The following is a 144,179-nucleotide window of genomic DNA, read 5'->3' as shown; positions in this document are numbered from 1 at the left end:
ACAAACAGAATGTTTGATAGTACTATATATTTTGAAGCAGTCTAAACTTAATGGCAATCTTTACCTAATACAATCACAGTAATAATTAAGACAAAACTAGTCTCAAATTGAAAAAAAAGATGATAAAAGATAGAAATAATGTTAGAAAGTCTGGGGCAAGTTGGACACACTAATACACTGTTGATGGAATTGCGAATTGGTTCAATCCTTATGAAAAATAATTTGAAATAATGTGAGAAAAGTCATTTAACTGTTTCTACCCTTTGATAAAGATCTCACCTCTGGGCATACCATACCCCAGGAGATCAGAGATGGAAAAAAAAGAGCTGCTATAGTATTGAGTCTCCATAGAGCCTAGTGATGGGGCAGGAGGGTGGGGAATTCTAGGTCCCTTGCAGGGCTAAAGCTGCTGTGAGGAGATGGAAATGCTTCCCAAGCCCTAGGAGCTCATCACTGAGGGAGAAAATAGGAAGTGTATCAGGGTAATTCAAGGGAGAGAAGGCAGGGGAAGGCACCAACTCCTGAATCTTTATTCTAGAGCTATGCCTTCCAGGAAATACTTCTATTTCTCTGATCTTCAGGATGTATTTTCCCTGGAAAATTTTCTCTCCAAGTCTCCTTGTATTTTCCTAAAAATCAGAGGTGTGGGGGCTCTGAGCTTGGTGCCAGGGTGACCCTGAAAAGTTGGAAGACTCTCCTCACCTCCTCACCTGAGTCCACTACAATTTGTTCCCTCGGGCAAAATGATGCCTCTTCTCTGCCTCCCTAATCAGTCCACTATCCCACTCACCCAACAACAGTGGCTTTTCCAAACATTTTAATTGCTCCTCAAATTTTCCACAGCTTCTTCTTCCCCAACCTTCTCAACTGAGAACTTTAATATTTCACTGAAAAAAATTGAGGCCATTTTCTAAGAACTCCCTCTTATTTTCCTGTCTTCCTCATTTCATATCATCTAGATGCCTTCTGCCACTATGTTCTCCTTCATCCCTGTCTCACATAATGAGGTGGGTTCTTCCCACCCAAGTAACCCTCTTGATGGATAAGTGATCCTCTTCCTTCCTATCATCTCCTACACATTGACCCAATTGTGCCTAGTTTCTCATGAATCTTCATTCATTCCATCTAGCAACTATTTCCCTACTACCTACAACACATCCATATCTCCTCCATCCTCAAAAAAATTCTCATTTCATTCATCCAAATCAGCTAGCTCTCCTCCTTTGTCTCTTTTCCTTGGAGGCGAGGCTGGATGAAAAGCTGTTTATAATCTGTCCCTTCACTTCATTTCCTCTTATTATCTCAACTCTTTTCATTCTGATATATGACTTCATTATTCATCCAAAAGCTGCTCTCTACAGTCAATCAATCAACATTTATCAAGCACCTACTATGTGCCATTTAATGGCTTTTTCTCAGTCCTCATTCTTCATGGCTTTTCTGAAGACTTTGACACCATCACCATCTTCTCCTTGATGCTCTCTTCTCTTTAGATTTTCATTACACTGCTCTCTCCTGGTTCTCCAGTTACCTGACTTCCTTCTCTCTCTCTCTCTCTCTCTCTCTCTCTCTCTCTCTCTTGCTGGATCTTTATCCATCTTGTTAATTATGGGTGTGCAGTGCCCCCTTCTTTTCTCCCACTATGCTATTTTGCTTGGTGATTGCATCAGCTCCCAATGGATTTAATTATCTCACACTGATGATTCTCAGACCTATTTATTGAGCAGTACCCTCTCTCCTGACCTCCAGATACCTCTCCAGCTGCCTGTTGGACATCTCAAATTGGATGTCAAGTGGACCTTTTAAGCTTAACATGTCTAAAACTGAGCTCATTATCCTTCTTCCCCAAACCCTCCTCTCTTCCTAACTTCCCTTTTACTGTCAAGGGTGGCATTTTTGTTTTAGTCACTCAGGCTCAAAACCCAACTGTCATCCTTGATTCCTCATTCTCTCTCACCCTCTATATACGATCAGTAGCTAAGACCTCTGTTGTTTTTATTTTAGCGTCTCTTGTATATACCTCCTTCTCTCCTGTGAAACCATTGTGGTCCAGGCCCTTATCACCTCATCACCTTATTGTTCAGGCATTCAGTTGTGTCTGACTCTTCATGATCCCATGGACCAGAGGACTCCAGGTGCTTCTATCCTTCACCATCTCTTGAAATCTGTCCAAGTTCATGTTTATTGTTTCCATAACACTACATATCTCATTCTCTGCCATCCCCTTTTCCTTTTGCTTTCAGAATTTCGAAATTTGCTTTCAATCTTTTCCAATAAGTCCCATCTTCTCATGTGACCAAAGTATTTAAGCTTCAGCTTCAGTTTTGACCTTTCTCAATTTGTTTCTTAAAGTATTGACTGATTTGATCTCCTTGCTATCCAAGGGACTTTCAGAAGTCTTCTTTAGCACCACAATTCAAAAGTGTCAGTTCAGCAGTGCTCAGCATTCTTTACTCTGATTCCCACAGCCATACCCTGCTACTGGAAAAACTGTAGCTTTGCCTATATTGACCTTTGTCAGCAAGCATCTTTTAATTTCATGGCTGCAGTTGCCTTCTGCAGCGATCTTTGAGCTCAAGAATATAAAATCTGACACTGCTTCCATTTCTTCTCCCTCTGTTTGCCAGGAAGTGATGGGACCAGTTGCCAAGAGTTTTTTGATGTTAAGCTTCAGGTCAGTTTTTTATACCCTCATTGAGAGGCTTCTTAATTCTTCTTCACTTTCTGCTGTCAGAGTGGTAGTGTCTACATATCTGAGGTTGTTGATATTTCTCCCGGCAACCTTAATTCCAGCTTCTTTTTCATCCAGCCTGGCATTTCACATGATGTGCTCTGCATGTAAGTTAAATAAATAAGGTGACAATATACAGCCTTGTTGTTCTTCTTTTTCAAACTTAAACTAAGCAGCACAATTGCATTTGGTTTCTCTGCTTCAGGTTTCTTCCCACTACAGTCTATGACCACATTATGGCCCCCACTCAGTGATTTCCACTCTCTCAGTTACCTCTAGGAGCAAATGTAAAATCCTGTTCAGCTTTCAAAGCCCTTTATAACCTAGTCCCTTCCTACCTTTTCAGTCTTCGTACACTTTACTCTTCTTCACATACTCTGTGATCCAGACACTGACTTCCTGCACTTGACACTCTGAATAAGACCCCAGGCATTTTCTTGGGCTATCTTCCATGCCTGTATCTCTGTATCTCCATCATCATCCCCTCCTTATGGCTCCCCTGACTTCCTTCTGCAGGAAGCCTCTCAGAGTCCTCCTTAATCTTAGTGTTTTCCCTTTGAGACTTACCTCTAATTTATCCTGTATATATCTTATTTGCACACAATTGTTTGCGTGCTGTCTCCCCCATTAAACCATGAACTCCTTGAGAATAAGGACTATTTTTTGCCTTTCTTTGTATTTCCAGTACTTAGTACAGTGTCTGGCACACAGTGGGCACTTAATAAATGCATATTGACTCACCTTTTCCTTAGTTGTGAGAATTGGCTGCTCTGAAAGGGCCAGTGCCTCCATATATGTGCCTCAGAGGGAGACAATTTCAACAACCCAGTTGAAATTTCAATTTAAAAAAAATTTAATTTAAATTAAAAAATATTCTAAAGTTAGGCACCAAGAAAAGAGAGTATTTTCATACATAGCAGAACAAAAACAAGAGGATTCTGTGTGAAATCATGAATCTGCACCTAACTTCAATTCAATCAGCAGTTATTAAGGGCTTCCTATGTACCAGGCACTGTACTTGGTGCTGGAGATATAAAGACAAAAACCAAACCAAGCGTGACCTCTGAAAGAACATGAACTGAGAGAATTCTAGGCCCTGATGTGGCACTAATCCTGGATCTCTTTCTTTTTTCCTTTGTGAAATGAGGACATTATACAAGCTGTTCTCTAAGGTACCTTCCAGCTCTTATAGTCTGTGAGACGTAGGTTCCACCTGACTCTGCTTAATTGTAAATTTTTAGATTATTTTTTGAGAACAAGCTGGCAATATATAGTAAACATTACAAAAATAATGATATTTCTCTCTGGGGCCCAAGTTTCTTTCTCTGTAAAATTAAGTCAGTTGGACCAGATGACCTGTACTATTCTTTCCAGTTCTTGCAAATTTTGAGGGTTCTGGGGAGGAGGAGGAGGAGGGGTTGACTTTCAGCCTTCTTTGGGGCCCCTCCCCTAAAGTATCTATTCATTTTCTGTAAGGTTTACAGTTTTACAACCCACCCTACCTCCATCCCAACTTCTTAGTAATCTAGTTTCTTGCCAAATGTGAAAAAAGAATTGACTTTGGGCCAATTGTCAGGATGGGAAACAACTAAATATCCTGATTTTTTAGCAGGAAAGAATGCAGTCTCTCTAGCAGTGACCCGTGGCCACTGTTCCTCTCTGAGGGGATGTATGCCTTCCTTGTGGACTCCAACTGAGGATTCCTTTTATGTTGCAGCCTTGCATGGAAGGTGATCCTTGTTCTAGGTGAGGTAATCCCTAGTTACAACTCTGCTGAAATATACCCGCAAATTCATAGAAGCACATTTTTGTGTGTTAGCTAAGACTAAACTCAGGCAGTTAGGTGGCACAGTGGATAGAGCACTGAGCCTAGAGTCAGGAAGACCTGAGTTTACATCTGGCTTCAGACATTTACTAGCTGTGTGACTCTGGACAAGTCACTTACCCCTGTTTGCCTCGGTTTCCTTATCTAGAAAATGATCTGAAGAAGGAAATGGCAAACCACTCCAATATCTTTGCTAAGAAAACCTCAAATGGGGTCATGAAGAGTCTGAAATGATTGAAAAACAATGCCAGCAACAAATAGTAGAAACAAAGTGAGTGTCCATCCTTTGGGGAATGTCTCACAGTCCGCGATCATCATCACCAGAAGCACCACTGGAATCATGAGGACTTCTGCATTGCACACATCCTCCTGCCATCCCCTTCAACGAGGTCTCCCCTTTCCATTTCTGCACTACTGTTGCCAAATGTAGTAGGCTAGACTGGGCTGACCTCAAGTTGAGATATGAGTGAAATGAGACACTTGTACTTCATGTAACATTTAACAAAATGAATTTTACCTAGCCATTATAGGGGAGGATGATCAGAGCAGGGGAAGGCTGCATTGGATTGAGGATATAGCATTGATTTAGTCGAGTACACCTTCCCTCTTCTTAGTTTTCCCTTGGTTATTTATCCCCTGATCAAGACTGAGAGAACACTTAGAGCTCCTCATGCCTTAGGAGGAAGCTAAAAGCACTGGATAAAGTGCTAGACCTGGAGTCAGGAAGACCTAAGTTCTAATTCAGCCTCAGATACTTCCTGATTGTGTGACCCTAAACAAGTCAATTAACTGCTGTCTGCCTCAGTTCCCTCAAATGTTATGGGGGTCCTAGCAGCATCTACTCCCAGGGTTTTTGTGAGGATCAGATATTTGTAAGGCACTCAGCACAGTACCTGGCACATAGTAGGTACTTAATAAATGATTTTTCCCTTCCCTATTTCCTCCTGTCTTCCCTCTTCTTCCCTCTCCCTCCCCCCACAAATGTTCGGGCTGTTTTCCTACTCAAGTGATCAGGAAGTTTTGCTAAGGGCCTGAATCTCAGTCCCTTAAGCCAATTAAACATTGGGGACAGTTTCAACACCTTTTAAGGGAAACAACTAACCCTACTCAAATGGCCTGAGACTGGGAGATACTTCTCCTAACACATTGGAGAGTTATCATTGTAGGGAGCTTCTATTAATACATATTGGCATGTGCTCTGCAATTTATAGTCTTAGTTGCCTGGTGGGGTTAAGTGACTAGCCCAGGTCAAAGGTTGGGTCCTTCATGACTCCAAGGACTCTCTATCCACTCTTTTACTGCTATTATTACTGTGTCTCCAACCCCCACCCATAGCTGGTATTTTTAGAGCAATGGATAAAATAACTCTTTAGCCCAACCAACTCCATGAGGCAAGTTGTACAACTGTTATCTCCATTTTACAAATGAGGAAACTGAGGCTCAGAGCCATGAAGTAGCTTTCAAGGAGAGTTTTATCCTACACTTAATCCACTTTAAACGTTGAATACTTTTCTAGAAGGAGTCCTATTATTAATCCCTCTTTGGAGATTCTAGATTCTAGCCCTCCCTAAGCTTTGTAAGAGATTTTCCCTGGCATTCTCTTCCAAGATATGAGTGTACTGGGCCAAGAGTTTGAGAAAAGCCTGATTTCTTCTCTTTGGGGGTGAACATTCCTCAGGACTGAACTGATTCACCTGAGCCTAGAGCTCAGGTTCCTTAATGGGAGAGGCCAACCTCTCTCCAGTTCATGGATCTGGGCTGGAAAAACCACTTCAGTCCTTTGGAACAGGCTTTGACTGCTCTAATAATCTCCATTACTAAGTTAAAAAATGGACACAGAAAAATAAGGTCTCTTCCAGCCCTAAGTGTTAGACTTCTGATAATTTGGTTGTGCTCTGCCTCCCCCTTTCTTCCCCCACCCCCCAGTTCTCCGTGCTGCAGCTGCTGGGTCTTGGCCCTTTAATAGGGCCCCAGCTAAACAGAGCTGTGAAGTAGGCTAGAATTATTTTTAGCTTTCTACCACCTCATTCCTTCCTACTACCTCCCTCCCTTTCTGGGACGCACACCCCACCACCCTCCCTCCTCTCTGTCTTCCCCTGCCCTTAGGTACCCAGAATCAAGCTTTCCCAACTACTCAAAGGCCTGTTCATCGAGACTCCTTCTAGGCAAAACATTACACCCTTCTCCATACTTGAAATCACTGAATTCCTCACCCACTGAAATCAGGCTTTCTGTTAGCTCACACCTAGCTAATCTGATAAACTGATCTGGGCTCACTTGTTAGAGGGTGTCAGAGTGTTAACTTTTTTTAAACAGTTTTCAAAACACTTCTGAATCCCAAATCTCATTTAATATTCCTCCCAAGTCTCAAGGGATATAGGACAGGCTCCTAGAAAGTGGCTAACTATAGAGCACAGGATTTAGAGTCTGGAAGACCTGAATTCAAATTTTGCTTCAGACAGTTTCTAGCTGTGTGACCCTGGGCAAGTCATTTAATTTTTCTGTGCCTCAGTTTCTTCATCTGTAAAATGGGGATTATAATAGTATCAACCTCATAGAGGTCTTGTGAGGGTCAAATGAGATATTTGTAAAGATCTTAACAAAACTTTTCTTTCACAACATGACTAATATAGAAATATGTTCTGCATGATTGGACATGTGTAACCTATATCAAATTGCTTGCCTTCTCAATGAGGGGGGAGGGAAGGGAAGGAGAGAATTTGGAACTCAAAATTTTAAAAAAATGAATGTTAAAAATTATTTTTACATGTAATTAGGGAAAAAATAAATATATTTTTAAAAGATCTTTTTTGTTTTCTATTTTTATTTAGTATTGTATTTTTCTTCAATTACATGTAATAATAATAGTAAAAAAGGTCTTAATAAAACTTAAGTTGTTATTAAATGCTACCTATTATAAGAAATTACACAACTAGTAATAACAGACCCCAGACTTGATCCTGAATCTTCTGATTCCTAAAACTACCTCTTCCTGGCCATCATATACACATTTTGACAGGATCCTTCTAAACACTCAACCTTAACCCAAAGAAGTATCCTTGATAGTTTGATTCTAGCCCTGTAGTCTGCAGGTGACAGATTTCTTGGTGGGGTAAAGTGGGGTAAAATAATGAATGGAAAAGGAGTTTTCAGGCTAATATTCTGGCTAGAGATTTTTGATTCATTTCCTCTTGTGTACTTCATTTGTACTCTAGTGTTTAGCTGCCACCAGGCTAACTAATAGATTGGGACATCTTTCTTTTTCCTTAGTGAAGCAAGGGGTATTCTAGACCAAGAAAGTTTAAAAGTATTACTGATCTATCATAGTAATTTCTGGATATACTCTCCTCATTAAACCTTCTCTAGTACAAAGAAAAGCAGTTAAGCAAAGCCATTCAGCCCTTCCAGAGGTGCATGCTATGTTGTGTACCCATAGTCACTGACCTCTCTTTTAAAAAGAGAGAGGTGAGTTCATTAGTTGTTACCTAGAACCAAGACTGGCCATTGCAGTTACTCAGAACCCTGCTTCTTCTTAACGATATTTGTGTTTTCTATAAAACATCATTGACTCATTGACATCACTGAGTGTGTTGTTCTCCTGGTTCTGCTTACTTCATTATGCATCAGTTTATATAACTCTTCCTATGTTTCCCCGAATTCTTCATGTTTGTTGTTTCTTATGGTATAGTAATATTCTACAATATTCATATGGCCACTGCTTTTTTGGTTGTTCTCTAATTGATGGGCATCCACTTTGTTTTCAGATTTTTGTTACTACAGAAAGCATTGTTATGAATATTTTGGTATACAGGGGACCTTTCTTTGATCCCTTCGGAGAATCATGCCCATTAAAGCATATAGTTTAGTGACTTTTATTGGATAATTACAAATTGTTTTACAGAAAGGATTTATAAGTCCACCAACAATGCATTAGTATGCCTGGCTTCTGACAGTCCCTCCAACAACTGTTTCCCATTATTAATTATCTTTGTCAATTTTCTGGTTAAGGGAGCAGAGTAAGGTAAAATTTCAATTACTGTAATTTGCATTTCTCTTCTTATTCATAATTTGAAGACATCTTTCACATACATTTTGATATCACCTCCTGAGGTTCATGGGTCCTCTTCAAGGACAAAGACCGAAAGACACAGACAAGAAAAAAAACAAACAACAGAATGGAAAAGAATCAATGCAGAGGATAAAGACCAAGACCAATTTCTTAGAAGTCACAAAGCCTCAAGGCCTCTCCCCATGCAGTGTGGACAGTCATTGGACACCATGAGTGAGGGAGTTATTGAGATTCCCCTGGAAGCAAATGAAACAGAGGAAGCAACTGAAGTTTACAGGCCTTTTTCCCTCTACAGCCATTCAAAGATCCTTCTCTTTGACACATGGTTAGTTGACTGGAACTAGTTATATCTACATGTGTTTCAGTTTCATCAAGACACAGCTTAGATGTCATCATGACTGCTTAAAGCAGGCTTCCTAGTTTTTCTACGTGGGGAAGCTCATTACCTTATGGGATCTACACATGTGCCAGACTCCATTTATATATATATATATATATGTGTGTGTGTGTGTGTGTGTGTGTATGTATGTATATATATGTATGTATACACATACACACACATATACACATATCACATTTATATGGCACATACTATGTGCCAAGCACTGTGCTTTGAATAAATTATCTCATTTGATCCTCACAACAATCCTCTGAGATAGATGCTATTATTATTCTCACTTTACAGATGAGGAAACTGAGGCAAAAAGGAGTAAAGTAGCTTGCTAAGGGTCACACAGTGTTTGTGGCCAGATTTGAACTCAGGCTTCTTGACTCTAGGCTTAGCATTCTAACCTCTGTGCCACCTAAAACTCACTATGTGTGTGTATGTGTAATATGAATATGTGTGTGTATATATATATACATATATATATATGGAAAGGTGCTTTGAACATAAATAGATGTTTACATTATGTGAAAATATATAGTGAGTATATATAATATATAGTATATATATATTTGAGTATATTCTATATATTTCATATACAGTAGAACCTCAGTTTATGAGTAACCTGGTTTACGTATGCTTCGTTGGACAAGGGAACACTTTTTGCAAAATTTGTCTTGCAGAACAAACAAAAATTTGCAGTATGAACATCAAGTTTGGACTTGAATGGCTCGCGAAGGGATGATGCTCAACTAGGCAAATGTTTGGGGTTTTTTTTGGCTTTAATCACTTTTTAAAATTAAGGCAGCTATCTTTTAAAAGTTCCACCCCTTCCTTAAAAAAAAAATCAAAAACAAGTGTTGTTAGATTCCTAGTCAGAAGCAAATGTAAAGAAAAGAAAAAAAAATGGAATCAAAACATGAAAGTGATTCTAAAAAACAAAAAATAAGTGAAGGCAGTAGTGTTACTCTTGCTTTTCGTGACAGTAACATAAGAGAGAACACTCCCAACATTGAAATCCCTGATGTTCTCATAGAAGGAGATTCTCCTTACAGGCAATAGCTTTTCCTCCTCCTCCTCCCTCTCATCTCCCTCACACCAGCCACGACTTTTCTCAAAGGTAAAGTGCAGGTTAATTTATTTTATTTTCTGTTTATATTATGTACTAACCATTGCTATTGCATTTCAGTTGCATTAGGGACAAAAAACTTACTTAAAATTATAATTATTATTTTTTATATGAATATTTTGGGGGATGTGGTACTGATCATTCAAATTTACATTATTTCCTGTGGGAAAATTTGCAACACGAACAAATTGCACGATGAACAGAATCTTGGAACAAATTAAATTCATAAACCAAGGTTCTACTGTATATTTATATTGCAATATCCTACATATATGTACATATGTGTATGTGTGTATATGTATATATGCAAAATGCTCTACACAAAATAGCTGTTTTATTTATATTATATATAAACATATGGTGAGTATATATCCATCCATCTATCTATCTATCTATCTATCTATCTATCTATCTATCTATCTATCTATCTATCTATCTAGACAGATAGATAGATAGATATTCTGTGTATATTTTTATCTAGTGAGTATGCACTATGGAGCAGCTAAATAGCACAGTGGATAGAATGCCAGGCCTGGAGTCAGGAAGAGCGAAGTTAACATTCAGTCTCAGATACTGACTAACAGTGTGACCATAGGCAAGTCACAACCTCTGTTTGCCTCAGCTTCTCATCTATAAAATGGAGACATGCTGGAGAAGGAAATGGCAATCTATTCCGCTATCTTTGCCAAGAACACCAAGGAGTTATATAGAATAGACATGACTGGACAATGTGTGTCTGTATATTGTTGTTGAATTGTTTTTATTCATGTCCAACTCTTTGTGACCCCATTTTAGGGTTTTCAAGGCAAAGATACTGGAGTGGTTTGCCATTTCCTTCTCTAACTCAAGTTGTAGATGAGGAACTGAGGACCACTGCTCTATCTACGGCACAACCTAGATGTCCTTTGTATATATTTATGCAGTGAATAGATAGAGCATATGTGTACGTATGTGTGTATGTATATACGTATACACACATGTAGAGAGTGTATATTTATACTGAGTATACATAGTATCTGTATATAGTATGTATATAGCTATATAGGGAGCGTATGGAGCATATATTTATGTAGTGAGCATATATAGTATATTATATATTTATATAAGGAGCACACATAGTATACATACATATAAAGTTTATATAATATATATTTATACAGTGAGTATATATAATATATATGGTGTACATAGGTTTTAAATGTGAATATTATAGCATATATAGTGTGTATTTTATTGTGAGTATATACTACATCTGTATACTTGAGACTCTGGATAGCCGTGATCACCCCCACTTGAAAACCCAGATGTTGGTGCTTCTCTCTCTGGTAACTATGTATGTATGTATGTAATGGTCAGACAGCTGGATCTGTCTGTTGATCTCTGATGTATGTAATGCTTATAGTTAGACAGTTAGAAGCCCTGTCCATTAGTCTTTATTTTATATTACTGTATATACATGTATACAATATTATATACAATGTATATGTATACAATATTATATATAATGTATACATATGTATGTGTCTTTCCATATACACATGTGGAAAATATTCTGTATATAAATAATTTATATTATATAAAATATATATTATATAATGAGCATATATAGTATATAAAATATATAGTGAGTATATATAATACATAAGTGTTTATATTATATACAAATATATATTAGATAGTGAGTGTATATATATATATATAATTGTATGTATATTTATATAGGGAATATATAATATATATACAATATACATATATTTCTCTAGGGAGTATATGGAATACAGTTTATATATTTATAGAGTGATTTAGTATACATATATTTTTGTTGTGAGCATATACTACATATATGTGTGTATGCATGTGTGTGTATGTACATCTATACACACATGTATATGTATACTCTGTGCACAAACAGGTGTTTTATACACATATATGGCTTCTCTCCATGGGAGAATTGAAGAAAATGAGACAGAATGAATAATTACTCCTCTAATGGCACTTGAGAGAGCAAGTAGAAGACCTAGAATTTAAATTCATGTCTTTGTCCTCAAGGATATTCCATTCTACAAAATGAACCTGGAAAATGAAATTCAAAATATATGTGCAGTAGATGTGTTCTGGAACTCCAAAAGGGATTAAGGATGATGAGGGCAGGCCCCTAGTGTAGCAGTAAGGACTTCGGCATACACAGGAAGGCCTGCTGCACAGGTTTTTAGATCTTTTTTAAGAGGAAAGCAACTTTTGAGGGTCAACAATCTTCTTTAATTATTGTACGTATATATATATATATCTCAACAGAGAAAATACAAGCAGAGAAATAAAGACCAGACAGCTTCTAACTGTCTAACTATAAGCATTACATACATCAGAGATCAACAGACAGATCCAGCTGTCTGACCATTACATACATACATACATAGTTACCAGAGAGAGAAGCACCAACATCTGGGTTTTCAAGTGGGGGTGATCACAGCTATCCAGAGTTTCATCTGATACATGAAGCTTCTTTCAAAGAAGCCCCCAAAGCAAAACCTCACCTCAGAGTATATATACACTTTTCATAGCCCCAAGTGAACCTTGTGAAGCAGTGCCTCATTAATCAACAAAAAATGTGGGCCTTCCTGCAAAACAAGCCTCCCCTAATCAAGCTTCCCTTAATGGACTGCAGGTGAGGCCTATTAATGGGTGGGGAAGATCTTTCATTAACAAAAATTTCATTAACATTACACCTGGCTCCCCAACACCACTACACATGAGGTTAATCAAAAATAAGTTGGCTCAAAATGTTCCCCTCTTGAGGGGAGCTCAACAGCTTATCTACATTAGTTTTAGGGTCATATAAATTATTGTATATGCTTATTTGCTCTACTATTCATGGGAGACCTATTTTTTAAAATATATGATTGTAGTGGATCTCTCTTGTTTGTGGGAAATTCAAATGGGATGCCTGACTGCCCCTACCCCTGTGTCACCTAGTCCTGCTGAAACAGCGATTATGCCTCCTGTCTCCTTCAAGGGTTCAAAGTTTCTTCCCAAATTTTTATTCATTTTGACATTGACCATATAATAAGGGTGGCTATAGCCACAAAATTTTTGTTTACAATCAAGGACAGATTGGGAAGTAAACAACTGGCCATGGGGAGTTAGTAGTAAGAAGGGTCAGACCTCTTTCTCCTCTGTTTCTTCCTTCTCTAATTATTACAGGAAGCAGGATGGGGCCTGTAGTGAATGACCCATCATTTCCAATTACCACTGTCCTGTAGCAGCAGTCTATCCAAATCCCAGAGGAAGGAGATGAGAAAACAGGTATCCCCGAAATCAGATTCAAACCTGTCCAATGTACTTCCTCCTGTGTGACCTCCAAAATGGATGATCTCTTACAGTTTCTCTCTCCCACACGTCTATGAAGCCAAATTTATTTATTTTCAGTTTACAACATTCACTTCTCCAAGATTTTGAATTCCAAATATCCTCCCATCTTTCCCCACCCCCACCCCAGGACAGCATGCACCCCATCTACCCCTTTCCCCAATCTATGCTTCCTTCTATCTCTTTCCCTTTCTCCTCTCTTCTTCCCCTCTGTTTTCCTGAAGGGCAAGACAGATTTATGTACCCCATTGCCTGTACATCTTGTTTCCCAGTTGCATGCAAAAACAATTTGCAGCATTCATTTTTAAAGCTTTGAGTTTCAAATTCTCTCCCTCCCTCCCTCCCTCCCTCCCCATCTCCACTGAGAAAGCAAGCAAGGAGTTTGATGTAGGTCCTACATGTGTAGCCATGCAAAACACTTCCATAACAGTCATATTGTGAAAGACTAACTACATTTCCCTCTATCCTGTCCTGCCCTCCATTTATTCCATTCTCTCTCTTGACCCCCCTAATAGTGTTTGCTTCTAATTACCCCTTCCCCCGATCTGCCATCCCTTCTATTATCCTCCTTCTTTTATCTCCTTTCCCCCTGCCTTCCTGCAGGGTAAAACAGATTTCCATACCCAACTGAGTGTGTGTTATTCCCTCCTTAAATCAAATCTGATGAGAATAAGGCTCACTTATTCCTTTTCACCTCCCCCTTCTTCCCCTCCATTGAAAAAGCTATTTCTTGCCTCTTTTATGTGAGATATTTGCTACATACTACTTCTCCTTTTCTCTCTCTCCCAGTACATTCCTCTCAACAGTTAATTTTATACTTTAGGTATTCTCCCTTTATATTCAGCTTACTCTGTGTCCTCGGTATATGTATAAAAAAATCTGTATATGTATATGTATCTTTGTGTATATACACATAGATACAGATATATACCACATATGTAATACATACATACATGCAGATATATATGCAGGTATGCACATATATACATATCCACACATATACATGCACAGGTATAATATATACATACACATATGCACACACACACACACATATTCCCTCTTACTATCCTAATATTGAGAAAGGTCTCATGAGTTACAAATATCATCTTACATGTAGGAAGGTAAACTGTTCAACTTTAATGAGTCCCTTATAGCTTCTTTTTGCTATTTACCTTTTCATGCTTCTCTTGATTCTTGTATTTGAAAGTGAAATATTCTATTCAGCTCAGGTCTTTTCATAAAGAATGTCTGAAAGTCCTCTATTTCATTGAATATCCATTTTTTTCCCTTGAAGGATTATGCTCAGTTTTGCTGGGTAGTTGATTCTTGGTTTTAATTCTAGCTCCTCTGATCTCTGGAATATCATACTCCAAGCCCTTCAATCCCTTAATGTAAAAACTACTAAATCTTGTATTATCCTCGTTGTATTTCCACAATATTTGAACTGTGGAACTCAGGAATTTGGCTACAGTATTCCTAGGAGTTTCCTTTTTGGGGTCTCTTTCAGGAGGTGTTTGGTGGATTCTTTCCATTTCTATTTTATCCTCTGGTGCTAGAATATCAGGGCAGTTTTCCTTAATAATTTCTTGTAAGATGATATCTAAGCTCTTTTTTTGATCATGATTTTCAGGTAGACCAATAATTTTTACATTATTTCTCCTGGATCTGTTTTCCAGGTCAGTTGTCCTTGGCCTTGCTATCTTATTCCAGTTGTATTCTTTGACTTCCTCATCTGAATGGATAGAAGAAAATACCTTTTCACCAAGAAAGTAACCTCCTGTAGTCTTATTTTTCCCCCTTTTGGACATTTTCCCAGCCAATTACTTGACTTAGGAGCTCTTTGTTAAGTGGAGGGTATACTACCCCAAATTTCAGAGGTTTTGTGCAGCTTTTTTCAGAGATATCTCTGGGGACTTGTAAGATCTCTTATGGTGGGACCTCTCGGACCTCCAAGGTTCCAGGAACCTGTAAGTTCTCTGTGACCCAGATCAGCTGCTCAATTCCCCTACTGTCTGTAGGTTGTGAGCTGCAGAAGCAGTCATTGCATCAGTGGGCCACACTCCTCTCCAAGCCAAGTACAATAGAACTTCCAGATTGTCTTGGACTGGAAATCTGTTTCAGTTTGTTATTTTGTGGCTTCTGCTGCTCTAGAATTTATTTAGAGTTATTTTTTACAGGTATTTTGAGAGTTTGGGGAGAGACCTCAAGGAGGTCCTTGCTTCTACTCTGCCATCTTAGCTCCCCCCCGAAGCCAAATTTAAAGAGAACATAGGATCATAGATTTAGAGATAGAAGGGATCTTAGAGGGTCATTTGTCCAATGTTCTCATTTTATAGGAGTCAAAATGGAAATTGAATCACAGAGACATGAAATGATTTGCCCAGGGTCACAAAACTAGAAAGTATCTGAGGTGGGAAGAACCCAAATCTTCCTGGATTGGATTGGAAAGACTAATGTGGATAGCTGTTTCCTTGGAGTTTGACTGAATCAAGGAGGGGAATATGAGATGGTACCATAAGGGAAGGGTAGCCTCTAGTGAAGGTTTTTTGAGGATAATGGAAATCTGGGCATGTAGAGAAGGAGCCAGTGGATAAAAAGGGATCAAAAATTAGTGACAGGGAATGGTCCAAGGTATTCTAGGCTGGGCCTGACAGGTTAGTTCTCTAGTGGTTTGGTTTTATATTGGAACAAAATAAGAAACCCCTATGCCATTTAGCAATTAACAAAAAAGAGATTTACTTAGGATAACAGGAGAAGGGTAGGTATTAAGGACTCCTCAATTTGATTCATCTGAGAAAAGCTCATTTGCTTGGTTCACCCATCATGGTCCACCAGTCCACATGGTCCCATCAGAGACCCCTGGACCTCCTCTTGGCTGCTTTTTATTCTGGCAGCAAGGAATTCAATCTGAGCCAGTCTCCAGAATGTCTCAATACTTTTTAGAGAAAAACCAGCCTAACTTCCATGGGGGGAAGGGTTAGAATATTGCTTGTACTACACAAGTTGAAAACTCCTGGAGGAAACAAGAGGGAACTAACTAGGAGAGGAGTTGACTTTTCAAAGGAAAAAGGCCACCTCTTCTTCTACAACTGAAACAAAGAAGGAGTCAGTGGGGGAGGATGCTGAAGGGATTTGGAATGTAGAGTTGAGGAGAAAATAGAACTTTGGATGGATGGCTTCATTTTTTTTCATTGAAGTAATTAGTGAGATCCTTTGCTTGGCATTTGGGCAGAGGTAGTAGGGAAAGGGATGGAGTTGATGACTTGAGAAGACTTGAAAGAAATGATGAAGGAATTCTACTTTTGGTTTCTTTGGGAGAAAGTTGTGAGTTAAAGAGAGGAAGAGGAGAGAAGGAGAACTAAGAATGAAAAGGAAATTAGGTGAATTGGAAGGTTTTGAACCATGAAAGTGGGTCAGAGGTTTACTATGGGGAAAAAGTTGAAGAAATTTGGAGGAATTCAAGAAAAATTTGAATAGCAGTCTTTTGGCCCAGATAGTGGTCTAGATCCCATTTCTGAATTGAAAGAGAAGCAGTATCAAAGGACAGTTAAGGAGGATATAAAAGGATTAACAGGATTAATAAGGATCAAAAAGGATTAGGGAGTAAAAATTGAAGAGGAAAACTCAAAAGGATAAGGGAGAAAGTAACTGGCACGACTTCCTTTCACCCTCTTCCCAGAGACTAGACTCTCCATCTTCCTGTCCTAGGGCACTTCAGTCCTGATTGATGAGAGCGCCCCCTATTGAGACACACAGGAACTCATCACAGTACACTCTATTTTCCTTCTTTAAAGAAAGTAAGAACAAAAAGTTTTAGTTATATTGGGAGAAAAATGAAGGTCAAAGAGAAGATCAGACCTATGATGTGGATGAGGTAATGATAACTGGCAAAAAAAAAAAAAAGCTAAGGCGGAGTTGGTCAGTTTTTATCTTGCTTCTGTTTTCTCTGCCAAGGAGAATGACTTTACATTGGCAGCAGCAGAACAAAAATGATAAATGGGAATTGGTACCCAAGGTTAGTACTGACATAGTACTTATTTTCCCTTGATGAATTCAAGATGAACTACATCTTCTGATCTTGAGACAAAACAAAACAAAGCAAAAAAAAAACAATAGCCAGCAGGTGTGAACTGAGGCATTATCAATAATATCCAATGATCATGGGAAACAAAAGAAGTTCCACAAGACTGAAGAAGGCAAATACCCTGATTGTCAAAAGGGGAAAGAGACAATTATCTAGTGAGTCTGAATTTATTTCTTGGGAAAAATTCTAGAAAAGAAAATTAAAGAGGTGATTGGTAGATTTCTAGAAAGGGAAGCTGTAATTACAAAGAACAAAGTCATGCTAGACTATACTCATTTCTCTCTCTCTCTCTCTCTCTCTCTCTCCCCCTTCCTTTCTTTCTTCCTTTCTTTTTCTTTCATCCATTAGCACGTAGTTACAGAATCACAGAATGTGAGTGTTGTAAGAGACCCCAGCGATTCTCTTGTCCAACTCAGACATGGAAAGAATCCCCACTCTAACGTCCCTGACAAGTGGTCATCCCAGCTCCATGAAGACCTCCAGTGGGGGAGAACACACTAGAAAATCCATTCCAATTTTTGTCAGCTTGAATTGTTAGGAAGTTTTTCCTGATTCCAAGCTTAAATTTGCCTTTTTGCATCTTCTACCAGTTGGTTTTCATTCTACCCCAAGGAGCTAAATAGAACAAGTTTAATCCCTTCTCCATAGGGCAGCTAAGTGGGGCAGTGGATACAGTCCTGAAGACTTCAGTCTTTCTGAGTTCAAATCTGGCTTCAGACACTTACTAGTGGTGTGACCCATGGTAAATCACTTAACCCTATTTGCCTCAGTTTCCTCATCTATAAAATGAGCTACAAAAGGAAATGGGTAAACCATTCTAGTATTCTTGCCAAGATCACAGAGCTGGACACAACTGCATAACAACAACAATAATCCCTTCTTCATATGTTGGCTCTTCAAATATTTGAAAAGAGGTTTCATATGATCCCAAAGCCTTTTTTTCTACAGGCTAAGTAGGCTCAATTTTTTCAACCAATCCATGTATACGATGGATTCAGTCTTCACCATTCTAGCTGCCATCGTTTGGACATTTGCCAGTGTCTCCATGTCCTTAGGGTGCACAGAGATGAACACAATATTCCAGGTGAAGTCTGATGAGGTCAGAGTACTGTCAGCCCCACCCCCTGCAATCCTGAGTGCATATTAGATTATGCTTGGATTTCCTCTTTTCTATGACATATGCTAGGATGAAGTGATCACTTCCTTCCAGGGGTCTTATAATTTCTACTCCAGAAACCAGTTCCTATGTTAGTGAGATTAAAATTACAATTAAGATAAAAATTAAAATACAATTAAAATTGTATCTTGTTATGGTCCCTTGCTTATCTCCTGCCTTTCTAATCAGCAAATAGTTTTATCAGGAAAAAGATTACAAAGGGAAATATCTCAAAAATCAAAGGAGCATAATTTACAAATCGTATAATATATTTACCTAAAATTCACATCCTAGTAATATGTGCCCAATCAGGGGAAACCATCTAGGTGCTGCTTGTTAAGGTTTCTGGTCCTGTGATATGTAAATTGAAGATGAAATCTAGACCTCCACAAATTCAGACCAGCAGAACATCAAAAAGGTGCTGATAACTTTGACATGACTTTGAAGTTTTACTGATAACTTTGAGATTATTAGAATATGTTAATTAACTCCAAAATGGCACAGATAGGAGTCAGTCTGTTTTAAAAAAAACAAAAACAAAACTGTAAAAATAAGACCTAAAACTTCTACCTCTTTCAGTCCTCTTCCAATCCCATTGAGTACATGCTGCTGAGTGCTCCTAATCCATCGTTTTGTGAGTGATTCCTTTTGCCTCTACTTCTCCCCATCCTCTTCCCCGTGCTGCCTTCCTTCACACCCCATTCCCTGTCCCATGCCATCACCTATCTCTGTACCATTTTCACTGCTTTCTCTTATTAAAGTGTAATAGACCCCATTTCCCACTGCCAATTGTGATCTTTCCCAGCAAGTACCCAAGAACCATTTCATAATTTCATAAATTAATTATCAATTCAGAATCAAATCCAGAAATAGAATTTTCCCTTGTTGATTCCTTTTGAGGGATAACATTTTCACTAAGGCGAGCCACAAAGTTATTAGGTGTTCTGTTCTTGGCAGAGAGAGCTCCATCAGATAATTGAAGCCCCTATCGTTGACATATCATACCTGTGGGCCAGGCTTGTGATCTGTTTCCCAAATGCTCATCTATTTTTCTCTTCCTGTCACTTGACCGTCTGTGCTTTTAACATTTGCATCCATGCCTTAGAAAAAGACATATATGGCATATTCATTAAACCTATAGATAATACAAAACTGAGAGGAATCATCAACCCAGTGGATGATAGAATTAGAGTCCAAAAGGACGTTGACAAGCTAGAGCACTTGACTGAATCTAATAAAATGAAATTCCATAGGGTTAATTGCAAAGTCTTATACTTTGGTACAAAAAAAAAATCAACTTCACAAGTCTAAGATGGGGAAAATGTAGATAGCTGCTAGCTGTTCTGTAAAAGATCTGGGTTTTTTAGTGAACCACAAGCTCAGTATGAGTCAGTGGTCTGATGTGGTAGCCAGAAAAAGCTGATACAATCTTGGGCTCCATTAAGAGAGGAAAAGTTTCCAAGAATAAAGAGGTTATAGTGTACTCTACCCTCATCTGACATCTGGAATACTGTGTCCGTTTCTGTGCACCATGGTTTAAAGAAGGATACTGAGAAACTGACAAATGTCCAGAGGAAGGCACTTGGATGGTGAAAAGCCTTGAACACATGACATGTGAATCAGAAGAAACTGAGCCTTTTTAGCCTGTAAAAAAGAAGGCTTGATTGAGTGCATGTGATAACTGTCTTTCAAACATTAGAAAGCACCTCAAAAGTGGTGGGTTCTCTATCACACATTCTTGCTGTTTAATTTTGACACTCTCTGAACTGTGAAATGTCATAGAGGCAGGGAAGGGTAAAGGATTGGGGCATGTCACTGAGTGCCCAGCTGCAATTTTATACATAAATTTGTAGTGGATCTAGTCAGCATAGTTGTAGGCTGTCTTCTAGCCTGCTTCCTCTTTCTTCTCCTTTCCCTCCTCTTCCACCTCCTTCTTCTCCTCCTCCTTCTCAAGAAGACAAATTGTGGGAGTGATCCAGAGCTGAAGTTTGGAAACTGATGAGTGGTGATAGGATAAGGAAGCAGGGGACCTAAGGTTAGAGGACAGATGAACTGAATAGGGGTAAGCTGAACTGAATGACGTAAAGATTTGCAAGGGAGCTGGAACAAGGGTGATAGCCTGGGAAAGTAGGGAGGAAGGGAGTGACTGGAGGTATTAGTGAGGATGGGGAACAGGGTTTTTTTTTGGGGGGGAGCAAAATGGAAGGCTTAAACAAGGTGACTATGTCATCTAGAATATTAGTCATGGATCAATTATGGATAGTGGAGGGGGAATATTTGTAAGTGATAATGAGATGAAGAGTATGATTATTCCTGAAGGTGACTGAAGTGGTCAAAATCATAGGAGTTGCAATTAATGAACTGGAAATCAAGGGTATATGAGGGGACATCAGCTTGTCAATTGAAGCTCCCAAGTGTAAGAGAGGGAATAGGGTGGAGAGGAAGACAGTGAATCATGTATTGAACTCTTTGAGAAAGGAGAAAGAATGACCTGTGGGCTGGTAGAAAGGATGTGTGTGTGTGCACACGCACACACACACACACACACACACACTTTTCTCATGCCTCTTTTTCCATCTTCCTTTCAGTGAGGTGCTCCTTCAGTTATATGAAGCTAGAGAAGCCTATGAGATAGTCTCAGAAGCTGATCTTTAAGAAGGCAAAGATTCTCCAGATCTACTTCTCAACCTTGATGCTGAAATCATCAGTTCTAGATCTTGAGAATTTGGTCTAAATGGCAAAACTCCACAAAGTAACTCAGTAGCCTCAGTTTGAAGGCTGTTAGGTGGCATAGTAGATGGAGTACCAGGCCTGGAATCAGGAAGACTCATCTTCTTGAGTTCTAATCTAGCCTCAGACACTTAGTAGCTGTGTGACACTGGGCAAATCACTTAACCTTGTTTGTCTCAGTTTTCTCATCTTTGAAAATAAGCTGGAGAAGGAAATGGCAAACCACTCCAGTATTGTTGCCAGGAAAACCCCAAATGTGAACCGTGAAGAGTCAGACACAGCTGAAATGATTCAACAGTAACCATCACAAAAGCCCCAGTTTGTATTTAACATCTGAGAGGTCACCAGGATGAGAGGTAGTGTGGTTTATCTATATCAGAAGCCAGCTAAATGTGAAGAACCCTGGCTAAGGAGTCTGAGGACCTCAGTTCAAATTCTGCCTCTGGTTCTTGCTATGTGACATTGGACATCAAATCCTGCCACAGGTTCTCCGCCCCTGCCTTGGACTAATCACTTTGTTTCCCTGGCTCTCAATGTTCTCATTTATAAAATTAGGGAGCAGACCAGATATCCTCTGAGGTCTCCTCCAGCTTCATCCACGAACCTGGCTTCTAGTTCTGGTTTTACTATTATGTGACTTTGGGTAAGTTATGTAACATTCTATCTGGGGCTCAGTTTTCTCATCTGTAAAAATGAGGAGGTTAGACTAGAAAATATCTAAGGCTCTTTTCCAGCCCCAACATTTTGTGATTGTAGGATTTCTATCTGCAGGAGAAAACTCCCATCCCATTCCTGGGCCTGAATAGAGTAACCTGGGGATGCTGCCAGCAGCTGGAGTTGGGGGAGGGTACGAGGGGAGGTTTTGAGTCAGAGGCAGTGAGACTAGGCAGGGAGAGGGGAGTATGTGTGTGTGGGGCAACTGGACCAGGTCCTTCTGAGGGGGCTGAGGACTGGCTGACCCAGGCTACTCAGGAAGCTAGGAGACCTGGTCAGAATGAGCTTTCTAGTTCTGATTTATAGAAATAAAAATTGCTTTCTGGACCTGTCAAAATTCTCTGCCTCTCTGGGATTGGGAAAGGAGGAAAGGGCTAGGCCACTGGATGCTTTTTTTTTTTCTGACATAAAGGATAGGCTGTTTCCAGCTCTGCTGTAAAACCAATCAGTGCTGCCAGGTCTTATACCCCTCTGATTTACATGAAATGCGTTTCGGACCTTTGGGGACCAGAATGGAGCAGACTAGAGTTCTTGGCCTGGGCAATTGCCCATTGGGTTGTCTCTAGGGATCTTCCCCCTGGAGTTCGTACCCTTTCAGAGGAAACCTTGATTTATTTGTTATGATACATAGACATGAGTAGCTCCAGGACACCCTTCCACTGACCCCTGGGTATGTTAACCTTAGAGCAGGATCTCTGGCCTGTGTTAATGCTAATCTGCATCCCTTAAGATGCTGGGATCCCCTGGGGCTTAGGACTTCAGGCCCCAGCCTCCACCAGAAGCACACACCAGGGCCTTCCTCCATGTCTGACTATCATTCATATGCTAGCATGTCCTGGGCTTCTATTTAGAGGGAGAGGGGAAGAGTTCCTTTCGGCTTTCTGGAATCTATTCTGAACTTGCTTTTAATCTTAGTATTCTCAGGTCTCAATCAGAAATCATGTTATGTACTATTTGTAATCCATGAGATAATTTAACAAAGATGAAAGCTAAATGAGGGTGAGAATGGTGTATAGAATTGTGTATGTGTGTTTGTCCTTTGTTGCCGAAGAAGACCATGCCATCAGAGAAATGATGACATGACTTGGCACTTGACTTTGTTTTGAGTGAGGGAGGGCTGTGCAGGTCACCAGCCTCACTTCTCCTCCAGAGCCATCTGAATCCAGTGACCAGATATTCATCAGGATGACTAGAAATGACCCAGGATGTGGCAGCTGGGGTTAAGTGACTTGCCCAAGGTCACACAGCTAGTGAGTGTCAAGTGTCTGAGGTGAGATTTGAACTCAGATCCTCCTGACTCCTGCTTTATCCACTGCCCCTTAAGGTATATAGAATTAGAATTAGAGAGACCCTCTAAAGTCATCAAGTCTAACCTCATTTTATAGATGAGGACACTAAAGCCCAGGGAGGTTAGATTAATTGTCCAGGATCACACAGGTAGTAAATATCTAAGGCAGTATTTGTCCCTTGAACCCTGAATCCAGGGCTCTTAACCCCTCATTCAATAATATTACTTGTTTTATGACCTTATACAAGTCCTTTTCCCTATCAGATCCTTACTTTCTTCCTGTATAAAATAAGAGAGTTGGACTAGATTTGGGGTTCTTAACCTGAGGTCCATCGATCCTGCAAAAAGGGTATGTGAATAGATTTCAGAGGATCCATGAAGTTGGATAGGGAAAAAAAGATTATATCTTTGTTTTTATTAACTTCTACCTGAAACTTAGCATTTCTTTTAATTGCCAGTCTAGGCAATAAGACATTTTGAGAAGAGGTCCATAAGTTCATCAGCCTGCTAACAGAATATAAAACCTCAAAATGGTTAAGAATCCCTGGGCTAGATGATCTTGAGGATTCCTTCTTATTCTGAGATGGTCTGATTATGTGAGTAAGGAGGTCTCTTATTGGAGAATCACCCAGGTCTCACAGTCTTTTGGGTCCCAGAGAAACTTGCTCATTTGAAGAGGGAACTGTGTGGGCACAACTCAGAAACTCCTCTCAATACATGAGAATTAAAAATGAGCTCTGGGAGTGGCTGGAAAATACATTGCAAAGCAGAGAGATAAATGAGGAGAAATGCTGTCAGCATTTAGACATGGCTAAAGATGCAGAAGCAGCTGGAAGCTGGGGAGTAAGTGGTGGAGTTAAAATGGATTATGCCTATCAGAACTTGCACTCCAGACAACTACATGGAGTTTTCCAACTCCTGAATAGATCTTGCACCCTAGGCATGGAGGAATTCTAGTACCTTCAAGATAGCGCGCCCCAGATAGGAAAGGCAGTGCCTCAGAGAGACTGTTCCTGCCAGTGCTCAACTGGCAACATAAATGATTGATAGGTGGAGGTGCAGGAGGCAAATTCAGCAGGGAGTTGATTAGCTCTCCTTAGAGACACTTGAGGGTAACAGACTGGCCCAGAGTGGCTGCTCAGGTGCTGAATCCATTGCCCACTGGGAGATAGGGGAAGGGACAACTGTTTCAAGAAAGGCTACTGTTTATTGTAATTTGTCTGTTGTGTTGCTTGCGTATCTATTCCTATTCTTTTCATACTAATATGATATATGTCCTGTGATTAATATTGGCTTATCTGCAGGGGATTTAGAGGAAAAAAACGTTGGCTAGGAACAATGATTTGAGTAGCTATAAACCCCAACTGAGTAAAAAAAAATCAAACCAGAAGTAACATATAAAGGGTTGTTAGTTATTATTTAAATCAACCTCAGACAGTGGGGCTGCCTAAGAGAAAGTTATCATATGCACTGCCTCCCTTCCCAAGCTTCCCAGTCTAAGTCTTCTCTTCTGAAATTTAAACATCCTCAGAAAGATAGATAACTGAGTGCCTCAACTTACCCATAGCTAGAAATACTGCTCAGTCTGGGAAGCCAGTCCCAGGGACTCTAAATATACAACTTCATTCCGCAGACTCAAGAGATGCTCAACCTGAACTTATAAGAAAGGAAAGATTTGGAACAAAATTCAGAAGATAGAAGAGATATTTCAAAGTTAGGAGGAGAAGTGGTGCTGTCTGCACTTTTGTCTTTGGGTAAGAACAGGTGCTATTATTGTTCAGTTGTGTCTGACTCTTTGTGACCCCATTTAGGGTTTTCTTGGCAAAGATGCAGGAGGGGTTTGCCATTTCCTTCTCCAGTTCATTTTACAGATGAGGAAACTGAGGCAAACAGGGTTAAGTACCTAGTCCAAGGTCACACAGCTACTAAATCTGAGGCCAGATTTGAGCTCAGGAAGATGGGTCTTCCTAACTCCAGGTCCAGTAGTCTATCTTGACTATAGGAGCTACCTAGCAGGAAATCTGCACAGTATCTTCTGGTGGTCATGATGTATCATTACAGGAATTTATGCATTTTCTGAGTAACGCAGAGATCATTACCACTGGCTGATCTTGGAACCAGAATCACAGTTTAGAGACAGAAAGGATCTTAAATGCTATTGAGTCCAGCCCCCTCATTTTACAGTTAAGGAAACTAAAGCTCAGAGAAACTTGACCGAGGTCATAGAGGTAAGAGACAAAGTTCCTAGCACAACCCTTCATTAGCAAGGCTAGAAATTGCCAGTAATTGGGGTCAATGGCCTCTCAAGGACCAAAGAGCCCAAGTGAGGGCTGATAGAATCTTTTATAGCAATTAACAAGATGACGAGCAAATCTTGGGCAGCCAGAGGTATGTCTTCTGATTGGTTAGAAAGTTAAAAGCTCTCACATCATCTTGATATTATAACATTTGAATCTCCCCTTCTGAAACCCCCTTAACCACAAACAAGAGATGTGATTCAGGATGTGTGGGTGAAGGGTGATGTTTCAAGGGTAAAGGTTCAAGCTGTAAGAACAGAATCATGACCCAAGTGACCTGGGGTTACCTGAGCAAACTTGCAAGGGTAATGGAACAGCAAGGAGGAATATGAAATCTAGCTTGATTAGATCTTAACAAAATAGAATTAAAAATCAAATTTCAATTTCACAATTCTCCCCTTTGATTTTTGGAAGGTCACGTAGCATGATTAAAGTTAAAAATCAAAGTATAGTAAAAATCATATGTGTCTATCACTCCATACTGTTTAGTAAAGCTGAAATAATGATTACAGAAATAAAAATGTGGTGGCTAAGAAATCTGAATCATCATGAGCCATTGTGAGTTTCTTAGGATTCACTTTTTCAAAGCTAAGTGGCAATTATGAGGCCTTGGGTTAGGACAGCCTTGTGACATGGCACTGGCCTCTCTTGATGTACTCACATATGGTTTGGGCTAATATCTCTGCTTGTTCTAATGCCATAACCCCAATATATGAAAATAGGGACTAAGGAAATTTTATCTCAGATATTCTACTCTAATGAGACAAATTTGAGAGGGGATGGTCCCCAAATCATCAGGCTTAATCTTATAACAATTTACCCCTTGGTTTTTGAGACTACCCATAACTGACACATTGACAAACTCCATGGAGCTGGGGCAGTCCCCTTTGGTAAGTAGGCAGAGACAGTGTTGCATGGGGAAAGAAGGAAAGGAAAGGGTAAACATTAAGTCTACATTAAGTCTCCTTCCCAGTAATCCATTTCTAAAGTCCATTTCATCAGTACATCATATCTTAGGACTCAGATGTCGCATGTAGTCATTTGGTTTCTGAAAACATCTTGAGCATTCTGGCATAGGCCTGTCCTTGGAGCAGCTCTGAAGGGAGGGGCTTCGCCTAGAATATCTGCTTTTCTGGTTCAGGTTACTTGAGGTGATTCTTAGATGTTTTTGCTATGATCTTTTGCAAAACAGACCTCAATACAATTTAGTGTACCCTCTTAAATTTAGTTTTCCAATATCCAGCTCAAGCATCAGGAACCCATAATTCAACCCAAACTTCAGAGAATTTAAGATTTTATATCTCAAGTGCTGTTACATAAACCTTGTACCTGATACGATCACTGATATCCACAGGCTAAAAGGAGAATCTGAAAAGAAATCCATGAGGACCTGACTTGTATGATGAGCCCTTCTGGGTTAAAAAATAGTATTTATCAAAGTAGACATGTAAGCTAGGATGCATAAAAGAAAAACCTTCAGTTTTACTACTGATGGCTGCCCTGTGATATGTTAGAAAATTGTTGAGAAATTTTAAAAAAAACCAACTAAATATTTTAAAATATCACAGAAGACAAGGTTCTGAAATTCTTTAAGTTTTAAGGATAAATCTTCTACTCTGTTCAATTTTGAAAATTTTTATATTGCATCTTTATCTAAATCTAATTTCTTCCCTAGGAGAATATTATTGGTATGTCAGCTTGAAAGAAGAGATAGTTCAAAAACCCACTCACACATGAACATATAATTCTTAAGGGGATGACTAGCTTGAAAACTCTTTTATTTAGTTGTTTAGAATGTAGAATTGATATTGCCTACTGGCATCTTAGTGCTTTTTGATATGATCCTGTAGTAACTCAGATGTTTTAGTGTTTAATACTTAATGATAAAAATTCACCCCAACTGGCCAACTAATTTTAAGGACAATAAATTTTAATTCCCCACTTAGGAGGAAATTATCCCTACATTATTAAGAACAGAGGGACATGTTTAGTGCCAGTTAGCAAAGAATAAGCTAAGGAGCAACCATCAAAGACAACAGTGTGGAAGACATGTTAGTTCCTAATAGGTGTAGGTAGGAGTTCCCTGTAGGAATTCCTAGATGTCAGAGGTGTTGTAGACAAGGGAAAGGGAGTCTTCAGGAATCTCTAGGAGCAAAGAACCATCATGGAAGCATGAAATAGTCATAAAAGAAATAGATTTAGGTATGAGGAGAGAAGAATGCTTAACTGAGTGAGGTTCAACAGTGATCCTAGCAAGTGATGGCAAGTAGAAGAACTTACTTATAATACTCAGATGTTTCCATTTTAATCAATATACCAATAGATTTAACACTGGTATAAATGGGTGCCATGGGTAACCTGCCTTGAGAATAGAAATTTGATATGAAAGGAAAAAAAGGGACATAGTTATGACAGTATTAAGACTGTGCCCTTTAGGGCACAGATTGACTTAAGTCATAATAGGAAAAAAGCTCCCTTAGTTCTTTCTGTTTGATTCCTAGGCATGAGTCATATTTAATATCCATTAATGGAGCAAAGCTTCACATTTATTCATTTGGTTTTAAACCAGGCTCAGAATTAACCAGGTGGCAAAATTTCCTGTTTAGAAAGGAAATTGCACAATGGGGAAACTGAATCAAGAAGATCTTGTCTTTGTCCATGCAAAAGTCATCCATCAGCTTTCCCCAGGGATAGAACTGTAGCAGTTCACAGACTGTAGCACAGGGCATTTCCCTTGGATTGTGGATTTAATGCTGATGGTTTAATAATACCAGACAACCATACCTGAAATCAGACTCCGAATAATATCAAATTACAGGCGCAAGAGATTTTTACCTCAAATAGCAAAACTTCACTAATCTTAGCTAGCTTAGGGTTAGGAAATTATTGTAATAATAATTAACAATGTGCATATATACAGACATTTCATTTGCCCTTCATATACAAATTAAGAATAATCACATTCTGAACACATGTAGTGAAAACCTGATAATTGACTCGAAACCCTAGAAACAGGCTGACTACCATAAATCTCCAGACTAACAGGCAAAATAAAATCTTTGAATCTAAAGTCTATTGTTACTAAGTTGGTTCAAAGATGTAATTTCACTTCATACCAATTTTATTAACATGTACATTTTCATAAGTGATAACCAAATAATCTCTCAGACAAAACGAACTCTTTTCTGTAAGAGAACGTAGTAAGTTTCCCCACTCTGATTGGGAGTGGTCCTAGCTCTTCAAACTATAAAACATGGTCAGAGGGTTGGTAAGAGTTTATGTCCCCAACTTAAGCAGAAAGCCCCAAGGATCCCACAGATAAGGATAACTTAAAAAGAACTTTGTTACTTGTTTGTCCCAATAAAAATTTATTATTATCCATTTTAAAGCAAAATATATCCAGTTAAATATTTAAGTTTTTTAAACATTTTGACCACATTCTTTTGATAGTGTAATTCATAATCTAACAACATCTAGATTTAAAGAGAAGTTACCTTTGCTAACAGCATTTTCAATACAAAGGTTTACCAAATTTCCCAATATAAGAAAAGATTTTAGAAGCAGAATAATATACATGATATCACATATTTAAAACATGAAACAAAACTCTTTACCAGTTAGATGGCATTAATTTAGTTGAATGCATTTTCAACTTATCTAACATAGAAAATCATCTTTATCACTTTTGATATTTTGTAGTAATCACATCTAAAACCTAGTATTGAGTAATCCTGTATTGAGTAGTGATATTCAGTTAAAGAAATGGTAGTAATGATGACGACAGCAATAGCCAACATTTATATAGTGCTTACTGCTTACCAGGCACTGTGTTAAACACTTTACAGTTATGTGATCCTTACAACCACCCCTTGGTGGGGGTTGGGGGTGGGTCTTATTTTGATTCCCTTTACAGATTTGAAACTGAAATAAAGAGAGGTGGAGCAATTTGCTTAAGGTCACACAGTCAATACATTTCTTATAGCTAATAAATTTAACTCAAGTTTTCTGATCAATGTACTTTCCAGCATAATGCCTTAATGCCAAATAATGCATTAACTTCTGATTTAATATAATTATCCTAATAGGAAAACATATCTCATTGTGAAATAACATTATGATTTAGTTTCAGAACAAATTTTGATCACATCAAATCTGATTGTATAATTACTAATAGTAACATTTAAAATCTCAGTTTTCCTAAGGGGCTGCTGTTTTCAGTTAGCTCAGGTTCAAAATTTTCATGGTGGCACTTTTTTCCTTTAAAATCACCCAAAGAGTCAAAGCAATTCCCTTGGTTTCCTCAACCTAATGCCACCCAAATATCTTAAGAAGTTGGATAAAGGGCATATCTTTTTCACTCTGAGGCTTTTCTGCTTGTAACCCCCAGGAAGGTCAAAGATGACAGAGCACTTAGGCAAGAAAATCTATTTGATTAAAAAAATTTAAAAAAAAAAAGACAACAACCTTTAGCATGACTAGTTACATCAGACCAAAACCAAACAAACCAAAAAAACACTATCTTCTTTACCAGTCGGTCAGTTAGCTAGCATCTTCTAGGTTCTTATTAAGTATCTTATTAGATAGGATAAAGAGAAAGGGGTGAGTTCCTAAACCTATTCAAAATCCCAGGAGTTTTCTTTTGTAATCATAAACTGATTGAGAAAATGGAGGTACAGAAGACATTCAGTACTTGTCAAAGGGTCATTTCATACATGTATGTGTGTGTATACATACATATGTTATATATGTTTATGTATATATGATGGGGTACAGATTCTGGGAACCTCCTTTAACTCTCCTTGAATCTTCCCACTTAATCTGACTTTTCATACCTAAATCTGCTACCCTTAATCTAGCCTGGCCCTCCATTGTCTATTACCTCCCAGTTGCCTACAGCAGTTTCCCACCCTTGATCACATCAAGATCCCACATGCGCGCACGCTCTCGCTCTCGCTCGCTCTCTCTCTCTCTCTCTCTCTCTCTCTCTTCTGACTTGTAGCCACCCCAGTCCCATTAAGATCCTCCTTAGAGTCCTCCTCAAGATCCTCCCTAAAATCCTCCTCCCATCACCTTAGACCACAAGACCACCCCCGGATCCCTTCCACAGTCTTTCTGTATATAAGATCCTTCTTGTCTCCATGAAGGTGCTCAGATCCAATCTAGCTCAGATTCTGTCTGTCCCACTTGTCAATACAAGCATCACAAATGGTGAGGCTTCTTAAGAGTAACCCAATATGATTAATCTTTAATGAGCTTTGTTTTACTTTGGTTGAAAGAGGCTTGGGTTGAATTCATTTGGGCAGGACCTGGGGTGTTGGTATTTTGGGGTCCCAAGCACCCCAAACTTCAAGATATGGTTCCCTGACCTCAACATATATATATACATACACATACACATACACACACATACATATACACATGCATAAATACATACACACATACATATATACATAAACATACATATATGTGTGTATATATGTATATGTGTGTATACACACATATTGCTTTGAAACTCATCTACTAGAATGATAGAAGAGAGAGATCTGTATGTTTGTTCCAAATCTTTCAGTTATTATAAAGAACTCCAAAAATGCCCTTTATTTATTTTTTCCACACTCTGAGTTTCATTGAATTCAGGCCACAGAAAAAGGGAATTAGTTTAATTTACTAGGACACACAAAAATACAGATGATACTTGCTTGCTGGCAGACAAGTCAGGTGGGATATTTTATGACAGTTCTCTGGCATAAGGGAATCCCTCCTGGGAGGACATAGAGTTCCCTTATTCCCCTTTTTACAACTGGGCTTACAATGCCATATCTCCTCCCCCCTCCCCCACATCCCCAAGCATAGGTGTGGCTGTCAGTAGGTTATATCTTTGCCTGGGTACCCCGTTTATGTCTAAGGAAAAGTCCATGAGCTAACCAGGGGTGCCAGGGAAAACAGATCTAGGAGATCTTACAGCAGGTTTTGCACAGATGTAGTCTCTAAGATTGTTCTCTGGCTGAAAAAGCAGGAGCAACTGTTGTTACTATTCTGCAAGCTGGAAAAGAAGAATTCACTGTAAAAGTGAAACTTAAGCAATTAGAGATCTGATCTAAATTTCTCATTCTACTTTGGGGTTTCTGTCCAAGGGGTCTTGTGGTTTGGCTGAACTCCCTGATCCTTGCTTTCCCCTGAGGTTCAGGCAAGCTGGCCAAGTTGAGTCCTCGATTTATGGATCTAAATAAAACCCAGGAAACCTTTACAGGGAATCCCTCCTGGTGGTCCATGGTGTTCCAATTAATAGTCTTTACCATCCAGACTACTATCACAGTATCATGCTCAAGACAGTCGCTGGTGACTTTTACTAATTGTAGTACTAGGATTATACTGGGACAGGTGACCAGTTTATGAACCAGGTTGTTGTGTAAGGTTAAGGTCAGAGACTGACAAACTGAAATTGAATGCATGACAGATAAACAAACAAATGCTCTCTGATACCAAGACACAAAAACGCAGACAGTTACAGAAGAAGCACTTGTTGGCAAAGTCCTCCTCCTTAACCCGTGGCAATGTAAGAGTTAAGTCCATGTAAGCCACAAAAGCTATTTGACAAACTCATCCTGAAAATCCCTTTTTCAAGCCAAATTTGAGATCTTTTAGTAGTTATATTCTCATTAATTTAAGAGTTCCAGACTTATACTTTCTCTTTGTGCACAATCTCTGGATCTTAAGAACCTCTTAAAAACTGGTCTTTTCTCTGGGTCCTACCAGCTCTCCCAACAATGGTGGGGTTAGGGGGAGGGGGAGTCCTGCTTATTCTTTTTTTAAATGCTTATTTATTTATTTTTAGTTTTCAACATTAATTTCCACAAGATTTTGAGTTCCAAATTTTCTCCTCATCTCTCCTCTCCCCCCACCCCAAAACACTTTGCATTCTGATTACCCACCCCTTCCCCCAATCTGCCCTCCCTTCTATCGGACCCCTCCCTTCCCTTATACCCATTTTCTCTCTTTTCTTATAGGGCAAGATAGATTTCTATACCCCATTACCTGTATTTCTTATTTCCCAGTTGCATGCAAAAACAATTCTCAACATTCGTTCCTAAAACTTTGATTTCCAACTTGTCTCCCTTCCTCCCTCCCCACCCATCCCCAATGAGAAGGCAAGCAATTCAATATAGGCTATATATGTGTAGTTTTGCAAAAGATTTCTGTAATAATCATGTTGTGTAAGACTATATTTCCCTCTACCCTATCTTGCCCCCCATTTATTCTATTCTCTCTTTTGACCTTGTCCCTCCCCAAAAGTGTTTACTTCTAATTATTCCCTCCTCCCATTTGCCCTCCATTCTATCATTCCTTCCACCCCGCTTATCCCCTTCTCCCCTACTTTCCTGTAATGTAAAATAGATTTTCATATAAAATTGAGCGTGCATGTTATTCCCCCCTTAAGCCAAATGTGATGACAGTAAGCTTCACTTTGTCCCTCTCACCTCCATTGTAAAAGCTTTTTCTTGCCTCTTTTATCAGATAATCTGCCCCATTCCATTTTTCCCTTTCATCTCCCAATATATTTCTCTCTCACCTCTTAATTTTTATTTTTTAGATCTCATCCCTTCCTATTCAACTCACTTTGTGTTCTCTATGTATGTGTGTGTATAATCCCTCCAATTACCCAAATACTGAGAAAAGTTTCAAGAGTTACAAATATTATCTTTCCATGTAGGAATGTAAACAGTTCAACTTTGGTAAGTCCCTCTTTCCTGTTTACCTTTTCATGCTTCTCTTGATTCTTGTGTTTGAAAGTCAGATTTTCTATTCAGCTCTGGTCTTTTTCATCAAGAATGCTTGAAAGTCCTCTATTTCATTGAATGACAATTTTTTCCCCTGAAGTATTATACTCAGTTTTGCTGGGTAAGTGATTCTTGGTTTTAATCCTAGTTCCTTTGACTTCTAGAATACCATATTCCAAGTCCTTCAGTCCCTTAATGTAGAAGCTGCTAGATCCTGTGTTATCCTGATTGTATTTCCACAATACTTGAATTGTTTCTTTCTGGCTGCTTGCAATATTTTCTCTTTGGCCTGGGGACTCTGAAATCTGGCTGCAATATTCCTAGGAGTTTCTCCTTTCAGATCTCTTTCAGGAGGTGATTGGTGGATTCTTTCAATATTTATTTTGCCCTCTGGTTCTAGAGTATCAGGGCAGTTTTCCTTGATAATTTCATGAAAGATGAAGGTTAGGCCCTTTTTTTATCATGGCTTTCAGGTAGTCCCATAATTTTTAAATTATCTCTCCTGGATCTATTTTCCATCTCAGTTGTTTTTTCAGTGAGTTATGTCACATTGTCTTCTATTTTTTCATTCCTTTGGTTTTGTTTTGTAATTTCTTGGTTGCTCTTGAAGTCATTAGCTTCCATCTGCTCCATTCTAATTTTTAAAGAACAGTTTTCTTCAATGAGCTTTTGAGCCTCCTTTTCCATTTGGCTAATTCTGCTTTTTAAAGCATTCTTCTCCTCATTGGCTTTTTAGACCTCTTTGCCAATTGAGTTAGTCTATTTTTAAAGGTGTTATTTTCTTCAGCATTTTTGGGGACCCCTTTAGCAAGCTGTTGACTCATTTTTCATGATTTTCTTGCATTGCTCTCATTTCTCTTCCCAATTTTTCCTCCACCTCTCTTACTTGATTTTCAAAATCCTTTTTGAGCTCTTCCATGGCCTGAGACCATTACATATTTATTTTGGAGGTTTTGGATGCATAAACCTTGACTTTTAGGTCTTCCTCTGATGGTATGCATTATTCTTCCTCATCAGAAAGGATAGAAGAAAATACCTGTTCACCAAGAAAGTAGCCTTCTATAGTCTAATTTTTCCCCCTTTTGGGGCATTTTCCCAGCCATTTACTTGACTTTTGAGTTCTTTGTCTAGAGAAGGGTATACTTTGTGGAGTTGTAGGTTCTCAGTTCCTCCAAAGTGGCACAATCAAGGGAGAGGATTTTACTCCTCTCCTGGTCTGCGCTCTGCTTTGGGAGCAACCACAAGAACTCTTCTGCCCAGGATCTGTGAGTCTCCACCAAACAGTGCTCCTCCTCACCCAGGATTGGCACTCAGGGCTGAGACCCAGATCAGCTCCTCAGTTCCCACAGGATCTTTAAGCCAAGGGCTCCAAAAATGGACACTGTTGGTGGGGCCAGACTGCATTCCCTTCTCACCCAGGTGAAAGAGCTTTCTCACTGACCTTTGAAGCTATCTTTGGCATTTATGGGTTGAGAAATCTGGGAAGCACAGCTGCTGTTGGTGGCACCCTGAAGCCTGCTCTGGTTCTGCCTGTCCTTGCCATGCCACATGACCAAGGCTGGGCTGTGCTCTGCTCTGCGCCCAGTGCGATAGACCTTTCCTGTTGGTCTTCCAAGCTGCCTTGGGCTGGGAATCTCTTTTACTCTGTCATTTTGTGACTTCTGCTTTTCTAGAATTTGTTTTTTTTTTTTTTACAGATATTTTATGGGCTATGGGGGAGAGCTTCTACAATTCCCTTCTTCTACTCCACCATCTTGGCTCCACCAGTCCTGCTTATTCTTTAACCCTTGTTAAAGATGCTTCCAGGGACTTACACCCAAGTCCTACCAGCTTCCAGTCTATTGAATGAGAGAGTCTAATCCTTTACCTTGGAAGAGAATTTCCCAGGCCTGCCTATTGCACGTCTTACCTTGGCTCAGAAGAAATTGTATTGGATTCAAGGGAGAGTCCAACCTCAGTTGACTGGGGAGGGAGGCAGTCTTCTGAAAAAAAGTCTCTGGTGAATTCTTCCTGAGGGCTGTCCCAAGGTATCAGAGTCCTGCATTTGAATGCCTTAGTGGCTGCCAACTGTTGAGAAATTCTGAGAGAGAAAGTTCTGAGCCCAATCCATTTATTAGTGAGGCTAGCAATTGCCAATAAATAGGGTCCATGGATTGTCAGTGATCAAAGACCCCAAGTGAGGACTGACAAGGTCTTTTATAGTGATTAATAGTATATCATCTGATTGACTAGAAAGTAAAAACCTCTCTCATTGATTTGATATTGCAGCAATTTGGACCTCCCTGTCTGAAACCCCCTTAACCACAAACCAAATGTAATTTGGGGAATGTGGGTGAGGGGTACAGTTACAAGGGTGGAAGTATGAGTCAAAAGACAAAGGTAAAGAAACAAGTTGCAAAAATAGAATTATGATCCAAGTGACATGAGTTTACCAAAGTAACTTGCAAGGATAAGGCATAGCAAGGGGGAATGTTAAATCTAGCATGATTTTCTTAGTTTATTTATTTTTAGTTTTCAACATTCACTTCCTTAAGTTTTACATTTTACCCTTTCCCTTCCCTCTCCTCTCCCCAAAATGGTGTGCATATAAGCTCTACATATACATTCCTATTAAACATATTTTCACATTAGTCAGGTTGTATAGAAGAATTAGAACAAAATAGGAGAAAACTTGAGAAAGAAAAAAACAAAACAAACAAAAAAAGAAAATAATCTGCTTCACTCTGCATTCAGACTCCATAGTTCCTTCTCTGGATGTGGATGACATTTTCCATCATGAGTCCTTTGGAATTATTTTAGGTCCTTGCATTTCTGAGAAGGGCTAAGTCTATCAAAGTCAGTCATCACACGCTTTGGCTGTTACTGTGTACAATGTTCTCCTGGTTCTGCTCTGCTCACTCAGTATCGGTATTTCATATGAGTCTTTCCAGGTTTTTCTGAAGTCTGCCTGTTCATCATTTCTTATAGCATAATAAAATTCCATTACATTCATATACCACAGCTTGTTCAGCCATTCCCTAATTGATGGGCATCCCCTCAATTTCCAGTTCTTGTTATTGTTTAAATTATTCTTTTGGTTCTGCTCACTTCACTTCAACAGTTCCTATGTCTTTCTAGGTTTTTCTAAAACTGTCCCTTTCATAATTTCTTTCAGCATGATAGTGTTCCATCACATTCATATGCCCTTAAGTTTCCAATTCCCTGCTACTACTATAAATATTTTTGTGCATATGGGTCCCTCTTCTCTGTCTTTGATCTCTTTGGAGTATAGACCTAGTAGTGATCTGTCATAGGATCAAAGGGTATGAACAGTTGAATAACTTTTTGGCCATATTTCCAAATTGCTTTCCAGAATAATTAGACCAGCCCACAGTTCTATTATCGTTGTGTTAATGTACCATTGTGTTAATGTACAACTCCTCTGCATTAGTCATTTTCCCTTTTTGTAAATTTTGTAATCCTTACCCCTTCAGAGTGTAACGTGGAATCTCAGAATTGTTTTAATTTGCATTTTCTGATTATTAGTGACTTAGACCATTTTTTTTTCATAATGGTTATATTGCTAGCTTGGATTTCATCCTCTGAAAACTGCCCAGTAGAGTTAACTATAAGTTTTGCCTTATACCAAGCCTAAATTTGTTTTTATAACTTCTACTCTTTTCCTCTTAGTTTTAACCTCTGAGACCAAGCATAACAAATCAAATCCCTCTTCCATATGACAGGAAATTATCATAGCACATACTCACTTCTCCCATTTAAGCTAAATGTGCTATTTTCTTCAGTTAATCCTATTTCTCTCCAACCTGGACCAATCAATAATCAGTATCCTCACTATTTCTTCACCCTGCTTCCCATTGTACTATGTTTACGTAGTTCCCTCCACTTAGAATCCTCCTCTGCCCTATTCTCTCCCTTCTTTCAAGGACCAACTCACTGATTGTCTCAGTGTCCAGGGTTTCAGAATTTCTGTGTTTGCTGACATTTGCATGTATTAACATTTACATTATCAACATAAACACTTATTAGGTATCTTCTGTGTGCAAAGCTTTGTTCTAGGCACTGGGGGAAATACCAAGTTTGGGATAATCAGAGCTTATAGTTTTCCTAGTAGGTTATATGATATCTACACAAATTGCTGTAATACAATATAGAGCATGGTAAGTGCTTTAGGTGAAGGTGGGAAAGGACATTATTGACTGGGGAGAATTAGGGAAAGTTTCCTCTAGGAGGTGACGTTTGAACTACTGTTTGTTTTAAAGGACAGATACGAATTCAACAGGGAGAGATATGTGTGTATGCCTACGTTTGTGTAACCATACTCTGGTCTCATCCTCCCAAACTGAAATTGGCTACATCATACCCTCAGAGTTCTATGATATCCCTTGAGGGATAGTGGGATGGCTTTCTCTATAATGCTCTCAGCTCTGGGCTTGGAGTCAGGAAAACCTAAGTTCAAATGTAGACTCAGACACTTACTAACTACATAATTTTGACTTTGTCCCTTAACCTCTCTTTGCCTCAGTTTCCTCATCTATAAAATGGAAATGTCTCACAGGGTTATTGTGAAGATCAAATGAGATAGTATTTGTACAAAATGCTTAGCACATAGTAGGTACTATATAAATACCAGCTAGTAGTAGTGGAGTAGGAGTAGAGGACTATGTTATGTTCTGTTATGTTTATCCTGTTGTTGGCCTCCAGCTATTAATGTACCAGTTTTATTTGACCAATTAAAATAAATTACCTTTTACAAAGAGATTTTTATTCAGAAATATAGCAAACAGAAACATAAACATCTTCCCTCAACACCTAAGAGTGGCTAGTTAGTCAGTAAGCATTTATTAAGTGCCTACTATGTGTCAGGCAGTGTTCTCAGTGTTAGAGATACAAAGAAAGATGAAAGATAGTCCTTGTCCTTAAGGAGATTACAGTCCAATGGGGAAGCTATGTACAGGTTATGTGTATGAACAAACTATGTACAGATTAAATAGGAAATAATCAACAGAGGAAAGGCACTAGAATTAAAAGGCATTGAGGGAAAAGGCACACTCTGCCTGAGAGTCGCTTAATCTCTGAAGAGAGTGAGCTCAGGCTTAACACAGTTTCTACACAGCATTGGTTTCACCAAGTTCACTTTCAAATGCAGCAGTACTGTCAGGTTAACTACCACTAGTCTGGATCCCAGGTCATTCCTTAGGGCCTCTATGCTAGACTGGATGGTCACAAAATCCATAATTGACATATATCCCTGATATCTGGTGGCTTGCTCTCCTGACCTTTGGAAACTCAGAAGAAAATAGTCGTTTCCAATCTCTTTTCTCTAGAAGAAGGAAAGAATGAGCATCACAAGAAAACAGCAGGGTCATGATTTCTCTGCTTCATGCTAGCTCTGGGTAAGAAAAGACTTGAGGTGAGGTCCCTCCCTGATTGGAGGTCCTCAGTAGCTCATCCTCCTCCAATGTCACTAAGTCTAGAAAGCCTATGATAAGAAGGTGGCCCTAGCTAACTAATGCTTTTTTCTGTGTATCCCACTTCTGGCTCTAAAGGCAATAAAAAAGGCTCCTTTTTACCCCATGATCAGTGGCTCAGGATCATTTGCAGAATGTGGAGATTCAGGGCTTATTGGACATTCCCCCTGGTCATATAGAGGGTTTGAAGAGCCCCATATGTGCAGTGAGGCCCACCTATGACAAGGGCTTTTGTATGTGGCACAATACACCTCTTGGCTTGTCTTCCTCCCCTCAACCCCATCCTTCTCCAAGGGAGTTTTTCATTCCCATCAAGAGGGAAAGGAGAGGATTCAGACCGGAGCCATTTTACTCTCCTCAAAGAGAATGGGTGCCTGGTTAGAAGTACATGCATCTATTCCCTTAAATATTGTTCATCTAAGGGAAATGATTGAGTCCCTCTAACTTTTGATCACTTTGTCATCTGGGTGTAAGGGGACCCTAAACTCTGTATCTGAGTCTTGATTCCTTTCCAATTTAATACCTCCACAGTTCCTCCACAGCACACATAGTAAATAGCAGTGAAGCCCGTTTATCCAAATTGTAGCAAAACGGACATCAGAGAAGGTATTCATAGGAGAATATATGTCAGACAATATCAAATTTAAGTGCTCTTTCAGTGGGAGTGAGATAACTTAGCTCACCCAAGAGAGTGGGTCCTGGATCTCACCCAAGGGGAAGCTTCTCAAAGTTTTTGGAGTAGCTATCTGGAAACACAGGCATGATGGCGACTGCTACCTCCTTTCAGTCTTTGCTTTCAGCAGCCTGAAATGGGGTTGGTCTCCTCCATCTTCTCTCTCAAAGCAGGATGCCAGGAGTGCCCAAAATGATATGACATCACAATGAAGACTCGACATTGGATGAGCCCCTAAAGGGTACTTGAAGGGGAGTGTTGCTTTGGGAGTCCCAAAGGGGGTACTCAAAAGGGAACTCTTACTTGGAGAGTCACACAAAGGACTCAAAGGAGACACTCCCTTTAACAGTCCCTAAAGGGGATACTGGTTGAGAACTGAACCTCCTGCCTCTCACTCCTGCCTCTCTGCCTGACTCTCACAAAAGGCAGGACCTTCATCTCCACCAGTAAGGAGGGAGTCCCATACCTGAGGTCACTGGTACAGCAGAAACATTCTTACATGTGTGTCTTTGTAAGACAGTATGTTAAAGTGTAATTGACTTGAAGGGGAAAAGGCAAAAGCCTGGGGAAGGGACACTGGAGTGGTTGGTTGTGTTTATGAAACCTGGAGATGAGGAGCTGGTCTAGTAAGCTCTACAATGCTTAATCTGTGATGCATTGGCTTTCCCAGTTGTGCCATGGCCCCTTTCCTCTAAGTAATTAGCTTCTTATTTCTTAGAAGCCATTTCCTTGCCCCTCCCAACCCTTGACTGAATGTATTAACAGAAAGGGGAACTAAAGTTCTTTGGAGAATTTCTCTCCCTGTCTGGATGGGAAGTTTCTACTTTTTGGTCCAGAAATGCCCTGCACTGGAATGATTCAGCCATGGGTAAGTGGCTATTCACAACCATGTTTCCTGTGGGCAGGAAGACTCTGGGACCTGGTGGCATGGATTGGTGGGACCTATGGTTGCTACAGACAATGTAAATTCTTTGCACCCCCTTCCCCCAGTGAGAAAGGACCCTGAGCCAAGGGGGTGAGCTTAAGTGGCAAGCAGGACAGCAGCTGAACAGAGGCAGTCAGGAAGAAAAAAGCTCCTGCAGACATTTTGTAATGAGAATTCAGAGACTAGAATCTGGGCGTTGGAGGTTTGGCTTAAGTGTCTTGAGACCTTTTATTTAAAAAAAAAAATCTCTGATGGGTGTGACCAGTCCAGAGTGATTGAAACTGCTTCTGTTGCCTCTTTTTGAGATTCATGAAAGGACGATGAAGGTTTGGATCCCTTCCTCACTTCTCTTGCATCTGCATAATTTCTTTGTTTCTTAAACTTTTCTTAATTCTATATGTTTTCATTTATAACTATTACTATAGAGGTCTCAAATGCTATATGATTTATGCCTGTGTACAGGGGGTTGCAATGGAGGAATCTAATGAATGCATGTAGTACATAGAACTAAACCGGACACAGGTATGAAACAGTCCAAAACAGGGTTTTATCCTGGCTTGGGATCTCTGAGCAAAGCTTAGGGTTTTAATTTTATCAGTAACTCTTATAAAGTACTAATTGGGGGAGTAGATCAGAGAGTCATAGGATTATAGACTTAGAGTTGGAAGAGAGAAGAGAGGGCATCAAGTCCATCTCCCTCATTTTTGCAAATGAGGAAACTGAGGCAAATAGGGTGAAGGGACCTGCCCAGGGTCACACAGCTATTAAGTGTCTGAGGCTGGATTTGAACTGAGTTCTCCCTGACTCCAGGGCTGGCACTCCATCCACTGTACCATCTAACTGCCCAGATCTTCCTAACTCTAAGTTCAGTGTTGTATATGAAATGCTGCTTATCTACAATTACTATGTCATTTGATCTTTACAACAATACTGGAAGGTAGGTGCTGTTATTATTCCCATTTTGCAGATGAGGAAACTGAGGCAAATAGAGGTCAAATACCTTGCTAAAGGTCACCCAGTTAGTAAGTGTCTGAGTCCAAATTTGAGCTAAGGTCTTCCTATCTCTGGATTCAGCCTTCTACCTACTGTACCACCCAGCTGCCTCAAAAAGTACCGGAAAACTGGTAGAGATGCTGTCAAACCAGGTGCCTCACAATTGACTTTGGGCCATTTTCCCTGGGCCAGTGGTTCTCCTTTCAGGGAGTCCTTGATGTTAGTACTATTCCATAATAATAGTAAAATATTATTTGACTATGAAAATATTCCTTCCTTTTCTAACTACATATCTGTCTGAGGTTACATTTTCTTCATGTACTTCTACAAGAACAAAATATTTCAAGAGATTGAGATAAATGCTGGAGAGGATGTGGGAAAGTTGGAACACTAATTCATTGTTGGTGGAGCTGCGAGCGCATCCAACCATTCTGGAGAGCAATTTGGAACTATGCCCAAAGGGCTACAAAAATGTGCATACCCTTTGACCCAGCAATATCGCTACTAGGACTATATCCCCAAGAGATCATAAAAATGGGAAAGGGTCCCACATGTACAAAAATATTTATAGCAGCACTCTATGTAGTTGCCAAAAACTGGAAGTCAAGGGGATGTCCATCAATTGGGGAATGGCTGAATAAATTATGGTATATGAATGTAATGGAGTACTGTTGTGCCATAAGAAATGATGAACAAGAAGACTTCAGAGAGGCCTGGAAGGACTTATATGACCTGATGCTGAGTGAAAGGAGCAGAACCAGGAGAACTTTATGCACAGCAGCAACCACAGTGTGTGAGAGTTTTTTCTGGTAGACTTAGATTTTTGTAATAACACAAGAACTTCTTACCAAAAAAAAAAAAAAAAATCCCAATGGAGGATCTCAAGGCAAAATGCCTGCCACACTCAGAGAGAGAAATATGGAAGTCACTCACACATTGTAGCAGATCATGTTTGTGTATGTGTATGTGTTTGTGTATCATGTTCTGATTTGTTATACGGATTCTTTCATTTATCTTAGTCTGACTACATAGCATGACTATAGTGAAAATATACTCAATAGGAAAGTATATGTAGAATCTATACAGAATTGTATGCAGTCGTGGGGAGGGAGGGGGGTAGTGGGGAGTAGGTGGGGAGGGATAAAATCGCAATTGTGTGGCAGTGATTGTTAAACATTACAAAATAAAAAAAAAAATTTAAAAAAAAAATAAAAAATATTTCAAGAGATTGAATGAAGAAGCAGTTATGATAATACAGTTAACTTCTATCAAGCCAGATAATAAAGAAATTTGAAAAATATGTAAAACAATGCCACCTTTCTCACTAAAAATTTTTTGTCTTGAAAATATAGTTATTATTCCTGGAAAGACTTACATGAATTGATGCAAAGTGAAATGAGCAGAACCAGGAGAACATTGTACACAGTAACAGCAGTATTGTATGGTGATCTACTATGTATAACTTAGCTATTCTCAGCAATACAATGATCTGAGACAATTCTGAAGGACTTATGGTGAAAGGTGCTGTCTGTCTCCAGAGAGAGAGAACTGGTGGAACCTGAATGCAGATCGAAGATATTTTTTTTTTATTTTTCTTGGTTTTATTTTGTCTGTTTTCTTTCACAGCATGACTTACATGGAAATATATTTCTCATGACTATACATGTATAATCTGTCAAATTGCTTATCTCCTCCATGAAGGGGGTGGGGAGTGATGGAGAAAATTTGGAACTCAAAATTTGAAAAAAGAATGTTAAAATTGTTTTTATATGTAATTGGGGAAAATAAAATATTAAATTTAAAGAAAATACAGTTATTTTTCATGAAATATTTATGTTGCCATATAATAGGTTTGTTATTATTATTTTAAAATGAATTAATAAATATTTAGTAATGGTTATTCCCCACTTGTAGCATGTGGGAGTCATTGTGTGGCTCAAAGGGAGGCAGAATAGACATCTCTAGCCTCTTCTTCCCCTGCCCTTTTCCGAGGGAAGTTTTAATTCCTCCTAGGAGGGAAAGCAGGAAATGGGAGCCAGAGGCTGATCACTCTGTGTTCCTCAGAGAGAGGGAATACAGAATTACATCTTTCTGCTCCCGTAAATGTTATTTATCTAGGGGATGTGATTTGCAGGTTGAGGTTTTTACTCTTTCATTAATGGAAGAAATTGGACCCCAAGCTTTATAACCAAAGTTTGACTCTTTTCCCACCTAATATATCAGTTACACAATGAACACACACTTACACTTAGCCAAGAAACCCATTTATGTAAATTATTGGCAGAAGTCAGACAAAGTACACAAAAGAGAGTATATGCCAGACAATACAGAGTAAAGGAACTGTCTCTTTCATTTGGAATGAGGCAACTCAGCTCAACCAAGAGAGATAATCCTAGATTTCATCCAAAGGAATTTTCCCTAAAGGCTCTAACGTAGCAAGCTACGGATGGAAACATGATGGAAACTGCCAGTTCCTCTCATGTCGGCTTCTTCCCAGAGTCCTTTCCTTCAGCAACCTGAAATGGGAATGGCATCTTCCATCTTCTCTCTAAAGGCTGGAAGCCAGAAGTTTCCTACTCTAAACAGAACTGACGAGAACCAAAGAGCTTTCCTCTGTCTTACTCTCATCAACCCCACCCTGTCCATCACACAAGAATGGGGCTTTGCTCTCTACCAGTAAGGAGAGTCCCATACCAATGGGGTTTGGGACTGGGGTTACGCAGACATTTTAAAAAGTTATCAGTTTTGATTTCTAACATGGTAAATATCAGCAGATATGTCATAAACAAAAGCTCTTTGGGGTCCTCAATAATTTTTAAGCATGTAAAGGAGTCGTGAGATCAATAGCTATGAGAATCATTACCCAATAACTATGAGAATCATTGTGTCATGAGGTCATAAACTCAAGAGGTGAGGCTGATTTAGTGAAAAGCAGAACATTTTTCTTCTACCGTTCAATCTCTATATTGTTCTTTTCTTTCAAAGATGGGCTGTTGCTTATTCCTAGTGGAGGGGCAAATTAGAAATCTTAATTATTGGAAAGTCACACTCTGGAGCTGGAGAAGAGCTGGGGAAAGAATCTGACTTGCCAACAAAATCCCAACGTGGAGTCAAGGACTTCCTTTTCCTTTTGTTTTCATTTTCTGCCTACAATATCCAGTCAATTTTGCCAGATAGCACTGCCTCCTGGATACATGTACAAATGAGTAGCTTTCCTTAAACAATGTGAAATGTCTAGGCTGGTCTCCAGTGTTTTATGGCCTTTGAGGCTCATGGTGTTTTGAGTGCTTTCAGACACTTAGATATTATGCAGCCATCAGTTACTGACGTTTTTCCTTGCCATGGCGAGTCCCTCTATATGTGTATGTGATCCCATGCTTTCTCGCATTCTTCAGCTGATTGCATCCTCAGTCATTCTCTCCCCTGCCCCCCCAATGAATCTTCAGTTTCACCCTGTCAGCTGGTTCGTTCCCTGCTGCCTTCAGACATTCCCAAATCCTCCCCCATCCTTAAAAAAAACCTTCATTAGACCTTACCATTCCTTCAAGCTACTGTCCTGTACTGTCCCTAAGAACATTTAGAGTGCTAACAGTTCAATGATGCAACACAAGTCCAGAAGACTGAAGATGGAACATAATATTCACCTTCTTCCTTTCTCAGCCAAACTCTGAGAAAAATCTCACTATACTTTTTTATACTTCTTACTCACTTCTCAACCTTTTGCAGTCTGATTTCCAATCTCATTACTCAACTGAAATTGCCTTCTCCAAAGTTACCAATGATCTCTTAAAGGGCCAGACTAATGGTCTATTTTCAATCCTAGTCCTCCTCACCTCTCTGCTGTTGAATGTCTCTTTCTGGTTTCTCTGTTCTCTCTGAATTTTTGTGCCATTTCTCTCTTCTAGTCTGCTTCTTACCTGTCTACCTTTTAATTTCCTTTGCATTCTCACCATCCGTATCAGGCTTTCTAACTATGGATGGTCCCCAAGGTTCTGTCCTGGACCTTCTCTTTTCTCTCTTTGCAACCTAATTAATTTCCATGGATTTAGTTATCATTTCTATACAAATGACTTCCAGATCTACATATATAGTTTCATTCTTTCCCCTGAGCTTCAGTCCTATATCACCAATTATGCACTGGACATTTCAAACTAGATATCCCATAGATATCTTAAATCTTTAGCATGTCTAAAACTGAACTCGTTATTTATCTCTCTAAACCTTTCCTCTTCCAAACTTCTCCATTTTTTTTGGTAGAGGTACTACCGTCTTTCCAGTGTCTCAAATAGGTAATATCAGTATTATCCTGTACTTCTCATTTTTGATCTCCCTAGACATCCAATCAGCTATCAGCTTTTGTTGTTTCTACCTTCAAGACATTTTTCTCATGTATCTCATTCTCTTAACTCTAACAGCTATTATCCTTAGTTTAGGTCTTCCTCACCTCTAGGCTAGATTATTACAAAAATCTTCTAATTGGTCTCTGAGTTTCAATTTTCTTCTCAGTTTATTCTCCGTATAACTGCCAAAGGGATTTTCTTTAAGCTTTTATCTGACTATATCATTTTGCTACTTAACAGGCTGTAATTGCTTTCTATTGTCTCTAGGATAAAATATAAGCTCCTCTGTTTAACTTTTAAAGACCTATACAAACTGTCCTCAAACTATTTTTCCAACTTTATTGGAAATAGCCAAACTGACCTACTTTCTGTTCCTCATCTCTCATCTCTGTGCCTTAGAAATGACTGTCCTGGAATAAAATCCCTTCTTATCTCCACCTAATACCGAATAGATTCTCCCTCTTCATGTAAGATACAGCTCAGGCATTATCTTCTTCATGAAGCCTTGCCTGATTCCCCCAAATACTGGTACTCTCACTCCTTCGCAAACTACTTTGTGTTTAACTACTTTGTATATATTAGTTTTTATTAACTTTATGTTTATACTGTATAAGTCTATATATGTACTTGTCTCTCCTATTAGAGTTTAAACCCATTGTGGGTAAGAATTCAGGTTTAAACAAGCAATAGGGAAGGAAGAAATCCAACCTATCAATAATCATATGAAAAAATTCTCTTTATCGCTAATGTGTGGGATGGCTCAGATCCCTACTTAAATCAATTACTCAGAGGCCTCTCAAAGTGATGACAGAAAGTTTATTTACTAGATTCTCGAGAATCGGGCAATTCCTGTACCAGTTCACCTGGAGCAGGAAAAAGCCGAAGACAAAGAAAAGGCAGTGATTTATAGAGACCCTAATGCAAGTCCCTCTCCCCCCACTGACCATTATTCTCATTAGCTGAGAATATGATCTTACATTCTAGACACGAAATCTAACCAATCCCTTTTGAAATGAAGACATTGAAGAATTAGGTAAACCTTATCCAATCATTGAGACCCTAATGTACTACACAGTTTTATATCCTTATATGGAATTATTCTGTTCTAAAAATATAGTAACCTTGAGCCTCTCAGTCTTACCTCACCCCTGGAGAAGAATTACAATCTGAGAAGTCTTCACTAAACCTATTCCACTCACTAATAATTACAGAAATGCAAATTAAATCAATTTTGAGGTCTCCCTTCACACCTATCATGCTAAAAAATGACAAAAGAAGAAAATGACAAATGTTGAAGGGATTGTTGGAAAACAGGCAAATTAGTGTACTGTTGGCAGAGTTATGAATTGGTCCAGTCATTCCAAGAATCCATTTGGAGATACACACAAAAAATTACTGAGCTGTGTATACTTCTTGAAGCAGGTATATCATTATGAGATCTGTACACACAAAGAGATAAAAAAAAGAAGACAAGGTCCTAAATGTACAAAACATTTACAGAATCCCTTTTGATAGTACCTCTAAATTGGAAACTAAGGAACTATTTTCCTGTTGGTGAGTGGCTAGACAATGTAATTGCGGTGGAGTATTATTGTGCCATAAGACACAACAAAACAGTTTCAGAAGAAGCTGGAAAGACCTTTATGAACTGAACTTTGTGAACTCTGCAGTGAAGGAAGCAGAACTAGGAGAAAAATTTTCACAATCACAACAGTATTAGACGGAAAACAACCTTGAAAGGCTTTAGAATTCTATCAATTCAATGATATAACACAAGTCCAGAAGACTGAAGGTGGAAGGTAATATTCAACTTCTTCCAGAGAGATAATGAATTTAAAATGCAGAAAGAGACTTCAGGCAGCGCCATGTGAGGATCTGTTTTTTTGGTCTAGGAATGTTTATGATGAGTTTATTTTTCTTGTTTTGTTTGTTTTTGATTTAAAAAGAGAGACAGATTATTAATGCATGTAAAAATAAATAATAAAAAAAGAAATTAAGTTACCAAAAATAGTAAACAATACCCTAATAAAGCATAAATTTGTTTTGAGAAGAATGTAAATTCATTATAAACAGAGATTATATTATCCTTTGTACTTGTAGAGGAAGCTAGATGGTACAGTGGATTGAATGCTGGCCCTGGAGTCAGGAGAGATCCAAATTCAAATTCATCCTCAGACTCATACTAGCTACGTAATCCTGGACAAGACACTTAATTTCTTTCTGCCTTAGTTTTCACAGCTATAAAATATAATAATAGCACTTACATTCCAGGCTGTTGTGAAGATCAAATGAGACAATACTTAACTCGATGACTGGCACATAGTAGGTGCTTGATAAATATTAGTTGATTGATTAACCCAATTTGATGAACAATCACAAATCATCACAGTCGTTGTTTAAATGCTCTCAGAGCCTTTAGCTCTTGGAGAAAAGAGGTTGAGGGAGGTATGGGTGGGGGTGGCTGCTCGAGAGTGTAGTATACTTGTAGAAGTGCTGTTATGGGCCATTCAAATCAAGCAGAAACCTCTTTCTGTCACTTGTCCTCGCTAAATTTAACTCAGTATTTGGAGTGAGAAAGCCATGATTTGAAAATCAATTTACCGAGGATATATTCTAGGAAGCTGAGACAGTGAAGGATGGAGCAGTAAGAAAGACATTGGACTTGCTGTGATGGCACAAGATGGATCATTCAGAGCTGGTCCCTGGCCTGTCTTGTCATTTAAATCTCTTGTCACTCTATGTGTTTCTGTGAATGTGTCCATGCTGAGAATGGGAAATATGTCTGTTCCAAGCAACCCCAGTGGGATAAGGAGCAGCTTCCAGGATTCCTGTCTTCCAGCAGCAGGTGATCACTGGGGACTTGTCAGTGACCTTATTCTCTGGGGAAGGAATGGGGTCGAGCCAGATAAAAATGAATGAATGAAAAAACACTCGTTGTATGCCAGTACTTTATTATATGCCAGATACAGAAACAGCAACTCACATTTAAATAATGTGTGAGATAGGTAGATCTGATAGGGCCTAATGATGGACCCCTAAAAGGCTCTGAACTTTCCCACAAGGCCCAGTCCCTGGCATTCACCTAAGGCATCTGACCCACCCCAGCCCACCTGGATTACTTAATTAGCTTACTTGACACTCCTTAATCCCATTCAGGCCCTTTTCTCTGTTACTTTGGGCCACCCCACTCTTTCTGTATAAAAATATCCATCTTATCCTCATCAAATGTGGAGATTCCTTAATAGTCTGGCCCACTTGTATTGGCATCACAAAGAATGCAGACTTATCAGGAATCTTGCTCATCCCAACAGGTGTCATAATAAACTCACTACTTGGACTGAGAGAAGGCTTGATTGGTTGAATTCTTTTGAGGCAGACCTTGTATTTTGGGGTTCCTGGTACCTCCAAACTGCAGCAGACCCATGTGAGTTGTCTAAATGTACAGATGTGGCTCATTGATTTTATGGATAGATGTAATCTGAGGCCTGGCCAGTCTCTACAGTGGGGAGGAGAGCCAAGGGCAATGACTGCTGCTTCTAGCACACTAGGTAAAGGGGGAAGGCTGCTGTTGTTCGTTCTTCATTCTGGAAGAGGGCCATGACATGCAAGTGAAATGGATTTAAGTGGGGCAGGGTTCTGCAAAGTCACCAGCCTCACTTTCTCCTCTGAAGCCATCTGAATCCAGTGGCCAGATACAGGTCAGGACAACTGGAGATGGCCCAGGATGCAATGGGAGACCTCAGCCTTTTAAAGACCTTTAACAGCTCTCAGTTTGAATGAGGCACGGCCCATTCAGTGATTAAGGTTAGGTAAGAAATGAAGCAAATAATGACCTCTTTACAGGGTTAAAAAAATCAATTTGGGAGGGGAAGACCCTCAGGATTTCTGATCAAAACAGAAACAATTGCTACTTACATTCACTCTGAGCTAGTCCAGCAGGCCACAAGTGTGCTTCCAGACTGGGTTCTTTTTTTCCCTTAGAAGGGTATCAAGCTAGAATAATACCTACTTGTCACACCTCAAATATCTGTCTCATATAGGGGTGTGAGCCTGGGTTTAGAAAGAAATCCATTTTCCTGGTCACTCTTAAGTGGGGAGAGTGGCCCTTTATTTACCTCCACAGTTTAGAGTTTTCTAACCAAACACTAATTCTACAAGATATCATCACAAATAGTAAATATCAAATAAATTCATTTATCTTGGTCAAACAACAAGCAGAAATCAGAGAAGTTATACAAATCACATCCCAAGGAACACACAAGAGTCAATGAACTCTTAAACTGGGAAGGAGTAAGAACTCAGTTCAAACTAGGGGAGAAAAAGCAATCTCACACAGGGGAGGTCCATTCAGACATCTCTAGCATTTCAAGGAAGTCCAGAGATGTAATGAAGCTGGCTCCCCTTGCATACCTGCCATCCCAGAGTCTTTTTCTTTCCTCGCTGGAGGGTTCTCCATCCACATGTCTCTCTGTTGAAGCTCAGGAATCCATTCAGTAAGTCTCTTCTACAGGTAAGCAGTAATGAGCTCAAGCATTTCCTCCACCGACCTGGAATCCTGTCTTCTTCCATAATAATCCTCAGCTGCTCCCTCTTCTGCCTCACTTGGGTTGGAACTGAATTACAAGATCTTTAATGTTTGCAAATCACTTTACATATGTTATCTCACTGGAGCCGCACAACTACTTTGTGAAGGAGATGCTATTGATTATCCCCATTTTACAGATGAGGAAACTTCACTCAGCGAAGTAAGTGACTTGCCCAGGGTCCCACAGCTAGTACATGTTTGAGGAGGGATTTGAGCCTATGTCGTCCTGATTTGATCGAGTCCAGCACTCTATCCACTATGCTGTCCTAATGCTTAATAACTTTCTTACCTGATGATGGAGGGAACTTGTTTCAGTACTCACTCTAAGAGCAAAGGTGATATGGATTAGTGATGGATTTCATGGTTAGAAGCTTCACTAGTGGAGGCAGAAATAAAATATAAGAAGCAGGAGATCTTATTCCAGAAATGAGTTCCCTCTGTAACTGTATCATAAGTGTCTGTCAGGTAGAGGCTGAGAAGTACTGCAAATGTGCTGGGTTCTTGATCCCAGAGCAGAAGTACTAGGTGGGGTAAGTGCCACCTTGGCTGAATTGACTTTGAATCAAGTCCCTTCAGCATATGATTGTTTGCTTAGAGCAGCAGTTCTTCCAGTGGTTCTCAAACTGTGGTCTGTAGACCCTTGGGGGTCCTTTCAGAGGATTCCCAAGGTCAAAACTACTTTCCTAATAACACTACATCATTATTTGCCTGTTAGAATACTTTTCCAACTACATATCTCTGTGAGACTGACTTTTCTTCACATCTTTTAGCTAAAATAACATCACAACCTATTGAATGCAGAGGCAGATATGAAAACCCAGCAACCCTATTAATCCAGACCTTAAAATAGATTTGTAAAAAAAAAATAGCTAAAATGTTACTGTTCTCATTATTTTTTTCTGTTTTAGAAAATATATTTTCCTTGAAATGTTATGTTAACATGTAATGGATATGTTATTGTTATTTTTAAATGAATAAATATTTTAAAAGTTTATTAATTTTTATAAGTAGTCATTTTATGATGTTGTTGCAAATGAACCCCCTGAGAGACAGTTTTCAGGTAATTAATAATCCACTAATTAGTCTGTCCAGATCTATATCTTGCCATTGGATCCAGTTGACTCTGAAGGAGAAGGTGAAGCTGGTAATTTTGCACAGCCCTCTCTCACTTATCCAGTTCTCTTGCAAGTCCTGGCATCACCTTCCTGATGTCATGGTGCTTTATGAAAACAAAGGGCACATGACAATAGGGTAGATATAACCAGAGATATTCTGGTAAAAATTTAACAACTAGCTCTCAAAAAAAAAGTATGTGTGACAATTTTAATTTGCATTGTTAACATTTTCTCCATCACTTTCTTAGATTTGGAAATTGATTTAAAAAAATAAATCAAGCCCTGGGTTTACCAATTTCCAAGGTGTAACTGCTCACACTGAAAATTTAACAGTCAATCTGGCTTCCACACAGCCTTGGATATAACCACACAAACAAAAGCTCTTTGGAATCCTCCATAATTTTTAAGATTGTAAAGTGGTCCCGAGACCAACAAGTTTGAGAACTATTGGCCTACAGATTTCATTCAAGTCATAGCACACCCTGCCTCATATCTTGAATAGACATCAAGACTAATTTATAGCAAAACTTTTGATTCTGGCTTTCCCTTCCTCATGTTGTAGAACTTACTGGATTGTGAATATGCTGGAAAGTATATAAAAGTGGCTGTGATAAAGTGAGGACATCGAGAGAATGCTAACTTCTATCTTCATGTATGCTTCAATAAAATTTTTTCCATATTCCCATTAAGAACACACTATACCAGAGCCCAGGAATCCTTTGATATAAGTACTAATACTCTCTCCCTGCTATGAATCCATTCCCTCATGCACATCCCTCCAAGAGAGGACAATGTTAGTTCCTTTTCTTTGCCTTGCTGTCAGGTAATATCCTATGAGGATTTTTCTTATGTGAAGCAAGAGGAACAAGGGGCAGACCCAGCACTTCTTTGAATCCATTGTATCAGTGATTAGAACCCATCGTCCACTTATTAGGCTTGTCTGACAAGAATGGGTAGAGTGTGGCCATGGAGAGAGTCTCATATTTTCCTTATGGCCAAGATGAAGAGAGGTGGGTTATATGATAGCAGTTGGGTTGTTTGGGAAGCGGTTGAATAAGTAGATCATTAATGAATCAATGTCAGCTTGGAGGGAAAAACATAGTGGAGGGCTCCAGGGATCTGTCCTTGGCTCTGTGTAATTTAATATTTTAATCAATGACTTGGATAAAAACATAAAAATGTGTTTATCAGGTGAGCATATGACATAAAGCTGGGAGGAAGAGCTGACAAGAATCAGTATCAAAAAAGATCTGAATAAGCTAAAATGTTGGCATGAGTGTAATAAGATGAAATTTAATATGGATAGCCCACATAATCTGAGTTGGAAGGGACTGCAGAGGTCATCTAGTCTAACTGATGGTTGAACTTGAATTCTCTCTAATGATATACCTGATGAATTTGTGTCCAGCTTTTGGAGAGTATGCTGAGTGAAGAGAAGTGGAGGAGGAGAAGGAATTGTGGAGATTTGAATATGGTCAAGGATGGAAATCTGGGGACCTGAGATTGGGGAGGACTGGAGGAGAAGAATACCTACAAGCTGTATGGATACTTACAACTGGGAGAGAGAGAAAAGGAGAAGGAGAAAAGGTGAGGGAAAGAGGGTGAAGGAGATGGAGAGGAGAGAGAGGGAGAGATCAAGAGGAGAAGAAGAGAGGGAGAAAAGGAGGGAAAGAAGGAGGAAGGGAGGAGAGAGAGTAAAAAGAATATGAATATGAATTTAAAAAATGAAAACAAGATAGAGCACTGATGATTGGGAGGGCGCTGACTCTCAAAAGAACCAAAAGATGAGTCAGGAAAGGAGCAAGAGCCAAGTGAAGAAAAAGTCAGTTTTGCTCTATTTGCATTTCAATGAAGACCTGAGTTGGCCATTACTAATAGGCTTTTAAAAAAGAATTCCTATAACCTTGTACCATCCTCTTGCTTGTTATTTTTATCTCTGGCCTGTTTCTCTGTGTTTCCTGGCAGTAAAAAGCTAGAGAAAACATGTAGGGGGGGATCAGTGCTCAGAAAAGGCCAAGGCACCATGGTGCATCGGAACAAACCTGGGCTTTGTAATCCTGGCTTTGCTCACTTCTTGTGTGACTCTAGGGGAGTGTCTTTACCTCTCTGGGTCTCAATTTCCTCATCTATAAAGTGGGAGCATTAGACTAATTTCCCAATTGTAAATCTATCCCTCTAGCTAAAGTCTTACTGACTGTGGCATCTTCACATTTGAGGTGCCAAGATACCAAGCCATGTGACCTAGGCAGCTAGATAGAACAATGGACGGAGTGCTTGACCTGTAGTCAGGAAAACCTGAGTTCAGATCTGGTCTCAGATACTTACAGCTGTGTGATCTTAGGTAAGTCATTCTTAACCTCAATTTCTTCCTCTGTAAAAAGCACCTACTTCCCAGGGTTGTTGTGAGGATCAAATGAGATAATAAAAGTAAAGAGCTTAGCACAGAACCTGGCACATAGTAAGCTCTGTAGAAATGTTACCTATCACCATCATCACCACCACCACCACCACCACCACCAGCATCATCATCATCATTCTTGGACCCTTGTTCTTTCCTCTAATCCCTCATGGCTGACTGACTTTCCTCCTTCTGCCACTCTCCTGTATAGGAGAAGCAGGATGATTTAATTGAATCAGTGTTGAACCAGGAGACACAGGAACTATTCAAATCACTATGTAACCTTGGGCAAGTCACTTTATTCTTTGGGCCTCAGGCTCCTCATATATAAAATGGTATTGAACTAGATGCCCATTGACATCCCTTACAACTTTAAATCTATGACCTTGGAACTTTTACTCCTGTATCTTTTCCCCTTCTTGCCCATACTATCATATGTACATACTGTAAGGAGTGTGTTCTCTTGAGTTTATTCATTCACATACATACACACACACACACACACACACACACACACAGAATAGGAAGCCCAAGTATTTAGGGGGTGAGGGAATGAGAAGCACAAATAGAAGTGACTACTCAGTACAAATTAGACAGTAAAAACTTTGCTAAGCTATTTTCTAGCTAAGGTTCTGTGGCCAACCTTGAGCCTTATGCCTGGAGCTTAGGACTGGGTGTTCCGCGTGAAGGATGGAAATGCCTGTCTGCTCTGTCTATTGCTAGTGTTCTATCCCTGACCAGGATGACTTTGTATTTGCTTTGTATCTGTGCATATGTTGTCTCCTCCAATTGACTATGGGCTCCTTGAAGTCAAGGACTGTTGTCTTTGCTTTTGTGTTCCTGGAGCCTAGGACAGAGCCTGACACATTATAAATGTTGAACTGGCATTTGCCTGTGGGCTGAATTCTGTGAAGTGACTGAGAATTTTTCTTTAAAAAAGGGGAGGGGCATTTTTAGGTTCACTTTCCCATCTCTAAAAAAATTTGGAAGGCGGTATGGCACCATATGGAAATAGCAGTAAACCTGGTATCAAGGGAATGTTGGTTCAGATTCATACTTTGTCCCTCACTAGCTGTGTGACCTCCATTTCCTCATCTGTAAAATGAGGGAGATAGACTTGATGACCTCAAAGGTGTCTTCTGGTTCTATAATTGTGATCCAGTTTCAATATTTGCATTTGTTTGTGGGCTTGTAGGTTATGACACCTGATCACAGATGACTTATGTGGAAGATAGAACCTAAGAACAAATATCTGCTTATATGATAGGAAAAGGAAGTGAGTACATCCTGGAGTGAGAGTAAAGAGTAACAGATGAACAGCTCAAGTTATGCACTGTCCCCCTAGAATAATAAAATAAGAAGAAGAAAGGCATCCAAAATGTTGGGAGAATCCTCCATGGAAAGACACAAACAGAATGACCCAGGATAAAAAGGATGGATTATAATCTGTGTGAGGGGATTCTTGCTCATCTCTTGGTGGAGGGAGGCGGATTTAGTAAGACTTATTGTTTTGGTACCATGATACCATGAGTCTACTGTGCTCTAAAGCAGGGTTTCTTAGCTTGGGGCCCTGGAACTTGAGGCCCCAAGTAGTCCATGAACTTGAGATGGGAAAAATCCACTTTATTTTCAGCATAATTGGCTTCCTTTGTAATTCTATTTATTTTATTTTGTACATTTAAAAATATTATTCTGATAAGATAGCTACAGACTTTACAAGATTATGACAGAGGGATCCATAATATTAAGAAAAGGGGATTAAGAACTTTTCTCTAAGAAGACTTATGATAAGCTCTGAATAAACCTGGGAGTGAATGGACCAGTGATCTTGGTCCAGAGTACCTGTGCAGATAAGTCTCACTTTCAGTGTGAGTGAGTTCTGAAGAAAAGATGTATTTGTTGGTTTGTGCCATGAGGCAAGCAGGTAACATGTCCAATTGTTCTTAACCCAGAGAAAATCAGGATAGGTAGGGTAGGCCCTCACCTTGGGTTGTGGAGGAATCAGGCATAGTACAGCTTAGGATATCTGGTTTAGGACTAGTGTTATGATTGTTGGTCTTGGGTTTTTTGTTTGTTTGTTTGGTGAGTGTTTCCACCCATCTCTCAATTCAAGGTGTCATTCATTGGTGATATCCTGAATTTCTGCCTGTAGAATTAAAGTGATGACCCAAGCCCCTGAATGGGATTGAATACTTTTATTGATTATTGAATTTTAAAATTGCCAGTACAATGCCCATTTTGGGGAGTTTTTCTTCCTCATTAGATGAAACACTTGTATTGTGTAATATGTTGTACTGATTTCTACTTGGAATTGGACATTAGTAGTTTCTGTTGAAGTAAACCATAACCACTTTTAATCTCTTGCCCATTAAAAGTTCAATTTTATTTTTTCTCTTTTGTAACTTTTGTGAGAAGCTTTACTGTGGAGCATTTGTCCTCTATTCTAAGATAATAATAGTTTCTTCAAGGACATTCTCAGACAATTATGAGATCCTGAACTGAGTAGTTATGAAATCAGAGCTCCCTTTCAAGATTGTTGAATGTGTGCCAATACTAAGCTGCCCCAAAGGCCAATCAAGAATTCAGAAAGGTTCTTTGTGAGTTCATCCATTTCTTCCCTGGCCAAGCAGCACTCTCAAAATGTTTAAAACCAAATTAATGTCAGATTTTGCTGATAATCCTGCTTACTATAAGAAAGCACAATCTAGCCTCAAAGGGCATCATGGCTGAAAATTCACTGCTGCCTGCTCTTCCAAAATATAGGAACTCAATGCTGTTGTAGAGAAACAAAGATTCCTCAGAGGCCAAAGTGGAGCACTGGAGGCAGTAGCATTATGACACTTTTTACATCATATTGGAATCCAGACAGTGTACTATATCCCCCAATAGCCGTCAATAAACCCCAAATGAATATGTTAGTTGTGTATTAGTCTCTACTTTGACTTTTTACTGGTATGGTAAAAACATTTAGTACATGACCGTCTATTTATAGAGCACTTGCTACTAAATGTTGAGCAATGGAAGGGAGACTAAACATCTTCCTGCATTCTGAAATTAGTCCTTGAATCCAGGATAACTAAGTAGGCTTTTCTCTTAAAACTACTCCTAGCTATACTAATCTGTTTCATTACTTAGGAACTTTTACATATGTTTTTCTATAGCTAATAAATCATAGGAAAAGCTATCCAATGATGATGAGCAGCAAAAGGTACTCAAGGATGATAGTGGCAGAGAAAAGGGGGCAAATAATTAGTGTTCATCTGAATTCAGATAGCCAACTTTGGTCAGACCCAGGAAGATCCAGGTGACTCATTTGGATTTTAGGAATCAACTCTTCATCTAAAGCTACTCACTTTGGATACCACTACTGCCTCTGGATCACTGAAGAAAGGAAAAACAAAATAAGCATTTATTAAGTACCTACTATGTGCTAAACACTATGCTAAGCACTTTACACATATTCTCTTATATAATACTCACAACAACCTTACGAGGTAGGTATTATTTCTATCCTTATTTTTATAGTTGAGGAAACAGAGGCAGATAAGATTAAGTCATTTGCCCAGGGTCACATAGCTAGTAAATATTTGTTGCCAGATTTGAACTTGGGCTTTTTTTTTCTGACCAAAGGCCCAGTGTATTGTACTACCCAGTTCTGAAATCAATAGCCTTGGCTATTGACTTTGACATCTGCTGTCAACACCACTTCTACAGGATCATAGGTTTGGAGATTGAAAGGGGTCATCTAATTAAAAGTCTCATTTTACAGCAAGGAAACTGAGGGATAAAGGGAGGAAATGATGTGCCCAAGGTCACATGGATGGTAATTAGAAGATCTAGGATTCGAACTCAGGTCCACTGACTCCAAATCTTTTGCCTACCGCACTACTGTTTCTATGTGAAGAGTTCTTTTGGATTTCAGCTGCGGATATCTCCCCCAGCTTTGGCTCTAAGAGTGAGAGCAGTGTCAATCTTCCCTGCTTTATACGTAGGACTACAAAAGTGAGGGTGGGACTCTCACATCTGAAGTAGTAACAAGGAAGAGTGGAAAAGGAAGGCAGGTAGAGGATTTTCTGGCAGGGTTGTATTTTGGCATGGAAATGTTGTTCATAAGGTAAATTTTTTTTAACCAATAAAGCTTTCCATTATTAAATAAAGATTTTGTTACATTTCAGGAAAGAACAGACAAAAAAGGAGAGAGGGAAAGGTCTGTCTTGAGGGCAGCCTCAGACAATGTGGACCTGGTGGGGAGAGGGAGACCCTCTGAGGGATCTGAATGATGGGACAAGGTCCTTCAGAGGACCAATGGACACAATTGGCTCCCTTTAATCTGGCCTCCCTGGAAGACTCCCCAAACCTAATCTTGTCTGTTCTCCTTTTCCAAGGCTCATCACCTGAGGGTAGGAGGCTGGGCAATCTTCTGTCATCCACAGAACAGAGATGGATCACATGTAGCAGGTCACCTGTGTTAGCCCTCATCCTGTTCTTCCTCCTCCCTTTCCATATCTGAGGAGGCAGAAAGTAAATATTCTTAACCTAAGGGCTGCCTATACCATAGTGAACTCTGTTTCTAGGAATACCCATCTAGTTACTTTTCTAGGGGAGAATCACCAGGGAAAGGTACCTGGGAAAGAACTGTAGCCTGAACTATGGCAAGAAATCCTGAGGACAGCTTATCTCAGAAGAGATCAATGTGACTAGGGCCAGGACCAAAATTGAATTTGGAGATAGACCTTGTTCTATTTGGTGGCCCCAGGTGGAGGCACCAGGAGTGATGGCTGAAGGTTGTAAAGGGCCAGATTTGGGGAGGAGTCCAGGAGTCTTCCTAACAAGTAAAGAGCTATCCATGAATGGAATGGGTTGCCTCTGTCAGAGGTGTGTGTGTGGGGTGTGTGTGGGGATTCCCCTTCCCTAGAAAGGGTTCAGAAGAGGCTGGAAGGCCACTTCTCTGATGTGTGATAGTGAAGACTGCTTCTCAAATATGAGCTGAGCAAGATGACTGCTCAGGTCTCTTGTATTCTATGATTCTGTGACAATGAAGGGTAATGATGTTTGGAGTCTCAGTGGAGGATAATATCCCTAAGAAGTAGCCAGGTGGTACAGAGTGGTTAGAGTGCTGGACCTGGAATCAGGAAGATGTGAGTTAAAATCTGGTCTCAGACACTTACCAGCTGTGTGACCCTGGGTAAGTCCCTTGCCCTCTGTTTAATTCAGTTTCCTCATGTGTAAAATAGGGGTAATAATAGCCCCTCCCTCCCAGGATTCCTGTGAAGACCAAATGAATAATAATTGTAAAGCAATTAGCACAGTGCCCAGTACATAGTAGGTGTTACAAAAATGTTAGCTATTATAATTATCATCATTAGGAGTCTAGCCAAGAGGAGAAGAAATAAAGACTACATTTCTCAGTTTCCATGAAGCTTAGCTAGGTCAGACCATCTGGTGGGAACACACATAGAACTTACATAGTCTTTGGGTTCAGGAAGGCACTTCAGATGGTATGGTAGAAAGAATCAGAAAAACCAGGTTTGGGTCATGCCAGCCATGTCTCTGTCAGTGTCTAATTTGGTGATAGTAGATAAATAATTTTCTCTCTTTGGGACTTAGTTTCATCCCTGTAAAGTGGGGAAAATAATCTTATATAATCTCTGTAAAAAGGGTGGGACTGGACCTAGGATTTCATTGGTTCAGGGAACTACCAATGGGGAAACTCCCTTTACCAGGGCCAACCAGTGCCTCTGTAACCTACGTAGGATATTAAAGGGTTAAATGACTTTCTGAGAGGTCCATAGCTATTGTGTGTTAGAGATAGGATCAGACCAAGATCTTCTGGTTTCAAAACTGACTCTCTAGCCCTTATCTCACATTGTCTCTTCAATCTATGTAATAGTGTATGTCAAAGAGTTTACCATGATAAAGGAATAGGGATACAGAAGGGAATTGTAGCTGTGATTTTGGTGGCAGAGAGAACTCCCAAGGGGGGGAATTCCTTCTATGGATACAGCACATCGTCTCTTCAATTTAGAGTCTTAGGGGTTGCCCTAGAGCATTGAGATGTTGCTTTAAGTTACTGTTAGAAATACCATACAAATATAAGTCATTATTCTTCTGATCTTGATTGGACCATGAAGTCTTCTCCAGCAACAAGGGGGTCAAGCCATATTACTCTAATGTAAAGTCAGTGTGCTGAAGTGAATTGGAACTGGGAGCTAGAGTTAGGAAGGCCTAGGTCCTAATCCTGACTTAGATACTCACCAGCTGTGAGACCTTAGGCAAGTCACTTAACTGCCTCATTTTCCTTCTCTATAAAATGAAGGTAATAATAGTGCCTACCTCCCAGGGTTGCTGTGAGGATAAGATGACATAGTATTTGCAAAGTGCTTTGCAAACTCTAAAACCCTGTGTAAACACTAGTGATTATTGTTTTCTTAAAAGGAAAAAAGCTGCTGGATAGAAAAGAAGGGAGTAAGGATGGAGCAGCTGAGCTTTGGACTTTGGTAGGGCATTAGAGGATTCATTAGCAGGACATTAACACTGCCTTTCCCACCAGTCCTTTAGACACTGCTCCGAAAGCAGGGCATCAGAGTGCTTCAGTGCATGAAGAGGTCCTTGGTGGGTGGCAGTGTGCTCACCTTCCACACCACCCACCTTGCTAATTTGTGACCAATGTATGATGTGGAGGGGGAGAGAGGATAGCTGGCATTGAGATGTGTGTTGTCTATGTTTGGGGGCAGTGGAAAGGGAGATGGACCAGGGTCATAACGTCATGAGTAGTAAGAGGCCCAGAAACACTGCCAGAAGAGCTAACCTGGTTTGAACTTGAAAGATTGTCATCTGGAAGAATATTTAGACTTAGCTCTATTTATTCTCTTTATGTTTATTCTTTAGGTACACATTGTTCCCCCTGATAGAATGTCAATTCCTTGAGAGTATGGGTGTTTCTTTTCCTTTTATTTGTATCTCACAGGAGGCACTTAATAACTGTTTGCTGATTGATTGACTCCAGAAGGCAGAACCAGGATGATGGGGGTTGAAGTTACATGGAGGCAGAGCAGCTTGGTGTAATTAGGAAGATCTGTCAAAATATGGAATGGGCTTCTTTGGGATGTAGTGAATTACTCATTGCTGGAAGCATTCAGGCTGACGCTGGCTGACCACCTGCCAGGAATATGTAGAAAGGATGAGATAACAGGTCAGATGACCTCTGAGGTCCTTTCTAACTTGGGAATTCAATGATTTTAGTTGGGAGGCAGTGTGGTATGGTAGAAAGATTTGCTTTGGGTTCAGATCTCACCTCTGACGCTTACTGCCTGTAAATCTTAGTCCCGTAAGCCTCAGTTTCCTCATCTGTTAAGATGAGGGAACTTATACTGGATGACCTCCAAGATCCCTTTCATTTCTAAGTCTGTGATTCAAGTTCCCTGGCCCTGGTCACTGTCTTCTCTCCCTGTCTCCATCTCAGTCAGTGAAGAGGTAAATTGGATGGTAGTCACTCCTGATACCTTTATAAGGAATATAATGGAAAGAGTCTGTTGTCCTTGCTCTTAGAAGGCTTGAGGTTGTGCAGTATCCTTTATGACCTGTATGACTTTAGGCATGTTAATTAACTTCTCTGAGCTTTGTGGGGATCCTGATCTGTTGTGGGGAAGTACTTGTGAACTAAAGGTGCTTATAGAAATGTGAAAGGTGCTAACTACAGTCTTGAGAAGTTTCTTCTTGAGAGCAAAGCTGTTCCAGGAGGCATCAAGAAACCTGTCTAGCCTTTCTCCAAAGCCTCCCTAGAGGTAGTAAGACCACCTTGGTGGAGGGGTGCCTGGAAGTCACTGTTTCCTACACTTGGAGTAGTTTCCTAGTTGGGTATGAATGGAGGAGCAGGATGAAGAATATAAAAACTGTCTAATGACTTTGAAAGACTTGAGAACTTTGATCAATGTTGTCACCATTCATGATTCCAGATGACTAATGATGAAACAGACTATCTGCCTCCTGATAGAGCTACATGATGCAGAATGAGACATACATTTTTGGACATGGCCATTGCAGGAATGTATTCTGTTTGATTATGCACATTTATGACAAGAGTTCCCCCACCACCACCATGGGGAGACAGAGGGAGATAAAATAAATACTTATTAACTGAAACTTAAATTAAATATTAAAAAAGTTACAAACAGCCCCAGAGTTTAGGAGTTGCCAGTGAGACACTCAACAGCTTGGTCTAGAGTGCCTCATCCTGGCACAAGAGCAAATGGGGACAGCTGAGGAAACATGCCATGTTCCCACTCTCTCCTCTGTAGAAGACCTTCCTTGTTTCCTTGGTCACTCTGCTATGATTTTTTTTAATGAGGTTGGTTGCCAGGCAGCTCACCTCTGCCTTGGGAGTCCAGACAAGTGAGAAGAGGGGAAGATCCCAGATGGCAGAGACCTTGTTAGGTAAGCCACCCTGTTCACCATGCAGGGAAGGATGCTCAGTTAGGAGCATGCCAGTGGATGAAACATACCATGAGAAAACCTGGGGATCCTGAGTCCTCAAAACAAGCAGGTTGTCTTCTTGTATTGGGTTAGATTTGCCCTCTCTGGTCCAATCCATTGCTTTTGTCAGTGGGCCCAAGTTAGCCAGCAAGAGAACACTGGGACATGGAATGAGAGCAGGGTGATTCCATTCCCTCTGCCAAACCTGAATGGAGGTCTAGCTTCCAGGGTAAAGGTGACAGAAGTAGCCGGAGGCTTTCCCTGGTCTGAATGTACAGAATTTATTAGTTGTCATTTTTAGTGTGAAGATGGATAGGTAGGAAGAGTTGAAGGGATGCCTCTGTGAATCTCCAGCACTCTCGAGGACAGTGGTTTCAGAGGCTGGGGGAGGGGGCTAGAGATGGGGGTGGGGGGGATTTTCCCACATGTATTGCATATTTAATTGGCAGTGTGCCTAGGGATAAGGCATCAGGGAAGCAGAGAGGCTACCTGCAAAAGGAGAGCAGTTTGAGGAGGGGGAGGTAGAGGGAGCAGGGGGACAGGAGAGAGACATGTCATTTTCATTCCTGGTTGAGGACCCTTGGCATTCTGCAGTCACTCCCCTTCCCATCTTTTTTTTCTTTTCCCCATCATTTCCCTGAATTTACTGGTCCTATGTATATGATTCTCCCTGGTAGAAAAGCAGGGTGCTCCCCATGTCTGCTGTGCTGCCGGGGCAACGTTCAAGGACTTGTGGGACAGGGCATCTCATAGGATGGGCCTGTGGGTTATGCACAGGATGAACACAGTCAGCCCTACAGATTTACAGATGAGACAAAGAGAGAGGCAGGGGTACGTGGGAGGGAAGGGCATCTCCCTGTGTAGCCCTCAGACATCCAATCCTTTCCTCACCATTTATTATTGCTTCTTCTGCAGGCATGTGGATGGCCAGCCTAGTAACAGTCAGTACGCCCAAGGAGACTGACCCTCTGCTCTGTGGGATGGGACAAATGCATTATTTTTCCCTTAAGCAGGGACCAGAGGGGCTCATGTAGACCACCTTCAGCTTCTTGACTAATGCTTTCCTCCTGCCTCCCTGCACTCCTGGAGGCACCTGTTGGTACTAGATTGTCTGGGTTGAGACAGGGGGTTGTGACTTCACTTTTGCCTCTTTTGCTTTCCCTGGGACTCTGGGGCAGGCTACGGTACAAGCAGACCATTAGCTAACAAGCAGACCAGTAGCCTCTTCTGACTTATATAGTCAAAAACTTCACAAAAATAATTCCTCGGCCTCTGATGGCTGTCCCACCTGGATGGGCAGCCTGGGGCAAATCCCACCTAACATTTCCATAGAGGTGAATGCTGTTGACAGTGCACACCCAGCCTGGAGACCTTGATCCCTGGAGCCAAAAGCTTCCACCTTAGGCGAGGTGGTAGAGAGAGAGGCAATGTCTTAGCCAAAAGGGAGGAGAAGATGTAGAAGGGGAGCACGCAGCAGAAGAAAGGGAGGAACAAAGCCTCACTGATTTATCACGACTGCCCTGGGGAGGGGGGAAGGTCAGCAGCCCGCATGTGGTTACCTACTGCTTGGATGTGAGGGCCTTGGGGCATTACCGGCACCCGCACACTGCTCCATCTCTGTCTCCTCCTCCCTGCTGGTGCCCTAAGTCACACCCTACACTGCTGCTGTCCTTCGCTGAGATTTGTCCTATTCTAAGGGTAAGGTACTGATTGGGACAACTCTGTTTGAAAAAGCCTGCAGTACTTGGAGGCAGAAGAGAAGCCAGCCACACTGGGGAGGGCTGCACCCCTCCCTGTTTAACAGCTTTTCTCTCTGTTTGGAGCTTGAACAATTTTTCCTCCCCTGTCACTAGACAGATGGGCATCTATTCTGTACCTAAAGGGAGCAGATGTGCCCACCTAGGCAAAGGCAGAGCCAAACTTTGCCTGCCAGACAAAGGTTACATCAACAGAATGATGAATTTGCCTCCTTTTCAGGTTTCCACTGTTCTCCCGCCTATAACCCTGGATCTCTGATTCCCTGAACCATGAAATCTCCTGGCTTGGTACCATGTTCCTGCTCAGAAGCTGCCATAGCCTTCTTGGCTACATTGATTTGATCAGGATTTGGGGTGGGAAGTAGTCAGGAAAGGGTAAAGGACTCAGTCCCAGGAAAGAGGGCCAAGATGTCCTCCACTCTCATTTTTCTGTTGTTCTCTCCTTGATGGCATGTTTGGAGATCTTTCAGAAGTTCTGCCTCAAGAAAGCTGGAAGACACTAAGGTCCCCTCACTGAGGGCTCCCCCATTCACAGGCAGCTTCAGATGTGGAGGTGGAGGTTCCAAGGATCCCATGCCTACAGAGGTGCTGTTCTGGCCTGGGGAGGGGCTTCAGGATGACTTGCTGACTAGTCAGTAGCTACCTGCTCTTTGAAGGGCAGCAGTGGTCAGGTCCCAGGGCCCTGGAGTTGGATGACATCTTTGGGGTTTGGCTCCAAAATTGCCTTAGTGTAGGAGGTACACGTTTGGGGCGGGAGAGCAGGTAAAGATTCAGGAGAAATGGTCAGCTGAGTCAGCAAGGGACAGGCAGGGTATGGGGGTTGAGAAGGTATTGAAATGGGGGTCGCTACCGATCCCCACTTCCAAGGAAACACACTAAGCCCTTCCACCATGAGAAATAGGACTGAGTTTTTCCACTCAAAAACCCCAGCTTCGTTCTCAAACATAAGCACTGGAAAACATTCCCTTTGCTTACTCTCTTTTCTGCCTCCTCTCTGCTGTACATTCCCTCTTTGCAAAGCCATGCAAAAACAATATAAAACAAGGCCTGGGGTGGGGAGATTGTAAGGCGTAACTCAGAGCAGGAGACATGTGATGGGGGAGCTGAGGAAACTGGGGAGTGGGGGCCAACAAAAAGTCACTGGCCCCAGACAAGGAGGGAAGGAAGGACTTCACAGTCAGGACAACTGTAGGACGCCAATGCTGAGAGGTATAAATAGAGATGCAAACAAACACTTAACACAGAGAAGTCCCATTCCAGGGGGGCTGTGGTGAGGGAGGGGTGGGTGGATAGGCCTTTGAGAACAGCTGAGACTCAAGGGCCAGGCCCACAGCTCCTCAAATTTCCAAAGTTATCAAAGGTTTCCCCTTTGGACCCCTTCTGGTCCCATCCCCCACCAAGTTTCACATTTCTTGGAATTTTTCAGAGCATGGAGAGAGTATAGAAAGGTCTTGGATGCAAGAAGCCCCTAGGCATAGGCCCTAGACTCAGGGCAGGTTGGTGGGGCAGGCACGGTTGGAAGTCTTCCGAGCAGCCTAGGAGCCCTCTACTCCATCAACCAATGGTGGGTGAGCAAACCCCTAGGCCGATGCCTGCAGATCCACCCAGACTGTGGCTATGTAGGTACTACCCCGGCTCTGCCTACATAGAGACATGGAGCTTATTTCTTTAATAGATGATTGGAAGCCAACCTTTGTGGGCCCTTCTTTTTCTACCACTCCCTTGCCCTCCCTCCCCCCTTCCTAGGCCTGTGTGAGTGGGTTGGCTCCTTAGCCTGACCCACAACCAGCCCCCAGTCACACTGAGCTGCGGCGTTTCATGAGGCCACGGAAAGTGGACAGGCTGTGAAGACCAGTGGAAACAGAACTGATGGCCGAGCGCTGGGCCGTGCAGAGGCAGCGGTGAGAAGGAGTGTCGACATAGCGGCCACCCCCGGGGGATGACTGGCTCTGCTCCACACAGGTGTCAGAGGTGGACAGGTCCCGGGGGATGATCATGGGGATGGAATATTGTAGCTTCTCCCTACTCTTGTACCACAGGCAAGAGCACATAGACTGGAAATGAAGCACCTCAGCATAGACATTACGGAAGCCCCCACTTCCAGCGATGGTGGAGGACGCGGTGTCTGTGGTGTGGATGCTGCCCCCTGCCTGCCCGTTGCGAGTCAGTAGGGCCCGGTGCTCGGCGTCCCGCTTTTCATCCTCCGCGTTCATCGTCATGAAGCGTAAGACCACAAGGTTGAGGAAGGCGCCGATGACTGTGAGCCCCGTGAGGATGTATACGAAACTGAAGGCCACATACTGGGGCTGAGTCTGCAGAGCTTGGTCCTTCTGCAGGGCCACATAGTCCCCAAAGCCAATGGTAGTCAGGGTGATGAAGCAGTAGTAATAGGCCTGGAAGAAAGTCCAGTGCTCATAGTAGGAGAAGGCGGCTGCTCCAATACACAGAGTGCTGATGCAGGAGAAGAAGCCGATGATGACCATATTGGCCATGGAGACATCCGACCGCCGCATTCCCAGCCCTTTCTTGGCTCTGTGCAGCAAGTACTTCACAAAGGTGTTGATGCGTTCACCAAGGCTCTGGAACATAACCAGGGTGAGGGGGATGCCCAGCAGGGCGTAGAACATACAGAACACCTTCCCACCATCTGTGCTTGGGGCCGCATGACCATAGCCTGGAAGAAAAGAGAGGACAGACTGTGATTCCTTCCTTTCTCTCCCAAGTCCTTCACTTTGCCCACCTTGAGCTGCCTGCTCCCTACCAGCACAAGGAAGGGAGAAGGCTTGTAGATGGATGGAAGGAATGAAGAGAGGAAGGGCCAGTTTTATTTTATCTAGTGCTTTTTGTTGATATGGTCTATTGAAATAAAAAGAGGGAAACTGAGGCATGGAGAAGCTCCTGGAGGATTTTTCTTATTAGGATCCCCAGTCTAAAAGAGACCTCAGAGGTTACTTAATCCAATCCCTTCATTTTACAGATGGGGAAGCTGCCTGGGAGCTTCATAGTGTGATAGATGTGAATCTGGAAGAGACATTTGAAGACATTTAATCCAACTACTTCCTTCTATACATCAGGAAGCTGAGACCCTAGAGAAATGACCTTCCCCAGGTCACATAGCAGCAGAGTCAAAGTTTGAGCTCAGTTCCTAACAACTACACTTAGAAGGAAGGTCCATTTGGGGAGTCCCTAAAGATCTAATAAATGATACATTAGGCAAGGGTTCAGTGAGACTAGACAGGGACTTCAGATTTTCCAAGAAATGGGGAGAGGGGACTCATGCCATCAGAGAGCTATTGGAACTGTTTTCCTATAGCCCAGAGAAGCTCCCACCCCTTACCCTGCCCCTCAATCCTCCCTACTGATTAATATTCACCTCCCCATACTTTGAGTACCCATCCCAGCTTCTGTTCCCAGGTGAGAGGTGACCATAAACTTCAGTCCTGGGGCAGAATCCCAAACTCTCACATGACATTCTAAGTTCTACAGGAAGCAGGTGGGCCCCTGGTGCCACTCCATCCCTAGTATTAAAGGCAGAGACCTCAGGAGTCTTGGCCTGGGCAACCATACCTGGGACTCCAGTCAATCACCAATAGTCTTAATCAAAAATTCTGCCTGACTCATAGGATGTTTCACCACCACCACCACCACCACCACCACCACCACCACCACCACCACCACCACCACTACCACCACCACCACCACCACTACTACTACTACCACTACTACTACCACTACTACTACTACTACTATTACTATTATACTTATCTAGCCTGCTGGACCTTGGGCTCCTCAAGATCAGCATGATTCCCTCTTCCCCCTCTTGCCTCTTCCCATTCTAGCCCAGAGAGTTGATGGGCCTTGTTCAATCAGCAAGTTATGCAAGAGGATGAGGTAAAGTCCTTGTCCATTGGCCTTCCCTCAAAGGCACCTGAATCACAGTTAACACCCCCCCCCCCCAGTGCTGACACAAAGCCCCACACATAGTAGGTACTTAATGAATATTTCAGTCACTCAACCAACAAACATTTATCAAGTGCTTAATGTGTTCCAGTGCTGGGAATACAAAGGTGACAGTGAAACCTGCCCTGCCCTCAAGGAGTGTATATAGATTCTGAATACATGAATGGATGCTGCTCAGTCCCTTAATGTTACTCATAGAATCTCTGAGTTGGGAAGGGATACAGGGGCTACTCATTCTACCTTTGGATAGCCCTACTCTGAGAGAAGGCTTTCCCCCACCCCACCCCTTCTAAGGGACTTGAATTTGCTTCTCTGAAGCATCCCTTCATTGTTTCTAGTTCAGCCCTCTGGCCCTAAGTAAAACTGTTCCACGTGAAAGCCTTGGAGGCAGCTATCACACTAACCCTAAGAGAAAGAGCATGTGCCAGAGTTCATAGATCTAGAACTGGCACGTTAGAGACCATCTAATCCTATCCCCTCATTTTGCAGATGAGGAAATTGAGGCACAGAGACCAACTTGTGGTTTGATCGAGGTCATACAAAGGAAGGATTTGAACCCACGTTCCCTAACTTCAGATTCAATGTTCTTTTCCATCAGTGTACTACACTGGTAGGCATCCTTCTTTTCTCATGGCTAACCTTCTGCAAACCCTCATTTGGCATGATCTCTAGTCTTCTTACCTCTCTCTATCTCCTCCTCCAAACATACTCCCATGAATCTCTGGTCTACCTAAAGTGAGGCCCCTAACCATGACAGACTCTTGACTTAGGGCCAGCCTGGCTTCCCTGGATCTAGGATCCTTGGGTAACCTCTTGAATCTTAAACACCAAATGCAGTGCAACAGCAGTCACACCTGTGTGTGGGAGGCCCAGGGCAGTTATGGTGAGGATCCTGCCTCAGCCATCCTGTGAAAGGAGTGGCTGCTGTAGCCTCTGTTTCCTAGATCTAGCCAAGCCCAGGAAAAGTTCAGCATCTTGGCTCTCCTTGTCTGGCTCACCTACTTCAGGGAAGAGTGAGAACATATTGTGCCTACCAGCTCTGGGCCCTATCAGCCAAACTACAATTCACCTTGACAGCTGGGCTGAGCAAGACAGAAGTTAAATGGCTTGTTCTTGCCCTTGGCCCTGGCCTTCCCCTTTGTTCTGGACACTGGCACTGGGAGGGTTACACATGTTCCGAGAGCTGGCAGCTAGCAATTCTGGTGTCTGAGTAGAATTCAACTGGAGGGAGAAAGGAGACCCCAGACCCCAAGACACAAGGCCCCACTGGAGGAAAAACTCTGGGATACCACTCAATGATGGAAAGGCAGAGAACAATATACCCAGGAGATAGGCATTATTATTATCACCCCCATTTTATAGTTGAGGAAACTGAGGCAGACTGAAATTAAGTGACTTGCCCAAGCTCATACAGTTTGAAAGTATCTGAGACCAGATTTGAACTCATATTTTCCTGACTTATGCTCTATCCACTGAACTACCTAACTGCCTCTAGATAGAAGGAATATCTTCACCAGTAGTTCCTAAATCAATAAAATTGAAGATCTAAGAAATTCCTGCTAAGTACAAAGCTCACTTGCTTCTAGATGCTAAAGGATTATAAGGGTCATTTCCTTCTAATTTCATAACTCTGATTTTATGCAACAAAACCCCAGCTATCTCTCCATAGTTTCTGCTCTGCATTCTCATCGTGATGTGAAGAACCGATCTTCTTTCTATTTAAAAACCTGCATTCTATCTAAATGTGTTTTAAAAAGTTAAATTCTGGTATTGGATGAACTCTTATGAGTTCTAGCTGATGCTACTTTGTATCATTAGTTATCTGCTTATGTGTGTCTGGGCTCCCCAACTAGATGATTCCTGGGCAATCCCAAACTGCCTTGAGGCTTACAGGCCAAAGAAAGCTGGACAGCAACCAGACCCAGTAGTTATGAATGCTAGCTAGCTTACAATAGTTCACATACACTTGATTTGCATAACACCCTCCTGAGGTAGGTAGAGCAAATATTATTATTCCTGTTTTATACATGAGACTGAAGCTAAGCAGTCAAAGGAATAGTCCAAAGTTAATTAGTGGCAGAGCTGGACAGGAATTCAGATCTATGCTCTTTCTGCTATAGCAAACTGTTCCTCAGTACTTTTTTGTGATGTAGGAAGTTCCAGACACACCAAACATTTTCCTCCTAGAGGCAAGCACAGTGAGAGGAAAAGAGAAAGGGATGCAATGGTCATCTTTAGGCTCACTTGAGAAATTCAGCTCTAACATTAAGACCAAGAGATGGGTGAACTAAAACAAAACCCATATGGAGTGGGCCAGGCTTGGAACCAAATTGTGTTCTGGGTCACGGAGATTAAGTGGCTTGTCTAGGGTCACCAAGTAAATATCTAAATTAGGACATGAACCTAGGTCACCTGACTACAACTCTAATCTGTCCATTCTACCCCAAAGCTTATCACTTTACTATGCTGCCTTAGTTCCTGGACTATTTCTGTAGCTAAAGGGTCTTCAGTGGGGTTTGGGGACAGGGGAGTTTATGTTGTTTTGGTTTTTAGGACATCTTGACATGTTGCTACAGGGGCCAAAGTAGAACTTCTTTGTTTTCCAATCCCTGCATGAGGAAATGTTAGACAGTTCATTTAAAGAACTGGGGCTGTGGTTCCTAGATAAAAAGTGGCCATTGGTTCTATTTTTCATTTATGCTTTTGCTTTATTACTTCAAAGATCTCTTATTTCATGGGTATGTGTACTCCCTCTATTGATGCAAAGGATAACCCTTTTATTTTAGGAGATAGTCTTCATGAGTGCTAGAGTTAAAGAAACTTACCACCTGGTGGCCAGTCCTTAGCTGGCCTGATTATGCAACTCCAGACACGCAATACATGGAGCCTTTCTAACTTGGAAGGTGCTATCAGAGCTTGCCTTCTGCTGGTATCACCTCTAGGAACACAAGGGCACTTCGATACCACTTTGAGTTATTGGATTCTTCTGTGTGTGAATATGTGATAGCTACTGGGACTTTTTGGCCTCTACAGTTTACATGGGCTTTAGTATGCCACAGTTGGTTTCCTCTAGAAAAGGGATTGAGGAATTTTCCCCTTGGTCAATAAGTCTGCAACCATATAACAGAGGTTGACAGGAGTGAGAGTAAGAGGCATAGGGGAAGAGATGCCTATAGAGGAAGAATTTCTGAAGGACTAAGTCTAGATTATCTCTCTCTTGTTTAATTTTAACTGTTTTATTCAGAAGGTCTCTCTGGCTTACCACTTAACTGGACATATGGTGGTTTCTTCCTTCCTTCCTTTCTTTCTTTCTTTCTTTCTTTCTTTCTTTCTTTCTTTCTTTCTTTCTTTCTTTCTTTCTTTCTTTCTTTCTCTCTCTCTCTCTCTCTCTCTCTCTCTCTCTCTCTCTCTCTCTCTCTCTCTCTCTCTCTCTCTCTCTCTTTGTTTCTTAATATAATATTCTACATTCTCTTTTGAGAAACCAGAAGAGAATCCATTAGTGGGGAAAAGAGGTGCCATCCATAAGAAGCAAGTAAACTTTTCTGTTACCCCTTGGATTTTAACTCAAGTTTTTGCCCCTTGTATAGGGAGTCTCAGTGGGCAATGGAGGCCTCTTCTGGAAGATCTTGGTCATTCATTCAGCACTATTGTTTCCACAAACATTCATTAAGCTCCTACTGTGTATGGAGTATTTTCCAGGTTTTAGGAGAGATTCAAAGTTTTGGGAAAACAAGATTCGTGCTTTCATGAGGCTTATAGTCCTGTGGCGGGGAGAGGGTAGGGGAAGGAGTCAGATACACATATAATATTCCAAGAGAAGTGCATTAGAAAATTGCAACTCAGAGCACCTGGGATGCTGTGTGTCTTCATGGGGTTTTAATATGTGCCACTACCACACAGCTTTTCTCTTCATTTCTGGTTGGTCACAAGAAGAGAGCAGGGCTCTTGAAAGGGCAAAGTATCCTACCCACAATATGAGTTAGTGTGAACTGTGACCACTAAGTAAAGTTGTCTCATGTACAGAGAAATCAAAGACCAGGTGCAACTTGCTTGTAAGAGTTCTTTGATGGAAATCTGTTCTCAAGCATATGAGAGCCCCAACTAAGGCTGAAGAGGATTCATTTCTGAGTAAGGAGAGTAAAGAAGAGTTAGAGTGACTCAAGTCTGTGGAAAATCAGCGGTCATTGCTAACTGACTATTCAAGAAAAAGATACTTAATTGTGCTTAGCTCATTTGTTTTTCTTTAAATATTTAAAATTGTCAATCCTATTTTAAAAATAGCCTTATTTAATATCTCTACTGTGGTTCTTTGCAAAGCCTCCTAGAAGAGATCTATAACCACTCAAAAGAATTTGGCTGAAACATCTATGGGGGTGGAGGGGTAGGGGTAGGGAGAAAGGAAAGGTAACAAACATGTATTAAGTATCTATACCAGGACCCCGTGCTAAGCATTTTCCAAATAATATCTCATTTGATCCTCACAATAACCCTGAGAGATGGATGCTATTATTACCTTCATTTTATAGTGAAGAAACTAAGGCAGATAGAGATTAAGAGACCTGCTTGCTCAGAGTCACACAGTAAGTGTCTGAGGCTAGATTTGAACTGAGGTCTTCCTGACTCCAAGCCAGTGCTCTATTCATTGCATTATCATACAAATTCTGCCATGAAGTGAGAGGGATAATCTATGGTTGTCCATCCATCTAAGATAGACAATGCAAATAGATGGTGAGTTGGCCCTAGAATAAGAAAGGAGGAAGGGAATGGTTCAGTTTGCCTTCAGGAAATGGCACAACTCCTTTCACTATCCCAAACTTCTTCCATAAATAAAGGTCCATGTTTTTAATACCAATATTCTTCTGGCATCATTCTGTGGCTGAAAGTCAAAAATTCTCTAAAGAATTAACAAAATGTATCATTGTGGACAACGAAAGGTGAGTGGTGGGATGGATGTGATTAGTCTGCAAAATATAATCAACAAGGACCTTCAGAAAGGACCAGAAGTTAGAGGATATCGCCACAGAAACAGATGATAAGAAAAGAAGATAGGATTGAGGGATAACAGGTAAGCAGCCCATGATACTCTTTGAGCTATCAGGAGAAGTCAAGGAATGCTTCCCAACATGTTGGATGAGCCTCCTGTGCCTAACTTATGGGACACATGGACAAGGGTCCAACAAGATGGGCAGGCACGGATGGGTTGCAAGCTGCATCACTGAAGCAAATACCCTATCAAGGAGATCATAGCTCTATTAGAGCCCTTTGAGTACTGCTCTTTTAATAGTTATGCTATGTTGATTCAGTTTTTTCTGTCTGAAAAGAGCATCATCATGCCCAAGACATGTTTCAGTCTCAGTTAATCACATCTTTGATGTTTGGACCTATTGTCATTCAGTTGTTTTTCAGTTGTGTCTGCCTCTTTGTGACCCCATTTAGGGTTTTCTTGGCAAAGATATTGCACTGGTTTGCAATTTCCTTCTCCAGCTCATTTTACAGATGAAGAAACTGAGGCCAATGGGGTTACACAGCTAGTAAGTGTCTGAGGCCAGATTTGAACTTAGAAAGATGAGTCTTCCTGACTCTAGGCCCAGCACTTGATCCACTGTGTCACCTGGTTACCCCCCTACTATTTAGAAACTAGTTTCCCAATGGTAGCAGCTTATCCAAATTACAGATGTAGTACCTAAGTTTCAATAAATTTCTGTGGCTACTAGCCTTGCAAAGCCCAATTTTGAAAAGTGATCATAAAGTTCTACCTGTAAGACCTTTTCCATTTCCAGGGCTAACTCAGCTCTAGGAAACTGATTCTGTATCTTATGAACTTTGTCTCTCCAGCTATTTCCTCCCATGGATAGACTTATTACTTCCTTTCTCTTGGACTGAATGAACTTTAAGGATCTTTTCAGATTCAGATACTCCAGTTTGTAGGATTTAGAGTTGAGTAGGACCTTAATGAGACTTCTTCATTTCAGAGGGAACACTGAGGCATGGAGAAGCTATGAGATATGTGCCTGAGACTGACAGGTATGATGGAAGAGAGCTGGGATCTGAGCCTAGGGCTTCTTGTGCCAAATCCAGTGTATTTCCTACTATATCACAGTATGGTCCTGCAGCTGGCTGTGGTTCCTATGGCTCCTAACTCCAGCATCAGTCAACTAGAAGGGCAGTGTCCCCTTTCCTACGGAAAGGTTTATTAACTAATGTCCATTTAGATTATCAACTTGTCTACTTTTCAGTATCTTGTGTCAGACTGGTCAAAAATTGGCAAGATGGATGAAATAAACAGGAAGGATTCACCAGTAAGGCTACATAGCCCATTAGCAGAGGAAGGAGGTTTTTTTGCCCTTGTCCTTGGATGTCAGCTAATCAAAGAATGTCCTTAAACATCCAGTGCTGGCACCCAAGGACAACAAGAAGACATATTTTCCTTTCTGTTTACTGTACCCTGGCTCAATTGTACTTCCTTTTACAAGAATTATCTTTCTTCTTTTAACCCAGTACAATTTTCTGTTCCCTTTATCCCTGGCTCCCATTCTTCTGCTGCTGCTTATTTCCCTATATGCCACATTAATCCTGTTATTGATATTCTCAGGACTATTTCCCTTTGCCACCACCACCATCGTGTCATTCAATTCAACAATAGTTATTAAGGACTTCCTATGTACCAGACACTGTGCTAAGTGCTTCTAATAGATACAAAAATAATAATAGTCTCTGGAGAGATTTAAGATGTACACAGATTAGCTAATGCACAGTCATTTGAAGGAAAAAATATTAACAAATGGGTAGAATCAGGGAAACCTTTGTGTAGGAGGAGGCACCTGTGTTGAGGATTTTCAACTTCATAGGAAATTCTAAGAGGAGGAGGTGAGAAAGGAGCAGATTTCAGGACATAGAGGTGGGAGATAAAATACAAAATTCAGGGAACAGCTAGTATGCCAATCTGTCTGAAATGTAGTATGTGAAGGGGAGTAATGTTTAAGAAGTCTGGAAAGGTAGATCAGAACCATACTGGGAAAGGTTTTAAATGCAAGGTTGAGGATTTTGTACCTTATCTTAGTGGCAAGTGGGAGCCTCTAAAGACTTTTGAGCTAAGGAGTGACAAGACACCTTATTAAGATTATTGTCAGTCATGTGGAGTGTGGATTAGAGAGGAGAGAGAAAGGAAATATGGAAAATCATCAGGAGACCATTATATTAATCCAGGTGAGAGGCCATGAAGGCCGAAACTAGGGAAGTAGCTATGAAAGTGGAGAAAAGGGTGTAAAAAATGCAAGAGATTCTGTGAAGGTAGATTCTACAACAATTGACAACTGATGGGATACAGGATGGGAGAGAGAAGGGAAGATTCAGGGATGACTGAGTTTGCAAACCCTGGTGATTTAAAGAATGATAGCACTCCCTCATTCTATAAGGAAATTTGCAGGAGAGGCAGGTTTAGGGAAAGAAGATAATTAGAACTATTTTGGACATGTGGAATTTGAGATGACTAAGGGCATTAGGGGGAACCTGCCCATCAGGATGATGATGACAGTTAACAGGACTGGAATTCAGGAGATAGTAGAAATGTCTATATTTTTATATAGCTAGGTAAATTTGTCATCTATAGGGAGTCATTCACATAGAGATGATAATTAAACCCATGGGAGCTAATGAGATCACCTAGCAAGCATGGAGAGATCTAGGACAGAGCCCAAGACAGAGCCCAGGATAGAGCCTTGGGGTCATTCCTGTGTAGGGGAAAGGAAATGAATGATGATTTAACAAAGAGTGAATAAAAAGAGAGGTCAGAGAAGTAGGAGGAGAACTGGGAGAGAGCAGTGCCATGGAAATCAGGAAAGATAAAATATTTCTGAAGAGGAGGTGGTCCTCAGAATCAAAAGCTGAAGAAATGCCACAAGGATAAAGCATGTGAAAAGACCATTGGGTTTATCAGCTGAGAGATCACTGGTAATCTTTTAGAGAGTGGTTTCAGGAGAGGAAGGGCATCAGAAACCAGTTCGAAAAGAATAGAGAAATGAGAAAATAGTAGGTACTAAGGGCAGACGATTTTCAGAATTTGGCAGTGAAAGGGAGGAGAAATACTGGATAGTAGATGGAGTGGATGATAGAAGGGCAGAGACATATGTATTTTTCAATTAACAAACATTTATTTTTTTTCTCCCTCTTCCCTCCCTCCAACTCCCACATTACAAAATGACCAGGTATGTTTGTAAGCAGCAGGAAGGAACCAATAGAAAAAGAGAGATTGAAGATAAGAATGGATAAGATAAACTCTTGAAAGCTAGACAGGATCATGGGCATAGGTAGAGAGGCTAGCCTTGGCAAAGAAATTGGAGCAAAGAAGAAGAAAATAGGATAGGGTATTATAGGGTTTTGAAGTGTGAAGCAGAGGAGTAGATGGTACCTATTTTCTCAGGAGATGAGGGAAGCAGAGAGCAGATGGGGTGGGAAATTTGAGGAAAGAGGACAAGCCTTGGGATTTCTGGTGCCAGGAGTATGACAGAGCCAGTCTGGGAAATATAAAAGTAGTAGGGCCCAGGGGAGATTAGACAACATGAATTTATAGTGGAGTGGACCCATTTAGCTTAGTCGCATGGTTTCCTGTAGCAATGTTAAGCAGCACTGACTGGGATTGGAAAAAGGTGTCTGGTGGGGTAACCCAGGGCTCAGATTTGGCAAGACATGAGTTGCAACAGGACAAGAGGGCAAGGAATTCAAAAGTAAAGGACAGAGTAGTTGAAATAGTCAACCAAAGGGCTGAGGTTGTGAAGGGAGAAAAGGGAGGTCCAAGAAGAAATGATGGAAAAGGAGAACGGTGGGACTGGAGGTCACAGTAAGCATCAAAAATAGATACAAGAAGGGTGAAAAGGAAGAAGAGATGGATGGATTCTTCCATCAGTATGGGGATCAGTAGGGGGATTCTTAGATTTCTGGATCACAGAGAACACATATGGTGATGTAGGTTGTAGCCATTCCCAGGGATAACTTAAGAAAAATGAAATCATAGATCAGCAGAGTTGAGGAGAACTAGGATGCCAGAGAGTTTTCAGGAAACAAGCTACCCTTCATCTTAGACCTGCACTCACTTCCTGGAAATTATTTCTCAAACGTTTTGTATTTGCTTTTATGTGAATATGTTGTTTCCTTCCCAATAGGATACAAGTTCCTTGAAATGAAGGATGAGTTTCATTTTTGTCTTTTTGTCTATAGTAAGTGCTTAATAAGTGCTTATTGAGATGAAGTGTGTGTTGGAGTCCCTGAGTATGAGGCCAGGAATTATGGTGGAGAAGAAAACCATGAACCAGGTGTGTTTGAGAACCAGGCTCCTTGAGCCTGGAGGAAAAGTGACCTGGGGACCAGTAGGAAACTGCATCACATTTTGATCTCGGTTGATACCACGAGCTGAAGGGCAGAGCAAAGACCTCCTTTCAGAGCCCTCATTTAAAGAAGCTTCCCAGATCAGCTATTTCTTTATTTCCCACCCACATATACTCCTTTGGACTAGACTCCATCATAATGACAGGAAGGCCTTCCTCCTCTTCTTAGCATTCTTATGTGTGTGATCTTGCTAATTAAATTGTAAGCTCCTTAAGGACAGATAGTTTTCCTTCCTTCCTTCTTTCCTTCCTCCCTTCCTTCTTTCTTTCTTTTTCTTTCTTTCTTTCCTTCCTTCTTTCTCTCTTCTTTCCTTCCTTCCTTTCTTTTTTTTTGTATGTGCATCCCCAGCACTTAGCATAGTGCCTAGAACATAGTAGACACTTAATAAATGTTTATTGACTAACATCATCATAGCTTCCTACTTTTTATTATGATCTAGAGGAATGACCTACAGGGTTGAAGTTAATCTCAAGGAGAAGACATTGCTAAGGGATGCTCTCAGAGGATGGGGCTGGCAATGGTGGTGAGGAATAGGAAGCATGTTTCCTTCTCTTCCTTCAATGTATTGTATGAGAGAAGTACCTAGTGTGATGCTCTTGGTACGGCAGAGTGAGACCAGGGATGCAGTGTCATCCAGAGGGAGCCAGATTTGCATGAATATATCAAGATGGAAAGAGACTGAGAAGAGGCGACTGAGGATGAAGGAATTTTTTAATAATAGTAAAGGGATTTCAGAGGATACATTGGAAGGAGACAGGGACAGGGAGTGTAAGCACAGTTAAAGTGGAGGGACGTGAGAATTAGAGAGAAGATAGTTTTTGTTTTGGCAGAAACCATCATGCTTCCAATTATTTATCAGCGTAGGATGACAAAACACTTTACGTACATTACTTGATTTAATCCTCACTACAGCCTGTGAGGGCAGCTCAGTGGCACAGCAGATAGAGCACTAGGCTTGGAGTCAGGAAGACTCATCTCCTTGAGTTCAAATCCAGCCTCAGACACTGGCTGTGTGACCCTGGGCAAGTCACTTAACCCTGTTTGCCTCCATTTCCTCATCCATAAAATAAGCAGGAGAAGGGAATGGCAAACCACTTTAGTATCTTTGCCAAGAAAACTCCAAATGGAGTCACAGAGTTAGACATGACTGAAAAATGACTCAGCAACAACAGTCCTGTGAGGTAGTCAGTGTAACCTCACTTTACAGATGGGGACACTGAGGGTCAGAAAGATAAAATGAATGACTGAAGGTCACACATTGATAAATGGAGGAGCTGGACCTCAAACTTATGTCTTTAGACTCCATGTCCTATGCTCTTTTCCCCTTCACCATGCTGCCTCCAAAGATTTTCTGTCTGCTCCTCTTACTTCTGCCCATGATGCCCCCCACACCTGTCCCTCACTTTTAGAGTCCATTGTGTGACTATCTCACCTTCAGTCCTGCACTTGTCCTTGCTCCCTTTACCCATCCTTCCCTCCTCTTGGCAGGGCCTCTCTGTGGGTGTTAAGCACAGACCTTGGCCCTGAGCCACTCTCCAGAGAAAATAACAACCCTGCTGTCACTGCCTCAGGGATGACAAAGGGGAGAGAACAAAAACATCTGCCAACTCCAGGGTACCTAATCCCTCAGAAGTGAACAGATGTAGGGTGAGGGGATGGCCCAAGCTGATACCCTGGTAGCTGTGGAGTTCAGCCTTGTTAGCTAGCACTGCTGCAGACTCCCCAGGTTTTTGCAGAGGAGGCCTTAGCGAAAACCTCCGTTTCCCTCCAAGTGTAATTGGGAGGTGGTACCAACTTTGCTGACAGTATTCATAGGGCAAGAGAGATATGCAGCGTTAATGACCAATAATCATCCCTGATGTTTGCACACCTCTTTATCATTCAGAAAGCACTTCCACAAACTATTCTTCCTTCTGATCATCACAACAGCCTTGTAAGCTAGGAAGGTACTATTTATGCCAACTTTATAACTGAGGAAACAAGTTCAGAAGTTAACTGATTTACCCAAAGTCACACAGCTGGCCAGTGACAGTGATCTAGGACCTATGTCTTCTTCTGATCTCTTATTCCAGTGCTCTTTCCATTGCATCATGCTTCATGTCCCAAGAAGTTGCTCTGATTCACTCCTAGAGCTTTAATCAAATGCCATGATACTTAGTTGCTAAAAATTCCAAGAAACACATTTTCAAATGTGAGCATCTCCAGACAAGAAACTGAGTCCTCAAGTGGGACATTCTTTTTACTCAGGACCACAAATTGGGGCATAAATCACAGACTCCTTCCCTTCAGTCAATTTCCAGCCCTGGGTCTCCTTCACTTAGAGATTACTGTCTTCTTCCTCCTTTCAGCAGGATAGAAAGAAGCAGTGATGGCTGGATACAACCCCCCCCCCCCCCCACTCCCATCCCCCTGGGACATTCCACCAGCTGCTAGGCCTGGGATCTGGGTCAGGATCAGCCTTCTACATTCCCCCCTTCTGGGCCCCTGCTTGTCACTTGGGGAGTATCTGAGAGAGGGCCACGAAGAGTTGATGACGTCCTTTAGCAAATGAAATGACTGTAGCCAGAGCTGAGTAACTCCCATGGGGACTCAGGAACTTCTGGGAAGTCACTAGGAATGCGACAAATCCCACTCCACTGCCAGCAGGCCAGACGCCTCCCTGGTCTCCTGACACAGAGAACTGGGATTTATGAGCTCAAGTCAAGTGAAGGGTGTCCATGGTCTTTGCTTGAGGAGCAGCTCCCAGGACATTCCACCAGATGCTCGGGTCAAGGATCACTCAAGGATCAGAGACCTTTCCCCACTCCCTAGTCTTTCCTCCCTTCCTGCCTGCTCCAACATTCCACCGGGTGAAAAGCCCAAGGGAAATCTAACAAATCTACCACAAGAGCTGATCTCTGGAGGAGCTTCTCTACAGAATTCATGATCCTGAATCTACATCTTTCACTCCAAGCTCCAGGAAATGAGTCCCTGCTGCGTGCTGTGTCTAGCCTCCTGCTCCTTGACCTTGAGCCTCATTCTTGTTTCTTATGGATGGCTTACATGTTTACAGTGGTTTTCATAGGTAGCACAAATGTTTTTGTCCCCAATTTACAGACAAAGAAACTGAGGCTCGGAAAAAATAATGTGAATTATCCATGTTCACACTTTAAGTGGTGGATTTGGGGCTTGACCCCATATGTCCTGACTTCAGGTCCAGTGCTTTTTCTTTTCTTCCACTCTGGACCTATTAATGATACACTTATTTCTGTAGTGATTTACTTACAATGTTGTGAGGCCAGTCATATTAGCCTCTTTTTACAAAAGAGAAAATTGAGGTTCAAAAAAAGTTGTGATTTTTTTCCCCCTAGGTCAATTAGGAGAGCTGGTCGTCTGAGTGCAAAGCTTTTTCCAATTGTTTCACTGTAAGTCACAGATCTAGAGCTGGGAGAGACCTTGGAGGACAGCTAGTCCAAACTCCTCCTTTTACAAATGACTTGCTCAAAGTCACCTAGGTAGGAAGTATTTGGAGTTGGATTTGAACCCACAGTACCACACTGCAACTCTGTCTATAGCTGGGTCTCTGAACTACTTTTCACAAACATCACCCATGATGTTACAGGTCTTCTTTGAAAATATCTCCTTTGAAAGGACCACCAATCAATGCTACTACCACCAGCCCCTCCTGCACCGCCCCCACTACTACTACTACTACTACTACTACTACTACTACTACTACTACTACTAATTCTATGATTTATTTAAAGATCTGGTTATCTGGGCCTAACTACCATTTACTACCTTGAATAAAAATCATTTCGATCCCTCTGGGGTTCAGTTTCTTCACACATAAGTAAATAGTTGTCTACCTCCAGGGATTTGTGATGAATAAATGTGAACTTTAAGTGCTATCAAAACATAAGAAATTGATATTAGGCAACAAAAATAGGCGGGCTATTTCTGAGTGCCATTTTCTTCATTTGCATAACAAAGACAATTTTAAAGTGAAGAGGCAACATGGTATATTGGAAAGAGCTCTATATTTGAGGTCCAAAGTCCTGGATTCAAATCCCTGGCTTTGTCACTTACTACTTGTGTGACCTTGGGTAAGATACTCAACTTCTCCAGCCCAAAGTGTCCCGATCTTTTAAAAATGGAAGGAATTGGTAATCTATAATGTCCCTTTTTTCTCCAAGTATATGATCCTAAGCTGACTGTAGCCCCATCTTGTCACAAGATCAGAGAAAACTACTAGCTATTCCTATCTTCTATTGAAGAATATATATATGGGGGAGTCTTAGAAGATGGGTTGAAGTTGGGGAAGAGTCACCTTGGAGAAAAAAAATAGAACTAGGCTGAGTTTGAGAGAAGTCTGGCCCCTAGAGGGCAGAACTCAGAAATTGGAGAGAAGCTGATTTTAACTCAATGAAAGCAAACTTCCTAAGACAGCTGCCCAAAGTTGGAATAGGATGCCTTAGGAAGGTTAAGATTGTAAACTCCTTGAAGGCAGGGACTATATTTTGCCTCTTCTTGTATCCCTGATCTTTAGCACAGGGTCCGACACTTAGTAGGTACTTCATAGATGTTGATTGATTGATTGACGGTGGGTCCCACCCTACCCCCCTCACTGAAGGTCAAGCATCCTGGTTGACACAAGTAACTCCAGGATAATCATAGTTGACATCTACCTACCATTTTAAGGTTGTCACCCTTCAGAGTTTGACCACACAATGAAGGGATTCCTCTTTAGGTGAGGGTTCAATTGATAATAGTCTCTGAAACCCTTCTGACTCTGAAATCCTTTAATCTTGACTTCAATTCCAGTCAACTGTGAATGAACTGGGTGACCCCCAGAGACATAACTTTCCCTCTCTTGGCTATCTCTGTCTCTCTATCTCTATCTATCTCTATATCTCTACATAATGAAGAGGCTGAACTGAGAGCTCTAAGATTTCTTTCAGCTCTTAATTTGGTGATTCTGTTTCCCTAACCCTCTCTTGTTTTCTGAGAAATACCTCTCTCAGGACTGGGCAGCTATGTGGTGCCATGATGAACGTTGGACCTGAAGTCAGAAAGACCTGAGTTCAAATTCCACCCCCCCCCCCATCCTTCCTCTGACTAGACAGGTTACTTAATCTCTCTTAGCCTCAGTTTCCACATCTGTAAAATAGGGATAATAATAGCACACACCTCCTCGGATTGTTGTGGAGATAAAATGGTATATTTGTAAAATGCTTTGCAAAGCTAAAAGTATTATATAAGCACTAGCTATTATTATTTAATATTGTGTATTGTAACCCCTTAACTTGTAAGACAGATTTGTAAGATGTAAATACGAGCTTTAGATATGCTAATGTTTGTGTTCAAATCAGTTTGGAAAAAAAAAGTTGTTAAGGAGTGGAGAGGGATTAGCAGTTACCTGAAAGGCCAGACGCGAGCTGGCTTTTCTGGACTGGAGTGCAGACAATGAGACATGATTGAGGGAAAATGGAACCTGATTAGAGTAAGTGAGGTAGGGGTGGGAGAAGTGGGAAAAGGAATAAGGCTGAATGAGTTTGCAGGGACAGCTGAAAAGAGGGTGACCAGAGGTGAGAAAAGACTTGTCACTGAGGGAAACGTGTGATCAGAGTAATAACTAGCAATTATGTAGCGTCTTAAGGTTTGCTGCTGTTGTATCGTTTTTTAGTTGTGTCTGACTCTTCAAGACTTCATCTGGCGTTTTCTTGGCAAAGATGCTGGAGTGGTTTGCCATTTCCTTCTCCAGCTCATTTCACAGAAGAGGAAACTGAGGCAAATAGGTACTGTCTAGTAAGTGTTTGAGCCCAGATCTGAATTCACGAAGATGAGTCTTCCTGACTCCAGGTCCTGTGTTTTATCCACTACACCACCTAAATGCCTGCCTTCAGACAGTTATGGGCAGGTTTGTGTGGATCATTTTGAGAGGTAGGCACTATTATTATTATTCCCATTTTACAGAGGAAGAAACTGAGACCAGAGAGAGAACAAGAGAATAAGGGTCACACAGTTCCAGTGGTTTATCCACCATGCCACCTACACGCCTAATTTCAAGATAAAATCTGAAATTTATTCCAGGAGATAAGAAGTTCTCAGGAAAGAAAGAAGCTGGTTGTGGGAAATGACAGTTAGCTGGAGGAAAAATAGATTTGAAATCAGAAGACCCGGTTCTGGAATCCTTATTCTGTCACTAACTGTGAGTCATTCAATTTCCTGAGTCTCAATTCTTATCTATAAGATGAGGATAACTGTATTTGCTATTGGGAGAACTACATGAAAATGTTAGAGTAATTTCCATTTATACAGGTGTGGAAGCACAGGTGGATGTGAGGAATGAAGCTTGAGGTGATTATACATGCCCCATCAGGGCATTAAGTCAGGACTGAGGGCACTGGGGTGCCCCTTCCCTGACTGGTCCACGTAAGGCAACAAAATAGCTCTGTGCTCTAGGTGATTGACTGGAAGTGTGGTGTAAGGCATAGACTACTTAACTTGGCATCAATGTTGTCATTGTTCAGTCATGTGACCTCATTTGATATCTTCCTGGTAAAGATACAGGAGTGTCATTTCCTTCTCCAGCTCATTTTATAGATGAGCGAACTAAGGCAAACAGGGTGAAGTGACTTGCCCAGGGTCACGTAGCTAGTAAGTGTCTGAGGCCACATTTGAACTCATGAAGAGGAGTCTTCCTGACTCCAGTTCTGGCGCTCAAGTTACTGTGCCACCTAGTTGCCTGTGTTCTAATGCCATTTCTGACCCTTAATAGCTGTGTAGCCAAGCAAAGACAAGTCACTGACTTGTTAGAGTAACCTTTGTAAAATAAGAGTGATGAAACCTATTGTACCTACTCGAAGAGTTGTGAGATTCAGATGGGATTTCAAGTCTCCAAGCACTGTAAAACCACCAGTTATAAAATACATATAAAATATATAAAATTATAATATTAAAAATATATATAAAATATGTAAGTATATTTTATATATAAAATATATAAAACCACAAGCAGAGGCAGCTGTGACTAGACCTACTTTGTTATCTTACTTGTGACATGTACTAGAGGTGAGATCCTTAACAAGTTCCCCTTCTCTCCCTCACTCTCTCTTAAGATCATAAATCACAGAGGAATGGCCACCTCTACTTTTGAAGGGAATCCCCACACTGGGAGTTCATTCACAAATGAAATCATTGATCTGAGTAAAAAAAAACCCAAAAATCATTTATGTGACAATAGGGCCCTTCTGAGAAGTAAAGGAGGAAGGACTTCCAGGAAGTTCTTTCAAGAACTTCCAAGGACAGTTTTTGGAGGAGAATTCCCTGAATCCTGTGTGTGCTGGTGGCTACAGATTTCCCTCCGTGGTGAATCAGTCATCAATCAGCAAATAGCCTTAAGTGCCCATTATGTGCCAGGCACTGGGGATATAAAGACAAAATGGAAACTGAGCAGCTTTTTGTTTGAGAGCTGCTGGGGAACCATTCTGTCATTCTCTGTGCCTCCTGAGCTAAGCCCCTAAACCATGTGCTTAGCTCAACTCCCCGAAGTTATACCACTGCCTACATTTTTTCCCTGTAATCCCACCCCTTTCACTTTTGACTCCTTCCCTCCCATGCCCTGGGAAACCTTGGGCTAGTGATTGTTCTGGCGAGAAGAAAGACCCAAGAGAACCAAAGCCTGATATTTCTTCCCCACCCCAGCCTCTGGGATCCACTGCTCAAAACCAGAGACCTTCCCCTCCTCCTCCCTTTCCCATTTAACACTTTACCCCTTTCTATGGCCTCTTCTTTCCTGTTTACAATCTCATCTTTTATTGTTCTCAGCTCCACTCCTGTCAGATAGCGTGTTTCCCCCTCCTTCCTCCCTTGCCCCCTTTCATTATCTGATCTCTCCTGTGTCTACAGGTGTCCTGAGTCCCAGGCTTACAGGGCCTTAGGGTGTAGGCTAGCCCTTCCCCCCAACAGCCACCCTCCCTGAGCCCATGTGGGGCTGCAGAGGGAGGGTGAGGGGATGGTGCTGGTGTCATGGAAAATCCCTCCAGCAGCCAAGGTCAGTGTTTGCAGACATAGCCTGGCTCTGGGCCAGGCCCAGCCTCTCTCCACCCAGCTCCTTCCAAGCCCTTTCTTTCCGCTGAGCTCAGAAAACCTCCCACTGCTCTGGGATTCACAATTTGCACTTGAGTCCTCAGGGCAATTCACAAGGCCAGCCCGCTTTGCCCAGGGAATGGTGGGAAGGGATCTGCGAATATGAAAGTCAAACTTCAAACTTTGAGGAGACCATAGAAACAGGCTTTGTCTGCTTCATTTTACAGAGGTGGAAACTGAGGCCCAGAAAGTTGTTGCTTGAGGTCAGCCAGGCCGAGCTGAGACAAGAACTCAACCCACCTTTCTTTCTAATAGACCAGTCCCGCTGTCTGCCTTTCCTGATTTCAAATAAGATTCCAGACTCTTAACTGGTTTCTCTGGCAGATCATTCAGACCTAGACATAGTCTGTATCTGATCAGTCCATCAAAGTATTGTCATATGCAGCTGGTGAAGCAGCAGAAGCTGCCCTCAGTGCTCTTTGAGTTTTGTGCCAGTCAGTATTGTGGTGGACCTATGAAATAAGGGATGCCCTGAAGCTTTCTTCCACTGTCTCAGGTTTGTGGGATGAGGCTTCTTTGTACAGTGTTTTGGGGACTCCTAAACACTAAAAACCAGGGGACAGTTAGGTGGTGCAGTGGGTAATTTGTCTGGACTGTAACCAGGAAGACTTGGGCTCAAGCCAGGCCTCAGATACTTAGTAGCTGTGTGACCCTGGGCAAGTCATTTAACTCCATTTGCCTCAATTTCCTCATATATAAAGTGAACTGGGGAAGGAAATGGCAAACCACTCCAGTATCTTTGCCAAGAAAACCCCAGATGGGGTCACAAAGCATCAGACACAACTAAACAACACACACTCCCAGGGCTGGCTGCAGCAAAGGCTTTCTCCCATGACCTGAAGGTGTGGATTCGCCTTCAGGAACTCTCTCTTACTTCCAGGATCATACCTAAAGTTCTTTGGGTCTTAAACAGCTTTTTGCCTTTCTTTGTAGCCCCAGCTCACACCCCTCCAACCCTCCACCCCCATAGTATATATAGCTCCATATAGTGTGTATATATTTATATCTATATAGTAGGGGCAGCTAGGTGGTGCAGTGGATAGAGCCCCAGTGCAGGAGTCAGGAGGACCTGAGTTCAAATCTCACCTCAGACACTTGACACTCACTAGCTGTGTGACCTTGGACAAGTCACTTAACCCCAACTGCCTCATCCTGGGTCATCTCCAGTCATCCTGATGAATATCTGGTCACTGGATTCAGATGGTTCTGGAGGAGAAGTGAGGCAGGTGACCTGCATAGCCCTCCCTCACTCAAAACAAAGTCAAGTGCAAGTCATGTCATTATTTCTCTGATGGCGTCGTCTTCTTCTGCAATGAAGGACGAACACACACATATCTATATAGTATAAGTAGAGTGTTTACATAGTATATATAGAGTATATATATATATATAGTTTGTGTATATATGTATTTGGATATAGATAGATTAATAAATAGATATAGATATGTAGATCCCTTAATAAATGCTAGTTTATAGACAGGGTTAAGGCTGAACTGCAAGCTGAGAGCAAGGAGACAACTAAAATTAGGGGGAACAGAGCCCAGAGAATATGGGGGAAGAGAGAGGAGGTAAGAAAGGCCCAGAGAGAGGTGGTAAGGAATTCTGAGGTGCTAGAGGGGGACCTGGGATGGTACAGGAGCCCAGAAAAGCTATGGGGAGGGAATGGAATGGCAGAGGCAGGGTCTCAGAGAAAGAAAGTGAACAGGGATAGGTGGAGGTAATGGAGAGAGGCCTGGGGTTCAAAGAGGATAGAGTCGGATCCCAGAGAACTGAAAAGGGAGTCAAAGGATTGGGAAGGAGATACTGACAGATGGGAAGAACAAAGAGAGTTGGGGGGAATGAAGAGAACTAGGGGGAGGGAATGAGGGAAACTGAGGCCCTAAGAGAGGTAAGGGGTAGATTTGGGAGGAGGGGGTGCAATGACCATATGAGATTTGCTCCTCTCCAGCTACCAGGCATTTGTTTCTATTAGTACTGGTATTAAGTAGGTCTGTGGGTGTCATGGTAAATAGATTCTGTAAATGCCCTGATGTCCGAGTAAGCTTTCTTCCTGCACACAACACAGATGAAGTGGGACAGGCAGCTCCAGCTCATAAGGGTTCCTTCCCTTCCAACATCTCCATCTCCAGGACTGCTTGTTCTGGGCACAGAAAACTCCAATTAGGTCTGGATTTCAATAAAAAACATTGGGGCAGGGTGAATTCTGCTCTCTGGGGAACTCTGCTTGGTCACCCAGTGGGAACTCATAGTCCCAGTAGGCTAGGAGGGTGAGGGGCTGATACAGCTGTCAGAGAATGAAATCTCCCTCCTCTGGACAGAAGGTGGGGCTGGGCATCCTGAAGGCAGCAGCTCCATTCTCCAGGGGAGTCCATGAGACTCCCTCAGAACCAGCTTCTTTGAGAGATCACAATCCAGAACGAGGGTTAGAGGTGGGAGGGAGGGGAGAGGCTGACAGCAGCCCTTCTATCCAGGCAGGAGAAGACCTGGGGCTGAGGTCAGCACTCTCTTTCATATCCCTGCACAGGATAGGGAAGTCAGCAGCATGCTAGCAAACACTTCAGAGATTGCTAAATACTAAATATTCTTCGGTTGAAAATACACAATGAGACCAAAGAGGAAGTTGACTTTCCAACAGAAAAGTGTGAGGTTAATGCAGTGCGTAGAGTAGCACCTGGCACACAGTAAGTGCTTAATAAATGCTTTTGGATTGATTAAGATAGGTCTCTGAAGATGACCATGTGACTGGGTTCCAGGGCTAGCCTTAGCAGTCTGGTTTGTGGTGGATTTCTTGGGTCCATCCAGGAATCACCACGTAGAAGACCCAACCCCTGGCCCAGTATGACTTCCCCAAATGCTTTGGTCCAGAGCTAACCCTTCTATCTTTTCCCATTGGTTTTCATTCTCCCCAAATAAGGGGTGGTCAGGCCAGGTCATTCCTCAGTTTCTTCCTCTATAAAATAAAGAGGATGGATTAGAGCTTTGGATTTGGAGTCAATGGAACTAGTTGAGGTCCAGATTCTATCTGAGTAACTTTTGGCAAATCTCTTAATCTCCCTAGCCCTTGGTTTCCTCATCTGTAAAATGAAGGAGACTTGGATTTAGATGGAGACTGAGGCTCTTTGGATCCCTAAATCTATAATCATGTGAACCCCTACACTCTGTCTTTTTAGGCCAGCTTTTAAAATGGCTCCTGAATAGTCTTTTGCATTTTAAATTGTTGATTTCAAATTCACCCACCCCTCCCCATTCCATCTCTTACCCTATTAAATCTTAGCCTGTGACAAAAACAGTTCAGCAAAATCAACAAACACAGCAGCTCTGCTTGTTCTGCTATAGAACGTTGAATAAGGTCCTTCTAATTTCTGTGAGCCTGAAGATCTCACACTCAGTCTCTTTCCTTGCCCTCCTTCCCCCGACTGGATTTGGGTAGCTTGGATGGATTGGTTCCAAGTCTGGCCCAGGATGGGAGAGAGGTCTTCTCCAAGTAGCAGATGCCCAATGAGGAGGAAGGAGAGTTTCAAAGCTATTCCTCTTTCTGCTGAATTTTCATTCCTCTCTTGGCTAGATGTCACATAGTCTCTTTTCTCCTTAGTCTTTTGCCCTTCACAATGTTTTATTTCAATAGTGTTTGGCCCTGAACTAATGCTAGCTGTCTTCTTGGCCCTGAACATAGTTATATGCGTACATAATAGCTCTTTTGGTAGAGTATGAGCTCCTTGAGGTCAAGAGCTCTGTTCATTTTTTTATGTTTGTTATCTTCAGTGTATCTTCAGTGTCTAGTACAAAGCCTGGCACAAGTATGCACTTAATAAATGCTGATTGATTGAACGGGAAGAGCGTATAAAACCTGCCTTCTATGCCCCTTCCTTCCACTCAATTCTTTTAACTCTGGTGGTCTGTGACACGTAGTGCAGAGAAAATTATGCTGAATTAGAGTCAGAGGACCTGAGCTGGATTCCTGCCCCTGTTAGCTGTGTGACTATGGACAAGTTACCTAATCTCTCTAAGCCTCAGTTCCTTATCTGTAAAATGGGTTTAACCTTTCAGCTCCAAATTTATGATATCATGATCCTCGTCTTACACTTATTAAGTGCTTCCTATGTGCTGGGCACTGTGCCAAGGAGATACAAAGAGAGGCAAAAGACAGCTCCTGCCCTCAAGGAGCTCACATCCCAATGGAGGAGACAATATGCAGGAAACTAATATCTGTCCATCCATCCATCCATCTATATCCATCTATCTGTCCATCTATTTATCTATCAAGCATATAGGTATATGTGGGATATACAGAGGTAAAAATAAATACATTACATATACAATAAAATAATATAAATATATTGTATATATAATAAAAAATAATATACATGCATATACACATACGTACATACATATTTATATACATATATATGTAGTTGTATTACTATGTGTCTTGCAATGTATAGTAATAGATACTTTCATGAATAAAACTCTTTTTTAATCAAGTTAGTGTAGGAGAGATTTTTTTTGCGGGGGGAAGCAGTCATAGTCCAACATTCTCAACACTCAATATGCTCCACAGTCCTGTGGAGGTTGACAGTAACTCTCTGGAGGAGGGTAGTGGTTACAGATACAGGCCTCTTGTGGAGGCTGAGGCCAAGGCTTTTCTGTAGGGAGGGCTGTATTTTTGGGGACTCACAGGTTGGTCAGCCTGGGAGAAGGTTGTTCTGTGGGGGAATCCAAGTCTTTTTCCTGGAAACAGGGAATGAGAGAGAAACTGTGGGGAAAGAGAGCTGTATAGAGCCCCACCTATGGAGGAAAGGTAGAGAGATGAACGTGGGGCAGCCTTGAGGCTGGAGGAGCCTTAGCCCCCCAAAAGAGCCTGATGTGGGAGTAAGAAACCTCAAACATGAAAAAGGGATCTTTTCTTTTCTCCATCTCAGCTTTGTTCCCAGCTTCTCATCTCCTTCCTTTCTTTGTTCTCTTATCCCCTCTATTGTCTCACCTCCTTACATTACTTTATCCCCTAATCCTTTGCTCTTTCCCCATCCCTTTCCCTCATCACTGTTGCCTCATCTTCTTTCTTTCCTTATTAATAGATGCAAAGCCACATCTCCTCATTCCCTCACCTCTTATTGTTTTTGCCCCTTATCCCCTCCTTCTTTGGTGCCTTCATTCCCACCTGCTTTCTATCCCCCTCTCCTTTACCTTAACCTCCCCACCCCCCACTCTCTCTTCCCTTCCCTCCCCAGCTCCTTAACAATATCAAACTGGGGAAGTTCCTTTGCTTGTTAGTCTCCTCTGTCTCTCCCTTTTGGTCATGGGCAGTGGCCCAGACAGTCCTGTCTTGGCAGGGATTTGGGGAGCAGATGCCAGGAAATGTGAATGGATGCTTTTCTTGTGATCAGTGCCCTCCCCAGGACCCAGGAGCTCAGATAGTGTTGGCTGGCATTGTGCCTAGGATGAAAGGGACTCCAGGCAACAGAGGCATCTGCCAGGACCTTCTCTGCCTCTGTGCCAGTACTAAAGGTCTGATCCTCTTGCTCCTAACATATTGCATTTGAGTGCACATGCGCGCGCGCGCACACACACACACACACACACACACACACACACACACACACACGGCACAGCGCTCAGCTACTTCTAAGTTCTAGGGCAGGGAGTACATAGAGACCAGATGGATGAGGGATCCTCCTCAGGTTAAACTGCTATTTTTGGACATCTCAAACTATACATCCCGTAGGTATTTCAACCTCAACATATTCTGAATAACTCACTTTCTTTTCCCCCAAACCCTTCCCTCTTCTATTACTGTCAAGGGTACCACCATCATTCTAGTCATCTAGGCTTGAGACCTAAATCATCCTCAACTCCGCACTGTCACTCAACCCACACATCCAATTTGTTGCCAAATTTTGTTGTTTCTACCTTTACTTAATCCTTCACCTACCTCCCTTCCTTTCTGTTTATACAGCTACCATCCTACTTCAGGTCTTAAAAATCTCTTAACATGTATTGTTGTATCAGACTTCTAAATGGTCTCCCTGCCTCAACTCTCTACCCACTCCAATCAATCCTCCACTCAGTTGCCAAATTGACTTGTCTAAATCAAAGGTCTGAACATGTTACACTGCCTCTCTCCTCCCTCAAGAAACTCCAGTGGCTCCCTATTACCTCTGGAATCAAATATAAAATCCTCTGTCATTCAGATGTCTTCACAACCTGGTCCTTTCCTCCCTTTCCAGGCTTTTGACACTACTCTCCTCATGTACTCTTTGATCCAATTCCATTGCCTACTGTCTGTTCCTGTAATGCAATACCTCAGTACTCAGTACCTTCATTCCTTTGCACTATCTGTCCCCCATTCCTGCAATTCTCTGTCCACTCACCTAATTCCTCATTCCCTTTGCAGATTTCTTCGAGATTCAGTTTAAATTCTCCTGCAGCAGGTCTTTCCATGTCCTCACATGTTACAAATGACTTTTCTTTTGAAATTACTTTCCATTTACCCTGTATAGGTCTTACAGGGAGAGAGTTCTTTACACATTTCCCCCCATTAGAATGTGAGTTCCTCTATGCCCAAAGGGCTACAAAACTATGCATACCCTTTAACCCAGCAATAACACTTCTAGGACTGTATCCCAAAGAGAGCCTACAAAAGAAAAAAGGACCCACATGGACAAAAACGTTTATAGCAGCTCTTTTTGTGCTGGCAAGGAATTGGAAACTGAGGGGATGCCCATCAATTGGGGAATGTCTGAACAAATTGTAGTATGATGAGCAGGTGGACTTCAGAAAAACCTGGAAAGACTTATATGAACTGATTCTAAGTAAAGTGAGCAGAACCAGGAGAACACTGTGCACAGTAATAGCCACATTGTACAATGACTGACTTTGATAGACTTAGCTCTTCTCAACAATGAAAGCATCTAAGACAATTCCAAAAGGCTCATGATGGAAAATGCCATCCACATCTAGAGAAAGAATTTTGGAGTCTGAATGCAGATCAAAGCGTACTATTTGCTCTCTTTTTTCTTTTGTTGTTTTGTTTTGTTTCTTCTTTCTCGTGGTTCCTCCCATTAGTTCTAATTCTTTACATCATGACTAATGTGAAAATGTGTTTAATATGAATGTATAAGTAGAGCCTATATCAGAATGCATGCCATCTTGGGGAAGAGGGGAGGGAAAGGGGGGGAAATTTAAAATTTTATTCAAGTGAATGTTGAAAACTAAAACTAAACAAACAAACAGAAAAATAAACAAATAAGAATGTGAGTTCCTTGGAGATAGGAAAACGTTTTTATTTGTTTATACCTTTCTTTGTGTCTCTAGCACTTAGCACAGTAACTAGTACATAATAAGTACTAGATAAATGCTTTTTGACTGATTAACGCATTAAAGAATCCAGAAAACCCTTCCTACTCCCCCCAAGCTCTCCCAAGAGGCAGTGCCCTTTACATGGCCCAAAGGCTAGAAACTATGGACTCACCAAGTTAACCCAAGGCCATGGTATTCTGGAATCCAGATCACAGGAACAGAGATAACATTAAATGGGACCTTGAGGAGTCATCTAATAACATCACCACCAGCTGCCTAGGATGTGTGACCATGTCTCAATTATAGCAGTCAGAAAAGAATTTTGATTTTGAAGAATTTGTAGTGTATGGTGAAAAGAGAACTGAATTTGGTAGTTGGGACCTGGGTGACCTTGGGTAAATTGCTAAATTCTTTGACTTTAGCTTCTCCATGATCTTCGTTTGTGAAATGAGTTGGATTGGGTGACCTCTGAGGTTCCTTTCAGCTCTAACTCTATAATCTTCTGATAAGAACTCTTAGAGATCAAAGATTTTCCGTAACTTGTCTTGGCACATAGTAGGTACTTAATATTTTTTATTGACTAACTGAATTTCACTATTAGGAAACTTCCTCGGAGGTAAATTAAAATATTTTTGGCTTAAATCCTTTCTGTTCTGTCCTCATTTGAACTGGAAATTGGCTTGTCAGCAACCTCTATAGAACAACTCAACCTTTTGTAAATGGAAAGACCAACACTTTTGCCTTTTGTCAGATCCCATAGTATAATGAAAAAGAGTTAGGTGATGTGGGATTCAAATCTTTCAGGCACTTGTTATCTGTGGGATCTTGGACAAACTTCAAGCCTCAGTTTCTTCAGTTGTAATATAGAGATGTAATATTGCACTACTTATCTGACAGAATGATTGTGAAGGAAGTTCTCAGAATCAAAGGACCTCTGTGGTTTGCTACTGACATGACTTAAGCAAATTCCTTGAACTCTAGGCCTCAGTTTGTTCATTTGTAATAAAGACATTAGATGTTTTCCCTTTCAGCCTTATATCTGGTTCATGAAAAAATAAGCTGCCATTATATAAGCTTAGACCTTAATTTCCAGACTCTTAATTACCTCTGTGACCCTGAGCTATCCATCCAAATTCTTTGCACCACTATTTGGGCTCAGAATTGGACCCTAGATTCATCCACCACTGAATATATTGGGAGCATGACTTCATGATTCCTATTTTATTCTATACAACACTCATGAACTTTGTACTGTGCTTTTTATATAACCAAACAACTCTGGCAACACCACTACCAACTCTTGGACTGATTTCAATCAAGTATTTATTGATTTGTTCAGCACCTAGTACATTTCCTGGCACATAGTAGGTACTTAAGATAGATGATCTTTGATTGCCTGATTAAGTGTCTTCCACCTCCAAGGACCTGTGAGGGATACTGGGCATATAAAGAAACGTAGACTTTGCCCTCAAAGACCTTACATACTTTTTGAGGGGAAACACTACGTATACATAAGTGAATATAAAATATTTTAAAATACCTACAATTAATGGGAGGCACTGGCAACTGAGGAGATCCGGAAAGTTTTCTTGCAGTATTTAGATAGTATTTGAACTGAGCTTTAAGGAAAATGAGGGATTCTAAGAGGCAGAAGCTAGGAAAGGGTGCATTCTAGGCCTGGGCACAAACCAAAGACACAGAGATTGAAGAGAATGTCACTAACAAGGAAGAGCCAAGAGGATAGTCTGTCTGGGGCTTAGAAGGTGTAAATGGGAGTAATGTGTAAGAAACCTGGATAGGTAGCTGGGGCCAAATTGTGAAGGGCTTGCTTTAAAACGCCAAACCCAGGAGTTAGTACTAGATCCTGGAGGTAATAAGGAGCCACTGGAGATTTTGAGCAGGAGAGTGTCCAGTCAGAACTGTGCTTTTAGGAATATCCCTTTAGAAGCTGTGTAGAAGATGAACTGGATAAGAGGGAGAATGAAGGCAGAGAAAGGAATTAGAAAAAGATTACAAGAGTTCAGGCAAGGGTTGACGAGGGTCTGATGATGCTGGTGGCTGGCCAACAATGGGACTGATGTTATGCAGGTAAAACTGATAAGACCTGGAAACTGATTGGATAAGAGGTAGAGGAAAGAGTCAAGGATGACACACAGTTGAAATATGGTGAGTTCTTGTTCTAGTTCCTAGGGTGAAAAAGACTGACCCCCTGGCTGATATAGCTAAAGTCCACATCAGCTGGAAGAAGCAAATTGTATTTGCTTTTAATACTAGTTACCAGCTCCATTTGCCCTGGCCTCCAAGTCCAGCCCATGAAGCAGAGAGAGGGAGGTGAAAAATCATTATTCTGCACCTCAGTTGTGGTCCATCACTGGTCAAGTAGGGATGAACTGAAGGGGCAGAGGGGTATACACTAAAAGAGTTTAGCCCAACTGGAAGCCTAAGTAGGATGGCCTAGTCAGGACAGGGCACAGCTGGAGATGGGAAGAAGAAATGGGGGTAGTGGGTTGTGTGTGTGGTTTGTTCTTCGTTCTAGAAGAGGACCATGACATCAGGGAGATGATGACATGACTTGCAATTGATTTTGATTTGAGAGAGGGAGGACTGTGCAAGGTCACCAGAATTACTTTATCCTCCTGATCCATCTGGGTTCAGTGGCCAGATATGGATCAGGATGACTGGAGATGGCCCAGGATGCAGTGGGAGACCTTGGCCCTTTTAAGCTAAGGTCTTTTCAAGTTCTCACTTTGAGTAAGGCAACACCCATTCAGTGAATAGGCCTTTTAAAAAAGTGAGTCAATGGATGGCTACTCCATGATGATGATGATAGCTAGTATATAATACTTTAAGGTTTATAAAGCTCTTTACATTTATTATCTCATTTAGACCTCAGAACAATTCTGTGAAGTAGTTGCTATTATTAATCCCATTTTACAGATGATGAAAATGAGGTTGAGGGAAATTATGTGACTTGCTAGGGGAGGGGTGCAGATCACACACCTGGCACGTCTGAGTCAGAGGCAAGGGCCTGATAGGGTGAATTATCAACCCAAACGAAATATATTTTGTCCTCATACTACATGGAACATGTGGAAAGGAACTATTTAATTCATCAATGAGAAACAGTGGGATACTTAAGTTATATTTTCCCCATCCATGGAGAGGGACAATTTAACTTGTCACCAATGAGAAATGATAGGATACTTAAATTATATATTTTCTCTCTATAGTCTATTGCATAGATTTTTAATAATGGAAAAGACATCTAGGATGGGTCATAACTGAAAAATTTCTACTCTTATCTCCATATTAAATACCTTTAAAAATGCAAATTACATGTTACTAATTTTTTTAAATCAACATAATTAGTTTCCACAAAGAAATATCAGTTTTTTGGGGAGGAAACGTATGACTTCATTTTTGAAGGGAAGGATTGCTAATGAAATTCCTTCTGCTAATGCAGAACAATCCCTGCCCTGCAACCTACAACCTTAGAGAGTGCATCTAAGTTACTAAGAGACTGAGTGACCTAGCCAGGGCTAGTTCCTATTCCTGAGTGACCCGGCCAGATTCACTCTACCAGTATTTGTCTCAAACTCACATTTTCCAGTCTCCAAGACTCTCTTAAAAATCATAGTGCCTTTTTTATAGTTAGCTAAAGCCAATAAAAGTTAAATAAAGGGTTGTTAAGTCAGGTAATGTATCTTGTTCCAAGCTAAGAATTTCCATTAATAACAAATGAACTTTTATTAAACACATGCTAGCCTTTGAGGGTACAAAAACAAACAAACCTATCGACCTTCAATGTGCTTCCATTCTACAGGAGCCTTTACAGAACAGTAAATGCAAAGTAATTTGAAGAATTGAAAAGCATTAGCAATTTGGGGGGAATTTGGGAAGGTTTCATTAAAGGAGGAGGCATCTGATCTAAGGTTCAGGAAAAACAAGAAGGAGGCCTACAGCTGAATGCTTACTAGATCAGACTCGTTCCTATTGTGGGCCTCTTGTTTCTGGCTCTCTGGATCCTACCACTGTGTCTCAGATGCTTTCTTTTAGTTTTCCCTGAACTTCCCCCCAACCCTGCAGCACCCTTCTCTCTTCGGTAAGTTCCTCCAAGGGTCTCCCTTTTTAGGAGGGATCCAAGTCAGGCTTCTTTCATTCTTTCATTCCTCTCTCACTCCAATTCTGACTCTGGATTTTGACACCTTGTGCTTTCTCTTTTTTCCACTTCTTCCCCATCCCCTCCTTGTCCTTTTCATGTCTTCCAGGAATGTAGAAATTCTCTCTCATCTTCAGTCAATCCTATCTATGAACTCCTTCAGTGATGTCTAACTATGTGCTGAGATCTATTCCATCTTTTTAAAAAGTTCAACCATTCCTTAAACTACTATACCCCCATCTTTCCCTTTGCTTTTACTTCTAAACTCCTAGAAAAATGCTTCCATTTCCTAAGCACATATTTGCTTCTCAACCCCTTCTAATGTGGCTTCTCACTCCATCACCAGATTGAAACTCTTTTCAAGTTTGCCATTCACCATAATCCTTGAACCATTTTAAAAAATATATAAGTATAAATTGCCAGTGTATCCCATATTTTGCATTTGGGAAATTTGGTTTTGTGGCACTAAACCTTCTTAAATATACTGGATGTCTCTCTAGCCATATATTTTTTTTCTCGGCAGCTAGAAATTTCTCTGTATCTTTGCCCCAATTCCTTTCCAAAATTTACCTTTCTTCTCCCATCTTATTCCTTTTCCATGTCTTCTGGGACTTTAGTCCATCTTCGTCTCTTGAATATTCTTTTTCTCTCCCTCTGCTAGATCCATTCACTCTGTTTATATCGTGCTGCCCCTTGGGTTGCCAATTCTAATTTTTTCCCTTCTCCAGAGGTATGGTTTCAGCATCTGATACAATGGATCGCTCATAGCCCGAGGCTTCAAATAGGCCTTTTACTAAAAATATATCCCAATGCCCTCAGATAGAAGCATTTCCCAAGATAGTTAAAAAGAAGTCCAGAATGAAAAACAAATAAACAAATAAAAGTCATTGGTAAGGAGATAAAAAGCAGTAGGCCATGAGGTTCCCTGAGATATCTGATGTTTCCTGACCAAATTTCTAAAAACTGCCTTTATAACCCTTCTTGCCCAAAGGATTCATAGTTGAATTCTACGTCAATGTACCTGGGGACAAGGGTAATCCAAAGTGCTTCAAGTTTCCAGCACAATTTCTTTGCGCTAAACAGTCTCAGCCAGTGTTGTGGAAGTACGTATGTTGGGCATTTGGGAGTGGTTTGATTCATACCCGCTCTGTTCTGCCAATATCCTCACTCACAATCCCTTTCTTTCCCTGCTAAGCTTCTGTCCCTTAACTTGATCTCTCATTCCCCATCACGTATTTTTTTAACTTTGTATTTATGCCGTATATGTTTTTATGTGTATTTTTTCTCATTATGGGGGAAGGGAATAAGTATTTATATAGTGCTTCCTATGTGCAAAGCAGTAGGTAAGCACTTTTTATAAATATTATCTCATAGCAACCCTAGAAAAAAGGTGCTATTATTATCTGTACTTGAGCAACTAAAGAAACTGAGGCAAACAAGTTAAATGAATTGCTGTTACACAATAATCAGTCAATCAACAAACATTTACAAAGTGCCTACTATGTTCCCGGTAATGTGCTAAGCTCTGGACAATACAAAAAGAAACAAAAGAACAGTCCCTACCCTTAAGGAGTTTACAATCAAATAGAGGAGTTTACAATCTAACTGTCTGAGGATGAATTGCAACTTAGGACTTTCTGAGTTCAGAAACTTGGGACGTCAGGACTCCTGGCCCAGCACTCCAGCCAGTGTGCCATCAGCATGCCATTCATTGGAATGTAAGCTCATTGAGACAGGTAAGGATTGTTTTATTCGTTATACTCATATCCCTACCTAGCACAGTGCCTGGCACATAGTAGGAGCTTGATAAATGCTTGTTGATGATAAATTGATCACTCCCCTCATGTTTTTGCCCTTTGCAATCTGACTTCCATTTTCATCACTTTACTAAATCTGACCTCTTTATCCCTGAATCCATTGCTATTTTTTAAAAAAATCTTTTCATCTTCCTTGATCTTTCTGTAACATTTAAAACTATTGACCCATTCTTCCCTTTTGAAAGCACTCCTCCCATGGTTTCTGTGTTCAGTCTCCTGGCTCACCTGTCTTTAGCCACTGACTTTTTCCTTTACTTCTCCTTCCCTCTCAGTGTGGGCATACTCCATGGAACATTTTTTGGCTCTCTTCTCTTCTTGACTGACACTCTCTCCTTGGAAATCTCATCCATTTTCACAGCTTCTTCATATTGCCTCTGTGCAGATGACATCCAAATCTACACCTCCAACCTAAATGCTTCCTGAGCTATAGTCTGCATCTCCAGCTGCCTGCTAGACATCTTCACTTGGGTATCCCACCATCTCTTAGCATGCAGCATGCTTAAAAACTGAATTAGTTATTTCTTCTTTGTAAAGGGGGCATTGGTGAGACCATAAGAGCAGTGCCCTTGATTACTTCCATTATAACCTCAGAATCAACCCTTTTGTCCATTTCCCAGGCTCACTGGCTGGAGTGGGCAGGCTTATATCACTACCACTTCCCTCCCTTGACCCCCATGAGACCTCAAGGAGATTCATGAAGGTCACTGCAGTTCAAAAAAAATCTTATAGTTGATGGAGGCTTAGAAGCCTAGGACCAGCTGGTCCTCAACCAGGTTTAAAAATCACATGTGCCCCTCAGGTCTTCAAATTTGACAAATTAAACCCTTGCCTATTATCCTGTTCAACATTTCATCTTTCTTGTGGAAAAAAACCCATAAACCCTGAAATATGTACCTTGACCCCTGTTAGACTCCTTCCTAGACCTTGTGTTAAATTTCTAGTTTTGACCTTGCTTTCATTTTTAGCATCACCTTCCACCTTTGGCTTTTTCCAGTTTGTTTCTTGTTTGCTTGGCTCCTAGTATAAGTTTATATTTATTTTTTAAGGTCCCTTTTATTGATGTACTTTGTTTTTATATCTCAGTCACTCCTGGATATGGCCCTTTCTTCTCATCCTTTGTTCCTTCCCTTATAACAAAGAAAAAAATTAAGCAAAACCAACCAAATGACTGTGATCACGACCAGGCCTGGCAACATATTCAATATTCTACATGCATAGTCCCCTTCCTCTCCATCAAGAAAAGGAGGCTGGAGATGCACTCTGATATCACCTCTCCAGGGCCAGGATTGATCTTTAAAATTCTATCATTGGCTTCTTGCACCATACTCATGACTTCATCTGGGTTGGAATATTCTTTAATAGCCTTCCTGCCCTATTCCTGGAGGGGAGGATATAATCAACAGCTCATATTTCTATAGTACTTCCTAACTTCTAGTAATTGGAGTTATTATCCAAGTGGTATGTGTTGCCTCTGAAGAGAATGGGTTTCTCACTGTCTTCAAGTAAGGACTGAACAGGTACTTGTTGGGTAAATGATTGGGCAGGGGGCAGGGGAGAGGGGGGGGCGGCGGAATCCTTGCATAGCCACGGGTTGGATGAGATGCTTCTGAGGTCCTTCCCAGGCCTCTAATCACTCTACTCTAATTTAGCTTTCAATCATTTTACACAAAACAACCTCAGTAACCCCAATAAACACAAACTCAGCTAATAAAGGTTTCTCCAAATTCCTTCGTTTGGCATTCAAAGACCTCCAGAGTCTTACTCCATAAGCTTATAATACTTGATAGGCAGGAAGGTTTCAGCAGAGGGAGCCAGGGTGGGGAGAGAAGACCATTATAGGAAACCTAAGACCACCTAGGCCCATGATAGAATATTTGTTTACCTGCTTTCCTCATACCCTACATGTAAGAATCCATTCAGTAATTCCTGCCCCTCATCCCCTATAGCCTGGCACTTAGCCTTTCCTTGAACAGGTCTAGGATAAGGACCTCACCACACTACAAAGAAGCCAATGTTGTTATTGTTCAGTTGTTTCAGTCATGTCCAACTCCTCATGACCTTATTTGGGGTTTTCTTGGCAAAGACATTGGGCAGCTTTAATTGTTAGAATGGTCTTACCTTAAACTGACACAAAATTTGTCTCCCTGTAACTCCCACCCGTTGGTCCTAATTTTGGCTCTAGAAAAAGTCTAATCCTTCTTCCCCATGACAACCCTTCACATATTTAAAGACACCCACAATATCACCCCTAAACATTCTCTTCTTCAGGCTAATCTCTAGTTTTTTCAACTGGTCCTCCTTTGATATGCTTTCCAGACTCATCACCATCCCAGGTGCAGTCTTCTGGATACATTCTACCTTTTTAATGTCCTTAAAAGTGAAGTGTTCAGGACCAGACAATACTCAGGATATAATCGGACCAGCATAGAATCCCCTGGGATGATTCTTTTCCTTATTTTCCATTCTGTGCTTCTATTAATGTATTCCAGGTCTGTATTAACTCCCAGGCAGGCAGCATGGTGGAATGAACAGAGCCAGAGGCTTGGTTTTGAATTGTGACTCTGTTACTATTCCCATAATTTTGGGCATGATCACTTAGTCTCTCTCATCTTCAAAATGAAGGAGTTAGAATAGGCCATGTTCTTTCTGTTCTAAATCTACCATCCAATGAATCTGAGGGTCCTATTGTTTCAAATCAGATTAAACTTCCCTTAAGATAGTCCTAGCTCTGCCACTAACTCAACATGTAATCTTTGAGCACTGGACTTAAAGTCAAGAAAACAGAGTTCTGGTCCTAGTTCTGGAACGTCCTGATTAATGTGACCATGGGCATGTGACCTATAAACCATTTGTGAAAAGGAAAGTGGGATGGGAGAGGGGATGTATTAATAATCACTCACCTCACTGGATCATCGTGGGGAATAAAACTATTTTATAAACTTTAAAGTATTATGCACATGGAAGCTTTTATTTGAGGCAAACCATTTTCTTTTTTTGGTCCTCAGTTTCCAAGTCTGTAAAATGAGGCTGATTGGAACAAAATGGCTAATCTCCAACTCTTCTAACTCTAAAATTGGGTCCTGTGATTAAGTCACTAGAATGTTTGGAGGAAGATACGTTGGAGTGAAGACCATAAACTAATTCTAGGGGTGGGTATAGGGATGGAGTAGCATTTCATATTGAGAAAATGAAAATGTGGCAAAAAGGAAAGCATGGTGGGGAAGCATTGGGTTGAAATTTAATAGAGGCAGAAACGAAGCATATTGTTCTAATATACTACTGACCACCTAAGCAGAAAGAAGAAAGAGAGGAGGAATTTAGAAAACATACCGTCACCAACCTGACACTGAGATGTGATTGAGTAGAGATGGAAAGAAACTCCAGTGATCTGGCCATCTTCTGAACCTGATTCTAAATGATAATAAGAAACTGATTCTTGATTTTAAAATGATAAGAATTTGGGTCAGGGGAAGAAAGAGATCATTTCACTTTATAGAAAGAGAAAAACCAGTCATCGTCTGACATCCAGTCTATTTATCATTGGATTGCAACAAAAGGAGGGTAGCCAGGGAGGTGAAGGTCTTGGAGATCCTGCCATATGAGGAAAAGTGAAAGAACTAGGGATGTTTAGCTTGGAGAACAGAAGCGGGGCAGGGAGATGATATTTGTCCTCAAATATTTGAAAGGCTGTCAGTCAAAAAAGGGATTATGTTTGTTTTCCTTGGCCCCAAAGGGCAGATCTAGGGAATGATGGATGTGTGGATGCTGCAAAAGGTATTAAGCCTGATGAACGGAAAACTTCCTAACAATGAGAACTATCCCAAACTGGAAGAGGCTACTTCAGAAGGAAGTGATGTTTTCCCTTGCTAAAGGTCCTCAGACCAAGGTGAGATGGTTACTTATCAGAGATGTTGCATATGAGGATTTTTGTCCTGGTATGGACTGGACAAGGGACCGTGACATCACTTCCAACTCTGAGATTGTGTCATTGACACCTCTCTTCTCCAGAAACAACCAAAAGGGGGCAACATGATGCAATGGAAAGAGCACTGACTTGGGATTCAGAAGACCTGGGTTCAGATCTTACCTCTGTTATCTATGTGGCCATGCAATCAGAGGACCTGGGTTCGAATCTCAGCTCTGCCATTCACTCACTACCTGTACAAACTCAGGCAACTCACAAAGTCTGTGGACCATAGTTCCTCATCTATAAAATGGGTGGGGTGGTGGTAGTGACTAGGCTTCTAAGATCCCTTTCAGTTCTAAATCTAGGATCCTATGATCTTTAGCTTAAAGCAGAGGACCTCCTTGGATGCCGAGCCTAGAGATATGTGTATGTGGGTTTCATGAGCTTGGTAAGAAGGTGACAAATGTGTGTGTCCCTCACTGGTCCCTAATTTCTTCCCTAATCTTCTATAGGCTAGCCCCAAGATGTTGGTGGCAAGAGCATGGGAGATGGAACAGTAGATCCTAGAAAAGGAAATCCCTTGAACTTACCCTTTTTTTTTTTATTAGTCCAAATTGGATCTGGCACCTGTAAAGGGCAACCACGTGGCACTTTCACTTTAAAAATAAACCAGAGGAATAGGAAGCAGCTTAAAAATAAAGCAGCGGCTGAAGGGCTTGGAGGTGGGTATGTGTGAGGAGTTAATTACTATTGCAAACCCTTTGTCAGCATCCTGGGGGCAGGGGAAGGTTAGGCTCTCTCCAGTTTCCCAGAGATAGGGCGCTCCTCTCATTCAGCTACCAGGTGACCCAGGTAACAAGGGGGAGAGCAGTAAAGCTACTCTGGCAAGCCTGGGGAAAATGAGAGGTAGAGATGACATTCGGTATGTGGGCCGGAGAGGAAGTCCCAGGTTAAAGGTCACCTCCCAATGACAGAGGACCTGTGAAGGGTTGGGCCAAGGAAGGACTGGTTGGTGCAATAAACCTGAACACTAATCAAATGAACTGAGCTGGATGGACATTGTTCATCCCTGTGGATAGTCTTTGTTTATTGATTCCTCTTTCCCTTGTAGTAAAGCTTAGCCTGGCGCCACTGTGTGTTTTGGGTTGTGTGCATAAAGGGTGGTGAGTGTGTGTGTGTGTGTGTGTGTGTGTGTGTGTATGTGTGTGTGTGTGTTGTTAGGTAGGAAGTGGGAATGGGTTTCAGGCAGATTAACCATGGAGGAGGACGGTTGAGAAGTCAGTATCTCAAGAATATAACCTCAGAAGGGTAAAAATCTCTTTCTTTGTAATAACTCCCATGGAGTTACCTTACCACTTTAAGGTTTCAAAACACTTTCCTTGAAGCAGTCTTGATGAGTTAGGTAGTGTATGTGTTATTATCCCCATTTCACAGATGAGGAAACTGAAACCCCCAGAAGTTAAATATGTGACTTGTTCAAAATTACTCAAGTAGTAAGTAGCAGAGTGAGGATTTGAACTCAGGCCCCAGCTGCAAGTTCAGTAGTTTTTATCACACTGTACTGTCTCGAGTTAAACTTAATTCACAGTTATTGAGATTAGAGTTACCTAGTCTGAACCAGGGAGGTGGGTAGAGAGTGCTAAACTTAGAGTCAGGAAGACTCGAGTTTAGATCCTGCCTTGGATATTTGCTAGCTGTGTGACCCTGGGCAAGTCATTTAATCTTTGTAGCCTCAGCTTCCTCATCTGTAAAATAGGGATAATTTTATTATTGTGAAGATCAAATGAAATGAAATTTGTAAAGCATTTTGCAAACCATGTAAATTCTAGATAGTTATCCAATCAGGCATCAGGCAGCTACTTTGGGGAGTGACCTGAGTAATGCTTATAGCTATATGACAGATATAATCTATCCTTCTTTTAACCTTTCCAAAGCTCCTGTTAGGTAGAAAGACAGTTAAAAGGGAAAAGCTTCAAGAAGGAAAGGAGGAAGTAAGGAAGGAATGGAGGAAGGAAGGAAGAAGGAAAGGAAGGAAGGAAAGGGAAGAAAAAAGGAAGGAAAGGAAAGAAAGAAGAGAGGTAAGAGGGAAAAATAAAGGAAGGGAAGGAGGGGAAGAAGGAAAGGAAAGAGGGAGAGAAGTAGGGAAGAAAGGAAGGATACAAGCATTTTTCAGGCTTCTACTCTGAGCCCTGCACTGTGCTAAGAATTTTTACAAAGGAAGATGTGGACAGTAGAGCCATAGGCATCTACATAATGGTGTGGATTTGGGGTAGGGGAAGCTAGAAACTAAGGCATAACAGGTCATCAAACATAGACTAGTCTAGGCTTTCAGTCAGGAAGAGTGGGGTAGCTGGGACCCTGTGCTTGGAATGGATCGGAATCCAGCATTCATCACAAGGAGAATCATAGGATCACAGAATTTCAAGGGTCGGAAGGCTATTTAGTTCTAGTGGCCATCCAACCCTTATATGAAGGCAGCTAGGTGTTACAATGAAGAGAGGGCTAGATCTGGGGTCAGAAGTACATAAGTTCAAATTCCGCCTTGGACACTTACTAGCTATGTGACTCTGGACAAGCCCTTTAACTGCTGTCTGTCTCAATTTCCTCAACCATAAAATGGGGATAATAATAACTACCTCCAGAGTTGTGAGGATCAAATGGGATGATATTTGTAAAGCACTTAGCACATAAATACTAATTTCCTTCCTTCCTTTCTAATTTCACCTCCTTCAGCTTTTACCCATTATTTCTTATCCTTCTCTCTGGGGCCAAGGAGAACATAGGCAGTGTTTCTGAGACAACAGAGTCCTGGGCCTGGGTTCAAATCTGCTTCAACACTTGCTAATTATGTTACTTCAAGGCAAGATGCTCCACCTTTCTGGGTCTTAATTTCCCCCTCTGTAAAATGAGGGGTGGGGGTTGGACTTTATGAACTCTAGGATCCCATTTAAGATCCCATAAGTCTCATGACTCTTTGAAATGACAGCTTTTCAAATACTTGAAGCTAATGGAGCTGCCCAAAGCAATTAGAGATCTCTTCTCTTCTTGGCTAAATCTTTGGCAAGTGTCCTTCGTTAACATTACAAAAAGGGCCCTAAATCAGGTTGAGGAGAGGGTTAAAGACTGAAAAGTTGTCGGGGAGTGCGGAGGGGGAAGAGATCCGAGCTACTGGTAAAAGATAAAAGATCAAAAGACCGTTGACTGGAACCTGAGGGCAGGGGAGGTGTGGAGAAAGTGGAAGAAGAGAATGAAAGGGAAAAAAGGGAGAGTAGAAAGGAGAATACAAGGAAAAGAGGAGAAAGGGAGAAGAGAGGAAGTATCAAAGATTTAGAGTTGGAAAGGACATTAAAAGTCATGGAGCTCTCTCCTCTCATTTTGCAGATAAGAAAACTGAGCCACAGAAGGGTCACACAATAAGTGTCTGGGGCAGGAATTGACCCCAGATCCTCCTAACTCCAGTGCCATAAGACAATGAGGAAGGAGTGGGGAAAGGGGAAAAGGAGAAGGAGAAAGAGGACAATATGGATAGGAAAGAAAAGAGGAAGGGGGAGATGGAATAAAGGAAGGAGAAAGGGATAAAGGAGGAGGGTAAGGGAAGGAGAGAAAGGAAAGGGGAGACAGTGAGAGGGGAAAGAGGACAAATGAGATGGGAAATGGAGGCAGAGGAACAGAGGCAGGAAGTAGAGATTTTTGAAAATAGAATTTTGAAAGAGTTACTCAGAGAGTGATTCATGGAACCCTATAAGAAGGAGCTTCCACTTCTTGTCCCTAGTTGGCACTGAAAATCTCTATCTAATTGACACAGGGAGGCAGGCAGGCTGGAAGACCCCAAGATGAACAGGCCAGCTGGGATACAGTGCCCCAGGGCTCCTGGTCATCATTCTCTTGAGTGTCTGGCCTCTAGATTCTCCTGGCTCTTGCAAGGTTCAGGCCCAGTGACTGAACAGGAATGAAGATTCCCATTCTTCTTTTCCTGCTGTTCTGTTAAATGAGGGTGTCGACAGAACACTGAATTCTCATCATTTCAGTGACACAGTGGGGTTGAGAGACCTCTGGGCTAGGAGTTGTGAGGCTTTGGGGTTTGGGTCCTGAATCTGCCATTGTATGACTGTAGGTGGTTCACTTCATTTTCCTGGCCCTTAGTTTCCTCCAACTGAGGGGCTTGGATGAGATGATTCCTAAGGATCTTATTGATTTCTACATTCGATGATCTTTTTGATTCAGCTTTTCAAATCCCAGGGTTCCAGAAAGCAATAGTCTGTGAAATCCCAGAGACAGAAGCCCAGGATGGATTCAGGATTCCTGGGTCTGCTTTTGATACCCTGTGTCCTGTCCTGAATCAGTCAACTGGGAAAAAGAGCTTGGCCTCTAGCCTGTTTCCGGGGTAGTTAGACAGTTAACAGATGGCCCAGGGGTCACTTGGCTCTTATTACCCTCCCCCCAACCCTGCTTCTTCTTTCCCTTTCTGAAATTACCATAGGAGCCCCCTCTTGGGGAGATCAACCTTCCTTGTAGGAAATCTGCAGGGTGGGAGACTACAGAAACCCAGCTGTCCTAGGAGGGCGAGGCAGGGAGGAGTGGGACCTTGGTCATGGTTAAAAACTTTTTTTTTTTTTTAATAGAAGGATGACTTCTTCTAGAAGGAGGCCCTGGGCAGAGGACCTGAGTGGGTGCTTGGGTGGTGGTAGGGAAAGGGGGACAGAGGGGAAGTATCATAAATTTAGAGCTGAGAGGGATTAATACTCAAGTTCTACCACTATACGAGGAAGATAGCATTTATATAGGACTTTAAGGTTTGCAAAGCACTTTATAGGTGCATTTATAAGTCACTTAACCTCTCTGGGCCTCAGTTTCCTCTTTCATAAAATGAGACTAAGACTGGATAGCTCTAAATTTCCTTCAAACATTAAATCTATGATCATATGACTTATGACCTAGTCCAACCCCTTTCTTTTAAGGATGAGGAAACCGAGGTGTTAAGATTTGTCTAAGGTCACAGACAGTAATTTGAATTCTGTTCTCTGATGCTAACTAAATCCAGCACTTTTTCCACTTGTACGGTGGGTGATGGTGGGTAGGGATGTTTTCTACCTCTGGTAGAACCTACAAGGAGAGTGTAGGGGCCTGGCCTGAAACTGCCTTCAGTTGGGGTGGGGGTGGGGAGGGTAATGGAATTAAGGAAAGATGCCTTAAGGATAAATCAGAGAACGGTGTGGTTCTCCCCAAACTTGCAAAGATCTGGAAGCCAAATCTTGTTTCTGTATTCCCTTGTGTAAGTCCCCTCGTTTCTACTCACACAGTCACTTACCCACATTCAGGATCTCATCACCTTTTACCTAAACTATTGAAACAGCCTTCTGAGTGGTTTCCCTGTTTCAACTCTCTCCCTAGTCTTCCTAGTTCCTAATTGGGGCAGCTAGATGGTGAATGGAGGGCCAGGTCTGGAGTCAGGAAGACTCATCTTTCTGAATTTAAATATGGTCTCAGACATTTACTAGCTTTATGACACCTGGCAAGTCATTTATCCCTGTTTGCCTCAGTTTCCTCATCTGTAAAATGAGCTGAAGATGGTAATAGCAAACCACTCCTGTATCTTTGCCAAGAAAAGCCCAAATGGGGTCACAAAGAGTCAGACACAACTGAAACTCCATCTTTGGATGTCTAAGCGATTCTCTTAAAGTGTAGGTCTGACCCTATCATCTCTCCTTCCTCTTGCAATAAACTCCAATGGTTCCCTATTACTCCAGGATCAAATCTAAAATATGCTGCTTTATATTTAAAGCTCTTTATAACTTGGCCCCCATAGCTTTCTCACATTTTACTCCCCTCCATGCACTCTATGATCCAGCTACGGTGGGCAATGGCTTACTTGTAGTTCCTTGAACACAGTACTTACTCCATTGTCCATTTCTCTGCACTTTTGACTGACTGTCCTCCATCTGTGAAATACTTCACTTCCTCACTTCCTGGCTTCCTTCCAAAACTCAGCTCAAATACCACCTTCTCAAGGAGACCATTCCCTATCTCCTCATTCCATTCCCATCTGCTAGTGCCTTCCCTTTTGAGATTTCCTTCCATTTATTCTGTATATATCTTGTATTTACATCTCTCTCTCTCTCTCTCTCTCTCTCTATATATATATATATATTTTATATATATATATATATATAATATATATGCATATATATGTTGGTTATTTCCATGTCAGTTTCCTCCTTTAGAATATGAGCTAGTTGAGGGTGAGGGTTATTTTTTACTTTCATTGTATCCCCAGAACTTACCATAACAACTGGCATATAGAAATCAATAAAAAAAAAAATGTTTGTTGCCTGACTGACTGGAGGGAGGCATCCAATTCAGCTCAGACTGGTGTAGCCCAGTTCAGACCTGCCCCACTCCACCCGGCCCAGCCCAACCATAGGACCTGGCCTTGGTAAATCTGATAGAAGAAGGAGATGCACACAGAGCACCCAATAAAATGTGCTCAATTTTTTTAATGGAAATTTGGACATGGCCCTTGATACGTATGAGAGATAGAAGGTGAGAGGACACAGAATCAGGGGTAGGTGCCCAAGAGATGCTTGGCAATCTTTTTTGGGCCCTCTCAGGGGCACTCAGACCCTAGTAGGGAGCAGGTGATCAAAGCAGACTTCAAAGACCAAGCCTGAGAGCTGAGGGTAATGGGATGTGGCTAAATTCTGTTGGAGGTGGCCAAGTAAAGAGTTTAGACATGCTTCACCCAAGCCTAGATTCTCCCTGGCCTTTCTTAGGGTAGAAGTGAGAGTAGGAGGTAGAAGAAATGTTGATCAGGGCCCAGTTCTTGCTTTATTACAGAGTCTTTGGAAGATCTGCTCAGGACCCTTCTTGTTTGCCCTTTATAATGGAAAATCTATGAATCAGAGCCATGGGGTGAGTGGGTCACACCGAACACCGCTTTGCCAAGTTTCTTTCCATTTGTTATGCTCTGAGGGAACAAGTCTCATGTCTCACATTAGGGGCCAAACAGAACTTCACCCTGCCTCTCTCCTGCCTCCCTTCCTCCCTTTTCCAAGCTGAAGATATAAAAGGGAGACAGGCAATATGTGTAGAACTAACAAAAGAGGCGTTAAGGCAGGGGTGAAAATCACTAATACACCGCTGCAAGGCTGGGTGGGATGTGCCCCTTACTTTGAACACTGCCAGGTTCCAGAATAACAAGAACCCAAGAAGTATGTTAAGTTTCCCATGGACATCCAAACAGGGTCTCGCCAGCTTTAGGACGATCAGGGGCATTGTGTCAAGGGCACTAGAGAGTCCTTCGGAGGCTTCCAGTGTGGGAAGGGCAGCCTCTTTCCCCTGGGCAGCTTAGGAGATCATATTTACATAACTCTTTGTAGTTTACAAAGTCCTTTCCTTGGTAGCAACCCAGTGAGACCGTTGTGAGGAAGTGAACACACAAGGAAACTGAAAACCCTGTGTCCTGTGCTTGGTTAGGGAATGGGAGTGGGGGAGGAGGAAGGGGGAACTCGATCCTATTCAGATCACCCTGTTGGTAAGAGCTAATACAGAGATCTGATCCATGCTCAAGAAACTCCAGCAGCTCCCTAGTGCCCGTAGGATCCCCTGCAAACCTCTTTGTTTGTCATTTATAGCCCTTCACAGCCTGACTCCAGCCTATCTCTAAACAACCTTCCATTTCCTGTCTCTGTGACTTTGCCCAACATGGGAGACAACTCCTCTCCTCACCTCCACCTTTTAGAAACTCTAGCTTTCTTCAAGGATCATCTCAAAGAGCTTCTTCCCACAAGAAACCTTCCCGGATTCCTGCAGTTGTTAGGTTCCTCCCCTCCTCACGTTATTCTGTGTATATATTTTCTATAGATTTTATATTAATCTGCGAACATGTTTTTATTTTTTTCCCCTCAAGGGCAAGGGCTGTCTTTGTATACCCAAAAACTTAGCACACAGCACTTGGCATATTCTGGCTCTTTGTGATTCCATTTGGCGTTTTCTTGGCAAAGATACTAGAGTGGTTTGCCCTTTTCTTCTCCAGCTCATTTTACAGATGAGGAAACTGAGGCAAAAAGTGACTGGCCCAAAGTCACACAGCTAGCCAAATTTGAACTCATGAAGACATCTTCCTGATTCCAAGCTCAGTGCTAACTGAGACCTGGGAAAGATCTTAACTTAAAAAGGCCAAGGTCTCCCACTGCATCAGGGGCCATCTCCAGTCATCCTGATCTATATTTTGCCACTGGGCCCAGAGAGTGAGGGTGGTGATTTTGCACAGCCCTGCCTCACTTAAATCTAATTCACTTGCAAGTCATGACATCACCTTCTTGATGCCATGGTCCTTTTCCAGAACAAAGAATGAACCTTCCTGAAGCCAAGGCCAGTGCTTCATCTTCTTCACCACCTAGCTACCATACTTGGAACATAGTAGGTGCTTAATAAATGCTTATTGAATTCAAGGATACTAGTTTTGATACCTGAAACCAATGAATTCAGAAGTACCTGGATCACTCTGTTGTGTTACTAAGCAGATATTTTGGTATGGTGGAAAGAACACTGGCTCTGGAGTTAGAGAATATGGGATCAAACCCTGCCTGTGACCTCCACCTGAGTGATTGTAAGTAAATAACAACTTCCATGGACCACAGTTTCCTTACCTGTGAAATGAGGGGGTCAGACAAGCTGGCCTCTGAGATCCTACAAGTTCTAGATCCATGATTCTACAATTTATCCTCCTAGTTTGGGGGTATGGAGGGATTAGTAGTGCCCAGCAGCAGTCCTCTACTTAATTCCATCTCTGGTGTTCTTAACTTTTTTTCCTATGTAGTAGATGTTAACTGTGCTTCCTTTAATAAACAGCTGTGGGCTTGAATTCGGAATTTATGTATGTCTGTGAGCAACCCACCCACTCTCCTGCTACACAGACAAGACAGGATCAGTGCTTTCCTTTAAGCTGAAGCCTGTCCTGTCTCCAGAAGATGGGAAACTTAGAGGCTGTAATCATTCTGTTGAGAAGGCCTACAGCCCAGGTCCCAGAAGGGAAGAATCTTTCCCTCTTTTTCTGTCTCTGGACCTCTCCCATCTTCTGGGGGGCAACTGGGACCTAGAAGTCAAAGGCAGGGCGTGGGGGTGGAGTAACCCCAGAGGGGCAGCCACCTAGCAGGTAACAGCTAGAATGATTTTTCCTCAGCATATCTAATCTGATACTTTCTAAATAAGAGTTATGATCAGGTAACCAGCACATTCCTGGCAGGGATATTGTGTCTACAGACAAGCAAGAGGGTTTGGAGCAAAGGTGCTCCTGAGATACTTGAGTACTCAAAATAGGGATTGGGGGACAGATAGGCCTGAGGGCAGGGGAAGAGGTATGTCCTTGGAAAAAATACATATAAATACCACTCAGAGTCACAGCACATCCTCTGGGTCTAGTTTGATATTGTGCCTGAATAAGGCATGGCACACACTTACTATTTAGATACATTTTCTTTGGTTTCTTGTTTTGATTATACATGGTGACCTTCAACACATTAGAAGAAATGCCAAGAAGCAGGGGTGGGTCAGTATGGGGAGAAGAAAGTTTGAGGAGGGGGGTAGGCCAGGAGTGGAATAGGTCTTTGCTCTTACTTCAATTCTGCTCCACATCTGTAGGATGACCAGAAGCATCAGATGAAGAAGAGTAGCATAGTGAATAGAGGACTAGGGCTGGAATCTGGAAGACCTAAGTTCAAATCCTGCCTCAGCCATTTCCTTATCTCTGTGACTTTGGGCATGTCATTAAACTTCTGTCTACTTCAGTTTCCCCATCTGTAAAATGGGGATAAATACAGGGTGCTTCAAAAGTCAGTGCATTTTTACACTAATAAAGCTTAAAATTGCACTAAGACTTTAGGAACACCCTGCAATCACTTCTACCCCACAGGATTATTATGAGGATTAAATGAGATAACACGAGAAAGCACTTTGCAAACCTAAAATTGACATACAAATGCTGGCTGCCATTTCTATTGGCATTATAGAGTTAGAGGTGGAAGGGACCTTAGGGGCCAATGGATCTAGTCCAACTCCCTCAGTTTAATGATGGGAGAAACTGATTTGAAGAGGTGGGTGATGTGTCACCCAATTAGTATGTATCAGAGGTGGCAGTATTTGAAGCCAGGTCTTATTCCAAATACAGCACTTTAACCACTTAGACACATCCCATGCTACCTCTCCAAGCACTGGTTTTTGGTTTGTTTTTTTTCTTTTAATTCCTCTGAGGCTAGACTGTGTCTGGCTCCATTCCAGATGGAAGGTATGGCCTGATTCCAGGCAGCAGTGTTCTTGGGGGCAGTTTAGACAAGACCCAAATCACCTTTAGGGCTGAGGAACAAAATGGACCCTGGAACCAAACTCAGAACCAGCCTCTTGTCCCTGAGACTCCTTGGATAGGGGGGCTCTATGGAGCTTCTGAAGATTTGGAGAGACAGTTTGGGGTTTTCTCTCAGGGCTAGGTTGGACCCTGGTTCTGGGTATCTAGCGGTTCTCAAGCTTCTTAGGATCAAGACCACAAAGAGCCTTTGTTAATGTAGATTGTAACTATTGATGTTTACTATGTTTACCATGAAATTAGAATGTCTTAGTATTATTACAAAAATGGTTTTGACCTCTTAGACCACCTGAAAGGGTTTTGGGGACGCCCCCCCAAGGCATCCCAACCACATTTTAAGAAACATTGTTTTAGAGAGAAGAAAAGTGGGATGTTTCCTTTAAAGTGGTATAATAGAGAGAGCACTGACTTCTTAGTAAATATATGTTACTGGATCATTGACTTACTTCCGCAAGAGACCTTGGAGTCCACCTAGGCAAATCCCCTTTATAGATTAGGGACAGAGATACAGAGAAGTTAAGGACCCACCAAGGTCACACAGGCAGTAAGTAGCAGATTTCAGATCTGAACCCAAGTCCTCTGACTCTAAATCCAGCCAGGGTTCTAGTCCTGGTTCTGTTTCTTTTCTGTGAAATGCAGATAATATTTGTGCTACCTACATCTCACAAGATAATTGTAAAGACAATGGTAAATAAACCTTACAAGAATATGTAAATGTGATAGGATATCCTGTGGAGTCTTACCAAATTCCAATGTTATAAACTTCTCTCCAGTCTCCTTCTAATAATAATTAATAATAGTAATAATATTCAAAGAGTAAACCAAGGAAGACCTTGACCAGCCTATCCTTTTCTTTCCTTCTTCCCCATCTCCTCTGTAAACATGGTCGATGGTCCCTTCCCCACCCTGAGAACATTTCTAAAGCCACACTCTGTGCCAAGAGACAGTGAGATAAAATGTAAAGAATGATGGATTTGGAGTTAGAGAGTGTGAGTTCCAATCCTGCTTGTACTATTTACTTACCTGAGACCTTGGACAAATCACTTATCTCCTGTATCTTGGTTTTGTTATCTTTAAAATGAAGGGTTGGACTCGATGACTGATGAAGTTTCTTTCAACTCTAAATCTATGATCCTGTGACTAAGCTTGGAGACTAAGAGTTCATGAAGCTTCTCTCCCTTCAGTTAAGAAGTTAAGGAAATCCTAAACCCATAAGTCTAGAGGACAGGCAGGAAGTATCTCATCCCATGGTACCTTATGCTTATGTCACAGGGAGGTGACATCAAAAAAACCCCAGTGATGTGGGGGCAAGATTACTGGCCCGAGAGGCAGAAACCCTGGGTTCCAGCTCTGCCTCTACCCCTGACTCACTCTGTGACCTTGTCCTTGGGCAAGTTCTTTCAGTGCCCTTGTACTCAGTATCCTCATGTATAAAGTAAAACTATTCAATGTTCTTGAAGCTTCTTTTCATCTAAAATATTCTTTAACTCTATAGATATTTTCTCCTTCTTTCCAGTTTGGGTAACAGTTAAACAAAAAATGTTTGCTCTTAGCATAGTGTTTTGTATATGATAGGTGTTTAATAAATGCTTGCTGATTGATTGTTCCTGAGAAAGTGGAGGACTGGGTGACCATGTCCATGAAGGGGAGAGAATAGGGAGAGACAGGGATATGGGTGGGGGCGGGGAGGCGAGAGAGAGAGAGAGAGAGAGAGAGAGAGAGAGAGAGAGAGAGAGAGAGAGAGAAAGGGAAGGAGAGAGGGAGGAGAGGAAATAACAGAGAAATAGACACAGAGACATAGAATAAGAGGCAGAAACAGAGGAGAGACAGGGACAAAGAGATACACAGAAAGAAAGAATAGGGAGAAGGAGAGGAGAAAGAAAGGAAGAAAAGAGAAGAGAAAAGAAGGGAGAGCATCCTTTTTCCTCCTCCTTCTCCTCCTCCTCTTTCTCTCCTGTGAGCAGCAGGTAGCAGTGTACTCCCACAGGACTAAGCAGGTCAGGGAGTCCACAAACTAGGGTTCATTTGGGATAAGGTCCCTTCCAGCTTACATCTGTCATCCTATGAATGATAATTTTATCTCCTTCCTTTTAATAAAAATTTTGACTTTGATATTGTGAACACTGAAAGAATATGAACTCCTTGAGGGAGCCACAAGCCAAAAAGAATGAGAAAATTTCCCAGAGTGTACCATGGTCTCCTTATATCATGAGACTGATACAAGGATTACATTTCTGTGCTCCCTTAGCAAATGCATACACTTACTTACTGGATATCCTCCTTTTCCTTTTTCCTTCTTCCCTCCTCTCTCTCCTCCTGTAGGGTGGCTAAACCTTCTACATTTACTTGAGTGATTGGGCAAAGACCCTGCAATCTGGCTGGCTTCCCTCTTCTCCCAGTCCCATCCTTCCACTCCAGTTCTGGCTCTGGTCTCATTCTGGTTAGAGCAGCACATCTCTTGCCAGGACACTCTGCCTTAAGTATCAACTGGGAACCTGTCGTTTCCTCATTCTTTCACTCTTGGCATTTTAGAACTCCCACTGTTCCACTCCATCCTCAGAACAACTGCAGCAGCCTCATGAAACCAGAGCTGGCATCATAGATAGACTCTCAGCCACCCTGTCTGGTTCAGCTCTCAGAGGGTGTGAGGGGGTGCCAGAGTGAGGTGGAGGCAGCAGAATGTAATGAAAAAATAACACTGGGTTTGGAATCGGTAGGCATTGGTTTGAATCTTGATTTGGCTACCTGTGTGACTATGGGAAATTCACTTTATTTCTCTGGTTAATCTATTTCCTCCTTCAATTAGCCTGTTTCCTCAGCTGTAAGAAGAGGGGGTTGGATTTGTATGATTTCTAAAGTTCTCTCTAGCACTGCCTTAGGATCATATGGTAGCTGGTCAGGGTAGGTGCAGAATGGAGCCCTGGGAACAAGAACAGCTGTGGTGAGGATGACCGTGAAACACAAACCAGATGTCTCTGGGATCAGGACTACTGGTGACAATTAGGGGTAATGCCTACTCTGGCTTACCCTATTTCCCAGTAACTCAGAGCCAGTCCATTTCTCTTGCTCTTGGTTTCTTAGAAGCTCACATAATTCTCACTAAGGGTGCATTTCGAGTTAGACTGAGGACCTAGATTCCCTTTTTATGTGTCTCCTCCCCCTGTACTGGAAGAGAGCAAGGGGCCAGCTGCCTTGTGCCTCTAAATGGGAAGCAGAAGGGAGAGGCCTGAACTCAGCCAAAAGGACCTTAGTAAAACAGGAGCCACAGCACCAGGTGGAGAAGGGGGTTTGGCAGAGCTCAGGCTGCATCTTCTGGGCATCAGAGACAGATGCTGCATCTGGAAACGGTGAAGGATGTAGTCAGGTAGGTCCCTCCATGGGGGGATTGTGACATTGGCTAGAAGGCCTAGAACAATCTCAGGGAGAGGTTGACATCAAGTACCAGTAAGACCAATTCCAAATCAGGGCCTGGCCTTCATGGTTTAGAGATCACAGACAGAATGATAGACAATGGCATCAAGGAATGCCAGAAAGGGCTACGCATGGAAATCAGCCCAGAAAAATAGCTATTTCTGGTGTGTTCCTTCTCTAAGGGCAGTGTAGTAGAGTGGAACTCGAAGCCAGGAGAGCTGGGTTCATACATATCTCAGGTCTACCTCTAACGCTTTGTAAGACCTTGGACACATGGACTCAGGTCTATTCTATCTGTCAAATTCTGACTGCTCTGTCTCAGGGCTCTTATTCCATAGACGTCATTGAAGTCAGGAGCCCAGAAGACAAGAGCCACAACCGACCTTGGAGATTGATGGTGGGGTGTATTGTCTTGCTCACTGTGGCAATCACAACAACCCAGAAGTTCCTGCTCTGGTCCCTGCTTGGGATTGACCTGGGGGTTGGTCAGGGAAAAGAGTTTTGGAGTTGGAGAAAAAATTTTTTTTGCTTTAAAATAAATCAGCACCCAGATCTGCCACTTGAGCCGCCAGCTGAACACCATTTTTAGTGGCAATTTACTCTATATTCATCTGTTCTTGTTTGTTTCCCTTGTGAGCATTTTAATGTGTCAGTCTGGTGTTTTGCCTGTCTCCCTTTTGGGCTGGGGGCTGTCCCTCCTCTGGCCATGTAGTTCCTTTTTGAGTAGCAGCCTGGTATGATAGATAGAACTCTGGATTTGGAGTCGAAGTGCCTGGATTCAAATCCCAATACTATCACTGTCTCTCCTGGTGACTGTGGTCATGTTTTCACCTCTGTAGGCCTCAGTTCCTTCATATGTAAAATGAAGGGATTTCATCTGTAGTTGAGTAGTTTCAGACTCTTTGTGACTCCATTTGAGGTTTTCTTGACAAAGATACTGAAGTAGTTTGCCATTTCTTTCTCTAGCTTATTTTACAAATGAGGAAACTGAGGTAAACGGGTTAAGTGACTTGCCCAGGGTCACAGTTAGTAAGTGTTTGAGGCCAGATTTGCATTCAGGTCATTCTGATTTCAGGCCCAGTACTCTATCCACTGTGCTACCCAGCTACCCATTGCCACCATAGCAGCCCATAGAGATTGTGCTACAAGGCCACTAAGAATCCTTCCATCTTGCAATCTATTAGCCTTTTATTTGGTTTCCCTGCCAGAATTCCTTTGTCTTCAATCCATTTTCTACACAGTTATTAGAGTGAATTTCCTAAAGCACACATCCGACTATGTTATTCTCCCACTCTAAACACCAGTGACTCCTTGTTACCTGTGGGACCAAATATAAACTCTATTTAGAAAACCTCTCATGATCTGGCCCTAACTCATTTTCCCAGCTATTACACATTACTACTGCTTGCGCCCTCCCCCATCAAATTGCCTTGTGTCTACTTTATATTTTTATACATATATATGTGTATGTGTTTTTATATAGCTATACATATATTATATATATATATGTTGTAAGGGAATATAAAATTCTTCAGGATCTGTTTCATTTTTGTCTCTGTATCTCTAGTACCAAATACCATACCTAGTACACAGTGAGTGCTTAATAAATGCTTGTTAATTGGCTGATTGATCCTGTAACATTCATACCCCTATATATATGGACAGACTGGTTTATTTTTTTAAAGTGACAAGTGGTGATATTCCATGTGTCCATCCAGAAGAAGGTCTGAACAAGAGACAATGTGATAGTGGTCACAGACTTATAGTTAGGGGTCCTAGGTTCAAATCCACAATTTGCCATTTAATTCACTTCAGACCTTTCCCATCTTGCAGTTTCTTGAGCTTTCAGTTTCTAAGCTGATGAGTGGCTAACACAGGTCTTGCTGTCCACCAATCACAAGTCAGCCTGTAAAACTTTCCAGCCTGTGAAATGGGGATGATCATAGGATAGGGCACCTTGTAGGAGCCATCTCACAGGACTGGGGATGGTGAGGCTCAATTGGAATAATGGAGCACTTTGTAAAACCTACAAGTATGCCAGCTATATTATGCTTCTGATTCCTAAGGTCCTTGCTAGCTCTAAATCCTATGATCTCATCCATGATCCATTATCCGCCAGGGTGCTCTCAGCTTGACATTGTTCTATGGTCCTGAAGGACAGAAAATGTAGGGACAGAACCTGCACCCTAGTATCATCAATCTAGAGCCGCAAGGAAAGTTCAGAGGTCGTTTAATCGTATACCTTCAACAACTGAGGCCCAGAGAAATCCAATGACTTGCCCAAAGATATTCAGGTCTTAAAAGCAGTGCTTGGACTGGGACACAGGTCTCCTAACCCATTGAGTAGTATACTCTGACTGTGTGGTCACATTGCTTCAGCTGCTGACCATTGCAGCGTGGTTGTGAGGCAAGAATTTGTTAGACCTTCACATGCTAGAGAAATAGAAGGTTGTCTGTTGGATGATGAGATCAGACTAGAGGATCTTTAAGATTCCTCCTTTATCTAAATCTGCTGTGACTCTGTCTGGATAACAGGTTAGCCAAATGCCCTCCTTCCCTCAGAAAAAACTCATACAAAAAGGAAAGTTTTCCCCTAGAGCCTGTCAGCCCCAAGGGGGGATTGACCCCATGTATATGCTAGAAATTGTGGTCTCTTATCTTTCCTAAAGCACACATCTCACCCATGTTACTCTCCTCTCCCTCTAAAAGTCAGTGGCTCCCTATTGCCTTTAGGATAAATAATGATAACAGCTAACATTTCTATATCACTCTATAGAAGGTTTGCCAAGCTCTTTACATATATGATCTCATTCAATTCTCACAAAAACCCCATGATGCAGGTGCTATTATTATTATCTCCATTTTATAAATGAGGAAAGTGAGACTGAGAAAGGTTAAGTGACTTGCCCAGCATTACATAGGTACATTACATCCTGGGCTATCTCCAATTGTCCTGATGAATATCTGGCCACTGGATCCAGATGGCTCTGAAGGAGAAAGTGAGACTAGAGACCTTGCACAGCCCTCTCTCACTCAAATCAAAGTCAATTGCAAGTCATGTCATCATCTTGATGTCATGGTCCTCTTCGAGAACGAAGGACAAACACAAGGAAGTAAGCTATCTGAAGTGGAATTTGAACTCAGGTCTTCCTGACTCCTGTTCAGGTATTCGATCCACTGGATTACCTCCTTTTGATATTTAACCAGACTAGCTTTCCAAGCTGGGAAGCTTGGTGTAATGGAAAGACATTGGAATCTTGGTTTTAGCCCCAGCTCTGCCAGGCTAAGCTCTGTAACTTTGGGCAATCAATTTACAAGCATTTGTTAAGTGCCTATTATATGCCAGAGGATATAGAGACAAAATTGCAGTGGTTTTTGCCATCGGATTAGAAGCTTCCTCTAGGGGCCTCGGTTTCTTCATGTACAAAATTAGGGGGTTGGGTCAAAGGTTTTTTGTTTTTGTTTTTATTTGTTTGTTTATATTTTTGGAAATCATGAGTTTTGACCTAATGATTTCTATGCTCTAGTTGTTGATACATAGACACTACCTTCGGGGAGATTAGTAACTCAAAAGTAATACAGTTAAGGTTCTCTTCAATGAACATAGGTTAAGGTCAAAGGAAAATTCTTTTCTTGGAGGTTTCTTTCTAGACTAAGACACTGTGAACAACTGAAAGAATAAATAGCTAACGGATCTTACTATCTGCTACCAGAGACAAGGCAGTCCATAAAGTTTCATCTCACAATGCATGGGCCCAGGCTCTATCTGGGTGTGGTAGCATATGGAAAAGGCTGCTGAGGCCATCCAAGGGACACTCAGAAGGGAAAAAAGAAAGATCATTTTACATAGATCTGACTCCTGCTGTTTTGGAAGGTGGCCCACCCAGGCTGTCAAACGGCCCTGAAGCAGAAGCAGCTGCAGCCTCTGAGTTCTCTATCAGTCAAAAATTGTGCTCTTGGATCAAAATGCCCAACAGTGGTACCTTTGTCCCACTTCCAACCCTCCCCTCCCTACCCCTACTACCCCCATGCCAACCACTTGTGGGTACTCTGTGCGAGTCTGGTACAACACAGAAACTGCCAATGAGACCCAAGGTGGCAGGTGCAGTGGGTCTTGGGGATCAGAAAGGGAAAGGGAAGGAATAATTATGGGGCTAAAGCTGAGAACTAAAGACTCTGAGAGGGGCAGTGAGGGACGACCATGGTGCTGGCACACTGCCCTAATGCTGTTTCTCCTCTTACCAAAAGCATCATAAAAGAATAATCACCAGAACCACATACTGTCTGTCTCCCTCTGGCTGCTTTTAGTCTTTTACTTCCTAGAGTATATGGTTCATTTTGGAAAATAGTAAGGGTGTCTGGTTTGAGGGTATGTGTGAATGCCCACTGTTGTCCTTCCTCCTCCTCCTCATTATTATCATGTTGAAATTACTTTTTATTTGAATATATGTTTTGTATCTTTCTGAGTATCTTTCTCCCCTCCCTCCACCATATCAGGTGAGCTTCTTGAAGTCAGGCACTGTTTTTATCAAAACCTTTCTATTGGTATTGTTTAGCACAGTACCTGGTACTTAGTAGGGTTGGCGTTATAGATTCAGAGCTAGAAGTGACATTTGTGGTCATCTAATTCAACCCTCTCATTTAATTTTATTTTTTTAAGTTTTCTTGATATTTTTTTTTTATCATAGTTTTTCCAAATATACTCTCTCCCTTCGTATGCCGTGAACTTTCCCTTGGAACAATAGTTTTTCAACAAGACTGCCATGTTAACCTTGGCCATCAGCATCCACAATGTACCACATTCATGGTCACCCACCTCTTCAATGACAGAAAGTAGGCACACTTTCTTATCCTGGGGCCACAAATTAACCTCTTTATTTCTACAAATGGAGAAACAGTGGGTTGAAGAAGTAAAGCCACTTGCCCAAGATGACATAGGGAATAAACTGCAGAACCCAATTCAAGCTCAGATCTTCTGCCTCTAGTATTCTTCCCACTGTACCACATAGGTGACTAGGATTTGAGTGTGCAAAGAGATATGAATCTGTTTTCAAGGAACTTATGGTATGGCTAGATGAACATAACACATAAATAACAGTGCTTAATAGCATAAGCCAAGAGTCAGATGTCAATATGCCATCCTTTTGGTTGATCAGATTTCCTACCTCGGAGTCATCCTTGACAATTTCCCTTAAGTCGCCATCTCCCATCAATTTTCTCTTTACAAAATATCCCATATCCATCCCATTCTCTCCATTCAGAGAGTCTCTACCCTAGTTCAGGCTCTCATAACCTTGTAATTGGTTTCCTGCCTCTATTCCCTTTCCTTTCCAATCCTCTCCACAACCAGATAAATGGTTGTTCCTAAAATGCAGACCTGAACATGTCACCCCCCGATCAATCTTCAAGGATCCTCTACTGTTTCTAGGACAAAATGCAAGATTCTTAGCTTTCCCCAATATGTCTTCCACCTAGTTTTCCATTATTGTTACATATGATTCCCCTCCATACACTCTCCATTTCAGCCAAGCTAACCTAAGGTGTTACTTGTTTATCACATTCTATCTCCTGTCTACATGCCTTTGCCAAGTAGTCTCCAATCTCTGCCATGTATTCTTGCTTCAAATCCCTAGCTTGCTTCAAAGCACAGCCCTTAATCCAAACTCCTACACTTCCTGAACGCTCCCATTTAACATGCACTTTCTCTTTCTTCAAGGTAATTGGGACAGGACTTGTGATTTCATTGATTTCAGGAACTCCCAGGAAATACTTTCTATACCAAAACTAAATATTTTCTCTGCACCTTGTAGTAGTAGAGAGTTTCCTAGGATACTAAGAGATTACGTGATTTGTCTAGGATCATGTAGCTAGCTTGTGCCAAAGGTAGGACTTGAAGTAAGATCTTCTTGAGTCAGAGGCTAGTTCTATCTATAATAACACACTGCCTTTCCTTCCTCTTGAAATTGTTTTATACATGGCTTTTCAAAAGTCTTAGTGACAATTTAAGCTATCAAAGCACCACCACTTTTGGGACACCCTATGTATACTTGGAATCGACTTACCTGTGTGCATGTTAAATTTCCCTAGTAAAATGTAAGTTACTTGAGGCCAGGGTGTGTGTGTGTGTGTGTGTGTGTGTGTGTGTGTGTGTGTGTGTGTGTGTGTGTGTGTGTGTGTGTGTGTGTTTGCCTTTCTACCTCCAGTACAGTATCTTGCATATGGTAATTACTTAATAAATATTTGTTAAATTAGAATGAAACAACATAGTTTGTCTGGTACGGGCTTCTAGAAGGTACAGGTCATCTAGAAGAGGAGGTGATCCCAGTGAGTTGGAGAGGAGGGTAAGAAGGCTTTCTGGAGGAAGATTTTGAGATTTGATCTGGGCCTCCAAAGTAGAATAAGATTTAGATGTGCTCAGAGGAAAAAAGAGGTCATATCAGGCATAAGAATCAACATGAACTGGGGACAGTAGGCTGGGAATTTGCATGGCTACTTGGACAAGCATTAAGTAGACTAGAGTAGAGGATTTCTGAAGCAGAGTAGGAAAACAACTTCACAGGATTGACCTAGGTCAGATAGCAGAAGATCTTGAGTGCCAGGATAAAGAGTTAAAACTTTATCTTCAGTAGACAGTGGGAAGCCACTGAAGGATTCTGAACAGGGGAGTGGTGCTTTAGAAGATTAATCTGGCAGCCATATGCAGGATGGATTGGAAGGCAGAGGGAGGGATATTGGAGCCAGGGAGATCTGCTAAGAAACTATTGCTGCAGTATAGATGTGACGGAATTGAAGGCTAGACTAGATTGGGAACAGTGGTAATAAAAAAAAAAATAGGGGATTGAGGGGAGTAAAAGAGACATTTCAAAAAGAAGAATGGATAGGATATAGTAACTGATTATATCTGGAGGTGATTCAAAGACCTTTATCTGGATCCCTAGAACCAACTGACCAGGTGGTCTCCAGTATAGGTGGGGGTGGGAAGAAGGAAAAAAAATAAAAAGATGAGAGCCCAGACCAATCTCGTCACATCAATTCTGATGGAGGTGGCCTTCTCTCTAAATAACCCCTGGCTCTGTCATCCTAACCTATCCCACAGTATCCAGTTGGAATTGTGGAATGAGATTTATTTCCCTTTTGACTATATTGGCTCCTGATGACATACCCCTAGTCTTCAGAAAGGAGCAAAATAAGCAACCTCCCCCCATAAATCAGGACTACTGGCCCCCATTATGCAGGGGTAAATACTGGGGCACCAGGTATGCGTATGGTTCCTCAGCAGGCTAGGAGTCTAGCTGAGAACAGAAAAATGACTAGTGATCAGTCACTGAGCACTACTGATGACCCATCATATTACACTACACTTTCTCTTTGATTCCAAGGAAAATACCTGAACACCCCTCCCAAACCTGGGAAATGGGACATGGGAGTTGGTGGGAGATTAACATCTGTCAAGGGAAAGGATCTGTAAGAAAAGATGAGAATGAGGATGATGAAGGGAGGATCAGCTTCACCAGAGGTTCCTAGCTCCTGGGAAGTGGAGGATTTATGAGAAAGAGGAGGGGCAGGGGTTATTCTCTTTTGCCTGGATCACCCTGGATACTACACTCCAGCATAAACTCTTCCTCTAAGATGTGAAGAAGGGAGTTGAAAGACTGGCAAAAGGCTGGGCATGCAGTAGGAAGGTGTGTGTTCCTTAGAGAGCCTCCCTGCCACAAAAAAAACTCCCTTCTCTCTCTCTCCACAGTTCCCTGCACTATCCTGCAGGCTTGGCCCTGTTGAAGAACATTTTCCTGGAACCAACCTCCCTAAGGGAGGAATAACTGTAGGTGTGGGTCTGTCAGTCTGCACTAGCTAAGAAGGGGAGAATTCTATTCCTACAAGGTGATTCTCTTCTGGGACAGCAGGAAGAAAAGGAGAGTAGAGCTTGGTTGGGAATTCCAGCTCCATGCTGTCAGTCCCAAGAGAGATTAAAAAAAATACACACCTATTTCCCCTTCACATACATGCACACCCTAATACATATACAGTCACACACCCTTTAGCACATACAGAGTCCCACGCAGTCCCTTATTCTTCCAGATGCACTGGGTGCCATGTCTAAGATTTCAAAGCCTCACAGAAAAACCTGTCACTTTGTTTTTTTAATTACAGCTCCGACATTCACACACCTTCCGTAGCAATAAATAAAAGAAACCCACGTTCACCCCTAGCTCCCAACACACACACACACACACACACACACACACACACAAACACATAGAGAAGCAACCGTACAGTCACACTCTGACACGCTCACTTTCACTCACACCCCCTAACGGTGGTACGTACACTGGGATAGTGTCTTTCCCAAACACAGGGACAGTTTTTCTCTTCTCTGCAACCCCAGTTCTGGGCCTCATGAACTCCCTTGCTGGGTCTGAGTCAAGTTCAGAGAGGTCGAAAAGTGAGGCTCGTGAAATCCTCCACAGAGCTCAGAGCCCAAGAGCAGGAGGATAGTGTCTTGCTCTGCTCCCTCCAGACGAGAGGCAGTCGTGCCCGTTTTGCTTTTTTGCTCTCCCAGCAGGCAGGGCTCCCTGAGAGCAGACTGGTAAACTACGAGTGCGCTAAAGGGGAAGGGTCTTAGACTATGCAGAGGCTGTTGAGGGAGGGACTCTCAGCTCCCCTGCCTGCAACTAGAGGCTCCCTGTGTCCAGAAAGAACTGAACTACCATATTGGCCCCGCTTTTCCGCCTCCTCTTACCTCGGCACTCAGTGCCTACATATTCTCTTGCCCTCGGCGCCACCTCTCCCCATTCCTCGTTCTCTCAGTTCCTTACTACCCCATGACCCCAAGGTCCTCAGCCTAGCTCACCCTTTCCTGTCTCCAGGGCCTCTTCTTTCTTCTCTCCACTCCCCAGAGGCTAGCTCTCCGGTCCCTACTCCCTCCCTTCAGTGTCGGTGGCTGATAGCTCCCCTGGGGCCCCGTCCCAGTCTACCCCGTCCCCTCCCGGCGGGGTTACCGATGGTGGTGATGACGGTGATGGCGAAGTAGAAGGAGCCCGCAAAGCGCCACTGCACGCCGGCCTTGTGTGGCTTGAGCAGCAGGACCACGCGTTCCAGCTCCTCGTAGCCGCCCTGACTGAGGTTGTAGCGCGCCCGAAGCTCCAGCTGCTTTCGCTCCAGCCGCTGCCGGTCGGTGGTTTCGGGCTCCGACTCGAGCGCGTCGAACACAGCGGCGCCCACCAGCAGGTAGGTGAAGGTGCAGACGATCAGTGCCAGCGTGCGCACGTTCTGCCGCTTCATCGTCCCGCCCGAGCAGCGGACCTAGAGCCCTGGCCTCGCCGGGCTTCCCTGGCTCCTGCCACCGCCGCCGCCGCCACCACTGCTGCCGCCGCCACTGCTGCTGCTGCTGCTGCCGCTGCCCCGTAGGCGGCCTGGGGCATGGCTGCGCTAGGCTTCTCCAGCGCCGAGGGGACCAGTGGCTCCTCCGCTGCTGGTCTCCGCGATCTGTGGCTGCCGCCGCGGCCGCGTCGGAGCTGTCCCTTCAGCACCACCCACCCTCCCTTTTCGGCCCTGCCCCCCTAGCTCCCTGGCGGCCTGGCTCCCGCCAGCCCTCCCGTCCAGCCAAATAAGGACTGGGGAGACGCACAGAGGTAGGCGAGGGGGATGGGGGAGGCAGAGGGGAGAGAGACAGGGATAAAAGGGGGGGGGGGAGAGAGATCGACTCCCCTTCACACACACATGCATTTAAGAAAACACACACACACACATTGGCATACATGGCCCTGTGCACACAGAAGCCAGCACCCAAGGAAAACCTTGTTCCTATAAAATTATGCTTCTCCCAGAGTCAGTAAATAATCTGAGACCCATTAGTCTGACAAGCAACCCCTATAAAAGAACAAGCCTTTAGACACATTCCCAGCAAATCATGCTTCTTTTTCTACTCTGGGTCTCTTGTGCTTTTCTTGATGGGAAGAGTACATGTCCTGGTTACCAGGACGGCTGGTACAGAAGAGTCTGTGAAAGATAGGACTGGTCTGGCTTCTGGGCAGAGTCAGGTTTGAAACTGGGATAGATTCCAAGTTAACTTTGAACAGCAGGCTTGGCAACAGGCAAGAGAAACTCATGGCCAAGACTGTTCATCCTGAAAATGCCCCTGAAGAGTTTCTTGTCCTTCTCCTTCTCCTCAGTCTCAGTCTCTTCATCTGTCAGAGGATGGTGGTGGCAAAATATATGTTCATAATGGAGGGGGGGATGAAGTGTGGGGAGGAAAAGGGTCCATAACACTATGGACTCCCTTTTTTCTTTTCCCGTGGCTGTGTTATAAGAATTACTGAGATACACTATGATGTAATGAAAAGACTCAATTGGACTTGGAGTCAGAGATTTTAACTACTGGATATGCCAGTTTTTAACTTACCATCTGGCCTTTAGCAAGCTACTCTTTGAACTCCAATTTCCTCATCTGTAAAATAGGAATATTTTGCAGATATGAAAGGGAGACATCCTGGTTTAGCTGATAGAGAACTAGCCTGGAAGTCAGGAAGATCTGGGTTTGAGGTATCCCTAGTAGGGATTCTACCTGCTAAGTACTTTTAGAGGCAATGTTTTAAGATGGAAAGGACGTATGCTTTGAAGTCAGAAGGCCTAAGTTTGACTCAGAGCTCTACTACTTACTTGTGTGATACTGGGCAATTTACCTTGTCTTCCTGTGCCTCAGTTTCCTCATTTGTAAAATGAGGGATTTGGATTAGGTGATACCTAAGGGTGTTTTCCACCCTAAATTATTGCTGCTTGGCAAGGGGAGGAATTTACCTACTAACTCCAGTGACTGGGGGGTATGATGAAATGTCTCCCTTGGTCAACAATACATCCTATTCCTGGCTGTGTCCCTCCATTGAAATTCCCAACATTTCCTTTAATATAACAAAGGGAACTTCTGTTTATAGCTATTTTCTGGGAAGAATACAAAAAAATTTCTAACATTAATAACTTAATGTGATTAATTTATCAGAGTAATCTCACCTTGTAGGACTCTGATCCCATAGTTGACCAAAGGGAGTAAAGAGGCATAGAAACAAAACCTTATTATCTTCCCAGTATTCCTAATGTCAGCCTTGGATCTGGAAGTTTGGGGAAAACTCTTGGAAAGTTGATAGAGTAAATGCACAGAGGAGAAGCCATCCAAGTGACTATGCAAGGGAAGGAAGTATTAGAGGGGAAGGGAGAGAAAGAATGAGCATTTACTTTTCAACCCTTTGAGTTAGATACTCTACCCTCATTTTGCAGTTGAGGAAACTGAAGCACACAGAGGTTAAGTGACTTGTCTAAGGCCATTCAGCTAGTAAGTGTCTGGGGTTGGATTTAAACTCAGGTCTTCTTGACTCCAGGAGCAGAACTCTATCCACTAGACCACTTAGCTGCCTCAAAGCACTAGAAAGTCAAAGTGGAGGCAAGAATATCAACTCTTACCTTCATCTCAGGTAACCTCATGTCCCACCAGTAGCACCGAATGAAGAGGTATACCTGGTTAATGGAGCAGGGCAGACAGAGGTTATAGGGATCCTCATAGATTTCATAATAGAGGAAAGAGTACTAGATTTGGAGTCAGATGGTCTATATCCAAATCTAAGCTTTACCTTTATGATCATAGGATATCATATCAATTATGAATCACAGACTCTTAGGCCTAGTAGTCATAGAGGTCAACTTGTCCTCTTAGTGGATAGGGCCTTAGACTTGGAAGCAGGTAGATCTGAGTTCAAATCCAGCTTCAGACACTTATGAGGCCATCAGGTACAACCCTCACATTTTGCAGGTGAGCAAGATAAGGACCAAGAGATGAAGTGATTTGCCCCAAGCCACATAAGTGCCAGAACTGGCACTAGAACTTAGACCCAACTCACAGAACCTAGTACTCTAGTATTCTTGTTTCTATACTGAACTAGCCCTACCTAGTTCTAGAGAATATCAAAGTTCTAGCTCCCATGATCATGACCCAGTGAAATAAAGGTGAGGTGAGCTTGATATCTCTTGCACATATCTCATTACCAGGGGACACAGAAGGGAACTGGACTAGATGGAGAATTGAGAATTGAGATTGTGTGGCATAGGACAAGATTGGGAATCAGAAGGTCTAGGTTTGTATTCCAAGTTCCATTACTATCAAGGTGATCTAGGGTAAGTTATTTATGTCTGGAACTTGGGTTTCTCATCTGTAAAAATAAGGGGATCCAACTAGATGAGATGATCTTTAAGGTGCCTTCTAGATCTGATTGATATACAATGTTTCTAAAGTCTCTACTACTCAGGAACATTCCCACAAATGTAGGAATAGCTCAGACTTTGATTTATGTCTGCAATCTTATTTGGCTTCCCCTTTTTGCCAGGGACTCAACCAGAGAACATTTTCCAACCCTCCAACATGGAGGCAATGCTTATCATCTCCCAGTTTATCAAAGCCTCTGCCCATTTTCTTCCAGGATATGAAAAGACATAATCCAATCCAAGGGATACAGAGGAGTCCAAGGTGTGTGCCAAACTGCACATGGAATTTTTTTGCATTTTTTTATAAAATTGGTTTCCTTACTGCAAACACTCTCCAGAGGCCAGGCTTACCTGAAACTTGCAAAGGATAAGAAATTGGTTTATAAGAAACGGTGCAGCATGAAAAGGCCATGAACTCATGGTTTCCATGTCATTTATGATTCACAGGGCTGCTGGGAGGAGAAAATGAGACATTATATGTGAAAGCACTTTGGCAGAGGAAAAAGCACCGTGTAAGTGAAAATGCATTATTAACTTTTATGATGATCACATGAAGTATTAGGATACTGGCCAGGGATGACAGCTTCAAATGCAATCGAAGTTCTACTAGTGATCAACTACCTTCCTAGTATGGGCAGGAATGGTGCCCTCACTAGATACTTAGCATTCCCCAGGTTCATCCTGGAAATAGAGTCTGAATCTAGACTTGTTGGGAAATTTCTTTCAGTCAACACTGATTTCTTCTCTTTGACTTTGCTACCCAGGGCTCAATGTGGAACAAACAGACATCCTTAGGTTCTCCCTTACCACCCCCACCCCCATTCTATTCCCTCCTTTTGGGTACTTTTCCTCTAAGATAATGTAGTAGTAAAGGAAAAAATACTCCATTGGGAGTCAGTAGAGTTGGATTATGTTCTTGACCCTGATACCAATTAGCTATGTGACCTAGGTCAAGTAATTTCATCTGGGGCTTAGTTTATTTGACTGTAAAGTGAGGGAATAAGACCAGATGATCTATAACGTTTCTTCCAGTGACAAATATTGAGAAATTTTTCTTTTTGGTTGTGACTTTTGTCATAGGAACTGAGATGCACTCTACTATGGACTAAACTATATGACTTTTGAGATCCTTTGCAATTCCAAGATGCAGCTAGGTGATGCAGTAGATAGAGCACCAGTGCAGGAGTCAGGAGGACCTCAGTTCAAATCTCACCTCAGACACTTGACACTCACTAGCTGTGTGACCTTGGGCAAGTCACTTAACCCCAGTTGCCTCATCCTGGGTCATCTCCTGTCATCCTGATGAATATCTGGTCACTGGATTCAGATGGCTCTGGAGGGAAGTGAGGCTGGTGACTTGCACAGCCCTCCCTCACTCAGAACAAAATCAAGTGCAAATCATGTCATTATTCTCTAATGGCATGGTCTTCTTCGGCAACAAAGGATGAACACATACAATTCCAAGATTCTGGGATTCTGAGGTCCTTACCTCATCTTCTTTGCACTTCCAATGTGAACCTGAGTTATAGGTAAGAGGATTAGATCTTCAAACCCACTCCCTATACAGTGAAATAGACTCATCATCTCTTCCCTTCAGTGATTATCACCTCAGGCCTGCTCTCCATGGTGCAGGGCTCTCTTTTTCTCATTCTATTACAGTCCAAAGCTAACTCTCTCCTTTTCTTCGAGGTAGTGTAGAACTAGGAAAGACTTGGACTTGGATTCAGAAAGACCTGAGTTCAAATCCTACCTCAGTCACTAGCTGTGAGACCCTTGGCAAATTACTTAACCTCTCTCTACCTCAGGTTCCTTATTCAATAAAATAGAAATAAAACCACCTACCTCTTAGGGCTATTGTGAAGATAAAATAAGATAATATTTGCAAAGCACTTTGCAAACTTCAAAGCACTATATAAATGTTAGTTATTGTTACATTCTCTTCTTCCTCCTCCTCTTCTTCCTCTTTCTCTGTCTCCCCTTCCTCATCTTCCTCCTCATCATACATAGAAGCTTCTTTCATTTCTTCAGGTCCCAGAGTATATAAGTCTTTGTACCACAGGGAGAAGACATTCATTTTAACCACTTCCAGATAATACTCTGACTTCTGTTGTTTCAAAGTAATCCATGATTATAACTGTAATAGTGGGAGTTTCAGGCTAGTGGGAGAAAGATTTGGGGGGAGGCAGGACTTTGCAGACCTCTCATGTGTTACCATTGTTAAGTCTCTAGTCTCTAGACTCCGTTAATGAATATGAATGAATTAATTAAAAAACATTGAGCACTTCCTTTGAAGGAGACATTATGGTAAAGACCAGAGATATAAAAAACAAGACATAGCCTGCCCTCAAGGAGCCTACATTTTGTCATGGGGAGGCAACACGTGTAGCAGAATGGTGGCCCAGAAGAGGTTGCTTCATCAGGGAAGTCAAAGGGATGATGAATGGAATCATAGAGCAACTGATTGTCATGTTATTTCTGGAAATAGTAGTATTGATTTGATTATAGTTCTAAGAGTTAGAGGTGAAAAATGTATGTGTGTGTGTGTGTGTGTGTGTGTGTGTGTGAGAGAGAGAGAGAGAGAGACAGAGAGACAGAGACAGAGAGAGACAGAGAGACAGAGACAGAAGGACAGAGACAGAGAGAGATATACACAGACAGAGAGACACAGAGACAGAGAGAGAGAGACAGAAACAGAGAGAGATAGAGGCAGAGACACACACACACACACACACACACACATACACATACACACAAGGGGTGGGGAAGGGAGCCTGTTCCTTTGAGAGTATGTCTGAAAGCCAATGTCCAGTATAGAGCACCAAAGAGATTCTCTCATATTACTCACTCCATCGAGACAGGAGAATTTTGATGAGAAAGCCAACCAACTTTCTATGTTTCCTAGACAGACAGAGGTCATTTTGTGGAGGTCACTGTCTCAGCTCTGTTTGTTCACCTTCCTCACCTTCTACTCCTAAGTCTGAGGATTAACTCTAATTCCCTCAAAGCAAAGAAAGAAAGGTTTTAAAAAATTTGAAGATCTGGCATCTTAGGAAGAAAGGAGCAAGAGGAATGATTAAGATTAATATGATAAAAGTGACCAACCTTATATTATGCCCACTGCCTGTAGAGAGTCAGGTTGGGTCGGTGGATGGAAAGTGAACCTTGAAGACTAGAACACTAGAAGACCTGGATTCAAGCTCCCCTTTGACACATCTGAGAAACATATGACTAGTAAGGCATTTAATATTGCAGTGCTTCTAGGCAATTCTCTAAGATTGTTAGTTGCATAAGAATTATCCATCTGAGTTCTCAGTGGGAATTTTCTCACCAGGAATTCTCTGCACCAATTAAATCAGTTTCCCTCAAAAAAAGGTCAACTTCAAAATATCCATGATTTCATTAGTGAATGCTGCTGATCAAAAGCCCTCTGTGTCTTCGTAGATAAATGTTCTTTGTGAGTTGCAATGACCCAAGTCATTTATCTCTTGATGGCTGACTTCTTGGTAAGGAGCCTCTCCAGTCTTAGCAAGGTTGCTCCTTAGGCCACAAATACATAACCCATTACTGAGACTGTACTTGAAACCTTTCCGTCTTTGTAGTATCTGCCATGCTTGATCCTGATAGTAATAACAACAACAATAGATAACACTTATAGAGTACTTCCACGTTTGCAAAGCACTTTATATATTATCTCATTTGTTCTTCACAATGACTCTGGCAGGTACTTGCTGTCATTGTTCCTATTTACAGAAGAAGATATTGGGGCAAAGAAAGGTAAGCGACTTACTAGTCATGAAGCTAGTAAATATTTGCGGCAGGATTAAAACATAGGTCTTCCTGACACGTTGGACAGTTAGGTGTTGCAGTGGTTGGAGCACTGGGCTTGGAGTCAGAAAGACTCATCTTTCTGAGTTCAAATCTGACCTGAGACACTTACTAGCTGTGTGACCCTGGGCAAATGACTTAACCCTGTTTGCCTCAGTTTCCTTCTCTGGAAAATGAGCTGGAGGAGGGAATGGCAAACCACTCCAGTAACTTTGCCAAGAAAACTCCAAACGGTGTCACAAAGAGTAGGACACAATTTCCTGACTACAAGTTCAATATTCTATACACTTTGCTACTTAACTACCTCAGGAACCCAGAGTCATCATTTCTTTCTTGAAATGGCATTGGAGAGTAGGACTTTGTGTAGCTCTATTATAATTAATTATAAGAATATTAATTATTAATCAGCATTAATTATTAAGCTATCATAAATATTCTTTAAGAATATAATTAACATCATGAAGACTATAATCAATAATAATTAATAGTAATTATTGTTATCACCAATAATAATAGGAATAGCATTTTAAATCTGCAAAGTTCTTTCCATACATTGGCTCATCTGATCCTCATAACAACCCTTTGATGTAGGTAACGAAGACTATAAAATCTCCCTTTCCATTAGCATAGACACCTATCCTGTGAAGAGCTGCCTTTACCTCTTTTCCTTTCCTTTTAAAGATCTTGTGAGATGGAATCCAGAAGAATTTGCATAGTCTCACCCAGCTTCCCTGGAGGAAGATGAGGGACAGAAAAAGCAAGTGAAGGTGTAGGAGTGCCTTCCAAACTTCAAGACTCCTTTGGGAGATCATCTGGAAGTAATCCAGGTGCTACAGGAGGGAAAAGGGAAATGACTAGGAAATCGCTGCAATGTGAATGAACCATTTGAATAAGACAAAAAAAGAAGTGTTCCTGCTGACATCCAAGGAAACCATTCATGCAAAGGGTGGGACCATGTGATAGTAACATAAAAGTAGCTTTAAATAGGCTGTAGGAAATTTATTCCCAGAAATGGGAAAGAATAGTTGAGGAGCCACTATAATCTCTCCATGGTCTAGTGGCTTGAGAACTGGCACATTTTGCTAGAGGACCACCAAACATTGGGGAGCAATGGTCAGAGGGGAAGGACTGGATAAAGAAAACATACATATTGGTCATGCACCTTCCCCCTCACTGTAGCCCCATTCATAGTAGTAACAATGATTCTATGGGTTGGGGAAGGTGGTCCACCTAAATGAGGTGTCTCTTGACTCTCTATGGATTTTAAGTGTAGCTGTACCTTTCATGTTAGAAGGGCACCTCTGAATCAAGAATTTCATATAATTTTTATTATTGTTATACCCTGGCAGTGGTGTCAAATTCAAATGGAAAGGGGGGGAGCAACCAAGACATACATAACAATACCTTTAAGCCACATGCTGACTTAGAAAAGACTTTCTAGGTTTTATTGTATTTTTATTTATTTTGTTAAATATTTCCCCACTGCATTTGAATAGGTTCAGTCCATACTTGGGAGTGTTGTGATTCATATGCAGCTTGTGGCTGGGTGTTTGAAATCTCTGCTCTAAGTGATCTCAAGGCATTGAGAATAAATTGATGATGTTCTAAGGTAATATGGACCCAGTGTCCTAAGAGAATGGGAGAACTGCCTTTGTGAAGAGGTGGAACAACTCTTGGAATCATCTGGTGGATATAGGCAACCTAGAGAAGGGGACCAGATGCCACTTTGGTTCTGTTTGCAGTAGGATCATATTTCTAAAGACCTAAGTCATGGTTGGTTGAGAGAAGACAGGCACAATGTAGTTCATCACCTTACAGAGAAATTAAATTTCGAACTATCCCCAGTTGATAATATCACAACCTGGAAGAGGTCAAAATAGGTCAGAGGCACTTTCTCCTCCTGGTCTGAGGCAGGAGTCTTCATTTGGTTTGTCTTGGTCTGGCTCATTTGGTAATGCTGGAATAGAATCTGGCCTAGGATTTCATAGGAACTAGTCACAGCATTTAGGCCAGGGATCATTTACCTTTTCGTGTCATGGTCTTCTTTGGCAGTCTGGTGAAGCCTATGGATGACTTTTCAGAATAATGTTTTTAATTATATAAAACAAACTACATTGGATTACAAGACAAACCAATTATTTTAAAAAACAGTTATCAAAACATTTTTTAAAAACCAAGTTCCTGGACCCTAGGTTAAGAATCCTTAATCAAGGCCTACTCCATTCATTATTTGCTATTCTTGAGTTGTTTTTCAGTTGGGTCCAACTCTTTGTGACCCCATGTGAGGTTTTGTGGGCAAAGGTACTGAAGTGGTTTGTCATTTCCTGTTCCAGCTCATTTTATAGATGAGGAAACTGAGGCAAAGAGGTTCAGTGACTTGCCCAGGATCACATAGCTAATAGGTGTCTGAGTCTGGATTTGAACTCACAAGGAGGAATCCTCCTAACTTCAGCCCTGGCACTCTAGCCACTTTGCCCCCTAGCTACCTTCCATTGGTCAGAACTACAGAGATGAAATTACTTTTCTCAGTACTAGACAGGTAGTGAGTGGTAATATTGAGGTTCAAAACTAAATCGTCTTACTCTGAATTTAGTGCTCTTTCTAGTACACTATCTGTGGACTAGACTGTAAGGTCCTTGAGAAAAGAGACTGTGCTTCTACATCTTTGTATCTGCTGTAGATTCTTGCAGAATGCCATTTATTATTTCGTTTGTGTGTAACTAGACATAGCCCTTCTCCCTAAGACTCTGGAGTCATGTAATCTGATTCTGGTTACAGATCCTAAAGGATCAATTTCTCTCTTTTGGCTTATAATACAAATTAGGTATTAATTTGGAGCTTAGGTATTGCTCTAGTTCCCCAAGTGTGAATAACATGGGCCTCAGCTTCTAAAGGAACACTCCACAGAGAATGTAGAAAATGAAAAAAGATAAATAAAATCCCATAAACAAATACAGAAAACATATCTGTCAAAAGAGTCATAGGCCCCCATAAACCGATATGAAAAGCACATTAAAATAAACTTATAATAGTTTCCCTTGGGAGTAATTGAATTTGAGGTTGCTATCAGGGCAACCCTTTGATATTTTGGTAAATCTCTTTCTGCTGCAGAGTTCTATATGATTTCTAGAAAACTCACCATGTCACTCTCTGGTTTAGATCCTTCTCAGGAGGCAGACACACTTTGGGACTGCTGGGATAGTCAATCCCCTTCCCATAAGGTCTTCACTGTCCAGATACCTCAGTGGAATAACAAAAGACAAGTTTTAAGTGCTTTATTTCCCAGAGTTATGAGTCCTCTTTACAACTGCTCCAGTAGTGGTGGGGTCATCCTATTCTTCCAAGAAGCTTCCTATTCAGAAAACATCCTACTTTCTCAAGAACAGGTCTTTGAATCCTTGATTTGGAAATTACTTTGAAGCAATCCCTCTGTCTGGTGCTATCCTAAAGAATCCCCTTTCTGTCTCTGGAATGTGGAATTCTGGAATCATGCTGCGTAAGAAACTGAAATCCTTTCTTCCTTCCTGCAGGAAATTGGGGTTCTGAAATATTTTTCAGAAATTCTATTCTCGATCCAATTGGATGAACGCATGTCTACTTTTGCCATATTTGTCTGCAAGACATTGACTGCTCTGGTTATTGCTGTCTCTGGGGCTAAGAGAGCCCACTCTCAGGGACAATTCTCTTACGCCAAGCACGTGCACTTATATCCTCGTGCTTACTTTCACTGTATGCTTCTGCTGTGCTGAAGGGATGGGAGATGATCAAGGGGTGGGCATGAATGTCAGCTAAGAAGGAGAAAGTGAGGCTGGAGACTATGCACAGCCCTCCCTCACTTAAATCCAATTCACTTGCTTGTCATGGCATCACCTTTTTGATGTCATGGTCCTTTTGAGAAACAACAACCAGAATAGAGCATGACCTTTTACCCAATGACTGTCCAGTTGTCTAAGGACAACAGAGACTTGGACCTTGAGTCAGAGCAGTCTGGGAAGAGCCGCAAACATACTGTGGGTGATTGAGGTTTTACTTGGCAAATCTCTTTAGGGATAAAATTAATGGATTAGTCTGGGTTAATAAAAAATAACAAGTTTCCAAGCTGCCTTTGAGAATAGACATCATTTAACATTAAATAAATCAAACAGAAAAGGTACAGATTACAAGAAAGGAGAATCTTGGCACTAGAGTTCCCAACACTATGCTGGGAACTAGGGGACCTAGCATCCCTTCTGGCACCTAATATTGAGAAAAAGGAATTATGAGGGCTTGTGGGCTTCCTTGTGGCTGAGGTTGACAGCCTGGCTTCAGCCACACAGTTTGGTCACAAACTATATGGCTCAGACACACAGTGTAGCAGATGTTCAGAGCTGGAGATAGGGCCCCTAAGGGCTAGGAATCACTATCACTGTAGCCCCACACTCTCAAGTTTGCCTAGACAAAATGAAGCAAGGCTTTCTGCTGCTGCTGAAACCTCTGTTGCCTGCCCTCCACTTTCTTCCCATCCCCCTCCAGATTTCTATTGGTTCCTTCCTCTCCTTTTTCTCTCAGTTGGAGAAGTTTCTATGCTGGTAGTGAGGTAGAGTAGCTTAGTTACTGTGAAAACTTCTTGGTGATGACCCTGGGTAGCTAGAGAAGCAGGGATAGAAAGTATTTATACAAAGGAAGGGCCAGGTTGGCCAGCTAACCAGAGCCCCAGATTTCTATCTCTCCATGTCCTCCCCTTTGCCACATGTACTTCCCAGATCTTCTCCTAAATGTTATGTAATAAAAGAGCACTGGCTTTACTGCATTTGGAGTTAAAAGATCTCAAGTTCTTGAGTTCAAGACCTGATTCTGATAGAATGTGATCTCCTTGAGAGTAAGGACTGTTTCATTCTTTGGGTTCTTATTCCCAGCACCCATCACAGTGCCTAATGCTTTATAAATTCTTATTGATTGATACTCACTGGCTTTATTATTGGGGGTAAGTTCCTCATCCCTTCTGAACCCATGTTTTCTCTTTAATAAGAGGGATAATATTTACATGGCTTCCTTGAAAAGTTATTCTAAAGAAAGTACTTTGTAAAACTTCAGTTTTTATTACTATGATATCCTTCTCCTGGTTCACCTTCAAATCCTGCCCATTCCTTGCAAGGGGTGATATAGCTATAATTTCAATAGTGAGGAAGTATATGATTTGACAGGAGAGAATATTGGAAAGGTGAAGAAAGCACTATGCTGGGAACTAAGAGATCTAGGTTTTAGATCTAGCCATGTCGCAAAATAGCTATGTGGAATTAGCAATCATTACTGACTTTTCTTTTTCTAATGGATAGTTATTAATATCTTTTGTTTTTACATAACCTAGATTTTCTCCTATATCCCTCCCCCTGTCAGGAATGAATCTCATAATAAATAATTTAAAAAATAAAATTAAGAAGAAAAAAATTCAGCAAGATCTATCATTACATCAAAAAATGTGGCATAATTTGCCCTGTTCCACACCCATGGTCCCTCTTTCCCCACTTCCTCCCATTTCTGCAAAGGAGAAGGGGAAAGCATCTTCTCATGTCTCTTGTTTGGGGCCACACTTACTCTTTGTAATTTTGCAACACTGATTTTCAGTTGTATGGTTGTTATTCTTTCCATGCATGTTGTTGTGGTCAATGCGTATATTGTTTCCTTGGCTCTGCTTACTTCAGTCTGAATCAGTTCATGTAAGTCTTTCTGTGCTCTTCTGCATTTACCATGCTCATCATCCCCTACAGCACAGCAAGATTTTGTTACATTTATGTACGACCATTTGTTTGGCCATTTGCCAATAGATGGGCATTTACTCTGACTCCCATTCTTTGCTACCATAAAAGGAATTTCTATAAATATTTTGGTGTATATGGAATCTTCCTTTTCTTTAATGACATCCTTGGGTTATATGGCTAGCAGTTAAATGTTTTGATCAAAGGATATGGACATTTGAGTCATTTTATTTTCATAATTTCAAGATGCTTTCCAGAATGGTTGTACTAATTCATAGCTCCATCCACAATGTATCAAAGTTATCTATCTTTCCACAATCCCTTCTAACACTGACTGTCCATTTTTTGTTATCTTTGTCAACTTTCTGGGTATGAGGGGAAACCTTAGAGTTTTTTTGGTTTTTCATTTCTCTTATCATTAGTGATTTGGACCATTCTTTCATATAGTCATTAGTAGTTGCAATTCTTCTTTTTAGGACTGTTCATATTCTTTAGTTCTCTCTTAAGGAACTATTTTTTCTGACCTTTATTTAGCATGGAAATTTGCAATGTGCTTACACATGTTATCAGAATTGAGCCCCACAACAGCTTTAGAAGGTAGATACCAAAGGAATTATGATATCCATTTTACAGATGAGGAATATGAGGTTCCTTAAGACTAATTGACTTGCCTAGGGCCACACAGCTAGTAAAAGGAAAAGGTAAGATTGGAACTCAGGTTTCCTGGTGCCAAGTCAAGCATGGTGACAATTTTGCCATCTTGTCACTTAAGTTTCCATTCCTTTCACCACTCCAAACTTTATTTCCTCATTTGTAAAGTAAAGCTGAAGATTGGAGCATAGGATTTGGAGTTAGAAGGGACATGATCTCTAATGTCTTTCCAACTCTAATGTTATATGACATAAAATAAAAATGAATGAAATTTATATCAAGCTTTAAGGCTGGCAAAATATTTTATGTACCTTGTCTTATCTGAGTCTCAAAACAGCTTTGCAAAGGAGGTACTACGGGTATTATCACCCCCGTTTTACAGATGAGAAAACAGGCTCAGAGAGGTTAAATGACTTAGCCATGACCACACAGCTAGTATGTGACTAACATGAGGTTTGAGTTCAAGTCTTTCCAGATTCTGAGGTGAATATTCCTTCCATGATAACACACCTTCTCACTTTAAGTTTTCTGAGTTCTTTTGTACTTTAAAGAATAAAATAACTGGGAGATGATTTCTTTGATGTAAGGAATTCCCCTGGAGGAAAGTACTTTTTAACTAATGCAGATTGACATCTGCTCTGCTGTTTACATAGTCTTAGAGAAAGCACTGAAAATTCAAGTAATTTGCCCCAACTCACCCAGCCAGTATATAAGACTTGAACCTGGGTCTCCTGACTCAGAGGCTAACTATTATTAAACCATTAAATAAACCACACTGCTTCTCAAGTTTTCTGAGCTCTTTACCAGTTAGTGAAGCTGTTTCCTACACATGGAGGAAATACTATAGTCTGTATGTTGCTCATCAGTATTTTGGGTAATACTGTAAACCTTTTTTAAGCCAGGCACTGTGTTATGCAATAAGGATACAAAAAGCCAACAAACAACAACAACAACAAAACCAGGCACATTTTCTCAAGAGCTCAGAGTCTAATGGAGGAGACAATGCGCTAACAACTATATACAAACCAGATAAATACAGGATAATTTGGGGTTGTTGTTTGCCCTTCTGTCTCGAAGAGGACCATGACATCAGGAAGGTGATGCCATGAGTTGTATGTGAATTGGATATTTGGGCTAATCTTGGAGAGACAGGTAGGTGTGTTCTGGTAAATGTTGAAAACAGGGCTCTCCAGGGGAAAAAAAAAAGTATATGCAGAACACACACACTTTCTTAAGTCTAGACAATCAACAAAACAATAGATTTCTGATATTTAAAGAGTAAACTTTTTCACTCTGAAAAGAGGCTTTAGCAGGCCCTGCTAAACCTGCTCTCCTGCTTGGGCTTCTACCTCAGCGCTCACTTGGGCACCCACTCCTGCATGCGTTCTCCATACATACCCATACAGAGACCCAGACACACCCATCCAAGGAAGCAGGGCTGGACCCTGCCTCGCCATAGGAAACCAGATCCATCTCAGGCTAATTACTGAGCAGTGGTTCCATTAAGCAGGTAGCTCACTCCAGACAAGGCAATTATATCTATCAGCTCCGCAGTAGTCAGAAGGGACAGACAATGCTATGTGATATATGAGGCATCTAACCACGTGAGATCCTCAATGCGCTCCATTTGGAAGTAAGCACCCTGCCCCTAAGGTTTGGAGGAGTGCAGGGAAAGTGTTTGTTTTGCCCTTTATTTCTGCTTTTTTGGTGGTCTCATCATTCTAGATCAAAGTAGAGAGCTGAGAGACAATAAGTTTGGATACTTTCCCTAGAATAAAAGTGTGTGTGTGGGGAAGGGCAGGAATTTGCTTCTCTGACACTCTCAGTCAAATATCTGCTCACTTTCCCCATCCCTCTTCCCTCACTATCCATCCATATGGGAACAAATACTTTGGAGGCAAGACAGGAGTTGTCTGATTTTTTTAAACCGTGGAGTAAGATGTGTTTGTTATGCTGATGCTTCACTTCTATCTATTTCTTTTCTTCTCTTTTTTTTAAAAGCTTGTAAAACATGCTTTAAAAAGCAACTATTAACATTTCTGGTCATGTTTGTTCTTAACCTCACTGTCTCTTGGGAAAGGGTAGGCTGCAGACCAGATCACTAGCCAAATACCAAGAGGGAACAAAGAACTAGACTGAATATCAGAGCTGAATGCAATATTGCTTCTACTATGAGCTCACAATTATGGAGTGCTTCAAGGCTTGCAAAGCATGAATACAACAATCTTGTGAGATAGGTGCTGTTATTATCCCCATTTTACAGATTAGGAAACTGAACTGATAAGTAACTAGGGAAGATTTGAATTCCCAAATCTCTCACTGTATTCACTATGCCTTAGTAAACTATGACCAGGTATTGTGTTTTTTATAAAAGACTAAATAATAGTTTTTACAATTTAAAATATAACATAATTTTATTTTAAAATGCAAAAACCTTTTAAAACTTGCTGGCTGAACAAAAAATAGACAATTTAACCTGCCAACCCTTACCCTAGAGCAAAGTTCTTTTTAAAATTTTTTTATTTATTTTTAGTTTTCAGCATTCATTTCCGTAAGACTTTGAGTTCCAAATGTTCTCCCCATCTCTCCCCTCCCCCCACTCCAAGATGGCATGCAATCTGATTACCCCTTCCTCCCATCTGCACTCCCTTTTATCATCTCCCCCTCTTATCCCCTTCCCCTTTACTTTCTTGAAGGGCAAGATAGATTTCTATCCTCCATTACCTGTATATCTTATTTCCCAGTTGCATGAAAAAACAATTTTTTTAACATTTGTTTTTAAAACTTTGAGTTCCGAATTCTCTCCCTTCTTCCCTCCCCACCCACCCTCATTGAGAAGGAAAGCAATTCAATATAGGTTATACATGTGTAGTTATGCAAATACTTCCATAATAGTCATGTTGTGAAAGACTAACTATATTTCCTTCCATCCTATCCCACCCCCCCCCCAATTATTCCATTTTCTCCTTTGACCCTATCCCCTTTCTAAAGTGTTTGCTTTTGACTACCTCCTCCCCTAAAGTGTCTTCCCTTCTATCATTTCCCCCTTCCCCCTTACTTTCCTGTACAATAAGATACCCAATTGAGTGTATATGTTATTCTCTCCTTAAACCAAATCTGATGAGAGTAAAGTTCACTCATTCCTTCTCACTTCCCCCCCTTCCCCTCCATTGTTAAACCTTTTTCTTGCCTCTTTTATGTGAAATAATTTACCCCATTCTCTCTTTCCCTTTCTCTTTCTGTCAATACATTCCTCTCTCACCCATTAATTTTATTTTTTAGATATCATCCCTTCATATTCAACTCACTCTGTGCCATCTACCTACCTACCTACCTATCTGTCTATCTACCTACCTACCTACCTACCTACCTACCTACCTACCTACCTACCTACCTGTCTGTCTGTCTGCCTGCCTGCCTGCCTGTCTGTCTGTCTGTCTATTTATCTATCTATCTCCTCCAACTACCCTAATACTAAGAAAGGTCTCATGTGTTACAAATGTCATCTTTCCATGTAGGAATGCAAACAGTTCAGTTTTAATAAGTGATCTTTTTTATGATTTCTTTTTCCTGTTTATCTATTCATGCTTCTCTTGATACTTGTATTTGAAAATCAAATTTTCTGTTCAACTCTGGTCTTTTCATCAAGAATGTCTAAAAGTCCTCTACTTCATTGAATATCTATTTTTTTCCCCTGAAGCATTATACTCAAGTTTGCTGGGTAAGTGATTCTTGTTTTAATCTTAGCTCCTTAGACCTCTGGAATATCATATTCTAAAACCTTTGCTTCCTTAATGTAGAAGCTGCTAGATCTTGTGTTATCCTGATTGTATTTCCACAATACTTGATTGTTTCTTTCTGACTGCTTGCAATATTTTCTCCTTGACTTGGAAACTCTGGAATCTGGCTACAATATTCTTAGGAGTTTTCCTTTTAAGATCTCTTTCCAGAGGAGATCGATGGCTTCTTTTAATTTCTATTTTACCTTCTGGTTCTAGAATATCGGGGCAGTTTTCCTTGATAATTTCTTGAAAGATGATGTCTAAGCTCTTTTTTTGATCATGGCTTTTGGATAGTCTAATAATTTGTAAATTATCTCTCCTGGATCTATTTTTCCAGGTAAGTGGTTTTTCCAATGAGATATTTCACATTGTCTTCTATTTTTTCATTCTTTTGGTTTTGTTTTATAATTTCTTGATTTCTCATAGAGTCATCACTTTCCCTTTGCTCCATTCTAATTTTGAAGAAATTATTTTCTTCAGTGAGTTTTTGGACCTCCTTTTCCATTTGGCCAATTCTACTTTTTAAGGCATTCTTCTCCTCATTGGTTTTTTGGACTTCTTTTATCATTTGGGTTAGTCTGTTTTTAAGGTACTATTTTCTTCAGTATTTTTGGAATAGAGCTAAAACAAATGCCAATTTTCTCTGACTCAAATGCCATCTCCATGATTCCACAATTGGTTCTCTACCTAGAACTGCCACTAATGACCTTTGTGACTGTGGGCAAGTCTCTCTCCTTCTCAACCTCCACTTTTCTATTGGTGAAAGGAAGGGGTTGGATTGGCTCTTCAAGACCCTTTTCTATTAAGAATCTAGGATTCTAAATATCCTGCCTAATACTTACAAAGGGGAAGTTGTGTGGGTAGTTCTTTGTCTTTCATTCTTAAATAGGATCATGACATCCAGGTGGTGATGCTATGTCACAACTTGCCAAAGGAAGATCTCCTTGATCATAACATACTGTCAGATAGATATGATTAGAGACCACAGACTCTTTCATGAAAGTGGGGATACGGAGAATAAGTGAAAGAGTAATTTTCCCTGCTTCAAATTTTTATTGTTTGAAAATTAATCAGCAAAGGTCTAGTTTAAATTCTGTGCCACTGTTTATAGCTCATGTCCATGTCTCAGTCCCAGAAAACATTGCAGAAGCCCTCAAACCCTTGCACCTCCCCCTTTAAAAAAAAATTTCTGTTAACAAGATGAAATTATCTTCCATAGAACAGACCATCCTTCCCTTTAT

General features: G+C 41.5%; 1 protein-coding gene across 1 annotated transcript; it reads right to left on the bottom strand.

Moving 5' to 3' along the window:
* Nucleotides 1-65,932: 65,932 nt before the first annotated feature.
* KCNK3 (potassium two pore domain channel subfamily K member 3) lies at nt 65,933-126,186 on the bottom strand. The gene is made up of 2 exons (XM_072633948.1): nt 125,696-126,186; nt 65,933-66,952 (listed from the first exon to the last, which is right to left on the bottom strand). Exons 1-2 carry the CDS (start codon nt 125,976-125,978, stop codon nt 66,075-66,077), a joined length of 1,161 nt encoding a protein of 386 aa, XP_072490049.1. The 5' UTR covers nt 125,979-126,186; the 3' UTR covers nt 65,933-66,074.
* Between the last annotated feature and the right edge of the window lie 17,993 nt (nt 126,187-144,179).

This window comes from Notamacropus eugenii, chromosome 1, assembly GCF_028372415.1.
Source record: "Notamacropus eugenii isolate mMacEug1 chromosome 1, mMacEug1.pri_v2, whole genome shotgun sequence".
NCBI lineage: Eukaryota > Metazoa > Chordata > Mammalia > Diprotodontia > Macropodidae > Notamacropus > Notamacropus eugenii.
This window is presented reverse-complemented; position numbering and strand designations above follow the sequence as displayed.

Coding starts and splice junctions, on each gene's coding strand:
- KCNK3 (XM_072633948.1), bottom strand. CDS start 125,978: ATGAAGCGGCAGAACGTGCGCACGCTGGCACTGATCGTCTGCACCTTC. Junction 66,953..125,695: donor CACCGTCATCACCACCATCG/GTAACCCCGCCG, acceptor CTTTTCTTCCAG/GCTATGGTCATGCGGCCCCA.